Source organism: Hemicordylus capensis, chromosome 3 (genome assembly GCF_027244095.1).
Source record: "Hemicordylus capensis ecotype Gifberg chromosome 3, rHemCap1.1.pri, whole genome shotgun sequence".
NCBI classification, from domain to species: Eukaryota; Metazoa; Chordata; class Lepidosauria; order Squamata; family Cordylidae; genus Hemicordylus; species Hemicordylus capensis.
The window spans coordinates 320228099-320331325 of NC_069659.1; the positions used below are offsets into that span (position 1 = coordinate 320228099).

Below are 103227 nucleotides of genomic sequence, written 5' to 3' on the forward strand. Positions count from 1 at the left end.
CATCTGGTGGCAACCTAGGATCAGGCATTCAGTTGGAACACACACATACCCCATGGATATAAGAGGATTATCTTCCTTGGAGACCCATCATTTTAGCCTTTTAATGATATCTAGATTGATATCTAGTTTGAATTGAGCTTTTAATGATATCTAGTTTGAGTTTGAATTTTAATCCGGTTTAAATGTGTCCCGTCCCCCCCACTAACTTTAATTGTTTTATTATATATTTTTGATTTTAATTGTTTTATTATGTGTTTTTTATTTTAATTTAAACCACCCTGAGCCATTTTAGGAAGGGTGGTGTATAAAACAAACAAACAAACAAACAAACAAGCCATTGTACATTATAGCCCACTGGAGCCAAATAAGAAGAAATGACAGAGATCCATGATGGAATCCCCAAGCTCTTTCAGTTTTGACAAATGAAAATTCCCCCTGACCCTGAAGTTCCTATTTGTCCCAATAGGGACACCTTACAGGCACAAAGGCCACAATGCAGATGCTGGACCCAGCGTTGTGTCTCTGGTCCAGGATTGATTTTTGTCTCATAGATAATATACACCAAACATGAAGCAAATGAATGTCCAAAAGGCAATCTCACCCTTCTCAATTCTATCCTTTTTGCCTGGTAGATCCAAGGGCAGCCCTTCCATGAGGCAAGGTGAGGCAGTCACCACAGCCACAGGTGTGGGAAGATGTGCAGGGGCAGCGTGCTGGGCCCCCACCACTATAGGTGCCACCCCACTGTTCACTATTGCTGTCCTTCCTCACCCCACTGGGGCACACTGTTCATGTTCCCTTCTTCACGTGCTGGGTCACACCTCTTCCTCTCCCTTACATGACTTGAGCAAGGAATACCCCTGCCTGCACCTCCTGGCTGGGTGGCATAGTCTGAGAGTGCTCATGTGTTGCTGCCACTGCCCTGGCAGCATGGCCTGAGAATGCTGAAAACCCAGCTGCAGATGGGGGAGCGTCATCTTGTCCTTCACCTCAGGACAGCAAAATGTCTTCGGCCACTTCTGGAGATTATCGGTGTAATTTCCTACTATCGGTCACAAGCAGTGATAGGATAGACAGGATTTCCTACCACTCTCAAATTGCCCATTGTATTGTTTTGGTATGAGTTACTTTAATTATTTTGTCACAGAAGTTTCTAAAATCATACCATTGTTATAGTTGCCACCAACTTTAATCTAGCACAACACTAATCATCCAGCCTTTCATTGCACTGGAAGAACATGAGTAGGACAGACTGCAACCACGTTATAATAATGGGTATTTATTAGCATCATTTTAATTATTAAATATGGAGTTGGAAAACAGGTCCCTAATGCCCAGTGGTCATTGTAACCCCATATTATCCAACAGAATCATTTGAGGCTTCAGAATATGACAGATGACAACACTATGCATTATAGTTATACTAAAAACAACTTAACCTTATTAGTTCTTTCCCCCACCACCATGCATAAAAATATATTTCCTATAGTTCTTTAATGAGTCTGGAAGGCCTTCTTTCCTCAAACATATGTTTTTTGAAACTTAACGAAGTATAGATTTGTTTAGATGCACAATTCTGCCTTACAGGAGACAGCTATCCTGTTTAATATCTTATGAGAAATAAATCACAGGACATTAAACATATAATAATAACCAATACAGTGGTCCCTCGACTTACGAAGTTAATCCGTTCCGAATGCACGTCCGTAGATCGAAATTTTCGTAAGTCGAAAAGCGCACCCACGGAGGTCTGGAAACATTCGTAAGTCGAGGAAACCGCATCTAAAAATTCGTAAGTCAAGGAAGCCGCATCTAAACCGGCAACGACTTCCTGTCATTTTTGTCGTTCGTAAGTCGAAAACTTCGGATGTCGAGTAGTTCGTAAGTCGAAGGACCACTGTATAATGGTTTTATATTGTGAACCGCCCAGGGACTTTTTTTTTGTATGGGGCAGCATATAAATGTACGAAATAAAATAAATAAGTAAACAAACAAACAAACAAATAAATACAATCAAGACAATAAGAATGTGGACAAATTCTCTCCATGATGCATTTTTGGGACAGAGTTTTGAAATATGAAGAACCCATAAACATTGTTAAAATGTTGTAACATGACAGCTAGCTCAGTAGTAATGCTAGAATGTTAGTCTAGGACTGGAGAAGCCCAGATTCAAATCCTACCTCATCCATGAGGCTCACTGGGAGACCTTGGACAAGTCATATTTTTTAGTGGGTTTCTACCTTTTTGTAATGACAAAGGGGCAAATGATGTTCACAGCCCTCAGTTCCTTGGAAGAAGGCTGGGATATATAGATTTCCTAAATAAATTTCTATAAATAAATGCATTTCCTCATAAGTAAATAACATTATTTTCCTAAATAAATGAATTTCCTAAATAATAGATAGATAGATAGATAGATAGATATTAAACAAATAATACTAAATAAATGTGTTATTTAATTTAAAAAATGTTGAAGCTCTGAGAAAAGGAGATGTCTCTCTTAACAGGATCCTCGAGGGAAAGAATCAGCTCTAGTGAGCTTCAGCCTTTTGTAGACCTCAGTGTTCCCTTTAAGGCATGTGCACAAATGTTTTGTGAGGTGCTCACAAGTTTTTTAATGTCTGCTCAGTTAATTTTAGACCCTGCTTAGGATGGTTCTGGAAGGTCCCACTCTGAATGTATGTATGCACATACTGCCTTGATACTGTCACCTAGAACAAAGCTCATTCCTCAAACTGATTAAAAAAATTAGAGAGAACACTGTCAGACCTCTGAATAGGGATGTTTGAAATGCACACACACACACACACACACACACACACACACACACACACACCAGTCTGCTTTCCAGGATAGATTTCTCTTCCTGTCTGTAGTGATAGTCAGACTTGAGGAAGGACTAGGCCTCATTGAGAGTAACTGTTTGGAGGGTGGGCTTCTCCACATAAGGAAGAAAGCCCTGGAACGTTTCCACACAGGGCTGTTACCGCGAATCTCCTTCGGAAGAGAGTGTTGTGTTCACTAACCAGACTTACCCCAAAGTCCATTCGAGATCTTTGGAAGCACCCCACACACAAACTGGGCTTTGCCTTCCAAATATATTTCCGGGTTTTTAAAATCTTGGTTTTTCTTAAAACACCACAGCAAATGCCAGGGAAAGACACTCACTAGAGTATTTACATAATCATTAACATGACAAGCGGAAAGCACTTTTTAGGAATGCAAATAGAACTGCCTTGCTTAGATGTGAAGAGTGGGAAAAACAGTTTTCAGGAAGCAAACTCTTTGAAAGTTCTAGTTACAAAACCTCTGTGTATGCTCAAGTTAACTTTTTTGAACAATATTAGTCTGCTTGCTTAAGGTTTTTGATGTTTAAAAAAGAGGTTTTAACAATAAACTGATGTAAAGCACACCACGCATGTGTTGGCAAAAAGAGAAGAAATCTGTTAGTGTACAGTCATCTCTCGCCAACCATGAGGGTTCTGTTCCTGGAAAACCTTGCGGTTGGTGAATTTGTGGTTGGGAAACAATTGGCAAGCATTGAAAACCAATCCCTAACCATGGCTTGGTTAGGGAAATCGCAGTCGCAAAAAGACTGGGGGAAAAAAGTTTAGAATAGGAAAAATGCCCCCTGACTTCCGGAAATGACCCCCTGATCACCAGAAATGACCCTATGACCTCCAGAAATGTCCCCTGGCCCCCATAAATCACCCCAAACCCCTGAAAATCACCCCCAAATCCCCCAAAATCACCCCTGACCCCCAGAAATGACACCCTGACCCCTGGAAATGACCTTGACCCCCAAAATTTCCCCAGACCCCCAAATTAAAAAAAACACTTGCCAAACCATGGATACCCAGGTTGCAGTTGGTGAGACCTGCCACAATTTCCTAGTTGCAGATACTCGACGACTATTCCTGATTGAGAAACCCGTGTTGGTGAGGGATGAACTGTATACAAATGTTCCCAGTTTAGAACATGAGGTTTTGAAGGCAACATTGTGTTCCTTCCCATGGAGCTCCCAAACACACACACACACACACACACACACACTCTCCTCATTGGCTTAAAGGAAAACACAGAGGCATGCAATGTGAACCAGCACAAAAAGAAAACCTGAGAGCAGAGGGGAGGGGCTGCTTTCCTCATGCCACGAGTGTAATTTGAAGTAGCTTCACTCAACATTTACCGCGAGAGCTGGAAGCTATATGTTGGAAAGCTCCTGGACAATCAAATCCTCCTGGCCCAATCCAGAGTAAGGAGCAGGGTTTGCTGGACAACAGCCTATAGAGGAGTAGGGGAGGTGTGTGTTAGAGTTCAGTTCTTCCCTGGGAGCCTTGGAGTGAGGTCTGATTAGCAACTTCTGTAAAGAATGGGAGACTAACAGCTTTGGTCTGGGAATCAACTAGAAGTTCCTTAGTGGGCAGTAAGTAGGAAGGAAAGTGACCAGTTTAGTTAGATGTGTCAGTTCTTGTTAAAGCGTTTGGATCTGACTGCATGGTTCTTTGAAGTTCCTGGGGGAGGGTTTTACTGGAATGAAAGCAGCAATTGTTGATGCCTCTATAGTTTTCCTGATCATCCAATTATTAACACATCCTTTTCGTTGTTATAGAGTGTCACTCCTTATTGGGTCCTATCCTAGTCACACGCTCCTGAAAGCCTAAGACTGTTCAAGCCTTTCTTGTAGGGAGGGATTTTCCACTTGACTCTCCCAGAATATTCCCCTGGAAGTGTGAATCTGCTCATATTAAAAAGTGGATGGTGGCAGCCTGCCCAGGACTCCTCACAGCTAGAGGAGGGATTTTGTATTTTTGTATGGTTGTTATTCATTTATTTAATTTATATGCTGGCTGACTCCAAAGACTCTAGGCAGTTCACAAAAAGTAACACAACAAAAACAAAATAAAACAAGCTGTTAAAATAATTTAAAACATTCAAAGATTACTGAAAGCCTGGTTTAAAAAATTTGTCTTAATGGCTCTTTTAAAGGCAGGCAAAGATGTTAAACTACAAATGTCTACAGGGAGTGCATTCCACAGCCCAGAAGTGAGAAGGCCCATTCCCGTGTCGCTGCCAGACAAGCTGGCAGCACACAGAAATGGACTTCTCTTGATTACCTTAATGTGCAGTGGGGACCATGCAGAGAGAGCACCTATTAAGATTAGGTCACCTATTAAGATCAGGGATTTACACAGAAATAGGTAGGAGAAGCTCAAAGGTGGGAGGGGGAGTTCTGCTTTAAGAGTGTGTGAGGGTGCACTTACCCCTCCTTCCACATTCTCCCTGCCGGTGCTCCATCCCTCCAGGTGGCAGCGTACCTCTCTGCTGCCCCGTTGTCCCCTTTACCAGAAGTGGGCAGAAGTATCCGATGTGCCTGTGTGCGCAGGCGCATGCACATCATATACATCGCATGCACACGCCCAATGTACATGCGTCCGGTGCACGCAGGTTATTACACTTACTACACTTACCTGAGAGCAGGCCCTGTTCATTAAGACTTACTTTCAAATAAACATGCACAATTTGGGGCTGTTGTATGGAAATATGTTCCACTTAATTTCTTGAACTGATGTATTGTATGTTATTTGATACTGACCATGGGCATCCAGAGGGGGACCAGGGGGGCACAGCACCCACTTGATTGAGCCAATATTAACATAGGATACAACTTGTGTTTTGAGTTCTATTTACATAAGTTGTATTTTGCCTCTCTCTCCCAGAATACTGTGGACACCCATGACACTAACTTATAAGGAAATCTGTTTAGGCTCATCATAAGATAAGTGGCATAAGCTTCCAAAGAAGTTATCTCAATTTTAGACCAGAGCTTGCAAACAGAAAAGAAGCCATAACAATGGAGATATCAAAAACATTTTTCCACATACTTTGAAGAATGCGATTCAAGTAAATACAAAATACATTACCCAGTTTAATTAGCTTTACATTTCATCTCACATGGCATGATCAAAAAATTTGATCAAGGAGTATGATAAGGGGAAAGTATATCTTTATAGCTGACAAAAGCAGGTTCAAAATACAAATGAAAAATATTATCCGACTGCTCTGTAACAAAAATAAACAGTGGATGGAAGAAACCTAGTATTTTCAGGCGGGGGGGACGTGATTGAAAATATTTTACTTCCTTGGGAAACAGTGGTTTGAGAAATCCTGTAGTGAATCATTTCAGGCAGGGCTCTTTCCCAGCCATACCTGAAGATGCTAGAGATTGAACCTGGGATCTTTGGCATGCCTCCATAAGAACACATTTTGCCATGCTACGAGATCTGTAGTTGAACAGAAATAATTGGACTTTCTCAGCTCTTACAAATACTGAAAGAGTTACAGGATATGAATTTCCTGCTGGTTTGTCTCCAAAAACTCTACAAGTATTTCTGTAGCTCCTTTAACTTGGATTAAATTAAATTTGATCGGGGATTCTATTTGATCAGAAGACTGGAATGCTGAATATGCTGCAAGCAAAAATAGGCACACAAACATTTCTCAGCGAAAAAAGAAAACTCCGTGCTGCTTTAACAGCTGTGCTCTTCTTCTTTTGTCCTTACCTCCATTTTTTGTATGTCCTTACCTACTTTTAGAAGAGGTTGACCTTAAATGCATCTGATGTGTTAAGGCAGGGATCGACATCCTGAGGCTCTCCAGTTGTTGCTGGACTACAACTTCCATCACCCTAGCTGCAATTGTGGCTGGGAGTGATGGGAGTTGTAGTCCAACAACAGGTGAAGGGCTTCAGGTTGGCCATCCTTCTGTTAAAATAAAGGGACTCAACAGAAAAGACAGGATTTCCTAGTTAGTTTGATGACCTCATCTCAAAAACCACGAGGGAGGGGTCCCTGCATGCCACACCACCCTCAAATAAACCTTTCCGTATACCCTAATTCAACGTTAATGTTTACATTGGGGTGGGGCTAGGTTACATTGGAGCATGAAGGGGCCATTCTTCTCTAGACAGTTCATACAATTGCTAGGAAATGCTGAAGGCCCCTTACATAATCTCCAGCTGACCTTATTCTGGTAAACCCTATCCCTAACTTGTCCCTATCGTTGCCTTTATTTTATTTTTTTGATAGCGTGAGTTGCTAAGCATTGTCATTCCTCAGGATTCAGCTCCCTGCTAAGAAGAAGTTGGCAGATGCATCTTATCTTTAATGCACATATATGGTATATCAAGCACATGAAGCTTCCATATACAGCATTAGAGTTTGGTACTGTCTACACTGATGACACCGTGTGCAACATAATGCCAGTGCTGGCCATTAGTCAGCAATGCTGTGCATATAACAGGCAGCTCAGCAGTTGCGCAAGCAGGCAGTTGTGCAAGCAAGCAGGCAGTTGTACAACCGCTTAAAACTGCACACCCACAGGTACAGCACTACTAACCAGGGGCATAGCAAGGTTGGAGTGGGCCCAGAGACAAGATTTTAAAATGCCCCCTTCACTGAAGCTCAGCTCATGAAGTAAAGAAATCTTAAATGAGACTTAATAGTGGTAACAAAAAGCATAGTAAAATATAGATATAGCTCACCTATGTGTCACAATAGAACATCATCCTAAATTATTTTTGAAAAGGTTTTGTAAATTGTGGGCGGTGCAAGTCATTTAATGGTACTAGAGAAAGACATGCTGTTCTGGGAGCTCCGGGTCTTAACACTCACATCAATTTCAGAGGATGAATACATCTGAAGGAAGCCCAGGCAGGTGCGTGGCTGGGGGAGTCAGTCATGTGACTTGCCTCTGGGGGGGCCCCAAGGCAATGGGCCCCCAGACAACTGTCTCCCCTTGCCCTATTATAGTTACGCCACTGCTACCAACATCGTTTCCAGTGTAAGTAGTGTTGCACAAGTACAGGTGTGCAGTTTTAAGTACTTGTGCAACTGCCTGCTTGCACAACACTGCTGGGGCTGCCTGTATGTGTGCAACAGCAAGGGTGCACCTAGGTAATTTTGGCGTCCAGACCTCCCCCGCCACGAGGCCCCCACTGGTGCGAGCCCCCCCCCACAAAACTACTTTTGGGGGCCTCCTGCTGTGCTGAACCTTCATGGTTTTTAAATTTCATTTCAGCTGTCGTGTGGCTGAGGGGTGGCTGCTGGGGGGGGGGAGCTGAGCAGTCCTTCTCTCCCCCCTCCCCACTCTGGCGGTGGCGGCAGCCGGAGTGACGCTGGGCCTGTCCATTCAGCCCAGGGTTTCTTACTAACTGTGAGGTGTGCCCGCACAGTTGAGAGAGATCGTCGCAAGCCCGTGACATCACAGGCTTGTGACAATCTCTATCAACTGCGCAGGCACACCTCGCCGTTAGCAAAAGATGCTGGGCCGAACGGACAGGCCCCGCATCACTCCAGCTGCCCCCAGTGGGTCGGGGGAGAGAAGGGCTGCTCAGCTCCCCCCACCCCCAGCAGCCACCCCTTGGCCATGCAACGGCTGGAATTTAAAAAAAATTGAGGCCCCCCCCCCCCCGCCATTTGGAGGCCCTCCTGGACCTTAGAGGCCACAGACCGGGACCCCAAGTTCTGGGGGTTAGAGCATCTCTGTGCAACAGTGCAGGCCAATGGCTAATGCCTTCACTGTGCCTCATGTTGGTCACTGACTGGCCACAGCTCCTCAAAGTTTCTGATGGAGGCTTCTCCTAGTTCTACCTGGAAATGCCAGGGTCTGCACCACTGAGCTACAGCCCTTTCCCTAAACACAGATAAAATCAAGGTTCTGTGTAGAGAGCAGCCTGCCATGATTTCTCATACTGACAAGGCTCATTTTGAATGTTGATAATAGGATGCATGTTTCTCTGTTTGTTTATTCATTAGATTTCTATACCGCCCTTCCAAGAATGGCTCAGGATGGTTTACACAGAGAAATAACAAACAAATAAGATGGATCCCTGTCCCCAAAGGGCTCACAATCTAGAAAGAAACATAAGACAGACACCGGCAACAGTCATTGGAGGTACTGTGCTGGGGGTGGATAGGGCCAGTTACTCTCCCCCTGCTACATAAAGCGAATCACCACGTTAAAAGGTGCCTCTTTGCCAGGTTAGCAGGAATGTGTCTTATGTATGAGAAACTCATAAAGTTTTGCTTTCTCCTATGCTCCTTTGTATTTTTTTTAATCTAGGAAAAATTCGGAAGGTGCGTGCTGAGTCAGGCAGTGGTGGCAGATGCTGGCTGTCACTATGAAGAAGGAAGAGGAGATGAAGGAGAAGTGTGTAATGGGACATAATGGGGCAAATGCCTGAGGTACCAGTCATTGGTATGTGAACAGGGGACTTACAAGCATGTCCTTATTTTCACCTGAAAAATTAGAGCGTATGTACCTACCAGTGGTCCCTCTAATTTTTTTCATCTCTGTGCGGAATGAGTTTTGTTCTGGGCGGCAGCATCAAGGCACCATGTGTGCACATGCATTTCGAACAGGGCCCTTCTAATTCAACCTGAGCAGGATCTAAAATTAACTGAGCTGACATCAAACTTGTGAGCACACGCACATGCACACACCTTAGAGGGAACAGTGGTAGGTACCCTTTGATAACCCTAGCATCACTCTTCATTCTGTCAGCTTTATGGCATACAGATTAGAAAACCAGGTCCAGAACTAGCCTGATGTCTGGTCTCAGCACCATTGCATACAAAATGAAGAGTTGTCTCTGAGCATGTACAGAGCTTTTCCCTTATCCAGGGTTGCCATGTTTTCCTGGCAGAGCTCTTTTATACCTGTAGAAGCTGATTTTGCCATTATGCAAATTCTTTCCAAGCAAACTCAAAAAGTGAGAAGATTTATTAATAAAAATAAATGTATGAATATGTATTGCTTTTCTTTTCATGCACATTGCATTAACAATCTATAACAGAGGGGGAAATTGGGGGTTCTGTGTTCTTAGCCTTTTCTCTTACTCTTGTTACTTTGTTAAGTTTTAATTGATGTTTCCTCCTAGGTCAAGTATTATGGCATTTGTTTTGTGGGTTTTTTATATTTGATATGCTTATTGTTCTAAACCAAACCTGATATATTCTGAAAAGTTATTTTCTGAAATTGTATAATAAAATCATTAAAGAAAAGAAAAGAAAATCAACTGTTGGAGGAGCCTTGATTTAAGGGCAGGATTCCCAGGCCAGTGTGTGAGACTTTCAGGCAATCTACAAGTTTTCTCTTAAGACATTAACCACTGTCTAAGTGTAAATCTGCTAGATTAATGTAGACTTCATAAAAATCTAAACCAGCTGTTCTCTTCCAATTTTACTTCAATTGCTCTTCACTGTCAATAATCTTAAGGTCTCTAATCTTAAGATAGACATCAGCAAAAATCACTAGAAGTACTATGCTGGGGGTGGATAGGGCCAGTTGCTCTACCCCTGTTAAATAAAAAGAATCACCTCGTTAAAAGGTGCCTCTTTGCCAGGTTAGCAGGGGTTATAGACTATTTACAGGCAATCTCCAAGTGCTTGCAGATGGTATTATTATATCTTCATTAATGTACTAGTAAAATGGCTTGCAGTTTGCAAGCATGTGTCCAGACAAAGTCTGGACTTTCTGGATATAAAAGTACCCAAGAAAACTGCCAAAGTTTGTTTGAACCCTAAACCTAATCCAAATCCTAAACTCTACTCCCACTCTCAACCCTAGCCCCAACACTAACCGTACCCCCATACCTAATCTGACCCCTGACCCCTACATTAATGCTAACCCTCATGCTAACCCCACCTCCAATTCTACCACCAACCCTAACCTCAACACTAACACTAACCCCAACCCCAACACTAAGCCTCACACTTATGCGAACCTAACCCATACTATTCCAATGGGATAGTTTTCCCGCATTTTCTGGGAATGTAATGAATTTTTCCTGGGTTTTCAATATTTTATTTTAATTGGGGGAGGGGGTTAGTTTGGGCAAGGTCTGGGATCTACCTGAGGAAACTGCATGTTTCTATCTTTTCTGTCTTTATCTTACTTTGGGAGTTTCATGTCAGTCAGTCAGTGAGGCCCAAGCAACTTTATATTATAGATACAACACACTCAGTCTGAATGAAATTTTACAAAGTAGCAGTAAAAGGAGAAGAAAGGAACTTGCACAATCTACAGTTCAACAGAGGAGAGGAAAATAGAGGCAGAGATAGGGGACAATACACATTTATTTCACTTACATGTGCTTATGTTTAGGGAACTTTTGTTTTATTTCTCTGATATTCACACTCCCAAATACATTATTTCTGTGTTTACAATCCAGACCCAGAAACAGCGCTCCATGTAATATGCAGAACGACATGGTAATCAGTCTTGCCTATGTTTTTGTGAAGCCTCCCTTTTATGGGCTCTTGTAAGCAAGAGTCTCGAAGCCACAGCACTGCCAAGGTTTTGCAGTCTTCTAGATGCACTCTCCGCCCCCCGCATCCCCTTCTAAAGGTAAAATGAGTTTTCTTGCAGCTGTTTGCTTTGCCTTTTGCTTTGTTTGTAAGGAAGGCTAGAAAATGACACAGAGCTAAGTCCATATGTGGAAATTCACTTTAATAGCTCTTAAGATAGCTATTGTCAAGGTTTTGCATCTTTGTAATAAACGTTTCCAGTAGTACTATTTCAGAGTATGTTTAGGGCTGCCAGCTTCTGAAGTGGCTTCTATAGCTGTGGCTTTACAGAGATTTGATCTGCAAGAATTAGCAGGAGGTTATTCTATCTAATCTGTCTATCTATCTATCATCTATCTATTTAAAATATTTGTAACCTGCCCCTCCAGTGCACTACTGCTTGGCTCACAACAATAAAATAGATACAAGATACAATAAAAATAATAAAAATAATAAAATTAAACAAATTAAACAAACAAGTTCAAAGTCAGATTAAAACTCACAATCATTATTAGGTTCAAATTAAAAGTTATTTTAAGAGCTAAAAACAGAAAATTATATAAAGCTAAAAACCTACCAGATATAACAAAAAATGGAGCATTAAAAAGCCTCCTTAAAAAGGTGCGTTTTAAGATGTTTTTTAAAAACACTGAGGGAGGGAGCATGACGAAGCTCTTCAGGAAGGGCGTTCCAAAGCCAAGGGGCCACAACCGAAAAGGCCCTGTCTCTAGTCTCCACCAACCAGATCTCTGTTAGTGGTGGGGCCATGAGCAGGGCCTGAGACGATGAGCAGAGGACCCTGTCAGATTCATATGGGCAAATGTGGTCCAACAGGTACCCTGGCCTCAAGCCGTGTACAGCTTTAAAGGTCAAGACGAGCACCTTGAATCTAGCCCGGAAGCAGACCAGTAACCAATGAAGCTGCCGCAGGATGGGTGTGATACTCCTGAAACAACTTGCACCCATGAGCATACTTGCAGCTGCATTCTGGACCAAACAATCTTCAAGGGCAGCCCCACGTAGAGCACATTGCAGTAGTCCAATCTGGATGTTACCAACGCATGAGTGACTGAGGTCAGGTCCAACTTCTCCAAGTAGGGTGACAGCTGGTGTACCAGCCATAGTTGGTAAAAGGCGCTTCTGCACACCACCGCCACCTGTGCCTCTGAGGACAGTGTTGGGTCCAGAAGCACCCTCAGCTGCGGACTTTGTTTTTCAGAGGGAGCGTGACCCCAACCAAGACCAGATTTACCTCATTACTCAGATGATCAGTTCTACCAACCCAGAGCACTTCCGTCTTATCTGAATTAAGTTTCAGCTTGTTTGCCCCCATCCAGTCCAGAACAGCCTCCAAGCCCCGGTTCAGAGCATCCACTGCCTCCCTGGTGTCTGCTGACTTAAAAGATAGGTAGAGCTGGGTGACATCAACATATTGATGGCACTGCAGCCCACACCTAAGGATGACCTCTCCCAGGGGCTTCATGTAAATGTTAAACAGCATGGGAGACAGAATAGATCCTTGTGGCACCCAATAGGCCAAAGGCCAAGGGGTGGAGCAGGCATCCCCCAGCACCACCTTCTGAGTACGACCCTCCTGGTAGGAGCAGAGCCACTGTATAACTGTGCCCCCAAGTCTTGACCCAGAGAGACATCTCAGAAGGATACCATGGCCAATGGTATCGAAAGCAGCTAAGAGGTCTAGGAGGAGCAACAGAGTCACACTTCTTCTGTCTATCTCCAGGCATAGGTCATCCACCAGGGCATCCAAGGCAGTTTCAGCCCCATATCCAGGTTATTCGCACTTGGCTTCAGGCTTCAGGGTAAATGTTGCGCGAAGTCATTTTGAAGTACACTCACGGCATTGAGGGAAGCAGCCCCTCCCCTCTGCTCTCGGGTTTCGTTTTTGCAAGTGCACATGGCAGGTGTCAGTGTTTTCCTTTCTCAGCAATGGGAGAGGGTGGGGGATGGGGAGAGTTTCCTGCAGAGATAGATCTGCATTTCTGACGAGACCATGCCCCTTATCATGCTAATGACTCTATGTCAGCGCTCTCCCTGTTTGCTCTAGCGTTTTTCAGAAAAAGTAGCTTAAAACCAGCATTTTAAAATTCTTGAAATACCTTGAGATAAGCTAGAATTTGCATCACAAAGCCTGACGTGTGTGGAGTGGGTCCAAGGATCTCAAATGGACTTTGGGGTAAGTTTGGCACACACTCTCCCGAAGGAGATGTGGGTCAGAAGCCCTGTCTGTAAAGCTTTTTACATCATGGAGATAAATATTATTACCTGCTTATTGTTGTAGATCCTGCTATGGTTAAAAGCATAGCTACAGGGGCTGGTCAAAAAGTTGGCAACTCCATTAACTGGACAATCATGACCACATTTTGTTTTATAAAGAGCTATAAGTCTAATATGAACAAGAGCAACAACAACACATTTATATAGCTAATTTCACGTTCACATACATCTTCTGAGCAATTCTTACAGCACTTTAATCATGATTAACTTTTTAACCACAATCCTTGTGATTGTGTGAACCCAGCCTTTATAACTATCATGTCCCCCTTAGTTATCTTCTTTCTCATCTAAAATGCCTCAAATGCTTTCACCTTTTCTCATATAGTCCAACCCTCTGATTATTTTAGCTGCCCTTTTCTAATGAAGCTGTCGTACTAGTTTGTTGACTTGGCAGAGAATGAATGTAGAGATAAATTGGGTGGCCCAGATATCCTGAAACATCTTGAAAATCACTACCTTCTGGTATATATTTCTAATTACAGTAATAAATATGCATTGCATATTTATATATACATATATACTTACGTTCTAAAAATGAAAAATTGAATTCATATTTTTTTCCCTCATAAATGATTGAGACAATAGTAAAACATATTATTTTTTGATTATATTCTGATTTAGCGAGGTCACCAGACAGGTATGAATTAGGCAAACTGTTTCCTATTGATTTTGGTGCATAAAGACACCTCAGAATTTCCTTTTGACGTCTCTAAGGCAGTACCCTTATTGTGACTGGGCTAGTAACAGCTGTCCATTAAAACAATGAATGCCCAGGTTTTAAATGTGCAGTCCACAAATGCCATAATAGGTGGGCTACCACATTTCTAGATTCAGAGCTGAAAACATTTTTTCCAGTAGTTAAAATGGATTTGCATAACAGAACTTTGTTTGACCCACGCCTAGGATTGCCCCCACTTCTTGGCAGGGCTTCTGTGCCTTTAATTGCTCTACGACAGGAGGAAATGTGCTGCAAGGTTTTCCAGACATGGAGATGTGGTGATGGAACAAGCTTCACTTGCAGCACTTAAGCATCTCATGTAGCATAAAGATAGTAACCCTTCTTGAGAGAGGAATTAGGGACGGAATATAATACAAGTGCCTCATGCTTCCTGTGACAGCACTTCTGTAGTCCTCTTCAGGTATTACTCTCTCCATCTTAATTGAATATGGGGTCAGGAGTGTGCTGTCTAGCCACACCCTCAATGCTGCGGTACCTGTGCACATCCCCACATTGGAGTTTATCTGCAGAGAGCACCACAAACAGGAGTGTAGCGAGTTTCCCTGGGGCCCGGGGACAAAGAGCAGGAAGGAGGACCCTATTGTGCCTGCGTAGCCCAGCGCCCCAAGCCACGCCCCCTACGTCTGATGTCAGGGCAACCTGCTTGCCTCTTCCTCCTCTCTGCCGCCATTTTCAGAGATCGTAAATCTAAGGGTGCTTTACAAAACAGCACTTCCATTCAGAAGGGAGGAGGGAAATGCAGCCCTTACCAAGCCCTGTGTGGTTGCCAATGAAGCTACCGCTTTGGGTCCTCCAAATGAAAGAGCCACACCAGTTTCTGGCAGCCCCCCCCCACCCCACCCCGCTGCAGAAGAGAAAGGGAGTGGATGCATGTGCACGTTCCCCGGGCTCTAATTGTTCAGCTCTAATGTGAGAAATATTGGTGTTGGAATCCTGGAGGTTCAGGATTCTACATTATGTGGAGGAACTCTCCATACGTTTGGCACTGCCCTCTGCTGCAAAATGATGAACATGTGGAAGTCTGAGGGACATGGCCAGCAAGTGTGTCTCTGTGTGTTTGGCTAGCTAGAGTGCTCTCATTTCCCCGCCCTCTGTACATAAGAACAGTCCTGCTGGATCAGGCTCAAGGCCCATCTAGTCCAGCATCCTGTTTCACACAGTGGCCCACCAGATGCCTCCGAGAAGCCCACAGGCAGGGGGTGAGGGCTTGCCCCCTCTCCTGCCATTGCTCTCCTGAAACTGGTATTTAGCAGCATCTTGCCTCTGAGGCTGGAGGTGGCCTATAGCCACCAGACTAGTAGCCATTGATAGACCTGTCTTCCATGACTCTTTCTAAGCCCCTTTTAAAGCCATCCAGGCTAGTGGCCATCACCACATCCTGTGGCAGATAATTCCATAAGTTAATTGTGCACTGTGTGAAGAAATATTTCCTTTTGTCAGTCCTAAATTTCCCGACCTTCAGTTTCATGGGATGACCCTGGCTGGTTCAAGTGTTCTGTGTGTGTGAAAGAAATTTCTCTGTGTTTACTTTCTCTGCTCTATGCATAATTTTATACACCTCAATCATGTCTCTCCATAGTTGCCTCTTTTCCAGACTAAAGAGCCCCAGATGCTGTAGCCTTGCCACATAAGGAAGGTGTTCCAGGCTCCTGATCATCTTGGTTGCCCTCTTCTGCACCTTTCCCAGTTCTACAATGTCCTTCTTAAGATATAGTGACCAGGATTGAACACAGTACTCCAAATGGGGCCACACCATAGATTTGTATAATGGCACAGCACTAGCATGTTTATTTTCAACCCCCTTCCTAATTTCCCCTGCTAACTGGGCAAAGAGGCACCTTTTACTGTGGTGATTCTCTTTATTTAGCAGGGGGAGAGTAACTGGCCCTATCCATCCCCAGCACAGTACTTCCAGTGACTCTTGCTGGTGTGTGTCTTATGTTTCTTTTTAGAATGTGAGCCCTTTGGGGACAGGGAGCCATCTTATTTGTTATTTCTCTTTGTAAACCGCCCAGAGCCATTTTTGGAAGGGCGGTATAGAAATTGAATTATTAATAATAATAATAATAATAATAATAATAATAATAATTATTATTATTATTATTATTATTATTATTATTATTATTATTATTATTATTATTTCTTGTTTATACAGTCAGACAGGTGTTTTTTACTGGTTTGTTTTATTCAGACATCGAGTCCTTCCCAAGGACCTGGGATGGCTGAATTTTATTGTCAATTGTTATAGATATAGTTGCAGAATATAGGCTGTTCCCAGTAAAGCTGCTTTTTGTAATTGGCTGATGCTGATTTCTGTGGCCCCTATGGTGTTGAGGTGCTCTTCAAGGTCTTTTGGAACTGCACCCAGGGCGCCAATGACCACTGGGATTATTTTGGTCTTTTTCTGCCACAGCCTTTCCATTTCAATTTGTAGATCTTTGTATTAGGTGATTTTTTCTATTTCTTTTTCTTCTATTCTGCTATCCCCTGGTATTGCTATGTTGATTATTTTGACTTGTTTTTCTTTCTTCTCGACTACAGTTATATCTGGTGTATTGTGTGGCAGATGTTTGTCTGTTTGTAGACGGAAGTCCCATAATATTTTTACATCTTCATTTTCTTCAGCTTTTTCAATTTGATGGTCCCACCAATGTTTGGCTACAGGTAGCTTGTATTTTTTGCAGATGTTCCAGTGTATCATCCCTGCTACCTTGTCATACCTTTGTTTGTAGTCAGTCTGTGCGATCTTTTCACAACAGCTAATTAGGTGGTCCACAGTTTCATCTGCTTCTTTACAAAGGCAGCACTTGCTGTTTGTTGTGGATTTTTTGACTTTTGCTCTTATTGCATTTGTTCTTAGTGCCTGTTCTTGTGCAGCCAGTATTAAAACCTCTGTTTCTTTCTTCAAGTTGCCATTCTTAAGCTATTGCCATGTCTTGGTGATGTCTGATTTTCCACTTATATTGTGCAAATATTGACCATGCAGTGGCTTATTTTTCCATTTTTCTGCTCGGTTCTTGACTTGTTCTTTCTTGTAGGCCTGCTTTCTTTCATTGGTGTTGAATAGTTTCTCTTTCTTGACCATTTTAAGAGCATCTTCTTCACTGTCCTTTATATATTCTTCAAGGCCTCTTTTCTCCTCCTCTGCTGTTTGATGGGCTTGCAGCATTCCTCCTCCACCTGAGCTGCGAGGGAGGTATAGCCTATCGACATCACTGCGGGGGTGCAGAGCATGATTGATGGTCATGATTTTCCTGGTCTTACGATCTAGCGTCTCTAGCTCTGCCTCGGTCCAGTCTATTGTTCCTGCAGTGTATCTGATAACAGGTATAGCCCAGGTGTTTATGGCTTGTATGGTATTCCCGCCATTGAGTTTGGACTTGAGGATTTTTCTAACTCTCCTGATCTATTCATTTCCTATTTTTCTTTTGACTTCAGTGTGTGCGATGTTATCAGCCTGGAGAATGTCCAAGAATTTGTAAGGTTCTTTCTCTTCCAGGTTCTTGATCTTGCTTCCATTGGGCAGTTCTATTCCTTCTGTTTTTCTTATTTTTCCTCTGTTCATTATTAATGCAGCACACTTGTCTAGTCCAAACTCCATTGCTATATCGCTACTGAATATACAGACAGTGTTTAGCAGGGATTCAATTTCTGACTGGGACTTTCCATACAACTTCAGATCGTCCATGTACAGCAGATGGTTGATTTGACTTGATGTTTTAGATGTTTGGTATCCGAGGCCTGTTTTGTTTAGTATTTGTGAAAGTGGGGTCATGGCGATTACAAACAAGAGAGGGGATAGTGAGTCCCCTTGGAAAATGCCTCTTCTAATGCTAACCTGTCCAAGTGTCTCGCCATTGATTGTTAACTGTGTACTCCACATGCTCATTGCTTTTTAAAATAAATATCTGAATGTTTTTGCTGACACCAGTTGTTTCTAAACATTTTAGTATCCATGTGTGAGGCAATGAATCGAAGGCTTTCTTGTAGTCAATCCATGCAACACTTAGATTGGTTTTTCTTCTCTTGCAATTTTCTAAAATCATTTTGTCAATCAGCAGCTGGTCTTTTGTGCCTCTGGTGTTCGGGCAATTTCCTTTCTGTTCAACTGGAAGCTGTTTGTTAGTTAATAAGTGTTGCATCACTTCATCTGCTATTATTCCAGTTAATAATTTGAACATGGTTGGCAGGCAGGTTATCGGTCTATAATTATTTGGAACTGCACCTTTTGCTGGGTCTTTCATGATGAGATGAGTTTTCCCAGTTGTTAGCCATTGTTCAATATCACCTCCTTGCAAAATGTGATTGAACTGTTTTGATAGTTGTTTATGAAGGCTTGTTAGGTGTTTAAGCCAAAAGCCATGCAGTTCATTGTTGCCTGGAGCAGTCCAATTTTTAATTTTCTTTGCTCTTTCACTTATTAATTCTGGTGTTATTATTAGATCTTGCATTTGTTGGTTATATTTTTTGACCTCTTTCATCCAGCCTGCTTTTTTATTATAATCTATTGGATTGTCCCATAATTTCCCCCAGAATTGCACTGTTTCTTCTTTATTTGGTGTTTCCATGATTCTTGCAGTTTCTCCTTCTATGCTTTGGTAGAAACGTCTCTGATTCGACTGGAATTGGAGATTCTGCCTGTGTTGTGTAGTTCTGGCTTCATATCTGCTAATCTTCTTTGACACTGCTGTTATTTGCTGCTTTATTATTTCCAGGACTTCTCTAATTTTCCTTGAATCTAGGTGGTATTTTTGGATCAGATACTGTTTGGTGTTTTCATTCTTCAGCTTCTTGTCTTTCATATCTTTCAATTTACTAGCATCTGATCTAAGCCTGGAGATTTTATTTTCTAATCTAATCTTCCATTTAGGTGATGTACTGCTTTCTTTTTTTACAGGTCCATTGATCTTATATCCGAGCTCTTGTGTTGTTATTGTTGCTGCACTTTACATTAGTTGGTTTGTTTCTTGCAAATTATTGGTTATTTCTGCAAGTGCAGCATCAACATCTTTTAATACCTGATCAAGTTGTTTTTTGGCAACTGTTTTTAGAGCTGGAAGTCGAACCCTGGTGGTTGTTTGGTTCATGTGCTCAGTTATTTTTTGCTTTAGTTCTTGTTGCTTTTCTGTTAAACGGCATTTGGGTTTTTGAGGTGAAGGCAAAGGGGAGGTTGCCTGGTTTTGATTTTGAAACAGTTCAGTAACAGTGGCATCCTCTATTTCCAACACCTCCTCCACCTGCGCCTGAGCAACTGCTTCAGTTGGTGGTAATTCTTCTTCCATGTCTTGAGCCTGTGTTGCTCTTTGCAGTTCTTCCAGCTCAACTCCTGTGAATACTTTATTTCTTATTATGAATCTTCTCTGGTCTGCTAGCCTTTGTTCTGTTATTTCTGTATCTGGATGCTTCTCTTTCTAAATGTGGTACATTCTTTTTAAATAACCTCTTCTAGTTGGACTAGACTTGTAATAGCAGATCATTATTTCCTTGTTGGCATTTTTCATATATTTTTTTCAGTTAAGCGACGTTTCTTCCAGTAACTTTGCTGTCTTCAGCCCTGGTTGCTCAACTGAAGATCCTGAGTCCTGTTGCCCACTTGCCACCAGATGTCCAGGGACTCCAGCACCTGGCGCGGTCCTTGTTGACCCGGGCGACGACTGATCCGGTATAGATTTATTAAAGTTACTTCTCACCATATTGTTGATGGGAGAGGCACTCTTTGTCTGGCTCCTCTGGTGAGACCTGTCCAGTATGGTTGGACCTCTGGCATAGCTCTCACCTTCCTCAGAGCACGCAAGCCCCACAACCACGCCAAGGTAGTGCCTCACTGGGGGTTATTATTAATTCTTATTATTATTATATATTATTATTATTAATATAATAATAATAATTATTATTATTATTATCCCTAGCATGGAATTTGCCTTTTTCACAGCCTCCGCGCACTAAGTCAACACTTCCACCACGACCCCAAGATCTCTTTCTTGCTCAGTCACCAATAGCTCAGATCCCATCAGCATATATGTGAAACTGGGATTTTTTGCCCCAATATGCATCACTTTACAGTTGCTTACATAGAACTGCATTTGCCATTTTTTCACCCACTCCCCCAGTTTGGAGAGATCATTTTGGAGCGCCACACAATCTGTTTTGGATTCCACTGCCCTAAATAGTGTAGTGTCATCTGCAAATTTGGCCACTTTGCTGCTTACCCCAACTTCTAGATAATTTATGAACAAGTTAAAGAGCACTGGTCCCAGTATGGATCCCTGGGGGACCCCACTTCCTACTTCCCTCCATTGTGAAAACTGTCCACTTACTGATTCCTACCCTTTGCTTCCTGTCTTTCAACCAGTTACCAATCCACACATGAACCTGTCTCCTTATCCCATGACTGATAAGTTCACACAAGTTTATGTTTTCTTTTTGGTTTTTGATATCTTCCTTTTCCACCCATGGGGAAATGTGCTTTGTTAGCTTGCACATCTCTCCTTGGGCAGAGATGCAAAGGATCTACAGGAAGGAGAGGCATGGAAACAGGAAGTGCAAGACACTTGTGTTTCCTAGTCCCTGGGGGTCTGGGCTACACCAAGCTGGATGTCACAGCTATGCCATTTATACAGTATATGTACTGGTCTCACCCACCACAGGAATTATTGTCTGTAACATTAGACAATATGCATTAACTGAGAAATCTTAATGGGTCACAATGTGGACACCATTTTTGATTTCTTGAAGATGCAATTGATATAGAAAGTCAGCATGCTGGAACTGTGTTTAGAGATTCCTCAGAACATCCATATTAGGATGCAACGTAAGCAGAGGGCTCAGTAACCTATGTAGGTAGTCAAGTGTGAGTTACCTTACCTGGGATTTTCTGCTTATTAAGCAGGAGTACTTCATGTCAAGAGAAAAACAACGTGCATGCTTGACACTGAATAACAGTAACAGTATATTTGTCCCCAGCATACCAGAACAGTGTTCAACAATAGCTGTCTAACCTTTCAAAAATATTATCCCTGTCGTGCTGCCAAAGCCATTGTATGGGCTATTTGTGAATCTTTCAGCCAACTTACCCAGGGGCTGTAACTACACTGATATTATTTGACTTTTCATAAACCCCACTGTTTTGCTAACAAATCAGGGCATCTTGTTCATTCTGGTTCCTCATTTCTCCCCACCCCACTTTTCCAACCCTTGTCAAGTTCCACTCCCCCTTCCTTGGCAGATTTCAGCCAAATAATCCATGTTGATGAACACTCATTTATAGCCTGCTTGAAAGGGCCTCATTACAGGGCTGTTTCAAGTTACACCAAAATCCTTGTGCAAACAATGCTCTTGAATGGAGTATTTAGTAATTAACTCTTTCAAGCTAGGATTTGGAATCTATTAAGTACCAAATACTAATGTATTTTGCAGAATGCCAGCAGAAGTGTGTTGAATCAGGATATTTTGCACTGTGGACTGCTGATGGGAATACTTTAGTTCACCTTTCATAAAACTGCTGTATCTCCAGAAGCAGTTAGACCATGATAGTCCTAAATATTTGTATTGGTGGAGCAATTCATTGGTAATTGCTTTCTGGCCTAATATCCAGTAGACCTCAAGAGACTTAACCACGTCACACTTGGTGTCACGACGAGATACAAGGAACAAGGAAGGAGTTTATTGGGAAGCAGGACCCCTCACAGATGAGGCAAAGAACCACACAATGATTTGGCTCAGAATCATTTTATCATTATCTGTTCTCTGGACAAGACTGGTGTCCAGACTTGGTGTCCATTGTGTTCATCCCTTGTAGTGCAAAATTCCAGTTTTCCAGGAGTTAAACCACATCTAGGAATCTTGATATAGTTAGTTATAACTGCATGCAGAGACAAAACCTTGTTTATAGGTACATCCTGAATGAATGTACAATTTGATTCATGAGGATATGGGTGCTATAGAGCAATTGGACAAACTGTTGCATTTCAAAGAAGCAGCTGATGCTGAACATGCATAGGGAAATGTTTTGCCTGCTCCATGTGTTGAGAAGACTTTGATGGTTTCCTTTCTGCCCATGAGGGTTGTCAGGGCAGAAAATGCTTCTGGTATTAAGGCCAATTGAGGAGGATGAATCATAGCAGCAGCTTTGGTAGTTTGGTCATCATAAACATATGCATAGCAATGTGTTGGAAGTCTAGGGGCCACCTTCTTATGCACTCCAGGATGGAGCCTGCGTGCACATATACAACCTGAAAATGTAGGCCAATGTGCTGTGAGCTGCAAACACCCCTACCCCCATCCCTCATTCAACGTATCCAGTTGGTTTAGATTGATATCTCCTGCCAACTGGCTATGTCTCTTTGGAGAGGCCTGCCTTGTACTTTCAGACTGCTAGCCCCTTGAGAGAAGCAAGCAAACAGTACTCTGAACTAAATCCATCCACTGTGCACTCTGAACATCTGGTCTGAAAAGTGTTCTGGGGAACTTGAAAGCTTGTTTGCTACTACTTTGTGTTATTTTAGATAAAAGGAATCATCCCACTGTTACTTATTTTATACCCCCGTCTTAATGCAAGGTAGTAGATGACTTCAAATTTGTAAATTTAGTTTAGTTTAACATATGCAAACACCCCCTCTTTTTGGGAGAACAGACCACGATGGCCCTGTGATTATGAAGTATTTACTTTACAGGCACATCTACTTGTAAAGAGAAGTTACCCATCGTGACACCTTGGAGAGTTCAAGTGTTTTAAAATATTCCTATATGATCAATGCATATATATTGGCAACTGTAACTTTTAACTGGTTATTTTTTCAACTGTACCGTATGAATGGGCTGGTTGCCTTATTTTAAAAACCACCATAGATTTAAAATCACCCTAAACTGTGAATATATAGGCAGCAGTTATTTGCCTACACAAACATACACATATAAGGAGGCTTTAAAGAAGAGTATTCCGTGGAGTTATTTAGTGTGCTGTTAAATAATCCGTATATCGTTGACTACAACAACGGCCAAAAACAAACACAAACCCATCCGGTTTTAACTAGAGTTGAATAGTGTATTTCCTATTCTGGCAATAAGGCTGGGCGGGCTTTGTACGAGATGCAATGTAGATTACAGTCTTGAGTTAGCGTTTGTTACTGTGGAACTGGGAGCAACGACAGTGATCGTTAATCCGGATTAATGTCCGTGAAACACAATGGTGTGGTCCTGGTGTGTAAATACAGCCGAAGAGAAGGCACGGGATGCACCCTATTGGAAAAGTCTCCGGGGTGGTGGTGGTGGCGGCCACCAATAATAATCTCATCTACGAAACGTAAAGCACCCAAAGACGGCTGTGTGGTGGGTTCGTTCTCGACTTGAGTCTGGAACAGACAGAGTCCGGAAAAGGGCCCCTCCGTCTCGAGACACTATTCGAATTAGAGGGTGGATGGGACAGAGTCTGGAGAAAAATGCCCCTCAGTCTTTGCACCAACAGGGAGCAGATTGAGGCGGTGGGTGAGGTCTCGCATCATCACCCTCCGCCTTCGCGAAGGAAGATACCAAGTCCGCTCTGAACTAGAAAGGAGGAGGCAGCATCGAGCGAGTGGAACATTCCAAACGGTCAACATGACGATGCGCGGGGGAGGGGTTTTCCTGAGACGAAGCCCCGCCCTTGTCATCCGCTCGGCCTCCTCCCCCACCCCTCTCGACGGGGCCGGCTGTCTTCATTTGAGCCGAAGGGGGCGAGGCAGCGTGGCGCTGACGTCACCGCGCTGCCGAGCCGCGTAGGGGGCGGGATCTGAGTGGCTGCCGCAGGAGCAGCGGCTTAGCGGAGCTCCAGCTCCCAGGCTGCCTCGCGGCCTCATTTGAGCCCCATCTTGAGCAAGGGGAGTGAGCAGTTTGAATTTCAGCTCCTTCGGCGGCGCTTGCGAGCAGAGCGCGCTAGGAGTGGAAAAGGGGCTCGGCCCACTCCGCCTCGCCGTACTCTCGCCCGGCAGACGGGAAAGCTGGTGCGTCGGGAGAGAGAGCGCAGAGCCGCGTCTAGGAGGCCCGCCCGCCTGAGGGGGCCGCTGTGAGCCGGGCTCGTTCCTTCCCCCCTTCCTTTTTTGCCCCCTCCTCCTTTCCTTCCCCCGGCAAGATGCGTCTGGTGCTGATCTCCAGGTAGAGAGCGGAGGCAGGGCGGCCTGCGCCTCCGTTGGGCTCGCCGGTTGCTGCTGCTGTCGCTGCCGCCGCCGCCGCCCCTTTCTGAGGCCTGGCTGGCTGGCTGAGTGACTAGCGGCCTTGGGCCCGCCTCGGGGACCCCGGGTCTCGCCGGAAGCCCAGCGGAGCAGCTCCGCGGAGCGCGCCACCCGGGCTTCGTCACCTAGGACGACTGCGTGGAAGGCACCGCGGCTGCCAAAGGGGACGACTACGGACCTGGACTGAGGGAAAGGGAGAGGAGGAGGCGGCGGCGCCGCCCGCCGAGAGGCCCGTAGCCTCTGCTAAGGGGGAGGAAGAGGAGGAGCAGCCCGGCCGCCGCCCCCCTTCTCTAGTCCCCCCTCGCCAACCCCAGGCCTGGTGGCTGCGTGGTGAGCTCGGAGCAGGAGGAATGTGCGAGGCCGCCGGCGTCTGCGTTGCCGACCGAAGAACGTGATCCTCCCCTGCGCCAGGCCCAGCTCGTGTGGCCGCCCGGCTCGGGCTCTTTCCTTCGCCGCCTTCCGCTCGGTGTGTTGCCGGCTCCCGCGAGGGCAGGTGGGCGGAACCCCGGACGGCTCTTCTCCTGCCCGCCTCCTGCTTCCCCCGGGGAAGACACCATGTCCAAGATGCCGGCCAAGAAGAAGAGCTGCTTCCAGATCACCAGCGTGACGACGGCCCAGGTGGCCAGCAGCATCACCGAGGACACCGAGAGCCTGGACGACCCGGATGAATCCCGCACCGAGGACGTTTCCTCTGAGATCTTCGACGTGTCCCGCGCCACTGACTACGGACCCGAAGATGTCTGCGAGCGCAGCTCCTCCGAGGAGACTCTCAACAACGTGGGCGATGCCGAGACTCCCGGGACCGTCTCTCCCAACCTGCTTCTGGATGGGCAGGTCGCCGCCGCCGCCGTCGCAGCCTCCGGTGGCATGCAGCCGCCGCCTTCTCCTGCTCTGCCTTCCTCCAACGGAGGAGCTGTTCCCAGGAGCACCGCGGTGCCCCCAGCGGCTGCCGCCGCCTCCGTGGCGGCAGGAGGCAGCAGTGCGCCAGCAGCTGCTGGTCCTGGAGTCACGCCGCTAACGGCTGCTGCCGCATGCAGTTCCCGCTTCAGGGTGATCAAGCTGGACCATGGTACTGGAGAGCCCTATAGACGGGGGCGATGGACGTGTATGGAATACTATGATCGGGATTCGGATGGTGGGGCTGTTTTAGCCAGGACTGGGGATTGCATTAGACACAACAGTACTTTTGAACAGGCTGTTCAAGATAGGGACAGTGGCCTAGGGGCTACTGGTGGCTCGTTGATAGTCTCAGGTGTGGCAACTTCGGCGCATGGTCCCGAGTCCCTGGCTGACAGTTCCCTTGCTGCTGTGTCACAGCTGCTCCAGCCAGAGAAAATAAGCCAGCCCTCTCCTCAGCAGCAACCTAATTTTGTCATTGGGCAGCAGCCCATAGGCGGAGCCGTGCCTCATTGTAGTGCTCAACCGATCTATTCAGGAGTTACAGCAGCAAGCCAGCAAATGATGGCGCCTCAGCTGCAGACTCAGCCGCAGGTAAATGCACAGGGCATGGGACAGGCTGGACCCAATGGGAAAGGCATGCCGCCTTCGAATGTAGCAATAGCCCAGACGAGTTTGCCCATGCCACAGCAGCAGGTTCAGCAAGCAAATGTACCAGTGGCTCAGGCTCAGCAATTTGCTTATCCTCAGTCGCAGATTCCACCAGTGCATTTGGTGCCAGCCCAGACTCCTGGCCAACCAGAATATGTTCATATGACAGTAATGCAGTCTCAAGGAACTACTCAACAAGCTGCTTCAGTCCCTGTTCCAAGCACTGGAGCACCCAGTCTTCCAGCAGCACAAGTAGCTGGTCAGAATCCCTCCCCTATAGGTGCACCAGTGATGGGAGTATCTTCACAAACTGGTGAAACAGTGGGACAGGGATCTGGGCTGATGCAGAGTGGCCTGACTCCAATTCAGACTGTCATTCCACAGCCAGGAGGTGTGGTGCAGCAAGGCATTGGACATACAGGGGTTGTGCAACAGAAATCCATGACTCAGCAGCAAATGGGTGGAAGCAGTCAAGTGTCTGGTGCTCCTCACAGCGTGGTCTCTGGAGTTCAGAATGTGCCTGCAGCTGTGCCCGGTACTAGTGTGCCTAGCGTGTCTACAACTTCTGTTACTATGCCAAATGCCCCTGTTACTTTAGTCCAATCCCAGCTGACCAGCCATACATCTGTCAGTAGGAGTTCCAGTGTTGTCCAGCAGCATGTTGGCCTTCCACTAATGCAAGGCACAACCAATGTACTTACAAACCTGCCACAATCTAACATTGGACAATTTCAGACTCAACCTTTAGGACAGATTGATGATACTAGAAGAAAATCTGAACCCCTACCTCAACCACCACTTTCTCTTGTTGCTGAAAGTAAACTTCTTGTGAAGCCACCTATTCCGGACACTTTGACAAACCCTCTTAACTTACCTGCAGCTACTCCTATGAACAGTCTTGCTAGCTCTGTCTTTGGCATAGCTATTCCTGTTGATGGTGATGAAGACAGGTAATTTATCTTTTTATTATATTAAAATGCAGGTGCTTAGCAGCAAATTGGTTTAATTGCACATCCATTTACTATGTTTTCCAAAGTCATAATAATCTATGACAAAGGTATTTGTTCAAAAGATGTGACAGAGGAATAAATTAACTTACAGTTTTGCTGCATGAGTAGTTTAGTGACAACTATGTACAAAGCTGTGCAAGAGAGAACTTGAGCAAAAGGAACTAGGAATATTAAGCACCCTTGCCTGGAAATGAAAAATAGTGTTTTTCTATAATTGTGAGAAAAAGACTTCCAAGCCTACCACATGCATTTGGTAACATTCAGGGAACTAGGATAACTCCTTTCTATGGTTTAAAGCACAAATTGGCAATACTTTTAGTTATCTATATATATGAAAAAATTGTCATATGAGCTGAATATTGCCAAGTCTATTTTCCTAAGCTGCTAATATGTGTATAAAACAGTGATGAAATTTTACCAATGGAGATCAAGGCGATTCTTGAGGAAATGTATAAAATCAGTGAGCAGACAACATATTTCAGTATAAGGGATGCAAAGTTAAAAAAAATGATCACCCTGGCTTCTAGCTGACATGCTTCTAAATAGAACCATTGCTTTATGACTGTTACAGGGAGGAAATAGGTTGGCGTTGGGGGGATCTGTGATTAAGCTTGCTTAAGTGTAAGTCAGGTCTATCTGCGACTACTGATCTTGATGACTGTATGCTACCTTTGGGTTCAGAGGTAGTATGCCTCTGAATACCAATTGTGGGAAGCAATGGCAGGGAGCAATAGTGGAAGAGGGATAGCTTTTATCTCCTGTTGATGGGCTGCTCAGAAGTATTTGATGGGTTACTGTGGAAAGCAGGAGAGGCCTTGGTCTGATCCAGAAGGGCTATTCTTACACTGTTATGTTTAAAACAAATGGGCTATAAAGGCAGCCTAATCAGATGTGTTTACTTGGAAATAAACCCCATGCAAGTTTGCCTAGTGAGCAAGAGGTAGCTGGTTCAAATCCCTGCTGGTATGTTTCCCAGACTATGAGAAACACCTATATCAATATAGGAAGATGCTGAAAGGCATCGTCTCATACTGCGCAGGAGACAGCTATGGTGAACCTCTCCTGTATTCTACCAAAGAAAACCTCGTGGTTCTGTGGCCGCCAGGAATTGACACTGACCTGGTGGCGCAACTTTACCTTTAAGTGTGGAGGATTCCTGCATAAAGGATTCTGAGAATTTTCAAGAAAAATACTTGTAAAGATATTTTTAATAGTACAGTGGACAAAAAATAAGCAAAGGACATTCTCCACTATCTTTAAGGAGAGCTTTATGTGGTTTCTAATTCACTGCATTGTAGAAAGTTCCAAATCTGGAACTATGGCTTGTCAATATTCTATAAGCTATTGAAAAACTTTAAGAAAAGGAAATTGCATAATTGTTAAATCCTAAACTGCGAGAAAAGGTGTATTTGTATAAGGCAAGTGGGAACCTGGAGGGGGATGTGTAGTAGAATCTTCATGAAGAGTAGAATGGACAGAGAAGACTGACTCCTCTCTGGTAAATGACTCACTTATATGCCCTACATAAGAACCTCTGACCTAGGTCTGTTAGAGTTCCTCTTGGTAAACTTTGCTGTGTGGGAAGGGAAATAATTTTACTCATCTTAGTGCCATTTTAAAGATATGAATAACTTGCCTGAAACTGTAGTTTCCGTAAGTATCTCTAAAATGCTGTATGAAATCGGCATGTACTTCAGAGTATTTGGTTTCATTTGAATTGTAAATACTGAATAGAAACTTTCCACTTAGGAGATCCTAACCTAATATAGGGACAACTACTGTCAACAAATTTACTTGTGATTAAATTAAAAACAAACCCCAAATCAGAATAGGTTTGTATGGCTTTGTGGTAATTGATAGCATTAACAGTTGGATATTATTTTTATAACTCAGCATTGCAATAACGTGCAAACACTATTTCCTTGTTGCTGTTGGCTTTGTCTTGGAGATCCTCTGTTCAACTTCCAGATATAGAATTTGGATCAGAAGTGGAATGAAAATAGAAAATCACAGTTTTTATACTAATATACTGTACACAAGATTATTATTTTTTACTCTGAGGTGTGTTGAATTACAGGTACTTTCTCAATATGAATTATTTTTTATTTCATACAGTAGTCTTAAGCATGCATACTTAGCAGAAAGTTCCATTGAATTGGTTAGGCCCTACTTCATAGTAAGTGTATTTAGAATTGCAGCTTTAGCTTTCCAGCTGATACTACTTGTTAGAGACTGTACAAGGGGCTTTTATCATTGTATTCTAGAAGGCAGGATATTCTATGATGTAATAGTATTGTTTAAAACAAGCCTGCTTTTTTTGAGCCTCTCCACCCCCCACCCCTTTGTAAATGTCAGGTATAGTATATGATTTGTTGAGTAGCAACAAATGCTAAAAAAAATCCCTGCACATTGTTGCATACAAGTGGAATCCATGGTACACTTAAGGGATCTGCTTGTGTGAAACAATGGCCTCAACAGGCCTTTTCTCAAATCAACATAGCATACTAGATGTATGTTCACATGTACATATTTTCTAACAATCATCTTTCTTCTGCCTCCCATTTAGGATACAGATCTCTTACAGAAACATGACCTTTTTTTTAACCAATTGAATGTCTCTTTGCACAGAAAAAATGTTAAGGATAAGACTTTGCAGAATGCAGTGAAACATTCTGTTTAGATCTAAAGTTACTGTTAAACTGTTAGGAACAGCTTAATTTTGTTATAAGTCAAACAATTCAGAATTCACCTCCAGGAGGATTTTGCCAAGATGGGTGTGCAGGAGGAACCCATTATCTCAATGTGAGACACCACTTTTATTGATCTTTCAGAAAGTAGTCATGGGTCATAAGAACAGCCCTGCTGGATCGGGCCCAAGGCCCATCTAGTCCAGCATCCTGTTTCACACAGTGGCCCACCAGATGCCGCTGGAAGCCTACAGGCAGGAGTTGAGGGCATGCCCTCTCTCTTGCTGTTACTCTCCTGCAACTGGTACTCAGAGGCTGGAAGTAGCCTATAGCCTTCCAACTAGTAGCCGTTGATAGACCTCTCCATGAAGTTATCCAAGCCTGTTTTATTTAGCTTGTTGTACTTGAGTTAAATTGCTTAACTAACATTTATGTTAATCTCTGAGTCAGAGAAGATTATAGAAGTAGTGTTCAGTGTTTTTCTTAATCTATGATGCTAATGGTAATCTATTCTGAAATCTCTAGTCATTCAGTGAAGAGGGCCAGACAATAGTGTCTGGCTACTGTTTCCACCTACATCATAATATAAGACAGGTTGCCTCTTGGGCTACACATTTTAAGATGCTTTATTTATTTATTACATGTATATCCTGCTCTCCCTCCAAGGAGCCCAGAGTGGTGTACTACATACTTGAGTTTCTCCTCACAACAACCCTGTGAAGTAGGTTAGGCTGAGAGAGAAGTGACTGGCCCAGAGTCACCCAGCTAGTATCATGGCCAAATGGGGATTTGAACTCGGGTCTCCCCGGTCCCAGTCCAGCACTCTAACCACTATACTATGCTGGCTGGCATGAAATGGGTCAGAGCCAGTCTGTGTCCAAAATGCAGGAGATATATTAAGCATGTTCAAGTACCTGTAACATGACTTAAGGGGGGATTCGGTTAATGAGCAGTAAAAAGACTATTGATGCAAATGCTATTTTTGGATTCCTTTCTTGTAATGCATGTGTTTAGAAATGAAATCTATGTGGTGTAGTGGCTAGAGTACTGGACAAGGACTGGGGAGACCCGAGTTCAAATCCCCATTCAGCCATGATACTAGCTGGGTTACTCTGGGCCAGTCACATCTCTCTCAGCCTAACCTACTTCACAGGGTTGTTGTGAGGAGAAACTCAAGTATGTAGTACACCGCTCTGGGCTCCTTGGGGGAAGAGCGGGATATAATAATATTTATTTATTTATTACATTTATCATGCTAATTTCTTCATGGAAGTAACAAGGCCACTTTTGATATGGTTGCTTCAATTTTTACTCACAGCCCACTAGTCAGATTGCTTAGGTGGATATAAGTGCTGCAGAAGAGGGAAGGAATCTACTAAATGACAGCAGAGTTTTGCTTTCTGGTTGTAGCTTTGCTCACAGTAAAATGCAGCTATGGTAAGAAATGCAGGTGGAACTGGCTGCTTTGGAAGGTTAGGGAAGTAGAGTTTTATTGCCGCAGTTTGGCCAGAGCTATGGTTAAGCTACCAGGTGCATCTCTAGCTCTTGCCAGACTCCACCTGACTTGAGTTAGCATTTCAAGGTCAGAATCCTGGAATCTATATCCATTTCTAACAGAAGATGGAGAGGATGCAACAGCAGCTTCTCCCAGTCTTGTTCAGCCTTCACTCTCATCTGTTGTGGGCAAAATTTAAGCCATGTTTGTTCCAGCATGTGGACATAGATTAGCGAATGAATAGCTAGTAAGAAGTTTGTTATGTTTTCAAACTCAATTTGAAGTTTTTAATATTTAAAATACTTATATTTTAAATATTTCTTCTAAATAGAGCTTAGTGGCAATACAGAGCATAGTAGCAGCAATTTATATTGCTAGAAACTGCCATTTTAAAAATCATGCTATTATATCTTAGGGACGGAGATGCTATGTTTTCTCATTGGCAGCAATACCATATCAAAAATACATTAAGAGATTGGTTCTTTGCTCTAGGTACCAGTTCAGAACAGTCTCTAAGTGAGTGTGAGAGATATGTACAGAACCGGTCAGGGGAAGTTCAAAGGTGGGGGGTGATAACTTTAAGGGTGGGGGAGGGTACATTTATCTCTCCCTCTGCTTCCTCGCTCCCCCCCTCCCCACCAGCGCTCCATTAGTAAAGTCCCCGTCAGGGCAGAAGCATACCTCCCTGCCACCCCATTCCCTCTTTGGCTAGAAGTGCTGGGTGCGTGTGCACGTTGGGCCTGTGCTCGTGCATGTAACATGTGCCCATGCACTTGGCACTTAAGGTCATTTCTGGCCCAAGAGGGAACAGGGCTGCAGGGAGGTAAGCTGCCGCCCTGATGGAGCCTTTACTAACGGAGCGCTGGTGAGGGGAAAGCGGAGGAAGGGGTAAGTGCATCCTCTTCCCCCCCCCCCCGCCTCCGAACACATTTTGTGTGTCTGTGTGTGTGAGTGGGAGGGAGGGAGGGGGGTGGGGGAGAGGGAAAGGGAACACTCAGGGATATTGGAAGGGATCAGGAATGTGGTATGGCAAGGAATTCCAGATCACTACTTCAAAATGAAGTATTGTCTCTGTCTTGTGGAGTGATATGAAGCAATTTAAGACCCTAGCTCTACTGAGAACATTGCCTGTAATTATAAGGCTTGGTAAACAGTATTGGTCGTTCTCTTCCTTAAATTATTTATTTATGGCCAATCACCATCCAGGATTTTTTTAAAGCTACATAGGGAGGTGCTGTATGTCCCTGCATTTGGCACACCATTCTTAGCCTCCTGCCCTGTTCTAGTTGGCCACCTTCAGAATTGTGTGTGCCTAGTTCTGTTGATTCAAGAGGTAATTGGATCATTGGACCATCATTGGTGCCTAGCATAGGAAATAAGGGTGCTGATTTGGCAATATGCAAAAGAATTCTAAATTCAGGCAGATTGGAACTTTGCATTCAAGATATAATTGTAAAGTATATTCTGCTATGTGTGTTGTCAGTTCTCCACACTGCGTTCAGAAACTAAATATGCAACAAATGTGATTTACTGGGTAATGTTTCTTATTAATAGAGTATGTCCTGTATTCTTGTTCTTTAGCTTTATTTTCATAACCAAAACTAGCACAAACTAAACTGCTAAAAATGAAATTGCAGACCTTTCTTAATCCTGTTAAATCCAAACATCCGCTAGACTTTTAAAAACATAACTAGCTGATTACTATACTTTTGGCTCCTGAGAAATATGTTGCCACTCATGAAAGCATATATCACTGGAAAAGCTTGTTTAAACCTCCTACATACTTTGTGGGAAACTTGGTGCAAACATTACCAGGCTGGTTAGAAAAGGCGTAGAGTACAGATATAGCTGACCAGTGTGAACTGTGCAGGCTGTGGTCCAGGAACTCCAATGAATGGCTACAATTGTGAACTGTCAGTGGCAGCCGCCAGATTGTTGAAAACCTGATTGTAAGGATCTCTTCATAGAGTATCTTTCTCTGTCCAGTTAAAAAGCTTATTTGTATGGTCTACTAATTGTTGCTGATAAAGTATTATAAATGGTAAAACTGAGCTCTTGAAGCCTCTCATAATGGAACAAAGCCTTCCATTAGCATTAACATTGATAAGAGTTTCTTGCACAGTGTATGTACTATATACTCTATTTAAATTTTTAAAAAGGATTATGCAAATTGGAAACAGTAGGCACTGCTCAGATCCTGCTGTTACTGAATTTCATTCCCCATTTAAAGTGGTTTTTGGGCATGCTCACAACAGTTACAAGTCTTCTATGTTTTCAGCCTCCGAAACAGAATTTTGTCATGTTAAAACAATTTGTAAATGCAAATCAGAAAGAAATGTAGGCAAGAACCCTGTCTTGGCCTTAAGCTTGTTCCCATGTGATTCAGCAATGCCATTCTTCTTTCCACTGCTAAGTGACTTTCTTAAAAATAGAATCTGTTAAACAGAGCAGTAAAGTTGATTTTGTGGACATTCAAATTCTTAACAGTTCTGTACATGAATTCAGCAGCGAGTGTCTGCTGTAGTCATAAGATAGAAAGGCATACTATGACTACTGCAGTTTTTGAAAATTTTCTGTACTAAATCGGATGGACTAAAATGTTTCAAAATTAGTACGTGAGGTTCTGTTCCCCATTTCTGGAGCCTATAGTGAAGGAGGGAGTGAGGGGGAAGTAGATTGTTTTAAAAGTACATTTTTGAGAGGAGGGGAAATAGGTTCCTTATAAGGTGTATCATTTTGCCAAACTTTAGTGGGAGTAATATGGATAAAACATAAGTAAAAACTAGCATGTCAACCTTGTAATGGCTTTTTTCTAGAAACATTTAATTTTTCTGTCTTTCAGACTTATTAGTACACTAGTATTTTTAAGCCCGTTATAATAACGGGTGCTAGCCTTCCCCCCACCCCTTTGTGTGTGTGTGTGTGTTTGTGTGGGTTTTTTTTTTAATCTCTCTGTCTGTCTCTCTCTCTGTGTTTGTTTCTCACTTGCTCTTTGTCTTTGTTGTCCTCCGAGGTTTTTCCCCCCCTCTCCCTTTTCCCTGTGTCTCTGTGCGCTTTGGTGGCCCTGCTGCCTCTGCTTTCCTGCGGCTGTCGCAGCCGCATCTTCCTCTGCGGCCATTTCCACCCTCCCTCCCAACTTCCGAGACCACCTTACCCCGGCCCGTGTCAGTTGGGCGAAGAAAAGTCCTTAATTGAAGAGGGAGAGAGGAGCTCGCAAGCAGAGCTCCTGTCTCTGCAAAGCCTCTTCCTGAACTGGCGCTTTGGGCGCGAAGGACGCCTATTGGGTCCTTCGCGTCCATAGTGTCAGTTCGGGCAGAGCCTTTGCTCAGAGAGGAGCTCTGTTTGCGAGCTCCTCTCTTCCTCTTCAGTTATGGAGTTTTCTCGCCCAACTGTCACGGGCCGGGGTAAGGTGGGTTTGGAAGTTGGAAGGGAGGGTGGGAGTTCGGCGGCAACGGCGGCGGCAGTTGTTTTTTTTAAAGTGCTTTCTACGGTCTCCGCTCGGCCCCCAGTCCCGGCCTCCGTCTCCCCGGCTGGTCTGCGTCTCCTCTTGCTGAGGCGGCGGCTCTGCCGCTGCCTCGGCCATTTCCCCCTGCCGTCTCTTCTCTGGCTTCATGGTGGCCGCTTGGCTGCTCCGCTGTTCATTTTGGAAATGCCGCCAACGGGTGTTTGGGTCCCGCTGCCGCCTTTGTCTTGAAGCGGCTGCCAAAGCCGCATCTGTCCTCGCTGCCTGCAGGTGATCTGGTCCCCCCGCCGCCGCCTCTGTCTCCAAGCGGCTGCCAAAGCCGCATCTGCCCTCCCCGCGGCCGGACAGAGTCAAAAACATGGCCGCCTTTTGTCTGTCTCCGTTCTGCCTCGGCCGTCCTATGCATGCGCTCTGCGCATGCGCAGAACAGGCCAGGGAGGCACGGACACACGCTTGGTGTCCGTCCACGGACGGACACCAAGCGTTTTATTAGAGAGGATTAAATTTGCATGGAAATGTTCAAGAATCAACACAAGGAAGTATTTTAGTATGATGGTTTCACTATTAAAGCTGTATCAAATTTCTTTCTGGTGGAAAAAATGTTATCTTCAGATTACTAGGGTAACATAGACCTATTTTGCTAGCTTTCTTAGTGGTAAAAATTTAGACTGCCAAAATGCAGGCTTTAAATAAGAGCTTGGATTATGGCAGTATGTTTCTACTTTCTAGGAATTATTTCCTAGTGACTGCTGAAGAACTCCTACATGTCTACCAATGAACACAAGCACATCACAAAAGATTACAGGGCATGGTTTAGGACACATGCTTGGTTCATATGGTAAAGTGTGCTGTCAAGTGGATTTTGACTCCTGGCGCCCACATAGCCCTGCAGTTTGCTTTGGTAGAATACAGGAGGGGTTTATCATTGCCGCCTCCTGTGCAGTAAGAGATGATGCCTTTCTGCATCTTCTTATATCAGGCGGCAGTGATATAGGTGTTTCCCATAGTCTGGGAAACATAGCAGCGGGGATTCGAACCAGCAACCTTCTGCTTGTTAGTCAAGCATTTCCCCGCTGCGCCACTTAAGGTGGTGGGTTCATATGGAGTGCAGGTCAAACCTGTCAAGCTTTGCTGTTGCCCCACTTGAACAGAGTATGATCTAGTGCACACCAAGCACTCTTATAGTTGCTAATGGCAGGGGAAGTTGTCTTTAGGGAAGCTTGTCCACCATTACTGAGCTTCTTACGGTATCTGTTCTACTTCAGGGAATCACAAGAATATATTTGAATACTGCTAGGTAAAAAGTGTCAGTATATGCACACATCTTTCATGTTGTCTGCTTATTTCATGCAAAAAGACTGTAATTGAGTAACCTATTGAGCTATTTTTTTTCTTGAAGAAAAAAACGTGTTGACATGGTGGATTTTTGGAGTGGATTTATGATTGATGGGACTTATAACTAAACTGGGCTTGAATTACCAAAGGGGTAACACTAAGAACTTATCTAGTAGAAATTGCTTCCTCTTATCACTTGCCCTGCCAGTGGTAGTTCATTAGAGGAAAGACTGCTGCCAGCTGGTCTGTCCCAATCATCTTTTGGCATGAAGAGGCACTATTGAACAGGTGTAGCCACCTAATGGCACAGCGAGGAAATGACTTGAATACCAAGCCAGAGGTTGCTGGTTTGAATCCCTGCTGGTATGTTTCCCAGACTATGGGAAACACCTATATTGGGCAGCAGCCATATAGGTAGATGCTGAAAGGCATCATCTCATACTGCATGAGAGATGGCAATGGTAAACTCCTCCTGTATTCTACCAAAGAAAAACCACAGGGCTCTGTGGTTGCCAGGAGTCAATATCGACTCGAATGCACACTTTACCTTTTTAGTGTCCTATGAAATAAAAGTACAGTGGTCCCTCGACTTACGTAAATAATCCATTCTGAACGCACGTTCGGAGGTCGAAATTTTCGTAAGTCGAGGAGCGCACCACGGAAGTCTGAAAACATTCGTAATTCGAGGAAGCCGCATCTAAAAATTCGTAGGTCGAGTAAGCTGAATCTAAACCGGCAACTACTTCCGGTCTTTTTTGTCGCTCGTAATTCGAAAACAACGTAAGTCGAGTGGTTCGTAGGTTGAGGGATTACTGTAGTTGTAGTGGTGTGAAGTGAGCACACTAGGATATTGTGTACAGTGCTCCCTTTAAGGCGTGCGCACATGCGTGTGCTCACAAGTTTTATGATGTCCGCTCAGTTAATTTTAGATCCTGCTCGGTTTGAATCAAGGAAGCCCCAGTCTGAATGCACGTGCGCACATACTATCTTGATACTGCCGCTCAGAACAACATTCATTCCACACACAGATGGGAAAGATTAGAAAACACTGATTGTGTACCTCGGTGTAGAAAAACTGTAGTATCGGATGCAGCATTGTGTGATTGGCTCCTTAAGGTAATCTGGTCCCAAATCATTTAGAGCTTTAAAGACAAATGCAGGTGCTTTAAACTGAGCCTAGAAACAAATTGGTAACTAATGCAGCTGAACCAAATAGGTATAACATGTTAACTTAATTTTCAAACCAATAAGATAAAATGTATGTTGTTTCTTCCCACTCTGGGCAAACTTAGCTGTGGTTCCCAAAGTCAGCCCAAATAGAGGAGATCCAAATCCTAGTGTTCTCATTCCTGTGAGACTTGGCAATCTCATAACTGACAGCAACCCAATATTACTTTATTGCATGTCACTTAGCTATTGACTGAGAAAGTTGTAGTATCAGATCATTAAGGCTTTCATAGATCAAAACCAAGGCCTTGAACTTTCTGCCATAATTAGAATTTTCATCTGAATGTCCTGCTCAAATAATGAGTAATCACAGGGTAGAGGCTCTAACAAATAATGTCTTGCACCCCAGATTCTCGATTTGGGTGTTCTTTCATTATTGATCCTTGTAGACTAGTAGCTTGCTTATTTTTTCATCTTCAATATTAATGACAGGCATAGATAAAACATAACTAATATGCTGGCAAAGGATGATATTTTGGCATGGGAACTAAAACCACAAACAGTACTGCTAATGAATGTGAGGAGGGAACATATAATTTTTATAATAAACACCCATCTCATCCAAAAACATGGTTTTTGTAAGTGCTATTAGGAGAAAACAACTTGAGTTTTCATTCCTTTTGAAAACAGGCAGAAATGAATAGAATAGAATAGAAGCAGAAATGGAATCCAGTGGGAACACACACTCAGCCCTTTTCACTTTGGCTCAAGAGATTACTAAACCAACATATTAGTTTTGTTTTATTAAAAATGAGTAGTGGTCATCTAGATAGAAGCTGCACTTAGCTTGTACCCATATTCAGCTTGGCCTTTAGATGTTTCTCATAAATCTGTGACTTTCAGCTGGAAAATTAAATGGTCTCTTGCTCTGCTGTGTTTGTGGGTATTTTGCAGCATCTTCAGTAATTGCTTTTAATGGAATTATTTATAGGGGGAAGCCCCCCTCCCCAAACTGAGAGATAACTATGCACATCTGGCTTCCTGGTTTATGCTTCACAAAAAGAATAGAACATTCAGCCAGCTGGAAAAGGCCTTGCTTTTCCTGATTATAGACCCTAGGGTTGCAGGAAATGAGACATGGACAGAGTATTCATATCCACCCATAATTAGCTGACTGTAGGAAGCATTGAGCATTTTAGAAATGTTAGAAAAAAGAAACAGAATTCATAGATCATTCTTGGGGGGCGGGGATGTGGAGAATTAAGTCAGTTGAGAAAAGATCCTCTATTTTATTTATTTATTCATTCACCACCACTCCAGTACATTACTACTTGGGGTAGCTCACAACATCAAAACACATACAATGTAAAATAAAACATTAATAAAGTTAATCAAGTTAAAAGACCCCTATGATTATCTGAGCCGACACAATGTGTTTCTTGCCACACCCAGCCCCCCAAGTCTGCATGGGGGAAGGAGGGAATTCCTGGAAACTGATTGGGGACACCTTCTGCAAGTGGAGCTCTGCTTACAGAAGCTGCCTCTCCCTGATTTGGGGGGGGGGTTCCCCCTTTTCCTGCAGCCACCTGTGCTAATCCCATGCTATTGCTGACGGTCCTTGACCATTAGGAACAGCTTTTGTAGGGCCTGAAGGCTGCAGGAAGAAAGGAGTATAGGGCCTTGTGCTGGCACTGTTGCATCTGTACTGCTCTAGACCAGTGTTTCTCAATGTTTTTGGAGTCATGGACGAGTACATTATTCATGCACAGGTGCCTGGACCTGCAGTTAGAAAGGGGGTTACTTCACTTGCACTCAACCTCACCCCCAGGCACCCCCCCAAAAAAACAACTCCGGGCAGCTCTCTGGAGCTCTTTTCCAGGCAGCCCTTGCTGCTGGATAATGTTCCTTTCGAGGAAGTGAAATGAACGTTATCCAGAAGTGAGGGCTGCCTGGAAATGAACTCGGAGAGCTCCTGGTGGTCCCCGCTGACCCAAAATTGGTTTTTGGGGTGTGTGATTCTTATTAGTGATGCCTCACAGACCAGCACTGGTGGTTGAGAAACACTGCTCTAGACACTACCCATTGATTCTTCCAGGTCACTATAATGAGAACACCAATTTAGCTGACTTCTAAAATTTGATTTCAGAAATTGTATCTACATGAGATCTTCTGTGTCTGTGTTGTTCCATTAAAAGAAAATTCCATAACCTAGCATAGGTAATCGTTTTTATTAGGGCCACTCAGAAAGTAAAAAAGCTACAAACAGCAAATTTTGAGTCCTAGAGAACCCTTCATAAGGCTAGAAGATAAGCAAAAGGAATGGTTGGTGACAGGGGGAGTTCCTATATCTACACAGGAATCTACACAGTCCCCAACCAACATTAATCTTGAGTGGCTCCCCCAGATGGCAGACACAGAAAGTCAAGACAATGCATGTAGGAAAACAGACAAGGGTGATACTTCTAGTCAGTGTTCCCTCTAACAGGGATTCCCAGATGTTGTTGACTACAACTCCCATAACCCCCAGTCAGAGGCCATTGCAGTGGAGGGTGCTGGGAGTTGTAGTGAACGACATCTGGAAATTCCTCTTAGAGGGAACAGTGCTCCTATTTGCTAAATCATTGTAAACCGCTTAGAGAGCTCCGGCTATAGAGCGGTATATAAATGTAAGTGCTATTGCTATTGCTATTTGCAACTGTTTGTGTGCTTTGGCAAAGCAAAATATGCCTTGACATCATATTTTGAATCTCCATCCCAGCCACTGTTTGCTGTAAGGTGTGTGCATGTGTGCGCTCTCACAAGTTTTCTGATGCCCGCTTAGTTAATTTTAGGTCCTGCTCAGGTTGAATCAGGAAGGCCCCATTCTGAATGCTTGTGCATTTTTTTCCAATTAATTATGGCTCTAAACAGCTAATAGAGGAAATCAGTAGGTACAGCTTGCTTTGGATTCCTCACATTTTCAGGTGCCTCTCCCAAAGAAGATCTAGGCAGTATCAAGGGGACATGCCACTTCCACTACCAACCTTAACTGGCTGACTGGCTTACCTCATGCACTAATAATTACAGCTAATGTTTGATGGGTACCTTTGACCAGTGGGAATGCAATAGATATTTTCTAAAAATAATGCAATACGCTTTGCTGGCAAATGAGGGTTGGATACCTCACACAAGAGCAAGGAAATAGTGAGAGGATACTGGGAAGGTAATGTGTGAAACCTTCTGTGGGGTAGCTAGAAGTTGAAAGCATCAGGCAGCAGAGTTGATAAAAATTATTTTTTTAATTTTAAAAATTGGATTTTAAAACATTTTAATCAGATCTTTAAATTTTAATCAGATTGTATTTTTAAAAAACCAGTTTAAAAAAAGAACCTCTGTCAAAGATATCATCCGGAATATTAATCATGACTTCTCTGCAGGGGGTGAACATGCAGCGCACAAACACACACAGTCAAGCCTCTCCCCCCCCCCCTTGCTCTTTCTAAAAGTGCAAAGACAAAGAAGGTCAATAGATGAATAAGAGGATTTGTGGGGGATGGAGTAGATCTGAGAGAGGAGGAGGAGTCTGGAAATAAATGCAAGGGAATAGGGGAGGAGAATAAAAAGTGAAAACAAAAGTGAACAGCACCAGTGTTCTCTAATTTTTTTCATCCCTTTGCAGAATGAGTTTTGTTCTGGGCAGCAGTATTAAGGCAGCGCACGCTCATGCATTCAGAGTGGGACCTTCCTGATTTAAACCCGAGCGGGATCTAAAACTAACTGCAAGGACATCAAAAAAGTGTGAGCATACATGCACGCCTTAGAGGGAACACTGAACATTCATGCAGTCCTGAGGAAACATTTCCCAAGTGTATCCTCCAGTGTAGAAGGGAAACGCCTATCATGGCAGCAGGTCATAAGAGACCCTGTTTGGCAATATTTCAATGAAGTTCCTGTGAGTAAGACAGGCATGTGTGCAAAATGCAAACAGTGCAACAAAGACATGCAAGGCCCAGTTGTGCAAATGAGACAGCATTATGAGACATGAGTACCTACCTTCTAAAAATGAAACCTACATCTATCTCTGAATATGTACTACGGTTATATTGAACAAGAATGTACTTTTGCTAGAAAATGATTAACTAGAATCTTTCTAACTAATGATTTAAATCATTAAAACCGTTTTTCTGTGAAGTGATTTAAATCATGATTTAAGTCAATTTGATTTAAATCAAATCAACCCTGTCAGGCAGGCAGGGGATCAAGGCAATGAAGAGTGGGTAAAGAAAAGCTCATAAAGGGGGAAATCATGCTGATGTGGAGACATACATAGTAAGTAAAAAGATCAAAATTGAAGTGCATGTGTGGGCAAGGGGTGGCATAAAGCACAAGATACTGGGAAGTGGGCTGGGAGAAAAGGAGGAACGAATATAAAACATAATTGACGACTCTCCTCCAGTTTAGCACTAGGATAGTATTGCTGTTAACTTGATTTAGAGATTGTCAGCAGCAGGTAACAGCACAGTAGCATACTCCTTATACCTCCCAGTCTGAATTTCAAATGAGGGTTTTCAAAATCCTGTATTAGAGAATAGTCAATGTTCTCTTTCTAAAACATGGTTGTTAATCTATTTCTGGAATAATTAAAACAAACATGCTAGGCAATTAATCTCTACAATTGGCTTACTAGTGGAAAATGTTCAATTCAGCTGGCCCTTGAGTTGCCCAGAACTGCCAATCTGAAGCGCTAGGCTCCTAATTGCAAAAAATCTTTCATAAAAAGATAGGCCTACCACATAGATCCTAGGCTGGTAGGATATGCCAAATAGTCAGCACTTACCTTGTCTCTCCAAGCACAGGGTCTCCACTGTGTTTCAGAGGCAATGTCTTCTTGCCACACTACTGCAGTGTGAACTCTTAATTATTCTGTATCTAACAGCATTCTTATACATTACCATGGAATTTCTGACTGCTAATTTAGCAGCAGAATGCTTTCTAAACTTGAGTTGTGCTCATGTTGTCATTCAGTCTCCACTTAGAAGAGTTTTTACCCTGGCAAGATGCAATGCCCTGCCTTCAGCCCCCTTAGAGGGTAGATATAGAGGGACTCCCTATGGGGACAGGCTCTGCCCATGTTGGGAGGGTCAAGTGGAAACGGTTACCCATGTGCTGTTGGAATGTTTGTTCTATAGAGACCTGCGTCGAGATCTCATTTATCCTTTGATGGCTAAATGCCCAAGTCTTGATTCTCCTCAGATGATTGGCAGGCTGTTGGAAGGAAGTAATTCCAGCCTCACCAGACAGCTAGCTAAATTTTGTAGTGCAGCCCTCCGTTTGCGTAAGAGCTTAATAACGGGGAAATAGGTGATGGATTTAAGGCCAGAGCAACTTTTGCAGCTACAGTGTGGCTAACTGCAGGTGGGCACGCAGGTATTGGGATCATTTGTATATCAGCAGTAAATCTAACAAATTTTTCCCAAGCTCCTGAATTGTTTAACCCCTCTCAGATTCAGGAGTCAGGAAGGCAAATTTTGATTTGTATGTAATAATCTCATAAGTCTGCTGTCTCCTTTTATTCTTAGTTATGTATTTTTAGTAGTACTTTCAGTACCTTGATCTATGTTCAGGAGGACTTTTTTAGTTTATTTGGTTTGATTGTTTGTAGTAGAAGTTTGTTTGTCTTCTCTCCTACATTTGTTTTAATCTCATGCTGGTCACTGACCGAAATAAAGAGATTTGATCATTCAGTGACAAACCATCTTTATTCAAAATAGAGTTAACCACTTTAACAATCTGAATAGGATCTCCTTCCCTAAAAGTAAACATATTAACCTTTCTCCCTCGAAGTAGGAGGTCACAGCTCACAAAGGGTTAACTTCCACTCCTTGCTCCCGGTAGACGGGAAATCTCAGGTGTTTTTCAAGTAGCTGAAGTCCATCCCCCTTCTCCCAGCATGCTCAGGTGTGATTCCCCAGTTCCTTCCTGTCTTCGCTCCTGATTAGACATGCACCTGGGCTCCTGCCCAAATTCTAATCTGCATTCATTCTTCTACCGGTGAGCCTTTCCCCTTTCTACAACTGGGCATGGGCAGCTAGCAGCCTGGGGACACCTTAGCAGGATCCCACAGAAAGCATTGGGGTGGTGGCGGTCAAAAGAAGGCCCTTAAACAGTGCCGCTGCAATTTCCCTGCCCCTCAAAGAAAAGAACCCCCCCAAGAAGGGGGGGCAGACAAAATAGAGTTAACCACTTTAACAATCTGAATAGGATCTCCTTTCCTAAAAGTAAACATATTGACCTTTTCCTCTGGAATGTCATAAATAGACACCTTAACTGCTTATGGTTTATGATAAACATGATATGTTTTTTTTTAAGGTTGACTGAAAACTTGAAGCATTCCTTATCAGCTCAAATCTATTTTAAATGTTAATACAATATTAGTTTTATAATTGGTCTACATATTTTACATATTTGATTCCTAGGAACAAGGCTTAACATGCAGGCTCCAACTGGGATCCAAAATGTAGCCTTAGGTGTACCCAGAGTTTAGGCATGTCCAGTGGGACTTTTGAGTTTAATCAGCAGGACCTTGTCCCATACTACAAAAGCAGTGTGCCATGTGGCATGGTGACATCTTGTATGAAGACTACATTTTGGGTTTGTGCAGCAAGCTGTGCAGTTCTATGGATGTCACTCATTGTATAGGCAGACCTTGATATTTGCGGGGGTTCTGTTCCCACCTGCAGTGCGGATACCGAAACCATGAATATCGAGGCATTGGGGACAATGGGATTGCGGGGGTTAGGTTCTGGATCAGCTTGAAAATGGCTAAAAATTGGTCAAATTTGGGGGGAAATGCAGGGGGAGCTCCTTATCATGCTTTTCTGCTCCCCCTGAGTCCTGGAGTGCCCCCAAATCACCTGAAAATCACCAATTTTTTTGTTTCCTTAAGTGGAGCCATTTTGAGGCTCCGAGAAACAAGATGTGGGCTGGAAATGACCTTCACAGTCATTTCTGGCCACCCCTGACCTGTGGATACATGAGGTCAATCCCACCCACCCCCACCCACCCCCACACACACGTATGCTGAAGTTGGGTGTCTTTCCCAACCGTGAATAATGAATCCACAGATGATGGAAGCTCTCTTGAACTCTTGCACTATCTTGGAAGGCAAACCCAGATTGCAGGGAAGTGTAGCATTTTCCTCAGAGTGAACATTACTGATCTATATAAAGATAATTGTGTGTATAGCTTAAGAAATTGGCAACTGTAGGTGCTGTCAAACACGAAAAATTGAGTTTTATCTTTGCTTCTGCTGGAATTTTGGTATGAATCTGAGACTTGGAAACATTTACAGCTCAGGAAAACATTGATTTATCAATTCTGTACACAGAACCTATTGTGAAACTGAATTGTTTGGGGCCAACATTTTGCTTACAATATATGGCTTATAATTCTGTTTGTGCCATAAGTTACAGAATTGCAAAGAGGTTCTTCAGTTCCTTGAAGACAGATCTGAATTAGAACATAAGAATAGCCCTGCTGAATCAGGCCCAAGGCCCATCTAGTCCAGCAGCCTGTTTCATACAGTGACCCACCAGATGCTTCTGGAAGCCTACAGGCAGGAGTTGAGGGCATGCCCTCTCTCTTGCTGTTACTCCCCTGCAACTGGTACTCAGAGGCTGGAGGTAGCCTATAGCCTTCCGACTAGTAGCCATTTATAGACCTCTCCTCCATGAAGTTATTCAAATCCCTCTTAAAGCTGTCCAGGTTGTTGGCTGTCACCACATCTTGTGGCAGAGAATTCCACGAGGTTGTTTGTTTGTTACATTTATATCCCGCTCCTTCTCCAAGGAGCCCAGATCGGTGTACTACATACTTGAGTTTCTCTTTCACAACAACCCGGTAAAGAAGGTTAGGCTGAGAGAGAAGTGACTGGTCCAGAGTCACCCAGCTAGTTTCATGGCTGAATGGGGATTTGTACTCAGGTCTCTCCGGTCCTAGTCCAGCACTCTAACCACTATACCATCCTGGCTCACAGGGTGGATTAAAACATGGTTTGAGGTTAGCTATTATGTGCCTTGAGCTTGTGTGCCTTCCCCCGTTGACTGTATCTCAGTTTGTTCTAGCTTGTTCAAAGGTTGACTAGAACAAGGAAGGATTTGCGAGGTTTGCAGGCAACAGCTTTAAACCAGTGATGGAAGCTGAAATGTGTGTGTTGGGGGTGGGAGTGTGGGGAGCACACAAGGCCAAGGGAGTCAGGCCATTGAGAACTTGGGACATGAGGGAAAGCAGTCTAACAAAAATTACCTGTTCTTACAGTCTTACGCTTGCTGTGTCTAAACACAATGCAGATATCCTAAGCTAATCACCTGTTCTTACAGTTTCAGCAAATGTGTGACTGTAAGAACACCTCTTTCCCCTCATTTTGCAGGTGGCTTGTGAAAAGTATAGATTTCCTTTAGGATACTGAATGTGTTTTTACTTGCTGTAGGAAAATATATCCTATTAACTCTTTCAAGGTCTCCTTTTTCAAGCCTGAACTTGATATTTCATGGAAGACTTTCATGATTTGTGTAAAAGGGACTTTGCCATTTAATGTGGCAAGCTTTTGGTTAAGTAGCCAGTATGTGACTTCTTACTGGCTTCAAACTGGCAAATGTGAGTCCTTGAATTCAGGATTTCACAGCTTAAATTTCCAGTGCTTATGTCCCTCTAAACTTCATAGCTTAAGACTGTGTAATAGCTTCCCTGGTAAGAAAATTTCATAGGACACTGGGTTGGGTGTGTGTGTGGGAGGTGTGTGTGTGTGTGTGTGCGTGCATGCGCCATAGGATAGAATGCTTGACATCAAATTTCTATGTACCAATGCAGTATACTTCTGAATACTTTATGGTGGTAACAAGAGGGAAGGACCATTATTTTAAGCTTGTAAGGTGTCATCTGGCTGAATACTGCTTGGAATCGGACTGCCCTTGGTTTCATCCAGCAGTACCATTCTTACATATAATTTTTCCGGTCTATGTAGAATTTACTCTTCTACACTTTCTACTAGCCACATAATGGTGCAGTGGGTAAATGACTTGTCTAGCGAGCAAGAGGTTACTGGTTTGAATCCCCACTGGTATGTTTCCCAGAATATGGGAAAGAATATTCCCAGAATATAGGAAACACCTATATTGGGCAGCAGCGATACAGGAAGGTGCTGCAAGGCATCATCGCACACTGTGCGGGAGGAGGCAATAGTAAACCCCTCCTGTATTCTACCAAAGAAAACCACAGGACTCTGTGGTCACCAAGAGTCGACATCAAATCAAGGGCACATCTTTATACTTTCTACTACACGTATAAGTGAACTCCAGTCTATAACGTACTGTTCCATACTTTGGGCCTAGGGCCTTAGTGTGTAAATCTGAAACGCATCATTTCCCTCTTAACATTGTTATCCATGCTCAAATCTTTTCATTTCCTGGCTCTCATAGGAATCCTTCAACTACTTTCTACCAAGTGTTCCATTCGAACAAGTTAAAGGGATCAAAGAACTTCTGGGATAGGTATGAATACTTCAGTATGGAATGCATACATGCTGGAGTATGCATGAACAGCTTTGCACTGCTTAGGTTTCTTGTCAATTATTCTGTTTACTTCAGCATCTTGTGCAATGTTGTCAGTTTACCTACAGTGACTAGATTAGAGCAGCCACAGCATTCAAAAATTAGGTCAACTAAAGAGTTATTTACTTTGGATCTCATTGCGCATTAACACCTTTTCCTCAGTAGATGTTGGGAGCAGAATAGTAGTAATTCATTATTAGGTGCAAGAAGTGGTATGCAGATGGATACTTGGTAAGAAGTGATTAATAGCCCCAATCTAGTTTTTGAAGACTATGAACTTCACACTTTACACTTATGACTCTACACTTTAAATCACTGAAATCTTGAAACATTGAAGTCACATTATTGCAGAATTAGAGTAAACGTGAGATTAGCTTTGATAGGAAACACAGGCAGAATAATGACTACAATTCACTAGAGAAGTGGGTTTTCTGGAAATTTTGAATTGGAAACTTCTGGAAAACTCCCCATGCAGACTTTTCCTCATTCGCAAAAACTTGCATGATATGTGTGTTCTCAGAAAGTGTTACTATATATTTTTTTAAATGCCCTAAGTAGATTGTGATCTGATTTGGCATGTTGTTTGACCTGTTTGTTTAGTAGGCAAAAAAACACATGAAGTTCAATGTGGGGGAGTGGAGTGAGGGAAAATTAAAAAATAATAATAACCCCACCCCAACTCCGCTTAGTGGTTTAAATGTTACACTCAAATGAATTCAAAGCTTTAGGCCAGGGCTGCTCAATAGATTCTATAAGTGTTGTGGGACTGCAGTTGCCATCATCCCGTCACAGTAGCCAGTAGGGATGATGAAAGTTTGTTTTATTTGTATACTGCCCCAAACTTACTTCTCTGGGCAGTTTCCAATAACATAAAGCAAATTTAAGACAACAGTTAAAAACCAATTCTAGTTAAAAAGCTTGGGTGAACAAATGCAACTTTAAAGACTACTTAAAAGCTGTTAGAAAAGCTCTTATTTCAGCAAGGAGCGTGTTACAAAGTCTCGGGGTAGCAACAGCGAAAGGCCCTTGCCTGACTAGCCACCAGACAAGCCAGTGACAACTGCAAACAGATCTCTCAAGATTATCTCAGTGGGTGATAGGGCTCATAATGAAGAAGATGTTGTCGTAAATACCCTGGGTCTAAGCTGTTTAGGGCTTTATAGGTTAGAACCAGTACTTGGTATTTTGTCCTGAAACATATTGGTAGCCAGTGTAGTTCTTTTAATATAGGTCTCTTCGAGATGAACCAGAGACCAACCTGGCTGCTGCCTTTTGCAGCAGCTGAAAGTTGCAGTCCAACAGCTGGAGGGCTGAAGTTATACAGCCCTGCTTTAGATGGAAAGAGATTATTTTTACTGGAATACTCAATACATCAGTGTGCACTTTCACATACTTCTAGAGATGCTCACCTGAAAAACATTGGGTGACATACCATGCAAGGGTAACAATGCGTGCACACAATTTGTGCAACTCAAATATTAAACAAGAGAAAGCCCATTATTTCCAGTGGGTTTACTTTCATGTAACACCTGCATAACGTTTGCATTTGCAGAAGTGGTATACTTGCGCAACTTGCATGCATGCAACATTTCTGAGCTTATGTACCCTTATGCAGTATATGGAAACCCAAAAGAACCTACCACCATCTAACCACCTAGATATGTAAAAAAAAAAAAAGTATGCATGGAAGGTAAAAAACTGTCAACGTTGTAAATAATGGAAATATACAGTATCTCTAAAAACCTTACACAGTATGTCAGCCACTAATTATAACTATGAAATAACAAAGTTTGCCTAGCATTGACATCCGTTCATTGTTACTAATGAATTTTCATGAAACAATGGCCAACTCCCAGACTAGAACGACACATGTAAGAGCAGTGAGGGACTGCTCAAGGACATATTTTGGCGATGTACAGTAAGCCTCGGAGGGAAGGGGAGACTAGAGAAAATGGCCCCTTCCTCTGCTCAAGCACCAGTGCAACAGAAGTCCGGAACGCTCTGCTCTGTGTGCCGCTCTAGACTGAAAGTTGGCTAATATGTTTTTTAGAAATGGAAACTTTTCCATGGAAAAAATTAGCATGGAAAATTTTCCATACCACATCTTTGCAATTCATGCAGGTAGAAATTGGGGCATAAGTTGGGAAAGTCTGAAGAGGGTTCAGACAGGTAAATGCTTGGCAAAAACTGCAACAAATCCAATGTGGAGGATGCTACTTGTCAAAGTTGCATTACTAATTCAACAGCTGCAGTTTGGCTTTCTCACAATATTAATATTAGATTGGAATCCTGGTGGCTTTTTTGGCTTACGATGTTTTTGTCTTGTCTTAAGCTTTCTACATTGTGTTCAAACATTTTTTGTAGCTGAAAATTAAGCACCATCAGTTCTTTGCTTCAGTAAAGCAAATGCAAACAAAATGTAATAGTTTCCCTAAAACTTGCGTAGTCTAGGCAATGGGTTCTAGTCCTATTGTATTTAAAATAAGAGTGGTCTAAACTAACACAAAGCTTAGAATAAGGGGATTGTGATACGTACATCATGTATATGTGATCCCTCTCTCTCATGTTTTATTGTTAAGGTTACCCAGTCCCAAGCAGAAAATGTGTTTAGATGAAATGTTAGTGTTGGGCTTTCAAATATGTGGTTTATATCCAGCATTCCTGCTATGCTGGGGAATGAAAAAGATGCTAAATTTAATCCAGATGAAGCCATTAACTTCCATACTAAATAGTCATGACTATGTACCAATGAAATAGGTTAGTCATGACTAATTTAAGTAGCATTAATTAATTAATAGGACTTAGTTATGACTAACTTAATCTGGATGCTGTCCATTATTAAGAAAGTATGGTACAACCTGTTTCAGGTTTTGGGGCACTATGATTCAATTAACTTTTGCTTCTTGGGCAACATTTTAAAGAGAATTGTGGAGAGGCCTTTGATTTGGAGGCAGATTTGTTCAGTATTAGGTTCTGGTATTTGTGCCAAAGCTAGTCATAAACTCTACACCTTTTACCGGGGGGGGGGGGGGGGGGCGGAATGAACTGAGCATTCATCTATGATATACTTAATGATCCAGATATGCAGTTCACTTCCAACCAATGCTCCCTCTAACAGGGACTCCCAGATGTCATTGACTACAACTCCCAGAATCCCCAGCTACAATGGCATTTGCTTGGGGATTATGGGTGTTGTAGTCAACAACTTCTGGGAATCCCTGTTAGAGGGAACACTGTTTCCAACCATTCTGTATCACTTGCAGCATGGTTGGATTTCACCTTATCTGTGGTCCACATAGGAATGGTATGTGTGAAAGCTGCCCTATTGGCCAAATTTGCCCTTGGGAGTCACACTAAACAGATCTGGCTTGATACATAACAGCCAGCTAGGATGTGACGGCTGGCATGAGTTGGAAGGCATATAGACTGAATGTGTGAGAGAGATTCAAGCGATGAACAAACTCGGTCATCCCAGAGTTGTACAATGGACAGTTTTGGCAGATTGCAACCAACTTATTCCCCACCCCCACCCAGTCCTCCTGGTTTGATCTCATCTTCTGGAACAAATGGAAACTTTTTTACACTTGTCCCTGACTTCTACACATTTGGGGCATTTTCAATCTGTTTCATAGTAACAGCAGGGACCATATTGTAGGTTTGACTAAAAACAGGTTGCTAGCAGGGGATAGCAAATTCTGGCAGGCTCTTGCTAACAATGCACCCTGCTAAATTATTGGTCAAGGCATGTTGCCAGTGGAGGCAGGGTATAATGCCATACAGTGCTCTATACAACAGAAGAGTTCCTGGCATTAGGAAAGCTAATTCTGTTTTGGCTAGAGTGGGCTAGCTGAACAGGAGCTGGCTTTAAAAGCCTGCTGCTTGACTCGGGGATCTGCATGGTAACTAGACTGGCCAGTCTGGAGCTGAACAATGAGACACCCTAACCCAAATATGTTTTCCTTGTATGCAAACATTCCTCTAGCTAATGGAGGAGGGGGGCTCTCCTACATTTCAGTAGCTCTCTAGGTGCTTGCCAGGATTTCTTCTGTTATAGCTTTACGACTGGTTTCATGCCAGGATGAGGCTGTTGCAAAAGAGAAAAGTTGGCACTGTCCAGGTGATTGGCTACTCACTTGCTAGAGCCACCTGTCATTCCTCTCCTGTGTTCAGGGATGTGAACGTGGGGGGCGGTGCGGGTGGAGGACTAGAAAAATCCCATTCCCTCCTAAAGAAAATTGGAAACTCTAGAAAAAAATGAAACCTCATATGAACTATATCCTCTTTTAGAATGATGCATAAAATTTCCTGTAAGGCATAATTTTAAAATTATTTCCTGCACATTGCTCATTCAAACTGCTGTCTAACTACATAAGACGGGGGTGTGCACAAAACCAAAAAAAAGGTGGTTTGGTTCAAATTTGAATCAATTCAAATGGAACCATGTCGCGCCAAATGGTCCAGTCCATTCAGGCATACTGTTTGGCAGTTTAGGCGGCAGCACTTGAAAAGGGAATTTGGTGAGGATTCCCCTTTACAAGTAAAGGGGCAGGGGAATGGTGAAAGAAGTTGTTAAAGTCTCTTACATGGCTCCCTACTCCCCATCCAAATTGCTCTTAAAAGACAGGCAGCCTATGCTGTTCCTGTGCGATTCTGACCTCCACGGAGGCTGGAACTGCACTGCTGCCTGTCGTGCATGCAGCCTGTATTTTAAGAGCTATTTGGATGGGGAGCTGAGTAAGAGACTTTAACAACCTTTCTCACTTCTCCCCCTCGATGCAGAACCGTTTCGCATCAAACCAGGCTTGGTCCAGTTTGAAGGTTGGTTTGGTTTTGTGTTGTTGCCAAAGGGGCCCCCACTTGAAAAATAACTGAGAATCACGGCAAGTGTGCATTCCAGGTGGGCATGTCATGCTATTGCTCTGGCTTGAACATCTCTATGTGTTAAGTTTCAACATGTTTCTTAAAGTCTGAACTGCTAAGCATTATATTGCCTTGTCATCATACTTTCTCAGTGAATGGTGTGTGCTCTCTTGGCAATTTTGTTGGAAGAATTTTGAAACCAGAAATAAACAATTGCTAGAGAGTGAATACTAGTGCATAATGCACAATTGGAGGAACTAGTATCTAATATTTGAAGAAACTATTCTTTGAAGGAACCTGTCTTTTGATTTTTCAGAAATGTTTGTCAGGATACCTGTGATAGCTACACTTAATTTTTTTAATTAAAGATTATCATTAGCGAGGCTTCCTCCGGGAAGCCTCTGTGGTTTTCCCTGCTCACCACTTGAACATTTGTTGCTAGGGTACGTTTGTCTTGGGAGACTTCCCCTTCTTAAATAACTCAAAAATAAGAGATCAGGGAGGAGTAGATTATTTGAAATCTGACTTCATGAACATTGTTTTTAGAATGTCATATTTAAAAAATTAAATTTAGCATGTATAAACTTATTAAGAATCACACACTTAAATTCTTGAATTGTCTTGATCCTTTAGTCATTTGTCAATGCAGGTAGTGGTGGCAGTAAGCCTACCATTTTGAGGACCAGTCCAGTTTCCTGCCATTTAAGCAAGTCAACCAAGACTCTTCTTTTAAAAAAAATTCAGTTTGTCACAGTGCAAATTAAAGGGCTTCACGTCATTTGAGAGCCTTGCTTCAATTCCCCAACCCTGCAGGGATGTGCAACTGCAGATGAACATGTAAACTTTTCTACTGGCATCTCTGGAACAGATACAAGGCGGTTCTAGAGCACTGGAAGTCTTGCAGATATTGTGAGTAGGCCTTTGGACTACTTAGAATAGGTTTGTTGTGAATTAGCCATTAGATGATATCATGATATAAATCCATGGGAACAATCGGTGATGGGTTTAAACATTCCAAGTGCAGTTAAAATTGAAAATAATTTCTAGTGCAGGAAATCCACACTACTAATTACAAGCCTTACATGTTCTTCAGAGGTATCTAGATACAACTGAAGTTTCCCAAGACAGTTTGTTTACGTGGAGTGTCAACTTTTAAAAGACTTTATATATACATTTACAAAATAATTTAGTCATTTAATTAAGAAAATGATTCTGTAGCAAAGCAATAGTAACAGTTAAGTCCCAAATCTGGTTTAAATATTGCTGTATTAAATGTTACAAGGAAAACTATCACAAAGTACTTTCACAGTTCTTTGGAAATATGGTTTTCCCTTCCGAGGATATTGGTTTATGCTCTGCCATAGATTTTGCATGGGAAGCTATTCCAGAATACAATTTTGTAAACTGCAGTTGGTAATTTCTGAAGAAACCACATAGGAAACAATAGCCAGTTAGTAGTACTACCGTGAGCCACCTGATGACTCAGTGGGGAAGTAACTTTCCTAAGGAGCAAGAGGTTGCTGGCTTGAATCCCTGCTGGTATGTTTCCCAGACTGGGAAACACCTATATGGGGCAGCAGTGATATAGGAAGATGCTAAAAGACATCTCATATTGCATGGGAGATGGCAGTGGTAAACCCCTCGTGTATTCTACCAAAGAAATCCACATGGTTCTGTGGTCTCCAGGAGTCGACACCAACTCGATGGCACAACTTTACCTTTAGTACCACCTTGATGGTGGCTGGCTATACTACAGAGCTAGATAAAGATATTACCTTTCTCCCTTAGAGTAGGAGGTCAACGTCCAAAAAGGGTTAACTTCCACCACTTGCTCCGGTAGAGCAGGTATGGGATTTCTGGGTCTCCTCCCAGTAGGCCCTGAAAGTCAGACCCCCAGTTCCTTCCTGTTTTGCTACTGGTGGGAAACATCCTGGTGCTCATGCCACATTGCTATACAGAGTCAGTTTTCTTCTGTTCCTGTTTCTCCTTCATTTGTTGGTGAGCAAATGCTTTTCCTTGATTGCTATTTTTAAAATAAATTGAATTGGCTGGCTGTCTCCTTTTACCATGGATCTATCTCAGGCGGGGGAGACCTTGACCAGGTTGCTTTCTGAGGATCCTGGCACTGAGGAAAGAAGCAGGGCTCACGTTAAGGCCAGGGCCTCTGGGAAGCATCACCATCTTTCTGCTTTTTCTCAGTGTGGCTCACCACACCACCAAAATTGGAAAGAGGTGGCCACCATTTTAAGGCACAAACGAGCCCATACTAAGTCCAGGCACAATGCGCAAGCTGCACAAAGAGCAAGTGCATTCTATTAAAGGTTGCCTGCTGTAACTTGCTAGCTCTTCAAGGGCAAGATGAAAAAGGGGATCCAGGGCAGCCTGATTCATCCCCCTCCCAACAAGAAGGGTCACTGGACACGGGTGTGCTGCCTGCCTCTCAGAAGGCTGCACCGCTGGGCCTTCAGCTGTTTGTGCCACGTGGCAGGGGTGAAGCCTCCAGGCCCCTCACCCAGCCTTCCGGCATGTGCGCACATGGAGCCGCCAGGGAACTGCATTCGTCCACCTGTGCCATCTCTCCACACCATCGCCGAGGGCCCACGTGGTGCCCAACCCACAGGACAGCCCCCATGAAGGACACTGAAGGATTTTCTGCAGCAGCCCATTTGGATGCAGGACAAAGTAATGGCTGTGCTTTCAAGGGCAGCATGGATGGAGCTGTGGGCTAGTCACCTTCTTGCGGGGACTACCACGACGATGCACACTCTGCTTTCCAATGTCAATATGCCATCAGAGCAGCAGCGTTGCACTGAGGCTTCACTGTGGCTTCTGACAAACAATTCGCACTGGGATCAGGATTTCCCCCAGGACATCACTTCCTGGCTTAAGGATATGGTGGCTAGAGAGTTGAGGATGCATCTTCAGGATCTGTCCCAATCTGTGAAGGAGCTGATGGCAAGGGAATTGAGGGCACAGTTGTTAAACTCTCTCACCACACTCTCCCATATCCCTTACACATCCAGCATCTGAGGGCATGAGTATAGTAGGGCAATCCACTCGCGTATCCAGACTCCTGGGGAGGCTTCATCATCAGACAGCAGCCTGGACAGGCCAGGGGGTCATCGGGGTGGGGCACAGAAGAGGGCAGCATTCATCTTCCGAATCAAGCCAGATTCCCCAGAACCGAGATGCCCTTGATGTTTCTCATTAGGTGACAAGAACATCCCACGCCCCACCAATTTAGCAGCAGGTGTGGCCCTCACAGTGGCAGTGATCTCTGATTTGGATTCTGCGGCTGGGAATATCGCTAACCATAATGCTGCAGAGAGAGAGAAGGGCAGGCTTTTGGAGGAGTCCAACCAACCAACAAACCCTATTTTGCGGATGTTTTCACAGGACACATATGAAGTCATCTCATATGATTCTTGGCTAAGGCTAAGAGTCATTAACACTGTTCTTGTCCCCACAGAGACAGCAGATGGCACAGCTCAATCCTTATTGCAGGATGTCTTCCCTTCTCGTAGTCACCAGCAACCTGTGGTTCCTTTTCTTCCTCTGTTTTACAATACCATGCTGGCTGAATGGAATTATCCCTGTGTGGAGTTTGTTTGTTTGTTTATACCGCCCAAAACTTATGTCTCTGGTGGGTTTACAACAAAATAAAAACAAAGTTAAACATTAACATTAGTTAAAACAAAAAGTTTAAAACATTATATCAATATAAAATGTTTAAAACCACATTAAAACAATTAAAACAATAATAATCTCTGCAAAGCAGGTTGGCTCCTTACCCAAAAAATTCTGTGTCCTGCCCAGTGAGGTTATGATGGAGCTTTCTATCCCTATGATCAATGCACCAATCGCAGCCCTAGTCTCCGGCGTGGTCATGAACAAAGACTGAGACAAGCAGCTTAGGGCCCCGGGAGATAGAAAGAATGACACACTCCTTTGGAAAGCCCACAAGGAGGTGGCTGTGGCTACCCAGGCCTCAGTTTTTCCCTCCATCTTTGCAAGAGCACCTGACCTGTGGATTAAGGACCTGCTGCCTCAGGTTGAACTAGGGCAAACCACGTTGCATCATGGTTTGAACAAGTTGGCTAGGTAGCTGCCTCCATGGCAGAGCCAGCTTGGATTCTATTCAGGCAGGCTCCAGAGCAATGGCAGCGAATGTTGTGATCCACAGGGCCTTATGGCTCAATAACTGGCATGTGGACGACAAGTCAAAGTTCAATTTGGCATCCACACCATTCAGTGGAGGCAAGCTATTTGGGGAATCGCTTTATAGACTTGGGACTGCCCTTAGGGATATGCATAGACCAGTCTGCACTAATTGCCATTCTTCTTGCTACCCCCACCCCCCATAGTCTTCTAGGTTTGGGGACAACTAGTCTTTTCGTTCTTCTGGCCATATCCATTGGGGAGCCAGAAATGGGACAGGTTTCTGGCAGACAACTCAGCACACTGCAGAACTTACTATCTTCCCATAGGGGGCAGGTTGCAGCACTTCATCTCAAGGTGGGTCGATTCCATGCAGGACAACTTGGTGCTCAACACTCTGGCAAAGGGCTACTGTCTAGATTAAGATCCACTTGCTCTTGATCAAGGTGGAACACCTCAGAAGCTCAGCCAACACCCAGGTGGACTGGCTCAGCTGCCCAGTGGTGGGCCATTTGGGGTGTGTCCTCCATACCGAAGTCTTCCAGAGGGTCCAGTACCTCCTAGGCACTCCCCTAGTAGATCTATTTGCATCCCTGGATAACCACAAGTTGCCATTTTTTCTTAATGCGTCTTCAGCATCTCTTAGAGTATGGATGCACTCATGTCCCCTTGGTGTCCTGTGCACCTTCCCACCGTAGCTCTCATTCTGAAGATTGTGGCAAAATTAAGTGTGGAAAGGGCAGAAATTACCTTGATCGCTCCCCACTGGCCTCAGTGACCATGGTTCGACAATCTGCTGGCCCTCTCCTCCAACCATCCATGGCATCTTCCCCAGCAGCAGGACCGACTATCTCAAGGTTTCCTACTGCACCCAGATTCAGACTGGCTACAACTCCACACCTGGAGGTTGAACACAAGATTTTAAGGTTATAAGAACAGCCCTGCTGGATCAGGCCCAAGGCCCATCTGGTCCAGCATCCTGTTTCACACAGTGGCCCACCAGATGCCGCTGGAAGCCACAGGCAGGAGTTGAGGTCATGCCCTTTCTCCTGCTGTTACTCCCCTGCAACTGGTAAGGGAGGAAAGGAAGCGAAGGTCAGAAAGGTGCTCCAAAGCAGTACAGGAAACTGTTCTGGCTTCATGCTGTCCGGCCACCAGTTGTATTTATCAGGCTACATGAGCAACGTTCCTTAGATGGACAAGTAGAAAGTGCCTAAACCCCCTCATAGCCTCTGTCCCATAGGTGCTGGCTTTTTTTCAAGCCCGTCTGGACCAAGGTCTTCGTCCCAGCACCTTTAAACGTCAGGCATCACTACTGTCCTTGTTGCTTAAATTTAAGGAACCTGATGGCTGTGTCCTGCAGCCATACATCACTTGGTTTTTTCACTTGGTCCACCAATCACTTGGTCCACCAATATTGCCCCTGCTCCTGCCCACGCTTTCCCTTTGTGGAACCTTAACGAAGTCCTAAACACACTAACCTGAGCTCCTTTCGAACCGCTGCAGTCAGTGCCTCTCAAGCATCTATCCTACAAGGTCCTCTTTCTCGTTGCTCTCACATCTGCTTGGCGAGTTTCAGAATTGGGAGCACTTCCGGTCCGTAAGGACTTCTGTGTGTTCAAGCCGGAAGCAGTGGTCCTGAAAACTGACCCTACTTTCATTCCCAAAGTCAACTCTTCCTTTCATTGCACTCAAGAGATACTTGTTCCCTCCTTTTCCCCTAAATCTATGTCACAGCCTCGACATATGCAGGGCCCTCCACATATATGTTCACAGAACTCAGGAGCTCTGTTTGTTGGATACACTCTTTGTTTCCTTTCATTCCATTTCTTTGGGGTCTAAGGTCACGAAGACTACACTGGCACATAGCATAAGGGCGTGCATCACCACGGCATATTAAGCCTTGTCCATTCGAGCATCACAGAGTATTACCGCACACACAACACACAGTGCCTCTGCCACAGTGGCTTTTCCAGCCCAGACCCTATTGACATTGATTTGCAGAGCAGCTACCTGGTCTTCTAGTTCACCTTTTTATCAGGCATTACAAGATAAATTCCTCTGTCTCTGCACAGGCTGCATTTGGACACACAGTACTCCAGTAGGTGTTCAGTGTCTGAGCCACTCCTGCCTGCATTTTACCGCTCTGGTATGTCCTTTTATGGATGATGGCCTCCTACTCTGAGGGAGAAAGAAATATTGGCCTTACTGTGAAAGGTTCTTTCTCCTCAGAGTACAGAGGTCATCCAGCCCACCCGTGGATCAGTCAGAAGGTTCACTGGCGGCCAGGTCTTCTCTACCTGCTTTTTCTACCAGACTAACATGTCTTGTGTTCTGCCTGCATACGGACTTGCTTCATTTTCTTATATACTCCTCCTATCCCACTGGGGGTCCTACTCCCAGGGCCTGCTGGGAGGAAGGCCAGATTTCCTGTTACCTTAAAATCTACCTGAAACTATCCTGTGTACCAGAGCAAGTGGTGGAAGTTTAACCCTTTGTGGACTATGACCACTGTACTCTGAGAAAGAACCTTTCATGGTAAGACTGTTTCTATTATGTCAGAATATTTTTTGTTTTTCTGCAAATAATTGTTTGTGAAAGCATAACACCATTTTCAAGTGATTCTTGATCATGGTGGTATAGTTTAGCTGAGTGTTTGATTTCTGGAGTGGCATGAAAACTGCTTAAAATCTTGAACAATTCTTCATATTGCTTGAGTATTCTCAGTCCTGTGTTTGCAAACCTAACTCACAAGTCTGTTTCCAGCTCTCTGGAGTGGGGTAGGAAGTGATCAATGTAGATAAAGGACTTGCCAATAACTCTTGACCTCTGGGTTCAAGGGAAGTGATAGCAGGTGACAGTTGGAGGGGGGGCAAATCTTGCAAGGCTGGCATAAAGCAAAGTCTGTCTTTACTGTTTCCTTCTACAATAGACATACTTGCTCACCTCATTTTTTTTTCATAGTGTGAAAGGTAGCTAGGGAAAGTAGATTGAACTCAAGGATAACACTATGAAGAGGAAGCCCTGCTACCCTCTGTTTTATAATTTTACTAGCATAGTGTATCTGGTGTTGCTTTTGTGGCTCTACCCACTGTATATTGTGTGTGTGTGTGTGTGTGTGTGTGTGTGTGTGTGTGTGTGTGTTGGGGGGGGGTTGTCAGGATCCCCAGGCACCCTGTGTTACTCTTTGGGTCATGGGAAGTAACTTTGCCAAGTTTGGTCCCTATATCTCAAAGGTGTTGGAATGTATAGGGAACAGATGGACAGACAAATATTCAACTTTATTTTTATAGAGATTATTTGACTGTTCTATGATATTCTGTTGTGAGCTTCCCCGAGCGTACAGAGCTGAAGAGAAATTTCTATCCCGCCTGTGTCCAGCACATCACCTATGAGGGAAGAGAGTTTCGTGATAAACGGAGCTTCTTCGACGTGGTCTCTGTGCTTTACATGAATGGGCTTTGCGCCTGCGCAGAGACCACATCGAAGCGTCGAAGCTAGAGAACTGCTTTTTGGCGGTAACTCCGCCCCCTCGCTGTATAGGCGGCTGCGCGGGCTTCCCTCTCCAGTCTTTCTTCGTCCGCGATCGAAGACACATCGTTGAGCTCTTCCTTACTAGATGCTTCGCAAATACTACATTCTCCTTTCCTCTTTTCTCCTCATTTTAGTTCGGTACTTCCCTTCTTTAGCATTTTTATTTCGCCCTTGGTTCCCCCCCTCGGATAACTCTTAGTTTCGTTTTCCACCTCGTCGCGTCTTTTGGGCCCGGCATCCTGTGGATCCTTCGCCTCTGCTTCTCTTCATTTACCTCTTCGGCCTATGGCAAAGACTATAAAATTTAAGCAGTGTGGTCACTGCAAATCCAAGATCCCTTCGACCGACGGCCACAAACTCTGCCTTTTCTGCCTTGGTGAGTCCCATAAAGTTGGCTCTTGCGTGCACTGTGCGGCCTTTACCAAACAGGCACGCAAGAATAGGGCCTCTCGACTTCGCTCTTGGCTTTGGGAACAGTCGTTCCAACCTACGGGCTCGGACAAACTGTCCACCATGCAGGTTTCATCCAATACCTCGCTTACAGCCCATTTCGTCCCCTCTGGGAGTCTCAGCAACTACCCCCGAGGTGAATGTGCCCATCGATCCCACGGCTTGGGCTTCAACGTCGATACCGAGGAGTTTGGTGGCAGTGTCGATTTCGACAGCGGCGTTGATTGAACCGCGTTCTGTCCAGCCATCCAAAAAGAAGAGACCGTCGCGCTCCTTCTGAACCTCCAACAAAAAAGCAGAGGTAGACGCACGATACCGAATGTCGATCCTGAACTCTACACACTGAAACTATCCTAGATACCGTAGTCGCTTACGACTCCAGCCCATATGATCCCGTGTACGAGTCCGATCACAACTCTCAGCCTGAGGAGCTCCCTCCCGAACAACCATGCCGTTGGGCCAACCGGGATTTGGAAGCTGCTCTGGACAAGCACTATGCCAGACAAGTTGAGGAAGAGGCTGACTACTTCTACACTCATCAAGAGGTTCGCCAATGCCATCAGGCCTCCATGGCTGCGGAGCCGCCCCTTCGACATTCTGATTCCCCTCACTCTTCTATACCGGTCTACTTGGCCTCGGCTTCACTCCTGAACCCGCCTTCGAGACCGACAACTTTGCCTCCCCCTCCCCGGACCACATCTCTTCTGCCTCCACGGGTTCCACCCAGAAACTCGCCGGTGCAGGCAGCGCAAGAATTGGGGGCTACTATTGCCCCCGACTCCAGATCAATGCCTCGGCTCCGGATTCGACCCCTTCAACCTCCGTTATCGACTGACTCTTCTTCGGACGAAGAGGGCCTGGAATCCTCCCTATCCGATCGAATAACTCTGGGCTCTTCGCCCCCTTCTTTATTGCTGGACCCAAGGCCCAGCTCCCCATCGGAGGACTTCCGTGTTTATACAGACTTTGTCTCACGTATGGCAGCTTCCCTTGGAGTCCAACTGGCCCAGGGAAACAAATCTGAACCTGACCCTCTTTTTCAATTAATCAAGGAGGACGCCTGCCCATCGATATCGTTACCATTGAACCCTTCCATTCTTAAAGTAGCCAAGACCTGTTGGATCAAACCGTCCTTTCTCTCACAGACATCTAAATGGCTGGACTCCTTTTACAAGGTTCATGCCCCCACGGAACAAGATCATTCTTTCTTAAAGCAGCATCCTTCTACGGATTCGATTGTGGTCGAATCTTCCCTTTCCAAATTCAGGGGCTATTCCTCTTCCACCCCACCTGACAAGGAGGGAAAGAAACTAGACAGGTTTGGAAGACGATTATATTCAATTGCTTCTTTATTGACTAGAATCACAAATTACCAGGCATACTATGCCAAGTATCAATCCTTTCTTTGGGACGATGTTGCTCCATTCTTGGACCACCTTCCGGAAGAACAGGCCCCGGCCAAGGTCTTCCTCCGGGAGGCCACACAGGTCTCTAAACAAGAACTGCATGCAATTCGCCATTCCACGAAAGGGGCCACCAAAGTAATGGCAACTTCCGTTGCCCTCCACCGCCATGCTTGGCTCAGATCTTCTAGTCTCACGCCTGATGCCAGGTCCAGAGTGGAGGATCTACCCTTCGATGGCTCCTCCCTATTCAGAGAGAAAACAGATGATACTCTTCAGGAAGTACAGAAACTGCGTAATACAGCCCGTTCCATGGGCCTTCAACACTCCACAACCCGCCACTATAAACCACAAAAATGGCAACGCCAACCATACTCCTAAACAACAATACTATCAACCCCAGGACAAGTCCTTTCGCTCCAACAGATATCAACCTTACAGAAAGCGTTCCCAACTTCACCGGATCCAAAATGCAGCACTGATCCAAAGGATCTCAACACCCAGCCAAAGGACAATGACTTGTACCCTCTGCCCCGCTGGGGCACCAGGCTCTCCCCTTTCATCGCCGCTTGAGAAAATATCACCACGGACTCCTGGGCCTTGACCATAGTCAAGGATGGGTTATGCTATAGAGTTTGCATCTATCCCTCCATACAACCCTCTGTTATCCACTCCACCCACCCCAGCTCTCCTGCAGGAGGTCGACTCTCTACTCTCCAAGTCTGCAATAGAACTGGTTCACAATCCACAAACTCCAGGATTCCACTCCCGATACTTCACTGTTCCCAAGCCAGACTGCTCCCTTCACCTCATCCTGGATCTCCGGGAACTCAACTCTTACATCACCTACCGCAGGTTCCGTATGGTCACGATTCCTACAATCACCTCCCTTCTGTAAAAGAACCAGTGGTTTGTTTCCATCGATTTCCAGGATGCATATTATCACATCACTATCAGACCTCAGCATCGTCGTTTCCTCTGCTTTCAAATAGCACACAACACTTACCAATTCCGCACCCTCCCTTTCGGACTGGCATCTGCGCCCCGGGTGTTCACCAAATGCATGGCCCTGGTGGTGGCAGCCCTACAACAACAAAATATTCAGATTTTTCCGTACCTCGATGATTGGCTTGTGGTGGCTCACAACACACAATCCCTCCTCAGAGACCTCCACACGGTCATCACCCTTCTCTCCAATCTGGGCCTTCAAGTGAACTACAACAAATCGAAGCTCACATCCTCCAAAACCATAGAATTCCTGGGAATCCTCTTCGACTCTGTGCAATCCAAATCTTCCTCCCTCAACGCAGAACCCAGGCCATCCTGGACTTGTCGACCCACCTACTCTGCCACCCTACCCAATCAGCATGAACAGTGCAATGCCTGCTAGGACATATGGCCTCCACCACCCATGTCCTCCCTCATGCCAGACTACGGGCCAGGGCTCTCCAGCACTGGTTTCTCTCCGTGTTCTCTCCTCACAAGGACTCCCTCGCCATCAAACTGACGCTTCCACCTCGGGTTCTGCACTCCCTTCTGTGGTGGACGGACATGACCAACCTCACCGTCTGACCCCCTTCCACCCTCCCTGTCCAGCCCCTCTACTCACCACGGATGCATCCTTGGATGGATGGGATGCTCATGCCAACAATCACAACATCCACGGCATCTGGACCCCGGCTGAAGCCTCCCATCATATCAATTATCTTGAACTCTTAGCCATATTCAAAGCCTTGAAAGCCTTTCTTCCCCTGATATGAGGCTCCCACGTTCTCGTTCAGACGGACAATACTACCACCAAAGCTTACCTGAACATACAGGGAGGCACTTCTTCCACCCCCCCTCCTATTCCTGTCCATGGACCTATGGCTTTGTTGCGTTCACCACAATATCATACCCTTGGCAGTCCACATACAAGGAAAAGACAATGTCACGGCGGACAGGCTAAGCAGGACTCAAACAACATCTCACGAATAGCAACTACATCCCCCCCACACTACGCTCCCTCTTCCGCTGTCGGTTCCTCCCAGAAATAGACCTCTTCGCATCAGAAGCGAATGCGCAATGCCTCCAGTATTGCTATCTAAAAGACAGAGAAATTCCCCTGCACTCTGTTTCTGTGGAACATATTTGTGCCTACTTATTATTCCTCAAGCAGGCCGGACTTAAAATCCCATCCTTGCGGGTCCACCTGGCAGCCATAGTGGCTAACTCCCCCACCTCCACACCCTCGTGGTTCCAACATCCTACTGTCAAGCGCTTCCTTAAGGGCCTCACTCACCTTTATCCGGACCCGCCAGTCATGGCCCCGGCTTGGGACCTGACTTTGGTCCTCTCGTCGCTGATGAATGCTCCCTTTAGAACCCATGGCTGCGATTTCTCTCGATCTCCTTTCCTGTAAGGTGGCCTTCCTCACGGCTATCACCTCGGCCAGACGGGTCAGTGAACTCAGGGCTCTTAGAACTGATCCTCCTTATCTCACCTTCCACAAGGAAAAGGCCGTCCTGCGGCCGGACATTGCCTTTCTTCCAAAGGTAGTCACATCGTTTTACCGTTCCCAACCTATCTCCTTACCTGCATTCTTCACCAAACCAACTGCTGCAGCCGAATTGGCGCCTGCACACTCTAGACGTCTGAAGGGCGCTCGCCTTCTCCATCGACCGCACCTCTCCCCTTTGAACCTCCAATTCTCTCTTTGTGCTCCACTCTGGCCCTAACAAGGGCAAACAGGCCTCTACACAGACCATATCCAGATGGGTGGTCCGCACCATCTCCCTGTCATACCAGATTGCCAAGAAACCTCCTCCACTCTCTCTTAAAGCACATTCGACGAGAGCGGTTGCGGCGTCTACTGCCTTTGACAGATTTATTCCTCTAGATGTCATCTGCCAGGCGGCTACGTGGGCGTCAAAGCACTCCTTCATACACCATTATGCCCTGGATGTCCAAGCCAGAAAAGACACGGTGTTTGGCAGGGCGGTGCTACAATCCATCTTCGCCTGATCCCACCTCCAGGTGAGAATGGCACGGGTTCAAGCTTGCTATGTGTCCATTCGTGTAAAGCACAGAGACCACGTCGAAGAACAAGAGGTTGCTTACCTGTAACTTGGGTTCTTCTAGTGGTCATCTGTGCTCTTACACGCCCACCCATCCTCCCCTCTTCTCATGTCTTTTCTGCTAGTCTCTTTCAGATTGCGGACTCAGAAAACTGGAGAGGGAAGCCCGCGCAGCCTCTATATACTGAGGTGGTGGGGTTACCGCCAAAAAGCAGTTCTCTAGCTTGGAAGCTCCGATGTGGTCTCTGCGCAGGTGCAAAGCCCATTCGTGTAAGAGCACAGATGACCTCTAGAAAAACCCAAGTTACAGGTAAACAACCTGTCATTCTTGTTTTTGGAGTCTATGTACCTGTGCAGGTGCATTGATAGAGTAAGCTTGAAGTTGGCATCTGCAACACATTGGAACTGTTTGGGTTAAGGAGGCACTAACCTATTTTCTCCAGGGTCTGTGTACAGGAAAGAATCCTCCGCTTCCCTCTTGTACTCAAGTTGTCTCCTCCTCCAAGTCACTCTTGGCTCAAGGCTCTAGCTTCCATCATTTGCTGCAGTGTCTAACTTTTCTCTCCCAGGGCCCTTTATTCTCTGCCTTTAAGTCTGCATCCATGCAATCCAAATTCTTTGCCAAGGAGATCTTGTGCAACTGCTTTTACATAAAAGCATTCTCTTCCTCTCCCCCCCCCCGCCCCACATGTGGCAAGGACACTGGAGCCCTATTTCCCCCAGCAATTGAAATCTTGTTCAGCCACTGCTCCGATGTACATTCATCACTACTACCGTGCCCCCCACCCATCTTTGGGTACATTTTTGCTCTGTACAGGCCATATCACTGCCTTAAACAGAGAGAATGGAGAATTCTGTACCTAAAACTACTTTCTGCACATCTCCAGAAGCATGAGAGAGACAACCCTGCTCATGATCTTCTGAGCCTGTCGCAACTCCGTATGTATTTTTTAAAAACTCCACATCTAGCTCTTAAAAAAGAAAGAAAGAAAAAAGGCAAGATTGTGCTAAAATTTTCCATAGTAGTGGTAAGGTGCTTTGGAACAACTGCAGGCTTATGGTGCTGTAAAAAAATACCTGATCAAACCCTACATGATCTCTGAGACTTCTCTGTCTGACAGTGTGTGAAAGAATGGAAGATTAGAATGCAGCTTCAGCAGCACAAGCCTTTCTGTCCATCATCAACAGGAGAGGATAGTTTGGGGCTGTTGATGTATAGCAAGGGTGTTAGCTCAGTTGTACAAATCTTCTCTTGGCAATAATACGTTCTGAAATACTCTACATGTGACTGCAGATGCTCTTTGAGTAAAATGCTGTATTGTGCATGAAGATATTGGATTATCTTTAAAACTGTCTCCCATTCTTCTAATCCATGATTTTTGTTTAACTTTACTTGCTCAGCTGTTTTACTGTACAGATAATCACATCTGGATGATTATTAGATGCTTAGTCAGTAATTCCTGAATTACTAGCTAAATGTGTAATAACAGTTTGTCCACCAGAGGGTACCTCTGGACAATGGAAGCTTTTTTAAATGAAAAAGCACAGTCTTTAAGGTTGTCAGATTTCATCCTAGCCAAACATAAAATGCAAAACCCAAATTTGATAAGCTTTTAGTTTAAATAGTACCAAAAATTACTGGCATTATAGCTCATGATTACATATCAAAATAAGAACCATATCTCAAATCCATAAGTACTGGGGCACTTCTCAGCTGGTGTTTTTCTGGCTGAGATCTAAAGAGTTACTTCAAACAGGCAAAAGAGTGTGAGCATGCAGTAGGATTTTTGACTTTGATGTGGCATTGGGACCTGCTGTTCAAACTGCTTTTGAAAGTCCCCTCAGTTTCAATAGAAGTTTGCCATGTGGCATGGGAAACAGCTATTCAAGAAGCAAACCAGAAGCCCCCTTGGTCACATGGAATCAAACCTGACAAAACTAATTCTTTTGTTTGGATCCTGGCCTTAGCTTTAGAACCTAGATTAAGGCCTGATCTAGAGGGCTACATGGTGAGTTTTGTGTGGGCCTGAGCCAGAAAACTCCCAGGCATGTCTGCAACCCCTGCACATGCCTAAAGCAGCTCTCTAGGTTGAGCCGTAAGTACGTGGCATATCCCCCCCCCCGTGCTAATTCCATGTAAAGAGTTGGGGGGAGCAAGTATGTCATTAATCTTTAAACTTTTCTGCAGGTCAGCATCAATAATGGAGGGAAGACTGCTATAAAAACAATTTTAAACTTGTGACCTAGAGCTGTTAATGTATGAATATTGCTTAAATTTAACCACTTTTCTGCTAAAATGTACTCACTACTTTGGGTATATTGTTTTAAATAGCTTAAGAATAGATGTGTAGCATTTGGTTTCAAGCTTACTCACTTATTCTAGAATAGTACATGGACTGCTTTTCTGAAGCATTTAGGAAGACTTATCAGTATACACTAAGTTGACACCTGTGCCTCCCTTCTCTTAATATGTGCTTAAGTGAAATTCCCCCATTTTGTTTTGAAGTGAGCTGAGAAAATAAAAATAGATTTTTAGTATTTCTTGCCATACCTTAAAATTGAAACTTGATTAAAAGATGCCAGCTACAGCTATATTTAGTCACAAGAACAGGCCTTACGATATCTGAGGAATGTTCTCTTGATGCCTAAAGTAAAGTTGAAGTATCTAGGAAGTTTCATTTGAAAATGTGAACATTTGACCATGTGAAATGCTTGTTAATGCAAAAGTTCTGATACTGCTTATTCAAACAAGAGATTGCTTTAATAGGAGTGCAAACTCCAGAAAGATGATAAAACCCCTCAAACATGAAAGCTAACTTGCTTTTTAAAAAACCTCTCAAACATCAAAGCCAGTTCCTTTATTGGTGGCTGCTTAAGGAGCTGAAATTATTTACAGTATTTCTTCCAGATGTACATTCACTTCTTTTGAAATGCTTTCTAAAACAGAAGTCCACATTTCAGCTTTTAGATTCTTGGTTCTAAAACATTTTAATTTTAAACATGGTATGTTGGTACATCTGTATCTTCTCCTTCAGCTTTACTATTCTAGAAGGACAAGAAGGTGATAGCAAGAACAATGCAACACTCGTGAATTTGCTCTTGTGCTGTTCCTGCTTGTTCAGATTGAGCTGGTCTGGTGATTTCCCTGAACACAGCAGGTAGACTGGTGCTTTATAGACAGATTTGTGTGTTTATATCAATGAATATAAGTCCATGCTGATATTCCCAGAATAAAATATATTAACTCAAAGGAAAGCACATGCCAGTTAATTCTTCAAGCCTTACATCTGTTCTGGTAGCAATACATAAGGATAGCTAAAAACTATCCCATCTATTATAACACTTCAGTTTTCTGTGCGTGGCTTCCATACCTTCTTGAATATCTACAGAATTAATTTTCTCTTTCCAAATACATAAACATACAGAATAGAGATTCTAAAATCACAAGATATTTTAAAGTTTACTTTAATATGACTACTTAGGGAAGACTACTTTCAGAGTTTCTCTGTTAGAATAAACCTTAAGGAAAACATTGCATTGAAAAAATGAAATTTAACTTCTACTATACACCAATTTTTTCACTTGCAAGGGTAAGGTAAAGGACAAGGGAGCCAGGTACACAAACTGTGGTTATGTATTGCTTAGAAAGGTTGGGCAGAATCCAAAACTCTGCGACTCATCCTCTATGCTTCGGGCTTGGATGACAGTAGCTGCTGCCACCATCCTTGCCTTGCTGCAAGCAAACCACTTTTGAAATGGAGGAGGACATTAGGAGCAGCAACAAACTGATAAGTTTCTAATCATAGAGTTGTATTCAAAGAACTGAGAGCAGAAGGCAAATAATCAGTAGCATGATTCTGCAAATTCTTGTGCACGAGTTGACATAGTGATATGGTAGGATTATAGCAGTTCTTAAACTTCTGTAGGAGCTTGCACAAGCAGAACATCATCTTGAATTTAGTTTTGCTTTCCTCACACAATTCAGTGAGATAATGGCCTTTCCGTGAGTGGAAGACACACTTGGCATTCTTCGCTCTAACCCCTTGGTTATAAGAATGTATTTTAGTAAAGATGTTGATAAATATACCCCCCCTATTTATTATTCCAATTTAATAATGTCTTTTAGGCATATTTTAAGGTAGGTTTCCAACATCCGTACTCTGAATAGTAGCCCATCTATCTCCATAGCTTTTGAATATATTATGTTTACTCTGGAAAAGTAAAATAGATTTTCTAGGTTTCTGAAATGACAGGTAGGGGCAACTTGTTCGAGCGAAAGGTCAGGTACTGAATCTAGAATGCTTCACTAAATTATTGCCAAATGCTTGAATTATCTCTGTGGTAAAATGAAGTGCTAAGCTTAAATTAATTCAAAAATTATGGAGTAAGTTCAAAGCACTCTTTTGAAAGGCAAAATTCATATCTAAGTGCAATTTGGAAACTAATACATACTTAGAAAATAAGTAGCAAATTCTGTTCTAATTACAGAAAAGTGCCATTGTTCTGGTTATTATGGCCCAGGATAATGATGATGCACAAGTAATTCATGCTCACAGAACACGAACACTCTGGCAACATTACATTTTTGTGCTGATAGTGGCATGACACTTCCAATCTGGATATTTGCCTTAAGCTCTTGGAAATATTCCTCACTGACCCAGCTAACTAGGACTAAATGTCCTGAAATGGGATGCAAAAATCCTCCAACGAGATAAATTTAAAGGTAGAGAGTGCCGTCAAGCCGATTTTGACTCTTGGCGCCCACAGAGACCTGTGGTTTTCTTTGGCAGAATACAGGAGGGGTTTACCATTGCCTCCACCCACACAGTATGAGACAATGCTTTGCAGCACCTTCCTGTATTGCTGCTACCCGATATAGTACCAGTGGGGATTCAAACTGGCAACCTTCTGCTTATTAGTCAAGCATTTCCCTGCTGTGCCACTTAGGGTGACAACTAGATGAATTTACTCGTCCAATATTCCTTGGAGCATAGGTCTGAAGTTCTAGGGTGAAATCCAACCCAATTGAAACTCTTGAAGGTCCTACTGGTTTCGGTGGGAGAGATTCAAGCATGTTTAACCTTCCTCTGAAGGCAGTGTTATCTGAGAGCTCAGTTCAAAAGAGCTGGAAAAGTTATGATCCTTATGGATGCATAACTGGTGCACCTGCAGGCGAGAGGGAGGTACTGGAAGACTCTTGTTTCACAAAAATCTGAAGGGGAAAAAACCTAAGGGGGCCACCAACTACCTCAATGAAACTCAGTGGAGTGGAATGTTCATGGAGGGTGCTTAATCAGGTGGGCAGAGCTACTAGAACTCAGTGGTGAGCAGTGTTCTTTCTAATGTTTTTCATCTGTGTGTGGAATGAATTTTGTTCTGGGCAGCGTATCAAGGCAGTGTGCGCACACCTGCATTCAGAATGGGTCTTCCTGATTCAACCTGAGCGGGATCTAAAATTAACTGAGAGGACATCAAAAAATGTGTGGAAGCACACAAATATAGGTGCCTTAGATGGAACACTGGTGGTGAGGTTCAAAAAGAGTGGGAAATTTCTCAGCTTGAAGAATATTCCCTCAAGGCAGTCACAACCCCTTCTGTTTCTGGGGGCAGGCGTGCGTGTTTAAAACCCCTTTGATTTTCTTTCCAACCATTTTCACAGCTTTGTGTTTCTGTGGGGAAGGGGTTTGACATATTTCAACACTTTGTGTGTGTTGCGGAGGAAGGGGTTAACCCACCCCTCCAAAATAATATAAAAGCAATTGTATGAGTGTGACCTTTCCTGAGGAACAGAAGGGGAAGTTGTACACTGACTGAATCTGTTAAATGTTGATCATTGTGTGCATGTACACACATACAGTCATGCTAACTAACAACATTCACCATTAGACATAAGCTATTCCATTATCCCTTTCCATCCACAAAACTCAGCAAATATTGATGGAAACATTAAACTGATCCGTTACCAGCCATTAACTCTTGAAATTATAGGAGCTGAACACCAGTGCACCCCACCTCCACACAACACAGAACATAAAATTAATTTTGCATTTGGAAAAATAACCAAATTCTAGAGTAGGGTCTCCTATTTTGTTGCTAACTTACATTTTTTTCACCATGCTCAGACACAGGCTCAAATTTTTATTTATTAATACATTTATATCCCACTCTTCTTCTGAGGAGCTCAGCACTTAGTTATTTTTATATAACCACCCTGTGAGGTGGGTTAGGCTGAGAGATACATGACTGGCCCTGACTCACCCAGTGAGTTTCATGGTTGAATGGGGATTCAAACTTGGGTCTTCCCAGCCCTAGTCCAACACTCTAACCACTACACTATGCTGGCTCTCCTCTTTTTCTCTTTCACTTATTCACACTCACGATATGCTGCACCATTTTGTTGCATGTCCAACCTGATACTACTTGTTCTTCTCTTAAATGATACATAAGCTATATGTCCTCTTGGGCATATTGGACAAAATGTCTCTCATGCAAGGGCCAAGTAGTTGACCTGGTTATAATGCTGAATTATTCCTGTTGTGCTTTAATGATGCTTCAGTCTAATTAGCCATGACAACTGCTAGGATTGACATTATTACTCTCCTTGTACTCTGTTTCAAGAGGTCTCTGCCTTTCTTGAACAGGGACTACAGACTGAATAGATCTGTCTTGGAGTCCACTTTGGAAAGGACCAGCTGTGTCTGAATCCCACTGAAAAAATAAGTGCTCAATTCCCATTGATTTTGATAGGATTAAACATGTCTAACTTTTATTATGATCTGAGGTTATAGTTAGTGGGCAGGATCCAGACTAACATTGTGCTACCATAAAGTAAGAAAATATCTTTGAGTGGCTTGCACTGCTTTGTAATGTTGCACAACTGCTAGCAGATGAAGAGGCCTTCTTATTGGAAGAAGGTTGTGGAAGAGGTAACTAGAGGTTATATAATCTCTTCCACTAGAGTAAGAACTCTTTGGGAACCCAGATTCCTTGAATCGTACAACATTCTTTTATGTCCTTCCACTACCAGAAGAGTGCTACACTAGTGTAACACTAATTTGGATCTTGCTCATTTGTCTGCTTCTTCCTGAGTGTATTGGAATAAGACTGATATTTCAGAAATGTGTTGTAATGACCCCCAAAATGTATGAGAAGCACTTGAGGTAGGTGTGTGTGTGTGTGTGTGTGTGTGTGTGTGTGTGTGTGTGTGTGTGAGAGAGAGAGAGAGAGAGAGAGAGAGAGAGAGAGAGAGAGATATTTGTGCGTACACAAACACCTCTAATAAAATACACAAAATGTGTTTGCCTTGAATCTGTTTTGTTAATCATTTCAGTGATTATTGGAGTTTATATACATATGTTCATTTTTTTTAACAGTGCTTCTGGTGCGAGTGTTGTAGCTATTGACAACAAAATAGAACAGGCAATGGTAAGTAACTGAACTACTGATTTTTATTTTTTTTTAATAACTCCACTGTATAGTCAGATCTAGGATTTCTTAACCTTGGGCCCCCAGATGTTGTTGGACTAAAACTCCCAGAATCCGCAGCTGCAATGGCTTTTGCTTGGGGATTATGGGAGTTGTAGTCCAACATCTGGGGGGCCACGGTTAAGAAACTCTGATCCATTCATTTTTGTCAAAGCTGCATACGTGGGTTGCAAGCCAGTATGAGGAAAAGGTTTTAAGGTAAAGAATCTTAAAACAGATGCAAGCAGTATTTTATTCTGCCTGGAGTTCAGTATAGCTGGCAAAGAGCAGCCCCCTCTTGATCACATGAGAGATGGCGTGTCCAGCACAAACCTGATGAGCTTTACTGCCCACCATTTCCCATCACCCAGCCTGCCCCTTTCCACCATTTTGTCCTTGTGCAATGCGGTGCTTATAACAGAATCACTTAAATGGAAGCAATTCTTTCAAAGTCATCTAGGAGCTGGTGATTTTAAAAGTGTCACTTCCATTTAAGTGATGCATTATAAGCATAATGTGTTGCCATTTGTCAATACATTCATAAGCTTTAAACAGTGAAAAATGTGTGCATAAGCTGATATGTTATGCAGTGAAGTTAACATGGATCTTTCCAAGCCCTAACTTGCACATAGGTAATTAAACAATTCTGCAGCAATACTGCTGCTGTTTGGCATTTGTTGTCTTTTGTCAAAATCTTCAAGAACTAGCTGTCCCGGGCGCAGAGCATCAGCGCCTCTAGCTCTCCCTCGTTCTCGGCCCCTTGTACTCAGCCCTCCCCCACCAATGTGTTTTCTCTCTGGCTGCCAACTGGCCAGCTGCCGCTTTCTTCCCCCACCCTGCCGCTTTCTCTTCACACCCCGCCCCGGCTTTCTCTCCCCCTCCCCCCACCCACACTCACACTTTTACTTGCTCTCCCCTGTGGCCACTTTCACTTCCCCACCACCACTGCTTTCTCTCCCAGCACATTCACTGGCCTGTCTGTTGCCCTTGTGTTCCCCCCCCCCACCGCTGCTTTTTTTCTCCCCCCTCCCTTTGCTTGCAAACTCTCATGAGAGCTGCCACCCATGGGATTAGCGACAGGTATATCTAAGATAATTATATAGATAATCAGTCAGTCAGATCTTCACTATTTTAAAGCATGGGCATTTACAATCATGACCTATGGAAGCATAATATATTTAGGGATTTTGGTTTAACATCGGCTTGAGAGCCAGAAGAAAATCCTTTTTAATTTTGAAGTTCTTGAGCCATCAAGGTTTGGAGGAGGAATCCCTAAAGAACCATGTCAAATAAATGGTTCAAATAAATACCAAATAAATAAATAAATGTAAAAATGCTAGGAGTGGACTGTGAGTAGCAAATATCTTTTATATGTCCTTGCCCTAACATGTTACTGAATACTGGTAGAACACATCAGTAGTAGAATCCATATTCCAAAGAGTACTTGAATGTTTCTCTTTGTGTCTTTCACACACACATGCATGCATAGTTTCCTGGATACATTGGCTACAGCCAACAATTATGTGAAGTTACTTAAGGTCACTTAAAATTACATCATCTGCTCAAATCATTATTTGTCTTTATTTGCAAGATGTATAGCTGATCTTTCCAGGTATGTCCCCAAAGTGACTTGCAGTATAAAATCAAAACAATGTGTTATAGCAAAACATAAATCAGTCACAATTGAACAAAAAAAACCCTGTAGCAGTAAAAATCCAGACAGGTAAGATCCCATGATAAAGGGATCTTCATCTGATACCTAAAAAGGAGAAGCAAAGGGTCTAGGTGGACCTCTCTGGAAAGGGTGTTTCAGACATAGGGTACTGCCACTGAAAAGGCGCTGTGCTCAGTTGACATTCACCTTATCCTTGAGGACAGGAGCAATGGAGCAGGGCCACTGATGAACACCTGTGTAACAGGCAGGTTCACAAGGGAAGAAGTGGTCCTTCAGACATTCTTTCCATATGTTGTCTGTCTGATAAATGTTGCCCCTTTACCAGTGCAAGCTGTAGAAGCCTAACCAGCACCATATTTTAATTGGTATTTATGAGCATGTATTACAGTACAGAGAGCTGCTGCTGGAGACCCTTCCAGTGTAATTACTAATACATTTCTGGAGCACTAGTCTTGGATAACCTCAGTGTCGTTATTGTGAATAAGAATAGACAACTGGTTTATTGATGCATAATCATAAGGAATGTTCAGAATGACAAGCTAAACACTATAGCAAATTTGGAAGTGATTTCAGAGGCACATAATCAATCTAAATAGCATCATTGAAGAACAAAAAGATTCATTCATATGTATGAGATGCTTCTGTAAAGCAGAACTTGTCTGTGGTAGGGATTCCCAGAACTATAAGAGAACTAAACTTGCACAAAGTTAGCAAAGATGGGAAGGTCAGCAGTCACTTGCTTAGGTTTGCCTACATGCACCTGTGATGGTTATTTGAGGCATACTGAAAGCATACAAGAAACAAGATTACAAAAAAATTCCTACTTGGTCATTGCAAACTTGAAATAGGCAAGCAGATCTGTCCTTGTTGGGCCATAAAACATTCTTAGTAGCCTTCTGTTAACTCTAGGAACTATCTTATACTGAGCCAGACTGTTGGTCCATCTAGCTCAGAATTGTCTACTTTGACTAGCAATGACCCTCCAAGGTTTCAGGCAGGAGTCTTCCCCAGCCCTATCTGGAGATGCCCTACCTCTGAGCTACAACCCTATCTACCAAATCCATCTCTGGGGGATGTTAACAGTCTGAACTCCTTTAAAGGAAGTGTGGGATACAAATGTAGGTAACTTTTTAAAAGCTTGTATCTCCTTGGCTACGTTTTAGAGAGATCTAAACTAGTATACGGGCTAGCATCTATCTCCAAAAAGCTCCATAACTGAAGAGCAAGAATTTTTCTGTTGAAACAGGTCTGGGTTTTATTTTTTAAACAATAAGTATACCATAGTGGGGTTTTGGTGGCTTGGAACTGTTAAAGCAACTTTCTTTCACACTAGAGAGGGGCAGGGGTATAAGTATAATAGGGCAAGGGGAGACAGTTGTCTGGGTGCCCACTGTCTTCGGGAGTGCCCCAGAGGCAAGTCACATGACTGACTTCCCCAGCCACACACCCACCCGGGCTTCCTTCAGTTGTATCCACCCTCCAAAATTGATGTGAGTGTTAAGACCTGGAGCTACCAGAACAGCATGTCTCTCTAGTACCATTAAATGACTTGCATCATCCACAATTTACAAAACCTCCTTAAAAATAATTTAGGATGATCTGTTGTGGCACTCAGTGGGGGCCCATTGTTAAATCTTGTCTCTGGGCCCACTCCAACCTTGCTACGCCCCTGGAGACGGGTGTGTGTATGTGTGTTCTGCATTTGATTTTTATATATTTCACGTTCTTTGTGAAGCTTTTAATTTAGTTAACTGCCAACAAAGTTGTGTCCAGGAATTTTGAGCAAAATGAGTTTTCCATGCCTGACTAACAGCACATTTGCCATTTACAGGATTTGGTGAAAAGCCATTTGATGTATGCAGTCAGAGAAGAAGTGGAAGTACTGAAGGAACAAATAAAAGAATTAGTAGAAAGAAACTCTTTACTTGAACGAGAAAATGCACTGTTAAAATCTCTCTCAAACAATGATCAGTTATCGCAGCTCTCAACCCAACAGGCCAACCCCAGTAGCACTTCTCAACAGCAAGCAGTAATAGCACAGCCTCCGCAGCCAACCCAACCTCCGCAGCAGCCGAATGTCTCCTCAGCATAAAGCTTTCTTGCCTCTTTAAGAAACTGAAAGCAATCTGTCCTTGTGTGCCACTGGTGTTCTTTCCACTTTATATGAAAGCAAGTAGCCATGCTTCAGTTGTGTGTTTTGGCCTTTTCAGTATTAGACAATCATTCTACAAGAACTTTCCCTCACTAAATTGTCATACAGCACAGTTGGTGTCCAGTTATGCCATCAGTGCACAAGGGAAATGGTAGAAGGAGTTAAAATGCAAAAGTCTGCATTTGTTTGGTGCGCATGAGTGGGGTCTTTAAGAGCTTTGGTGAGGCTCTTTGAGGTTTCCATTACTCATGGATTACTTTGAGCCTTGCTCTTTTTTCTCTCGCCACATAGTAACAATTCATCTTTAGAGCCACTGTTCTTTCAATTACAAATAACATTTGCCTATATTAGTTTCATTTATTTGTGTTTTATTTATTACAGGGCTGCTATTCATAATGTACATGAACAATGTCACAGAACTTTTAATTTTTTTTTTTTTAAATAAATGTAAGTATCAGTAAAAATTGATAGGATTGAGTTTAATAGCTAAAATGTTCAGGCAATAATTGAACAAAAGAATCCTGGCATATTTCTAACACTAATGGCAATTTACCTTTTGGTATTTATTTTCAGTAGTTAAGACCCAGCTTGAATGTAAATTTTTGTATAGTGTAAGTATGAAGACCATAGTGCATCTGTACAGGTAGTCGCCAGTCATTGTGATAAAATAATTGATGGGCTATTTTGATGAAGAAAACTTTGCTCATTTCTGTTTCTACTTTCTAATAGAGAAATTGCCATGATTCCTCTGCTTTTTGACATTTCGTATGATTTTTTTGGGGTGGGAATAAAAAGCTGTGAAATTGTTCAACCTACTTTGTAACCAAAGAAGCAAAGCTGTGTAATTGAGTTTTTATTTTATAATGCACATTCTTTATGTATTTTTATTTAGTGTTCTCATTCACATTTTTCTTTGCTGTCTAGCATGATCTGCATGACCTATAATCTTTGAACCACTTTCGTACCTCATGTTTTATCCAGCACTCTTATTGTGATATGTAATAGTCTGTGAACAATGTCAAATAAAAAGAAAGAACAGCTAGTGTTGGTGGAGCTGAGCTGGTGTGTTATGCACTAGTTTAAAAATGAAGTGAGCCATCTTTTGTTCATTTAAAATGGTGTTTTGAATTTCGTATGCAGAAAATGTTTTGTTACATTGCAGATTTTAATGTATTTAATAAATGCAACATGCAGATTAAGTGCAGTGTATACTGAGTATTTAAATTAAAATGTACATTTCATAAATACAGTTTCAAGAGACCATCATTTTGTGTATACTAACGTAGTATGTCAGAAGTTGATGTACAATATATTTTAACACTTTCTGAAATTAAAATGCAGTTTTGTTGAAAGATTTGGCTCTGCATGTCTTCAGAATGTGAAGAGTGCTTAAGGTCAGTGCTTGGTCTGAAAACAGGTGGAACACTTCAGCTACCTTAGGTTAGCTAAAGAACAGCTTCTATCAAACTAATTTGTACAAGTAGTTCAAGCATTTAATCATTCTTCCCAGCTTTATAATTGTAGAATGGTTCATACTTAATGCTGGATTGTGTGTGCTGTGGGAGACCTTCCTTTGCTGCCCCCCCCCCCCTGAGTGTGCTTCTAAACTCTCTCCCTTGATCAATTTGGGATTGCCAATGTTAAATTTCTGAGTATACCTAATTGCATTTTAATCAGTTTGGCAATGGTCCCAAAATATTTAAAACTTGAGGAAGAGGAACTAGCCCTCACACAATTCCTAAACCTTGGTTCAGTGATAGATGTGAATTGAGTCAGTAGTCTACAGAGGTTTGCATTTTTAGTGTTCTTGAAGATACACATCTAGAGCAGAAAAAGATTGTAAGGTAGTTGGTGTGTTTTATATATACTAGCCAACCCGCACAGAGCATCTGTGCATTGGGGCTGGCTGTTCCCTTCTCCCTCCTGCCCCACTCTCCCTCCTGCCCCACACTTTTGCCTCGCTTGCCCGCCCTCACTTGCCGGCCCACCCTCACTTGCCGGCCCTCCCTTCCAGCCCACTCTTCGCTCCCCTGGCATTTTTTTAAAGTTCTAGTTACCGGGGCGCCACTGCCGCTCCTCCTCCCAGGCAGCAAACAGGAAAGTCCCACCGCCCAGTTTCCTCCCACTCCAGTATCCCACAGGCTCCTCCTGGCCTCAGTGGCCAGTCCTGGCGCCACCTGGCCAAGAGCCGCCTCCGCGGCCTGTCCCGCTTGTGGGCCTGCCACGCCAAGTGCCGCCTCCGTGGCCTGCCATGCCCACTGCCGCTGCTTGCCAGTCTTTGCGGCTGGCCACAGGCCAGCCACCTCTCCCCTACCCCCACCTTCTGCTGCCGTGGCTGGGCCAGGCCCACAGCCACCACCCATCGCCAGGCCGGGCCCACCAGGAGCCCTGGCTCGCAGCCGGCCAATTCTCCTCCTCCTCCTGGGTGTGCCAGCCAATGACGCGCCTCTGCAGCCCAGCCAATCAGCTGGGCTGCTAGGACGCATTTTCCCTGGCACACCCAGGAGAAATATATAGATGTAGAGTTCAACATGTTCTCTATTCTTGTTTCATGTAAGAACAAATTAGTTTTCTTTCTATAAAGTAATTCAGGAATGGCCAACCCTTGAACTAACATGTCAGCTGCAGAATTAGCTGTTGGGTATAAAATGGTCTACATACTGCATTTTTCACCTAGATACCACTGTAAATGATCTCATTAAGTGTAAATTATGCTCATTAAGTACAAGTATCTAACTCGAGAGTGAAGCAAAGTTCCCAATGCACTTTTCTGGCACAACAGTGTTACTTGTGTTCTGTAATATCAGAGACCACCCCAGTGTGTTCTGTGGTTTTAGTAGGGTGCAGGCATCTAATAAAGTAACACAATAGATTCCCTGGAAAGCCTGCTACTTCTCTAAGATGAGGAAATAAATACCACTGAGACCAACAATTCACAAATATGTCTCTTGGTGTCCAATTGAAATTGGCCTCAGAGAATCAGCAAACAATTCCCGTTTGAACACAACACAAAGCGTGCTGTTTGCTTGCCACCCAGTGGTCTGTCTGACTAAGCCCTTGCAACTGTACTCCTTTCCCTCATTGAACTTTATTTCAAACAATATTCTAGAGAACTGACAATGCTCACAAAAGTTAGATATGGTTAAAGTGTTAAACTTACACTCCAGTAAAATGCTGATTTATATTTGTAATTGGCCAACTTCTCCATGTCACTACCTACAAAATGTTACTAAAGCTTTACTTATTGGTGAGTGGTCCAGCTCTAGGATAGACTACCTTTTGGAATAGATGAGAAACTGGCTTGCAGAATGTATTCCCCTTGAATTGACCAGCCTCCAGGTGCATTACTCCATGGCAGTAGCAGTGAGTTGGAGAACATTTTGGTGGTTTGGATATGGATAATGGCATACCTTATACTGGCTATTCTGGTCTCCCAATGGTATTAAATGCAAGCTGAACTGCTGGTACAACTGGTTTTTGTCATGGAATGGGATAGTGGTGACTTAACATCAAATTTCATGGAAATCTCAAAAGTGTGGTATGGCCTGGAAATCTGTCTGCATCCAAATATGCAACCACAACTAGATTGGTAGATCTTGCCAACCATGTCCCCCTGAATAAGTAGGGGGGAAGAGATTTGCTTTTGGGTTAAGGGCAAGGGAACAGGCCATGTAGACAAAGAAGTAGTATTGACTTAATTCAGGCCCTGTCTAATTTCTTCCTAAATTCACACTTGAGAAAATAACATTTCTAACTTTTTTTTTTTACTAGCTACTTAAAACAGGTTTCTCTGCTGAGGATTTTAAGTTAAATATATGTCCCATCTTTCACAGAAAACTATCAAGACATTAAATGGGTAACATTATTTGAGTTTATAACAGATTTTGTCAGTGAAAGAAAACATATCCCCCCTCCTTCTTGAGAATACTGAATTTCCTAACCTGTCTGTATGTGGAAGAAAGACTTAAGAAGCAAATATGTATAGCAGCTTTTGTAGGTAAAAAGGCAGTAGTAAGATCACCCAAACAGGCGTGAGCTGAAAATGGATGAACATGGTGAGGTGGAACGACAGGTACAAAGAATTAAAATCCTCTGCTTGTCATTTTATCTTCACGGTTGGGTGGATTTTATGACAAAGATTTGGCAACAACACTGGTATAGTTAGTTACTATTATATACTTGATTTCCCTCTCCTGTCAAAAACAAAATGGGCAGAATTTGGGTAATTAGTGGTGCACTCAGCTGTGAAGATGCTTAATAAAATAGCTCATAACTCAGAATAAATAGTATGTTCCTGTCAGATACAAGATGGTTCTCACCTGTTGAAGTCTGTTGCTTGAATTGGTTCAGGATTCAACATGCCTTTATCACTTGAAGTTATCTTGATACAGCATGTCATTGTTTTGCTGGTTCTGCTAGCTATAAAAATATTTCTGCAACAAACAACTAGAAATCCTGTCTTAAATCCACCAGAACCAGGAGTTCAAAGAGAGTTCAGGACTGTGGGATATTCATACTTCATGGCCAATTTAATCCTCACTTGTTCTCAGGTCAACTGATGCCATTCCAGCCACCATCAAATAGAAATCGCTACTTCCATCAGGTCTGAAGAATAAAAGGGCAGCTGTGTCTGTCGCTTAGGCCAGGAGTTCCCAGCCTGTGGTGCTCCTGATGTTGCTGAACTACAGCTCCCATGATGGGAGTTGTGGATCATAAGCATCTGGAATACCACAGGAGGGGAGACCCTGTCTTAAATGACAGATACTGGAAATTCCTACCTCCTCTCAGGGAACACCTCTCATCTGAACCCCTACTTGCTACTCTTAAAACCTACATTGAGGCAAGGGTGGGCAAACTTGGCCCTCCAGCTGTTGTTGAGCTGCAACTCCCAACATCCCCAGCTACAATTTATTATTATGACAGGATGATGGGAGTTGTAGTTCAACAGCACCTAGAGGGCCAGGTCTGCCCACCCCTGCGTTAAGGCCTTGTTGCAAGCACCTCTGCCACCTGAGGCCCAGCTTGTGGCAATAGTACATTCTACGTTTGGGCCTTCTCTCTGAAATATTTTGTGCCATGCTGCAGCACTTCCCTACATTCCAGTAGGCTTATGAGATCACCCGGCATTCTGTGTGTGTGTCCGTGTGTCACGCCCTCTCAAATTTGCAACGCCTGGACCAATATGAACCAAACCAGGTACAGTTGTAGGGGCACATAAGGTCACCTCAATGGTGTAGTTTGTGATGATATCATCCACCCTGATCCAAGATGGCAGATGCATAAACGTTTGAGGCACAAGTGGGCTAACTTGTGAACCACTTAACCGATTTGAACCAAATTTGCTACAGCTGTAGGGAAACAGGGATGCCCAAATGGCATGGTGTGTGATGATGTCATCCACTCCAAGATAGCGGCCGCATGAACATCCGAGGCGCAAACGGGATAATTTTTGGACTGTCTAACCGATTTAAACCAAATTGTGTAACGTTGCAGTGAATGACACACAGGGACACCTCAACAACATAGTTTGTGATGATGCCATCCACCCCAATCCAAGATGGGGGACACATACACTTTGGAGGCACAAGTGGGCTAACTTGTGAACCACTTAACCAATTTGAACCAAATTTGCTACACCTGTAGGGACACATAGGGACACCTCAACAGCATGGATTGTGACAAATGTCATCCAACCCTATGCAAGATGGCGGACACGTAAACTTTTGAGGCGCAAGTGCACTAGCTTGTGAACAGTCTTTTGAACCAAATTTGCTACAGTTGTATGGACACATAGAGATGTCCCAATGGTGTAGTTTGTGATGATGTCATCCCCCTTGATCCAAGATGGTGGATGTGTGAACTTTTGAGGCACAAGTGCACTGTCTTGAGTACTGTCTAACCCATCTTAATCACATTTGATACAGTTGTAGTGAGTGACACACAGGGACACCTCAATGGTATAGTTTATAATAATGCATTCCACCCTGATCCAAGATGGTGGATGCGTGAACATTTGAGGTGCAAGAGATCTAACTTGTGGACCTCGATTTGAACCAAATTTAGTCCAGTTGTAGAGACAGTGAAAGGAAAGTAGGCTGATTAGTTTTTACTAGAACAACTTGTTATTGCTCTGAATTCACAGTTCCCCTTTTCTCTTATCATTCTAGGCACAAATTCTGCCTTTCCTTCCATGGCTTATCAAGCTGCGTATTGCCATTTTATGATCTCTCTCTCTCTCTCTCTCTCTCTCTTTTTTTTTGTTCTGGTCATTCATCAAAATAAAAGCTGATTTCTGATTTCTTGTTATTGCTCTGAATTCACAGTTCCCCTTTTCTCTTATCATTCTAGGCACAAATTCTGCCTTTCCTTCCATGGCTTATCATTGCATCCACATTGGCACTATGTTTAGGTCTTATCTGGATTGCCCCCAAACAGTGGGTCAACTACTTCCACCTGATACACCCACCCATTGCACAATCAGGAGCAAGTGCATGCACCTGTGCCTCCCCCGCAACAATACCCTACTCTGCACTGATAGTTAAGTGGGGGGAAGAATGTCTGGACCACCCCTAATTGCATGACTGTTAAACTAGCTGTGATGTAAATCTACACAGTGGCAAGGCCAACGTGCCAAGCGGAGGGGAGATGTATCCAGTCAGGGGCGGAGCCACCATTGAGCAGATGGGTTCAAAGAACCCGGGCTGCCACCAATCAGGGGCTGTGCCTGGTGCCCCAGCCACACCCCCTGAGTCTGATGTCAGATGCAAGGGGCATGGCTTTGCTCCCAAATGTGACCACACAACCCCATTTGAGAGCAAATACCTTTAAATACTTTAAAGGCTAGAAGAGCAGCTCCTGGCCACACTGCGAACCAGTATTTGCAGCGCTGGCTGGTATTTGCTCAGCCACTAAAATGGGGCCCCGGGCCCACATTTGGGAGCGAAGCCACGCCCCCTGCTTCTGATATCAGATGCAGCAGCATCAGACACAGGGGGTGTAGTGGTAGGGCTGCCACCAGGAGGAGAATGGCTGCTGGCTGGCTTCCTCCACCAGTGTATCCAGGGGTGTAGCTGTAATTGAGAAGATGCGTTCAAAGATGCGTTCAAAGCCCTGGGGCCCCCAGCTCCACTCCTCCCTATTTTCTTCATTATCTCCCTCACTCCATGGGGCCGCCATTAAGAGGTGCAAGAGAGGTGTGGACATAGCCCCCCCCCCGCCACACCCCTGGATGTATCCTAATAGTATGGTGGGTGGGCGTATTGTCCAAAGCCGACCTATGACCTTAAGCTGAGTTTAAAAATAATGGTGATGGGCAATATTAGTTAGCAATGCTAAACCATGTTAGCCAAGCGGAAATCTATGGCACACACACACACAACCTCTCCAGGATCAGGAAAGTTGTATCTGTCCTGGAACTTTTTTATTTTATTATTATTTTTACATTTATATCCCACTCTTAATCCAAGGAGCCCAGAGCGGTGTACTACATACTTGAGTTTCTCCTCACAACAACCCTGTGAAGTAGGTTAGGCTGAGAGAGACGTGAGTGGCCCAGAGTCACCCAGCTAGTTTCATGGCTGAATGGGGATTTGAACTTGGGTCTCCCCAGTCCTAGTCCAGCACTCTAACCACTACACCATGCTGGCTCCCTTTATTGATCTCTTCTTAAAAAAAAAAATCATTTCCTCTTGCTGGCTTCTGGTGAGACTTACTCTGGCATTGTTTTATCCTGTTTTAAAAGGGAAGATGCGGGGCGTGGGGGGGGGAGTCCATTTTGAGGCCCAAAGGCAGATGATACAAGAAGGAATGACGTCCTCGAAGAGTCACGTGGGCTTCGGAGCCTGACCTTGGCCCTGGCGCCTTCGGCTGCTTTTCCCCTTCCCAGCGTCGTCTCCCGTTTCTCCAGCCTCTTCTTCCTCACACGAGCACTACTACTGCAGGCCCATCCCGGATTGCAAGCAGAAAGAGTCCCCGAGCCCCACCACGGGCGGCTCCGCATCCACTCTACGGGTGAGCGGGGTGGAGAGGGCAAGGGGGCCCACGAAGGCTGCCTCCGCTCGGGAGGAGGAATCCTTGTGCAGGCTTCTTTGCCTGGGTCTGTCGGTGACATTGGGGTTAGGGGCGTGGTGGGGAGAGCGCGGCGGTTGGTTTGCGTGTGCTCCGTGGGCTGCCTCAGCCCGCTCCCCATCACAGCAAATCTGCCTCTTTGTCTTCGGGCTGACAGCACCGGCTTAGTCCGTCAGCAGCTCTCGCCAGTGTTTGCATCACGTGCTGGTGGCTAACAAAGAAAACAAAAACCTGCTGAACACCGGGGATGGGGTGGGGTGCGGTGGGGCGGCCTTCAGCAGCGCTGTCAATGCATTCAGAGGAGCCCCTGCCAGCTGCTCCCTGCTCCTGGGTCTCTCTGCCTGCCAAGTGGGAGGGGGGCTTTTTAGCACTATTCAGCAGCAGTCCCACACCGGTGGTGCCTGTGCATGCAAGCCGCCAGAACAAACAAAAAGACAGCGCGCTGGGATTAGTCGGAAACCCTGTCCCGGGGAAATCCACAAAGAAGAGGGCAAGGGCCTCTGAGCATCCCATTGCTCTGTGTGTGTGTGTGTGTAATTTCAATGGGAAGCTGGATTTTGTCTCTTTCAGAATCCTGATGCTCCCTTGTGAAAGTGCAACCAGAAGGAAGCCTCCCTCGCAACAGCACCGAGCTTACACACGGGAAGAAGAGGCTTGGCACTATTCGTATCCTCAGTGTGCAGGCAGAAACTCGGGAGGTAGATGAAGGACACCTTTTTTAAATCCTGGATTTACTGCTTGCTGTATTTATTTATAGACTGGATGTATATGTTGCCTTTCAAGGTGGCTCGCCATGTAAAATAGCACAGGACCTTAGTCTGCTCTTCCCCAGGCTAAACATGCCCAGCTCTTTCAGAGAGGAGAGCCGGTCTTGTGGTAGCAAACATGAATTGCTTTGCTAAGCAGGGTCTGCCCTGATTTGCATTTGAATGGGAGACGAGAAGTGTGAGCACTGTAAGAAATTCCCCTTAGGGGATGGAGCCGCTCTGGGAAGAGCATCTAAAGTTCCAAGTTTCCTCCCTGGCATCTCCAAGATAGGGCTGAGAGAGACTCCTACCAGTTTGTGTAGACAGTACTGAACTAGGTGGACCAATGGTCTCACTCCGTATAGGGCAGCTTCCTAAGTTCCTATGCAGAGGTGCACCTAGATAATTTTGGAGCCTGGACCTAAAGGCCTTTGGAGGTCCCCTGCCTGCAAATTAAGCCTGGCAACCACACCACCAGAGACAGACTAAAGAGGATATGGGGGCCCCCGGGGGCTGTGGAGGCCCTGGACTTCAGCCCCGAAATCCAGGGGTAATAGCACCTCTGTACCTATGGAACTGTTCCATGATAGGAGTTTGTTCCCATACCTTTCACCATCCTTGTTGCCCATCTGGATCCATTCCACTTTATCAATGTCCTCCTTAAAATGCTGGTCACAGTATTCCAAGTTACGTCTGACTCTCTATTTCTGTGCAGGCCTTTGAGATTAACCAGAGTTTCACCCACATGAATAGATCAGTCACAAAAATAAGAGGAGTTAACGTTCTAAAACAATCTGCGGTTGGACTGGACTAGCGAGTTAAGAGCACAAGAGCCCTGCTGGATCAGACCAAAGGTCCATTTAATCCAGCATCCTGTTTTCTCCTGCAGTGCCCAATCAGGTGCCTCCGGGAAGCCCACAAGCTGGGCGTGGGAGCATCTGCCCTCTTCTGCGGTTCCTTGCTCCTCAGCAGGGGTTATTCAGTGGTGTATTGCCATTGATAGGCCCAAGTGCAGTGATCGTCAGGATCATCAAGTTTGCCTAATTGCCAGCTCTGACCCCAAATGTTTTAAAAGTACAAAAGGACCACATCTATTTCAAGGTTTTATAGCATGCCTTTATAAAACAGGCTACAAAACATACTATGCTGACTACTGAGTAACTATCCTTCTATCTTGCTTGTATGATATCGCCACCTGCTGGCAGGAAAGTTTAAGTACATGCAATTGTTAGAAGTCTAGATGGGAATCACCATATTTGCATGGCCCTTACACCACCACCAAATGTGAGGTGTAGTGGATTATTAGATGGACCACCTTAAGTGACACAGCGGGGAAATGCTTGACTAACCGGCAAAAGTTTGCCGGTTTGAAAATCCACTGGTATGTTTTCCAGACTATGGGAAACCCCTATATCGGGCAGCAGCTATATAGGAAGATGCTGAAAGGCATCATCTCATACAGTGCGGCAGGAGGCAATGGTAACCCCCCTCCTGTATTCTACCAAAGACAACCACAGGGCTTTGTGGGCACCAGGAGTCAAAATCGACTTGATGGCACACTTTGCCTTTTACCTGGTCTGATCCAGCCAGGCTCTTATGCTCTTAACTCGCTAGTCCAATCCAGTAGCAGGTTGTTTTAATAATGTTAACTCTTATTTTTGTGCTTGATCTATTCATGTTGGTTAAACTGTGGGGTGTTTTAATTAATGTTGGACTTGAGCCATAGAGATGTGGATTCAAATCCCTGCTATGCCATGAAGCTGGGTGCTATTGGATCAAGAGGCAATTTTCTTAAAGTTAAAGGAATGTAACTATGGTTCAGAATTTAAGCATGACTGTAACCACTTTGACCCCAGCCAGGAACAAAAGGAACATGACTTATGGCAGGAGAAGGCAACCTGGACTCTCCAGCTGTTGTTGAACTACAACTCCTATAATCCCCAACCACAATTGTGGCTGGGGATGATGGGAATTGTAGTTCAACATCAGCTGGAGAGCCAGGGTTGCCAAAGGTAAAGTGTGCCATCAAGTTGATTTTGACTCCCGGCGCCCACAGAGCCCTGTGGTTTTCTTCGGTAGAATACAGGAGGGGTTCACCATTGCCTCCTCCCATGTAGTATGAGATGATGCCTTTCAGCATCTTCCTATATCACTGCTGCCCAATATAGTACCAGCAGCGATTTGAACCAGCAGCCTTCTGCTTGTTAGTCAAATATTTCCCCACTGCGCCACTTAAGGTGACCAGGGTTGCCTGCCCCTGGTTTATGGCAAAGCACCTCAAGCCTAATCCCCTGGGCAATCTGGTTGTGAGATTGCAAATAAGTAAATTTTATTTACGGTCATTGACCAGCGATGTGAGATTAAAATTGGAAAGTCAGTGAGGTGCAGTATGTAGGACTCGGAAGACGGGAAGAGGGGAGAGCTGGTCTTGTGGTAGCAAGCAAGACTTGTCCCCCTAGCTAAGCAGGGTCTACCCTGTGAGCACTGTAAGATATTCCCCTCAGGGGATGGAGCCGCTCTGGGAAGAGCAGATTGGTTCCCTCCTTGACATCTCCAAGATAGGGCTGAGAGAGATTCCTGCTTGCAACCCTGGAGAAGCCGCTGCCACCAGTCTGTGTAGACAATACTGAGTTAGAGAGACCAATGGTCTGACTCAGTATATGGCAGATTCCTTTGTTCCTATAAACATAGGAAGCCGCCTTATACCAAGTCAGACCAGCGGCCCATCTGTAGTCTACACCAGTGCTCCACAACTTGGGCCCTCAGGCTGTTGTTGGACTACAACTCCCATCATCCCCAGCCACAGTAGCCAATTGTCAGGGATGATGGGAGTTGTAGTCCAGCATCTGCAATGTAGCCCTGGACTACACTGACTAGCAGCAGGTCTCCAAGTCTTCAGGCAGGAATCTTCCCCAGCCGTTCCTGGAGGTGGTAGGGACTGAACCGGGGACTTTCTGCACCCTGTTCTGCCATGAGGCTCGCTCGGTGAGCTTGGGCCAACCACTACCTTGTCTCCTAACAAATGTCATTTAAGAAATACATGCTCACCTGCACATCTACTTTCCTATCAGAATCTTGTAATGTGTGGCCTACTCTGTCCCTTCCCATGATTCTTCTGTCCACCTTTGAGTGGAGTATTTCCTTTTTGGAGCACAACAAAGAAGAAATCTGAAATATCCTCACATGATTTCACTGGATCTTATTGGTAAAAGGTAGAAAACACACTATAGCCTTATTCACACCTTATCTTCAGTGCATGGTATAGTGTGTGCACCATGTACACATGCACAGATCTGTACGAACATACAGTTATTCACACATTATGTTCAATGCACATTAAGTGGTAACCTATTTGTAGGCTGAATTTAATAGGGCCTGTATCCAGGTTCACTTTTAAAATAAATGTATGTAGAGTCATTCACACACAAACATGTGCATGCAGAGAGACACCTGTAGGCACATACAACAGTGTCTGAAGATGGCTGATAAGAATGGAAATAAGGTATACCCTCCTGTCCTGAATGACCTTTATGGGAATATCTCAAGCTATTTGCATTTGTGAAAGTGTGTGTCATCTTGCATCTCTCTTCTGAGAACTGTGTTTGCACTTCCTCTGTACTTCCCCACCCTGTGATCTAAATTTAGCTGGGATCCTGTAACAGTCTGAAGCAATGTATGGGTCCCTCTGATTATGATCACACTTCAGAGTGCTCCGTTGCCTAATCAGCCCTCATTCTTCCTCAGCATTATCTGCCAGGATCTTAACTAGCAATCAGAACTGTTGCATGAGAGAAATGGGGTCCTCAAAGAGGCACTCAGCAGCAATCCCTAGGAGCATGTGCTGTACCTACAGAATGAAAACCTGAAGGCTCTCCACTGGATTCCAGCCTCCCTTCTCAAACCACACCGTTTCCTTCAGGAGTGCATTTTCATAAGAATGCTTAATGTACCTTTTTCAGTTTCTGTCTTTGTTACTGTGCAGTATACTTCCTGATCACTGTACATTGTGCACTCTTTGGAGTACATAAGCTCTTCCTCTTTTTGTAATGATTTGCCCTTACCATGCATTCTGAGGAGAACGTTTTTAAGGCCACATTGAAGCACTGCCAGCAGAGCCGCCCTCTGCTTTTATAACTTGCTAACTTTCACAAAACCTAAAAGGAACAAGGAAGTGAAAGCCATGTTCATGTTTGGAAAGAGGTCTCTGTTATGAAGCTCAATAGATGACTGGACATGTGCATAATGAGAGAGAGAGAGAGCCCTAATTAAAGTGATGGGGCGGGGGCGGCAATGGTCAGAATAGAAAGAGTTGTGATGCCTAATTCAAAAAGTCTCAGTCAGTTGATTACATCTGCATATATTTGCATTTGATTAAAAAATTGTTTTGAAGGAAGTGTATTGGCTACTCATGAGTAGTCCCATTGAAATTAATAGTGTCCTACACAGCAATGTTTAGCTGACTGATTGACTAGATTTTTTTATCAATTAGAAAAGCACTCCCAATTAATACAAATAGCATATTAAAGAAAAACACTAAACATTTTAAATGCTAACTAGTTGGGCCGGGCGCAGAGCATCTGTGCCTGTAGTTGCTGCCACCGCTGTTTTCTTTCTTGCCCACTGACACCATTTTCTCCCTCCCCCACACCAAAATTTTCTTTCCCACCTCGCCCGCCTGTCCGCCGAGGCCTCAGCTTTCCTTTCCCCCTTCTGGCAGCTCACTCGTCAACTCTTGTGAGAGCTGCAGGTACATACTTAAGACATTGCAGTACAGTTGTTTATAGCTATTTTCTGAGGTACTAAATGCAAGGTGGCCAACCTGAGACTCACAATAAATTGCAACTGGGGGTATTTGGCATTGTGGCCCAACAATATAGCTGTGCAGAGTCACAAGTAGGCCAACCCTGTACTACTACCACAAAAAATAACAGGAAGAGAAATGAAAATCAGCACAGGATGTAGTAACTGATGAAGATTGCAGTGGTCAGCCAAGCTGCCATATACTGAGTCAGACCATTGGTCCATCTAGGTCAGTATTGCCTGCATGGCCTGGCAGAGGCTTCTCCAAGATTGCAGGCAGGAAAATCTCTCAGCCCTATCTTGGAGATGCCAGGGAGGGAACTTGGAACTTTCTGCACGTAAGCATCCAGTTGCTCTTCCCAGAGCATCCCTGTCCTCTAAGGGAAATATCTTCCAGTGCTCACACATGTAGTCTCCCATTCAAATGCAAAGCCGGAATGACCCTGCTTAGCAAAGGAGGGTCCCTGTGCAATCCTTGGGTGGCTGTTTTGTACAAGGAGAATCCAGCTGTAATATTATGCCTCCAAAATGAAACACAAATATTAAAATTATTTTGCTTTTCTGGAACTCTTTGCTCTGCTTTCTTAATGTAGGCTTGACTAATGTTTCAAAAACCTAAGCACCAATGACAGATGTGTAAGCATCATCAGCACTGCAGGGGACAGGAGAAAATTGTCCACCTAGATGATAGCATATGAGGTGTGTGTTTTTTGTAGCCTTGCATCATGTGATGAAATGGGGGTGACACTATGCTTTCCTGGGATCTACCCTCAGTAGATTGTTTTGATACCAAATCTAGGAGGACACCACTCCTTCAAGGTAGGTTGCCACCTCTTGAAGACTGATCTAAGCCACTGACCAGGCTTAGACACGGCTTCAACAACCTAGAACTGTCCGGTTTGGGCCTTACAGGCACTGTACAGCCAGAGTCCACACAACCTTAGACAACAAGATTTTATTCTGAGAACAACTCAACAGAATGATCTTACGAGGCACATGGAAAAGAGTTTTGCAAGTAACCCTCCAGAACCTGTTAAATCAGACTGAAGCCACTTATTTATTATTATTATTTTTATTTATTTATTTGATTTATATACCGCCCTTCCAAAATGGCTCAGGGCGATTTCCAATTAAAACAAACCACTAAAACAGTAAAGAGCTAAAACAAATTAAAAAACAACATCATAATTTTAAAACATTTTAAAACAACAATTAAACAATTACAGTGAGTAAAAACCCCGAAATCGGGTTTTGAATTTTAAAATAGACCAAAGATTTTAAAACCCCAAATTTAGGAAGCTGAGAATGCTTGGGTGAAAAGATGGGTTTTCAGGTGTTTTTTGAAAATTGCCAGAGATGGGAGGATCGTATCTCAGCAGGGAGCGCATTCCACAATCTCGGGGCAGCAACCGAGAAGGTAGCCTATCTGTGTAGCCACCAAATGGGTCGGTGGCAACTGGAGCCGGACCTCCCCAGGTGACCTCAATGGGCGATGGGGCTCATAATGAAGAAGATGCTCTCTTAGATACCCAGGGCCTAAGCCGTTTAGGGCTTTGTAAGTTATAATTAGCACTTTGTATTTTGTCTGGAAACCTATTGGTAGCCAGTGTAACTCCATCAGTAAAGGAGTAACATGGGCTCTCCGAGATGACCCAGAGACCAACCTGGCTGCCGCGTTCTGAACCAACTGAAATTTCCAGACTAGTACAAAGGCAGCCCCACGTAGAGCGCATTACAGAAGTCAAGTCTGGAGGTCACCAACAGATGTACCACTGTTTTGAGGTCATTGATCTCGAGAAACGGGCGCAGCTGGCGTATCAGCCAGAGCTGTTAGAAAGCACCCCTGGCCACCGCCTCAACCTGAGAAACCAGGGAGAGGTGTGAATCCAGAAGTACTCCCAGACTGCGAACCTGTTCCTTTTGGGGAAGTGTGACTCCATCTAGAACAGGCAGATCAAAATCGTCTCTAGAGTTCTAGAGTATACTTCTAAGTATACTAAGAACTAAGTATACTTATACTTATATACGTCTAAGTATATGCATTTTATTAAGGAACGGGGTTGCACACAGAATAAGGAATTGGGGGGAAATAGGGTGAAACTGGGAGTAAAGTAAGGGATTCAAAAGAAAATACAAAAAGCATTTACTAACTGACTAGAACTGAGTTTTACCCTTGTCTATCAGTAGGCAGATCCTTGGCTGAGAGAGCGTTAATCTCTACAGTTTCTCCCATGGAACACCCATTTGCTGATGGAAAAGGGTGAACACTGGCCAGGCCTTTGCCCTCTGGCTTTAAAGCCATGACGGAGTGGGTGAGCTGGTCTCACACCTGTCCATAGTTCAAAGAGGATTCTAATTTCCTCCCTTCTAGGTGGTGAGATGCAAAGTGGCCCTATCTCCTGTGTCAGATAAGACTAGGGAACTGGTGAAGGGAGGGTCTGTTAGACATTGTAAGGTGATGCTCTCGCTTCAAGATGGTAGAGGTCTGTGTTTGTCACACATCGCTATCTGGCCTCTGTGGATGCTTCACAAGGATTTGTTTTGGGGATTGCTTTGTCAAGCGTTTTGACAAATCTGCAAAATAAAAACCAAGAACCAAACACTGGTGTATGTAGCTGAATTAGCCAGTAGGTGGCGATGTTGGGCAGCATAATTTTTATGCAGAGCTGTGAATATGGGCAACTAAGTAGTACAAGACTCTAAGGGTTTGCATGCCATGCTGGCACTACGGATCAATCCTAGGTTGCAATCCCTCCTCTGCATCTGGGTCTCAGAGCCATAGTGGACTGCAACACTGTGGCTGTTTGCCAGTCACTAAAGGCAAGCAGCGATTTTTTTCTAGCAGGGGCATTGCTAGGTACTTAAAAGAGCTGGGCTCTGTGCTCACAGCGCCCCCTTTGATCATTAAACTCAATCATACCCCCCGCCCAAGATATGATTGGGTGGATAGTTCTGGTCTCCATTTCTTAAGACAGACATTGTGGAGCTGGGAAAGGTGCAGAAGAGGGCAACCAAAATGATTGGGGGCTGGAGCCCCTTCCTATGAGACAAAGCTACAATATCTGGGACTCTAGTAAGGAAACTCAGTGACTATGGGGAGACATGATAGAGGTGTATCAAATTATGCATGGAGTGGACAGAGAGATGTGCAGTCAGTCACTGGGGAGGAAGGAGGAGTTTGCCACCACCTGCAAGCCATGAATGAAGCTCGGCTTTAAAGCTACATTCAGGGCTCACAGGTGGCAGCGGTGAGCTCCTCCTGTCATGCCCTTACATTTGGATAGTGGAGGAGGAAGTTGGCAACCCTCCAACAGAGCAACAAGAAGAGAGTTCATCTGTCGGGCCACAGGAAGAAATTGAGGGAGGCAAAGTTGAGGCTGCAGCTCCCGGGGGGCCGTCAGAAGCTGCACAGGAGAAGGGGGGGTGCAGAGCCAAGCCCAGAGCCAGAGAGCATGCAAACAATAACACCCCAACAACAGAGATATGAGCATCGCCAGCAACAGCTGGAAACACTCAGACGGAGTTAGCGGCTGCTTAACAAGCAAGATAAATGCTGAACCGTTGGCAGCTGATTGGAAGAGGAACCCAATTAGTCAAAGCACTATAAATCAAGGCCAGCAGGCAGTGAACACTGCTGGAAGCAACAAGTCTCTTTGAGCCTGCTACAGCTGAGCCTACGACTCAGAGACCAGGGAGGACTTCGAGGAGCTGCCTCCGACCTTGACAATGACCTTGATTTGGACACCGGATGGACAGGCTCCTGACACCTCCCTCCTCCCCAGTGACTGACTGCACATGGGCTCTGCTATCCATAGCCCATTTCGAGCTGAAATGGGCTACAGATAGCAGAGCCCATGTGCAGTCAGTCACTGGGGAGGAGGTTGCACTGCCTGCATAGCGGTAGTGGGCTTTCTCGGGTTTAAAAATTGGCACCCTCCCCTCCTCACTCATCCCCTCCCTGCAGCTACCTGCCACCGCCACCAGTGGCAAACTTTAGGGGACAAAGGGGGGAACTCCCCCTCACCCAGTCCCCCCCCCCGCCACTGCCACCACTGTGGCTTTTAAAAAAAGTAAAAGGGGGGGATGCTCCTCTCACCACCCCCCTGCATCTACTGCCGCTCCTCAAATTTTGCCACCATAGGCAAATGCCTCTTCTGCCTATGCCTTAATCTGCCAGTGGATAAAGGGGTTCAGTCACCATGATATAGTTTCTTGTCTCTCAGCCTACCTCCCAGGGTTGTTGTGAGGGTAAACTGTTCATTGCACACGGTTCTAGGCTCTTCGGAGCAGAATACAAATGTAAAAAATGCATAAACAGTGAGTTTGTGATTGAGGTGAGATTTGAACCAGGCGCCAGATTACATGCTACATTAATAATGTGTTTTTACCTGGCATACTTAGTTTTAAATATTATTATTAAATATTATTAATTATTATTCAGTAGCAGCCACTGGGGCAGGCAATGAGGATTGGAAGTGTGGTGTTGGGACAGAGGGGTTTTAACTCTTTGCCCATGCCACAGTTTTTATGGACCCTGTTGGCACCAGTGGGAACGTCCCTCATCATAATGGGGTAATTAGACAGTGGGGGAGGCTAGTTCAGACTGGAACTGTTCAACATGTTATAAATGTGCACAAGGAAACATGTGATGTCCTATTCTGCACATTTATAATACATTAAAAAGTCCCATTTTGACCCATAAAGCTTAGAAGATCCCTTTCCAGTGATGCATTTTCTGTTCCCTTATAATATTGGTGCAATACCTCTTTCCACCATTAGATGGCTATAGCTTAGATCAGTGTTTCTCAACCACTGACCGGTCTGTGGACCGCAAGGCATTAGGTACTGGTCCATGAGGCATCACTAATTAAAAAAAATATGATGGGTAAGATGAAGCATTAGTCATGATGCTTGTGCAGTGAACACTGCAGGTGGGGGTGAGATCAATGAATGTAGTTCACAGTTGCACAAAACTCTATTGCAACAAGGCCCCTGCCAAAGGACCTTGACAGGTGAGAATGGGAGAATAACTCATCTTGTAGTAGCAAGCATGAATTGTCCCCTTTGCTAAGCAGAATCCACTTTGGTTTGCATTTGAACGAGAGACTACATGTGTAAGCACTGTAAGATGTTCCCCTTAGGGGACGGGACCACACTGGGAAGAGCACCTGCATACTCACATGAAGAAGGTTCCAAGTTCCTTCCCTGGCATCTCCAAGATAGGACTGAGAGAAACTTCTGCCTGCAACCTTGGAGAAGCCCAGACGTGGAACCAGCTGAACGGTGGCCTGTGTCCCGCTCCGCCCGGTGGCCCCTCTAGTGACACCCTGTATACATGATGTCATGTGCACAGGGGCATGGCTCAGGCTCCAGAGAGCCCCGAGTGAGCTCTCCCATGGTCGTTTCAGGCAGTGTTTGCTGCCTGACAGCATTTATTTCCAGAGAGGGAGGGAAAAGGAAATAAATGCTGTCACGCAGCAAACACTGCCTGAAATGACTGAGGGAGAGCTCACTCTGGGCTCTCCGGAGCCTGGGCAGGGGAAAGCTCCCCCGGGGCTCCCCAGAGCCCGAGCCATGCCCCCCTGCAGGCTTCGGCGGCCTTTTTCATTGGTGGCCTGGGTTCTTTGAACCCATTCAGTCAATGGTGGCTCTGCCCCTGGAGAAGTTGCTGGCAGTCCATGTAGACAATACTGAGCTAGATGGACCAATGGTCTGACTCAGTAGAAGGCAGCTTCCTATGTTCCTAAGGGTATGACTCATCAGTGTCCTATAGCTTTGCAATCACTCACTGCACAATTCTCTCCACATTCAGACTACCATATATAGGATGATTTCCTCTCAGTGTGAGTGGAATAGCATGACGGCAGCAAATAGTGGCTTTTGAAATGCATTTGATGTCTATACAGTTCTAATACAGTTCTGGACACTTCCTCAACGTGAATGAAAACAGATCTGAATATACTACTATTACTACTACAAATATCTATACCTCACTTTCCAACAAAAGTGCCCAAAGCAGTTTACACAGAAAAATAAAGCAAGGCAAAGACCCGAAATGGTCTGAACTCTAGGATGGTTGACCAAAACATTGAGGTGATAAGGCGAGATGCATACTGAGTGGATACAAAGCAGGCAGGTTTAGCGCCAAAACTCTCTCTCTAACTCTAGAAGGTTCTGAAGTTGGTCTCTGAGCATGTGTGAATCCCATCCATGTGATGCATAGAGACCATGAAGAAGAAAGATGATTCCCTGTCCCACAGAGGGTTGGATAGGGACAGTTGCTCTCCTCCTGCTAAATATAAAGAGAATCACCACTTTAAAAGGTGCCTCTTTGCCCAGTTAGCAGGGGTTACCTACCTCATGTACAGTATTGAGTTGCTGCTCCAGGTTTGAGGGGGCTCTGGGCAAGTCCCCTTGGGGGGTCTGCCTTCTATGTTGTGGGGGACCCCCGTGTGGTGGACTTAACAGGTGACTGACTAGAGTGGCAGTGGGAGGTAACAGTTGCACGCCTCTTAGCAGTGCCATGGGCAGAAATGGAATGGATTGCACTCTTGAGGTTAGTCTGGCAGCAAACTAATGTTGATATAGTTCAAAGGTAAAATATCCTTGGGAAGAATAGTGATCTTGAGAAATTTATGTCATAATAAGTGGGGTGAGTGGAGAAGAATCGGCAAAAATATTTCCTGACAATAAAATGTCCAATTAATGATGGTGGCACTTCCAGCAGTATTTTATTAATTAATTATATATTACATTACATTATCTATTATTTATTGCTGCATTTATATCCAGCTCTTCCTCCAAATGCTGCAGTGGGGAAATGACTTGATTAGCAAGCCAAAGGTTGCCCATTTGAATCCCTGCTGGTATGTTTCCCAGACTATGGGAAATGCCTATATTGGACAGCAGCGATATAGGAAGATGCTGAAAGGCATCATCTCATTCTGCGTGGGAGGAAGCAATGGTAAACCCCTCATGTATTCTACCAAAGACAACCACAGGGCTCTGTGGTCACCAGGAGTTGAAACCAACTTGATGACACACTTTACCTTCCTCGAAGGAGCCCAGAGTGGTGTATGTCACACATGGTTTTGTTTATCTTCACAACAACCTTGTGAGGTAGTTTAGGCTGAGAGAAATGTGACTGGTTGACAGAGCAACCAGTGAGTTTCATGGCTAAATGGGGATTTGAACTCCATGGTCTTTGTCCAATGTTCTAATCGCTCTGTATGTACTAATAAAGTGCTCTCTGCTTACACTACCACAGGGAGTTCCTATAGACCAGGGGTTCTCACAAGGGGATGCAGGGGCGTATCTAGGGTAGGGCAGGCAGGGCACATGCCCCGGGCGCCAATTGAAAGGGGGCGCCATTTTTTAAAATTATTTTTTTATAAAAAATGACCACCGAAAACAAAATGGCCACCGCGCATGCTCAAATGGCCTCTGTGAGGCCCTAGGCCATGCCAGGCCTCACAGAGGCATTTGAGCATGTGTGGTGGCCATTTTGTTTTCAGTAGCCATTAAAAAAATATATATATTTTAAAAAATAGCCACCACACATGCTCAAATGGTCCCTACGAGGCCCTAGAGGCTAGTAGGGGAGGAGTAACCTTTGCAGACACCCCCCCCCCACAGCCTTTAGGAAGCCCCTCGAAGGGGCTACAGGAAATTTTTTTTTAAAAAAAAATCAATATAATATAGGTCACTGTACACATATTCAGTGTGGCACTATGTACAGAGAATCAGGGCTCGTGAAGCTTATGAACTAGGATTGTATTCATTTGCTCTTACTTTGTTTCTTGTGATAAGTGAGTTAAATGTGATGTCTTAATAATATGGCTATTAATGGTGAGTTTGAATCAGTGTGAAATCCTTAGTATTAAGGCCCACTGGGAGTTTCTTGCTCTCTTTCTCTCATTTTAACTGTCTTTCTGAAATACTAGAATATATTCCAAGCAGTGACACTCTTTACTCTGCATAATTGTTTTCAGAGTATCTGGGAAAAGTCAAATTCTCCATTTATTTTTAAAACTTATGTAATAGTGATGCTACAGTGCATAGTAGATAATTAGTCAGGCACTTCTGTATAGTTTTCCAAGTACACCCCCACATAATATCTGGGTATTTCAAGAACCCCAGCATACTAAAATTCATAGTTTCCCAGCATTTTTTGGTCTGGCTACATCCACTGATAAATAGTTTTTGAAATATTAAAAGATTAACGAGCTTGACTTGTATTTTTGCGCTGATATTATGGTAAAGTTATCTGAAAGATGGGTGTCAGATGTTTGGACAGGGGGCGCAATTTCAGTGCTTGCCCTAGGTGCTATTTTCCCTAGATATGCCTTTGAGGGGATAGTAATACCCTAGGAGTACTTGAAAGACTCCTGGGGAATACTCGGAGCCCTTCTGCCGCCCCCCCCCCGGCCCGCCGCCACACTACTGTATATGTTCCCTGTCTGAAGTCGATCATCAGCTTTGAATCCAACATGTCCTCCATGATGTGTCTACTGCAGAAAGGGAGAGAGAAGGGTGAAGACCTTCCTTCTCTGCTCCTGATAGGCTGACTAGGTGCTGAAGCTCAGCATACCCCTTCCCTCAGTCTGATAGGCTTAGCACTGAGTACTCCCCTTAAAATTAATAGGACAAGTAAACTTCCATAACTTCAAGTAAATTTCAGCAAGAATGCTTATGAGAAACTTAGTGTAGATGTGAGCCAGTGACTATAGTAGCCTCTCTCTCTAACTATAACACTTAAATTTGTGTTTTTATGTATATATGTGTGTACAGTTACGTGATGGGCTACTTCAGTCACTAGGTTACATCCATACTAAGTCATGCATGAGTAGCCACTTAATGGAGCAGCGGGGAAATGCTTGACTAACAAGCAGAAGGTTGCCAGTTCGAATCCCTGCTGGTACTGTATTGGGCAGCAGCAATATAGGAAGGTGCTGAAAGGCATCATCTCATACTGTGCGGGAGGAGGCAATAGTAAACCCCTCCTGTATTCTACCAAAAGAAAACCACAGGGCTCTGTGGGTGCCAGGAGTCAAAACTGATTTGACAGCACACTTTACCTTACTCCCATTGAAATTAATAGGCAGTTAATTTCAGTAAGACTCCTTATGAGTAATGTAGTAGACAGGTGTAAGCAAATGACTGGAATAACTTTAACATTTACATTCACACATGCTAAAAATGCCTATGGGGTATCTGAGCTGAAGGTTTGTGACAGAAGGGGTGTTAATGGAACTGCAGGGTACACTTGTTTTAAAAAAAGGCTGGGAACTCCTACTTCAAAGCACTACACCAGGAGTCCAATCTGAGATGCAACAAGGAACCATCTTAATTATGTATCATTTGTTTTTCTATGTAAACTGCTTGGAGAACATTTGCTGGAGAGAGGGGCGGGGGAGAGAGAGCGTGCACACACTGGTTGGGCCTCACTGACATTAAACTCCCAGACCAGACCAGACCAGACAGACCAGACCAAACCACAAAAGATAGAAACATGCCATGTTATAGGTAGGTTCCAGACTCCACCCAGACAAGAATAATCAAAACTCCTGGGAAATGTGATTAATTTTCTCCACGGCTTCTCCCTCCTTCTTCCGCCCGCCCATCCATCCCTCTTTTCTCCACCAGCCGGTCTCCGCCATTCGGCTGCTCTCCTAACTCTCGCGAGAGCTGCCACACATGGGATTAGCCACAGGTATGTCTTAGAGAATTATATATAAAGAAGATAAATATTTTCATTCATTCATTCTTCAAATTTGTATAACTCCCCAAACTTCTGTCTCTGGGTGGTTTACAACATCAAATTAAAAATAAAAACCTTAAAACAATTTAAAGCCAAAGTCCAATTAAAAAGTTTGGGTGAAAAATAAGTCTGAATATACTAAGTATTAATATACTTAAAATATACAAAGTATCTAAACATATACACTCCTCTGGACATCAGCTAGCAATGAGTGAAGAAAAAGGAATGCTTGCAAACTGCAAGCCTGTTTTACTAGTATAAATAAACATACACTCTCCAGCTATTGTTGGACTACAATTCCCATCATTCCCTGGTGTGGGAGTTGTAATCCAGCCACAGTTGAGAGCCTCAAGGTTGGCTACCTCTGCACTATATTTATTTATTTATTTATCTTATTTTTATACCGCCTGATATGTGAATCTCTAGGCGGTGTACAAATCCCAACATTAAAATCTCATTAAAATACATAGAACACAATAAAAACAATATAAAACAAATTATTCAAATTATTCAAAATCTAATTAAAAGCTTGCGAGAACAGAAAAGTCTTGAGGGTCTTCCTGAAAACAAACAGACTACGTACAAAGGCAGCCTCACGTAGAGCACATTACCATATTCAAATCTGGAGGTTACCAGTATATGTACCACTGTTTTAAGGTCAGTCACCTTTAGAAATGGACGTAGCTGACGAATCAGCCAAAGCTAATAAAAAGCACTCCTGGCCATCGCCTCAACCTGAGAAACCAGGGAAAGCTTTGGGTCCAGGAGCACTCACAGGCTACATACCTGATCTTTCAGGGGGAGTGTTACCCCATCCATATCTAAACTATCTCTCGGGTCCCAACTCCCGCACAGTCAGTACTTCCATCTTATTTGTATTCAACTTCAGTTTGTTATCCCTCATCCAGCCCATTACTGCCTCCAGGTAGGCATTAAGGGAAGATATGCGATTTCCTGATGAGGTTGACCTCAAGAAGTAGATCTGGGTGTCATCAGCATATTGATAACACCCTGCACAAAACCTCCTGATGATCTCTCCCAGAAGTTTCATGTAGAAGATGTTAAAGAGCATTGGAGACAGTATGGAGCCTTGTGGAACTCCATACTTCAGTTCTTGCTTTGCAGAGCAACAGTCTCTAAGTGACACCATCTGGAATCTACCAGAGAGGCAGGAGTGGAACCACTGTAAAACAGTGCCACCCAATCCTACCTCCCTTAGGCAGTCCGGAAGGATACCATGGTTAATGGTATTGAAAGCCGCAGAGAGATCCAAGAGGATCAGCAGAGTCACACTCCCTCTGTTGATAGCCAATTGGAGAACATCCATCAGGCCAACCAAAGCAGTCTCAACCCCATAGCCCATACGAAAGCCAGTTTGAAATGGGTCTAGATAATCTGCATCATCCAAAACTGCCTGGAACTGAGAGGCCACCACCCACTCAATCACCTTGCCCAACCATGGAAGGTTAGAAACAGGTCTGTAATTAGCAAACTCCAAGGGATCCAGTGCAGGTTTCTTCCAAAGTGGTCGGATAATAGCCTCCTTAAGACAAGGAGGCATCCTGCCCTCCTTCAGAGAAGCATTTATAATATTTACCAGACCCCCTCTGATAATATAATTATCAGATGAGATAAGCCAAGTTGGGCGAGGGTCAAGAGAACAAGTTGTAGGGTACACAGTCCAAAGCAGTTTGTCCACTTCCTCAGGAGTCACAAACTGAAAATGATCCAATCTAATCCCATAAGAGGAGTTGTTGGGCACCTCCACAGTAGACTTTGCAATAACCGTGGAACCCAGCTCAGCCCGAATACGAGAAATCTTATCTGCAAAAAAGTCATTAGAAATGTCACAGTGATTAACTGATGGTTCCAAGTTTAAATTCAAGGGCAAAGGGGTACATACTAGCCCCCTCACAACCCTAGACAACTCAGCTAGATGTGAGTTTGCAGAAGCAATGCAAACAGAAAAGAACTGCTTCTTTGTCACCCGCATTGCCAGAGCATAGATCTTTAAATGTGCTCTGTGTTGTACCCGATCAGACTCACGCCGAGTCTTCCTCCACTTGCACTCTAGTCGTCTACCTCGTTGCTTCAGCTCCCGTCACTCATCCAAATACCACGGAGCTGTCTTTAATGCAGGTCAGAGAGGACACTTAGAAGCGATTGTGTTTACTGCTCTAGTAAGTTCATTATTCCATGTTTGCACCAGAGCATCAACAGAATCACTAGCAAAGCCAAACCTTAAATCCTCCAGGGCTTCTTGGAATCCTGTTGGATCCAATAACCTTCTTGGGCGGACCAACCTAATAGGTCCCTCACCCCTGGAGAGGTGGGCCGAGGCTGTAAGTTCTACCTTAACCAGATGGTAATCCGTCCATGACAGGAGTCCCCACTCACAGAACACCACCCTGATCAGAGCAAAAGACTAAATCGAGTGTGTGACCAGCATAATGTGTTGGTCCAGAGACCAATTGGGATTGATTGTCATAGCCGCTATGAAATCTTGGGCTGCTCCCGACAACCCGGTCCCAAAATGAACATTGAAGTCCCCCACCACCAACAACCTGGGCCACTCTAATACCAACTCAGCAACCAGGTCCATCAGCTCTGTTAGGGACTCCACTGGGCAGCAGGGCAATCGGTACACCAGTAGAAGTCCCAATTTATCCCTGGTCCTTAGACTTCAATATAGGCCAAATCCCTGACAGGGATACTGGTAAGGGAGATGGTATTCTTATAGACCACAGCTACCCCACCTCCCCATCCACATCCTCTCACGTGCTCCACCATAGAGTAACCCTCTGGGAGAAGCTGGGACCAAACCAGACCACTAGCCTCTCCCAGCTAGGTCTCAGTAATACATATCAAGTCAGCTCCTTCATCCATGATCACGTCATGCATTACTTCAGATTTATTGTGAACAGACCTGGCATTACAGAGTAATAAGGTGAGGTTCTGTGAGTGGTTGGCATTGCTCTCCAAGGTAGTAGGCCTGCTAGAAGGGGCAGTAGCAATTAAATTTCTAAATTCCCTTCCCCTAGAATGACCCACTGGCCTACCAATGCCATATCTTCGTCGATTACCCACCACCACTGGTATAGCTGCCCCATGGTCATTCCCTACCTCCCTATTAACAATTAATTGATACTATTAATAATTATAATCCAAATTTCATGTTAACAGAGCACTGTAATCTAACTGTAAACAGAAAACAGGAATAAGCCACTATGGGTGCAGTATACAGACATGCTAGTTTAAAAGATCCTCAGCCCTGTGGCTGAACCCACCCTCCACTGCAGCTGGGAATCACTTCATTTCCTTGGAAATAAAAAGGTCAAGATAAGTTTTAAGCTGATCTCATCCAACCTCTGTGGCCTCTGTCATAGTCATGCTAGCAGATTGATGCATGCCTTTTTCCACCTCAGAAGATTCCATCTCTTCAAAACAGCACTGAAACACAACATAGCCTGTGATGTTAGACTGCTATAGTAAGTGCAAGAGCTTTATTAGTAAATGTAACAGTATCCCATCTTTTTAACGTATTGGCCCTAAACTGTGCCCCATCTTTTTCTCAATCTGGGAAGCAAAGGTAGTTATTGTGGTACATTTAGTGTGTTTTTCGCCATTTAAATTAAGCATTTACTTTCTGCATCATATTAGATTACAGGGTACTGAGCAAAATGTACGAATGGGTAAGCATGACATAGGGTGTGCATCTGGATACATTTTCAGAAGCAATTAAAGTTCATCTGAGAAACCCAGTAACATTTTAGTGTGCTCGATTTAGCTCTTTGGCCGATATGGAAGTAATAAAGCAGTTTGATTACCTTGATTGCAATGTAACACATGCACAGTTGCACAAGAGCGCTGTTGTGCTAAACACAGCTGTACAATTGATAGCCACTATTTGCAATGACTGTCAGTTCTACAACTGCTTTTGTGAAATTCTTGTACACAGCACAACAGCACTCTTGCGCAACCATGTAAACATTACATTGCAATGTGCACACAACGTTGCACAGTTATCAGCCAAATACGTTAATTAAATGTTGATATAAACAGTAATAAATATGGCGTACCCTTTGATGAGAATCAAGCCAAGTCAGAAGAACATCATTTGCAGCCAGACTGTTATTAAAATAACATAACATTTATACAATGAATGGTAATTATTATTTTGAGTAAATATGATCAAAATAAAGATAAGTTTGTTTTAAAGT

The 103227-nt window shown here is 44.1% G+C and overlaps 1 protein-coding gene across 2 annotated transcripts; it reads left to right on the forward strand.

Annotated features, from left to right (window-relative positions):
- The first annotated feature begins 24806 nt into the window (after nucleotides 1–24806).
- TSC22D2 (TSC22 domain family member 2) lies at nucleotides 24807–76879 on the forward strand. 2 transcript variants are annotated; one of them, XM_053311084.1, is made up of 4 exons: nucleotides 24807–27088; nucleotides 46751–46822; nucleotides 71717–71768; nucleotides 75314–76879. In XM_053311084.1, exons 1-4 carry the CDS (start codon nucleotides 25146–25148, stop codon nucleotides 75572–75574), a joined length of 2328 nt encoding a protein of 775 aa, XP_053167059.1. In that variant the 5' UTR covers nucleotides 24807–25145; the 3' UTR covers nucleotides 75575–76879. The 2 variants fall into 2 exon arrangements, with proteins under 2 accessions (XP_053167059.1, XP_053167060.1); XM_053311085.1 differs by lacking the exon at nucleotides 46751–46822.
- Nucleotides 76880–103227: the final 26348 nt, after the last annotated feature.

Excerpts from the sequence above, each read along its gene's own strand:
- TSC22D2 (XM_053311084.1), top strand. The coding sequence starts at position 25,146 with ATGTCCAAGATGCCGGCCAAGAAGAAGAGCTGCTTCCAGATCACCAGC. Across the intron at positions 46,823-71,716 it reads TCAAAGAACTTCTGGGATAG|TGCTTCTGGTGCGAGTGTTG; the intron begins GTATGAATACTT and ends TTTTTTTAACAG. Across the intron at positions 71,769-75,313 it reads ACAAAATAGAACAGGCAATG|GATTTGGTGAAAAGCCATTT; the intron begins GTAAGTAACTGA and ends TGCCATTTACAG.